The sequence below is a fragment of the Microtus pennsylvanicus genome, chromosome 20, assembly GCF_037038515.1.
Source record: "Microtus pennsylvanicus isolate mMicPen1 chromosome 20, mMicPen1.hap1, whole genome shotgun sequence".
Classification (NCBI taxonomy): domain Eukaryota; kingdom Metazoa; phylum Chordata; class Mammalia; order Rodentia; family Cricetidae; genus Microtus; species Microtus pennsylvanicus.
The window spans coordinates 35,645,645-35,789,823 of NC_134598.1; the positions used below are offsets into that span (position 1 = coordinate 35,645,645).

Sequence of the window (144,179 nt, forward strand, 5' to 3'; positions counted from 1 at the left end):
ATGCGGCAACAACCACATTTAGTAGAAATATGCAAACCGCCAACCAGAAAAATTATCAGTGTTACAGATTTATTGTTGCATTGCCTCAGACACGGACCAGAACTTTCCTGTTATCCGTAGGTACCAGGGAGGCTCCAGTTTCAGACACGGACCAGAACTTCCTTGTTATCCGTAGGTACCAGGGAGGCCTCAGCTCTAGCTCCTAAAGAGCAGCCCTCTAGGCTTTCATGTTAGAAACTCGCTGACGTTTATACCAATGCAGAAAACCTCTGTGAAGATCCCACTGATTTAAATCTAAATGAAGGCTTCATCTAGAGTCTCCGTGTAGAATCGTGGGTTGAACTACATCTCCTCTAAGCAACATCAGCATTCCTTAATTTCCACCAATCAGAAAGCACATTAGGTAAGATGCCTATTGATCTGGAGCAGCACAAAAGTTATCAAATGTATTTCAACCAGCGAATTCCGTAATTAGGAACTTACATCCTAAGTGTGAAGAATACAAAACAACGCTATATAAAATGTATTTACCACAGGATATTGTGATGGAGAAGAAATGAGTTTGTAGAACTATGAGTTCATTTTTATAAAAATAGCTGTGGGTGGATATGTCAAGGAAAATATTGGTATGGATATATTCTAATATGCAAATGATGGTGACTAAGCCATAAGCAAGTTTTGCCTTTTTTATACCTTCAGGTATTTTCTCTTTCTTTTACTTCATTGTTTAAAAGATAATGAGGAGACCATGAAAGAAATTATTTCCAATTTTTTTAAAAAGGAGATTGTCAGGGATGGGGGGGAGTGTGCCCTGCACTAATGCCAGCCCCGCCATCTGGGTTGGTGACATGCGTGCAAAGGGCCTAAAGAGAGAGGTGGAGAAAAGGCACAGAGGAAGAAGGCTTCAACCACACTAAGTGAAAAGCCAACAATACACATATCAGCATCCTAAGATGGACCATTCTGCTGGGAAAAGCCAAGACAAAAGGATCATCACACACAACAGTTCAAAGCATATTGTACCTGTCAAAACGTCTGTCATCCTCTATAGAAGCGCTCCCTTCCGAGAGAGAAAAGGGAAACTTTAGAAAAGTCACTCAAGAACAACAGCTTGCTTGTCTCCTTCCTCTTGCCAACCCCTCCCCCCAATCTGAAAGCCATTGAGATCCTTGTTAAAGATTGCCTGGAAGGAGCAGACAATAGGAAGGTCTCTTTCATTGTCAAGGACAGTTACACTTTGAAGATGAAGCTCAAAAGAGGTTAAAATGGGTCAACAAGCAATTGTTGAGTCTATGCAAGGACATGTGACAAAGACATTGTTAAAGTCTCACACAACACACACACACACACACACACACACACACACACACACACACACACACATCTCGGTCTCAAAGAATTCAACTTTAACCTGGAGGTGTGGAAAGGAGGGAACTAGCATGCAGTGTTGATTTCTGATTTCACCCTGAAGGAGAATTTAGGGGCAGAGCATCCGTTAATTGACGGTCTAGGGACAGCCTTGGCTATTCCTACACCCAGGCACACGTTGTGTTAAGAGAGAAGTACAAGGAAGGGGGAAATGAGAACACATGGACTTTTAAAAACACGTAAGAAATGGATGCTCCGTGTAAACGTTTATATTGTCAAGATTTGTGTTTCTGAGCCAGACACAGCGGTAATTTTGGCGTGTGGGAGGCTGAAGCGGTGGGACAGCCACACATTCAAGGTCACTAAGGGCTACACAACACAGTGAGTTTCAGGCCAGCCTGAACTTCAGTGAGACCTTGTCTCTAAAAACTATATTTTCTGGATGTGCCTGAGGAAATGTATATAATATTTTCATCAAATGGTTTATAAGTATCTGGAGGAGAATTCACTTGAATAAGTAGCAATTATTTTTGTGCAATTTCTAGAAAACATAGAGACCCGACAGCAGCTGACACAGGGAGAAACAGAGTTGTCTGAAGTGAGTCAGCCTGAAGGCACGTGATCTGGCTCTGCCTTGTACCTCACACGTGACTTTGGACCTGTAACCTGACTTTTTTATCTTCCATTTCTTCCAGCTTGCAGAGGGGAGGGGCGGGGCAAGGGCAGGGTGTGGAATCCCAACCTTCAAAATGAACTTCTCTCAAACGAAAACCAAAAATGACTGAATTTTCAAGTTGGTGAACTAATTTATCACACCTATGTGCTTCTCTTTACAGTCTCATGCGGACACCTGCCTCAGGAAGTTTCTTTTCAGCCGTGGAAACTTTAAGTGAGAAGACCTGGAGACATGGCTGCTCTTCCAGAGAACCTGGTTTCAATTCCTAGCTCCTGCATGGCAGCTCGCAACCATCTTTAACTCCAGCTCCAGGAGACCCAACACCCTCTTCTGACTCTTTGAGCACCAGGCACACCTCCAAGGCACAGACAGACATGCAGGCAAACACCATACACATAAAAACATTTTAAGGGTTATAAAGAAAAACAAAAGACCTCAGAGGCTGTGAAAAAGGGATGGCACACATCTTAAGAATTCTGAAGGATTCCTAATATCTTTCCCTGACAACAACCTCTTTTTCGGCCCTTCATTACTTCAAATCTTCAATATACATTTGTAGTTACAAATAACATTGCCTCAGGGCTGAAGAGATGGCTCCACAGTTAAGAGCGCTGGCTGTTCTTCCAGAGAACCCAGGTTCAATTCTCAGGACACCCACGGTTTTTAATGCCTGCGTGTAACTCCAGTTCCCAGTGATCCAGTGCTATTTTCTGGCCTCTGCATACACTGCATGCAATACACAGACATATGTGCCGTCCACACACCCATACACAGCAAAGTTTTAAGAGTGGCCTTGTTCTTTCTCCTCTGTATGAAACCGCAGTCTTATACAGTTAGCTAAGAGATCGCACGTGGAGATGGCCAACTGTCATTCCTCAAGCTGAACTTTCCTAACTTGAAGGTTCAGCCAGACGTGACTACCTGCATGGTCGGGCCACAGTTATGCACGCCTTCACTATAAGCTCAGGAGAGGATTTAGGCAAAATTCCTTTATTTACCCACGGGGAAATCACATGGTCTGTAAACTTAACTGTAGATGCTGGGAGGATGGACACCCACCCCACCTAAGCAAATATGCTAGTTTAGTAATATATATAGGATAGAATTTTATACTATCATTTTGAACTTAGTTTAATATATGTATATAGTTATTATCCATTAGACATTAATCTTCCTTATCTGTGAAATGGAGACAATAGAAATTGCTTCATAAAATCATTATAAGAAGTAAATGAATTGTTAGAGAATATCAAGTACTTAGAACAGCCCCAATAGGTAATAGACGTTAACTCTACAGTTTCTTTTTAAATTATTTCTTTCAAACATTACAAAAAGACTCCTGATTTCTAAACATCCTTCGTCAAAGTCTCTCTCAAATACCTCTTCCTCTAATGTACCAGTATTCAATGTTCATCAACATCATACTTCCAAATGTAGTTTTAAGGTAATTGTTTTTCCACAAAGTGGAAATTTTACATTGCTTATGGGACACTTATAGTGTATGGTAATAAATGCACTGTAAATGAAATCACAGGTCCCTGCAGAAAGAAGAACAAGCTGTAATTCTGAGCCTATAGCAGAATTTTCCATGGTGTATGAGGCCTCATTCCTATCCTATGTTCGCTGCCTGGGTTGTGCATGAATACATATCATGCATTTTTTGACACTGAATTCTGAATGTACAATCCAGCACTGTTTTCCAAAATAATGGGAAATAGCTCACTACATTGACCTTTGTGTCTAAGTTCTGGAACCCATCTCATCACAGAAGCTCCTGTCTGTGACAGTCAGGGTTAGAAGTCCTCTCTCATCCATCCCTATGTAGGTTCTGAGCTGGACTAAGTTTTCTCCTAAATGCATTTATTCAAAAAGAGAGGAAATGGCCAGAGACATATCCTTCACTAGGCAAGTAAAAATGGATTCTTGAAGGATTTCTTGGCAGTCTCTGATTCTTACCCTAGTGATTTAAAAGGAAATCCTTACCTTAAATCTTACCAGTATACATGGAGTTGGTATGCTTAGAGTGATATTTTCTAAAATGCCTTTTCACATGTATTCCACAGAACACTAGTGTTACCAGATATTAATATATACTATTTTAAAAAATGCACGTGCATGCTAGGCATGGTAGGGCACGCCTTTAATCCTAGTACTTGGGAGGCAGAGGCAGGAAGATCTCTGTGACTTTAAGGTCAGCCTGGTCTACATAGTGAGTTCCAGGACAGTCAAGGCTATGTAAAGAAACTCTGTCTCAAAACAAATATTCATGTACACATTTCCAAGGGTCTCTGATAAATGGATATGTGAGTCTTTACTGTGACATTTATCTAGGGCCTAACACATTAGTGTGGTCCCCTGAGAGGGATCACAGTGAGCCACCCTCGGAGACTTGGCTACAGTCTCTCCATGTCACACCACAACTTTCTAGTCCTAGCATCCCAGGGACTGGATTTGGGAAGCTGCTTCCAACTGCAGTTCGCACATATTAGCATCGTTTGCCTGTATCCCTTTTGTCCATCTGGACAGAACTGCCTTTTCTCCAATGAATTTTCAGATGAATTCACTTATTTGCACCTCAGTAGGTAGAGAGTCTCTCTACCGTGTCAAGTCCAGTTTCTGCTTCAGCATCAGTTATTATGAATTTTAGCTGATTGTTTTTTAATCTCCTTGGGCAATGTTCTGCTTTGATATCACTGTGTGCTAGCTCATAATTAAATCCCATGTTAAAATACCCCAGATTCCATATATAAACTCGTCAGTGTATCTACACACTGCTCTCCAGTCAAAGGGCATGAGGATGAACTTGTAGTTGTCACATGAACTTTAATGGCCTGATACCCGAGATGCGGTCTGCATGCTCTCTCATAATAAACCATGCTAATAACAGATAATAAGATAAACATTGCAGTGTAAAAAATCATAATCGGAAAAGCTTTAGAGTTTGGGTATACCACTATTTTCTGAAGCTTCTTACTCAGTGGAAATACACTTTTTATAGATTGAATACTTTTCAGGCATCTAAACCTATTCTTAAATGTCATGCAGTTTTCTTAGACCACCGCTGCACTCCGGTTGAAACTCTGAGAGCTGGAGAGACGGTCAGCAGTTAGGAGCACAGGCTGCCCTTGCAGAGGACCTGAGTTCAATTCCCACGGGGCGGTTTACAAACCCCAGAAATCCCAGTTCCAAGGTATCCCATGTTCTCTTCCAACCTCCATGGATAACAGGCACACATGTGATGTATATACATGCAGGCAAATACTCATACACATAAATTTAAAACAAATCTTAAAAAATAAACTCTGAGACTTGAACATGAGGTGTGATGACTCAAATGTAGGCGTACTCTTACCTGCATAGAGGCACACATATTATATTGAGCCAAAGGGAAAATATGAATGCAGCGAATCTTTTTAATCTTCATGCATCTAGTTTCCCAAGGCCAGCCCTGAGGGGACACTGCAAGTCTGAGGAAAGATACTGATCACACTGGTTCCTATTTCTCCATGAACATTGAAAGGAACAAATGTCATCCCATCAAATCACTGATAAAGCTATCAAACACTATATAGTGTTGAACATAGGCTTGTAAGTCTGGTAAGTTACCCCCGAAGCATTTTTAATGTGTTATTTAGAATGACCAGTTTGATAGTCCATTCCCTGAGTTGCCAGACTTTTCTATACCAAATGAGAAACTTTGGAATCGTCTCCTTTAAAAAAAAAAATTAAGCTTACTTCCAAGGGTTTCAAAGCCTCCAGCTAGGATCTGGCTTCAGGTTTCTGACACAAAACCCTTCACATAGCCTGAAGAATTTCCCTGGGCATTTCTGGTGTAATCAAATTTCATGTTTTAACTATTAAATTACAGGCATTCAATTATGTTTTCCAAATGTCTACATAGACATCCTGAAGGCCCTCAGAAACTACCCTTAGCCCTAAGCCGAAGCTGGCAAATGAAACCTTTTACCTGTAACAGCAAAACAAAGGCCCAACCTACGATCCCAGCAGGCCGCGCTGCCAAGTGGCACGCGGTGCACCCGATCCTCATTGTGCAGCGTGGATTCTTTGTAACAGTGGGAGACACTGCAGAACAAAAATACCATTACAAATGCTTCAAAAAGAACATTTTTTGGCCGCGACAGAGACTTTTGACATTATTTATTAGGTTCAAAAATGCTTCACAAAGCCTAACAATAGTTCTGTGGAAACCAATCCATCTGAGGCCCTTTCTGTTGTTCTGGGCAGGCATTGATTGGAAGATGGCAGCGTTCGCAGAACAATTCCTTCTCAGCAGTCAGTGTAAGTGAGCAGTCACCACCGGCCTGGAAAGAGTCTGTGAACAAGCCGTATGGAAGCCCTGGGGTGGGCGTGGGGCTGCCGAGGAGCAAACCTTCATTAACTTCTTGGGAAACAAATGGGTAGAAGATCCCACGAGCAGAGGCAGGGGCTCCTTAGCTGCATGGCCACGGAAGGCGCTAGCTGCCTTTGACCTACATTCTGTAGGGCGATGAGAATGCTTGGGGGTCATCCCTGGTGTTGTGGCAGCCAAGGGTCTTCCTAATGCACTTCCACATATGCTTAGGGAATCTGTGTTTGTCCAGGAGCCCGAGGATGACATTTTATCCTGCTGCTCAGATTCTGAGGCAGTCCTGCAGCTGATCTTCGGGGAAGAGCAGCTCTGGTTTACACTTTTGCAGAGGCCGATGGCGGTGAAAGGTCTCAACCCAGGACCTGGAAGGCAAAGCTGAGTGGTAGTCCAGCTCCAGCCTGGACAAGGACCACAGGCCAGCGGCTGGGATGGAGAGAGAAAAGAAAACCCCTGACCACCCCGTCACATAATCCAAATGCTGGCTATTCCTTTGCTGGCCCTGGGAAGAGGCTGCCGAGAACAAGAACAAGAACGGTTTCAAAGGAGCCTGTCCAAACCTTCGGAGGGAAAGGGAGAAGCTTTGTGACTAAAGCTGGGCACCAGCTTCTACTTCCAGGAAGTTTGTAAAGAGAAAGTTATTGAGTTGTGTTGGATATGCTAGAAAGGGTCAATGGCCGGCTCAGGCTGACCGCTGATGATCTGAAAGCAAATCCAAACATTAGCTACCATGGATTTTCTTAGAATTTATAAAACCAGCTGAAATGCAAAAAGTAGATAACCCCCGAAGATGAGCCTACCCAACATTCACTCTCCCGCTGATATTAATATCCAGTTTAATTTCTATTCTTCCCCACTGTTGCAATTCCATCCACATTTTATGCATACAGTCTTCCATTTTTATTTGAGAAATTCTGCACATTGACTCACACACATTAGAGGTCTGTTCCATCAGTAATAAATTAAGATAATTTACACACTTAAAATCATTTCCTGCAACTCTCTAATGGGCTTCTTAGTAACGGGCAAATCCCCAAAACCTTTCAAACAACCACAGAATTCTTTCCCAAGCACAGCATCGTCCTAACACTGGGCGTCAAACAGCCAATGTGTTTCTAAGGAGTTAAACTGAATTCCCACCACATTGCTCTGTGCCTGGTAGGTACTGAGTATCTTCCGCTATACACTCAATATACCTGTCAAGCAGACAAACCAAACAAGAACCGTTTTGGGAACCTGGCTAATCCAAAGAACGAGTTATTCCTGGACACAAAAACAGAACACTGCCAAATGTCTGGGTGAGTGAAAGCTTCCAAACTCGGTGCTTGACAACATTCTCATAACGCCTATCAACATGGACTTTCCAGCCCTTGCATATGCGTCACTTAATTATGGTCCATATTCAGGGCATAAAGAATCTGCCAAAATTCTGGAATTTAGCACAATCACACATGACCTAGGCAGAGCATGCTATCCTATCTCTTACGCTGAAAGACGGGCATTCTTTCCTTTGGAGTACCGCGGCAATCACTATGGCACATTTGACCAGCAACAAGGAGACAATCTGGGCCATCAGGGTCCAACCCTGAAACACCAGCTGTCCTAAGCATCTTTGCTCTCACTGGGAACATGGAGCTTTTGCTGTCTATGTCACGTGATTGCCGCTGAAAATCAATCTGTCCGTTCGTTTATGCATTGGCTCACCTGTGAGAAGCTGGTAGGTGCCCAATAGCATTCGAGACATTAGAGACACAGAAGAGAATAAGGTGAGCATCATCTCTGCCCCAACACAGCCTATGGTCTCTTTGTGGGGGCAGGAGGGGGAAAGCAGATGGGAGCCGACTTATGAATAAGAAATAAGTAAGCTTAGAAGTCTTAATGATAATCCTAAGAGACAAAGCAAGAAAGGAGATTAGGGAAGACCAAGTGTGTCATACTTAACTAAAAAATTGAATATGGAGAAACAAACTGGTTAAATGTCTGAGGGAAGATAACAACAAAGTGTTTAGAATCGAGAACTTAGAAAGTGCTTCAGGCCGAAGAACCATCATTGCCCTGTTAACTCATCAGCCAAGGATGTTCTGGCCTGGAGTCAGGGTTGGAGATTTGAATCCTGACTTCAACCCTACAGTAACAGAACCCCAACAGGCCTCCAATTCTGCTTCCAAATTATAAGAAAGCAACGCTTTCTATATCTGTGGAAAGATCAAACGGATGAGAGCTGAAGGCATATGCTCATGTTGGCACATTAGCTTACACAGAGAAAGACTCAAACTGGAGAGATGGCTCAGTGGATGGACCGCTTGCCTCACAAGAATGAAGACCCAGGGCACATGTGGAAATGCCTGCTGTGGGAACAGATGTTTGCAGCCCCAGAGTTGAGTAGGTAGAGATGGGAGGGTCCCTGGGATCCTCTGGCCAGCCAGTCGGACCTAATTAGGAAGATGCAGTCCAATGAACCCTGTCTCAAAAGGAGGCAGACTCCTAAGACTGTGACCGCCACACACATATACATGGACACACACACACAAACAAACATATGCACATAAAGTTTTTCAAAGTGTTAACTGACTTGTATAATCTGCATCCCATCATTAGGTCCAGCATCCTAGAAATAAAAGATTTTCTGACTTGGTGTCTATAGATCAACAGAACCTGTGTTGGCATTTGGAAGGAAAACTCTCCACACTGGGAAAAAAAACAACAACAACTCCATTCCAAGAAGGCTCCATAACACCAACCCAATCCTTCTTCGTAACATTTCCCAGATACCTACGTCCTCGAGTCTCTACCGTGTTTAGAGAATTTTTGAAATGAGCCTTCTAATTACAAATACACTTCAAAGCACTAATTATCCTTGATTTATGGAGGAAAAGACCAAGCTCAGAAAACACCCATGGAACTGTATCATGGCTACAAAATTGATGTGGGAGAGAGACGAGACCTGAGCCAGGGTCTTCTGTTCCAAAACCCCTTTTTTTATACTCCATTTAAAATTATTGTGTGTGCACATGAATATGCTTGGCATGTGTGCCCACCACACTACTGTACACACCTGCATGGGTGGACACAGACATGTGCGTCCAACATCATGTGTGTGAAGGTCAGCAGACAACTTCACTGGCTTGAGACAGTCTCTCTGTGTGTTTGTTGCCACTCACCCCTGCCTACACTGATGAACTTCCAAGGGTTCTCATGTTCCCCCTACCTCTCCTCCTCATTCTTGAAACACTGGGGTTATAGGCATGAGCTCATATGCCCAGTTTACATGGATTCTAGAGGTTCAAACTCAGGTCTTTCAAATACCTTAGCCACTGAACTATTTTCTCATCCTCTGTGCCCTTATTTTTAATCTTTCCTACTAGGACAGCTGAAGTTGAAACATTTAATTATCATACATATTACCCTATCCTATTCATTCACAGCTACTTTATTTGTAAAGTAGGGAGGCTAGCTGTCTAAATGTTACATGTTGGTTTTGTAAAAAGCCATAAAATGCTCAGTATGGAGTCTAGCTTAGGATAACAGCTTAACATATATGATGTCGCCACTACTGTTTGGTGCAACACCTAATGATCAATAACTTGTCATCAACACACACCTGTCCCCTCAAATGTAGTGTCAACCAAAAGCCTAACGTCTCACTTATAAAGCTCTTATCATGCTTCTAGAATATGGCTCACCATTGATTCAATAACCAGCAGTTTTGTTAAATTGAAGTTAAAACCTGAAAATGACAAATTAAGACAAGAGAAGTTAGAAACCACAACGTGATACCTACCAGAATCTCCCTTGGATTTGCCCAAGGGATGGTTCTGAAGTGGTATGTGTCTACCTGCAGCTTCCAGGAAAATGGTGTATGATCGTTTAAGAGGCTTATCTGCAGCTGGCTTTTCCAGAAATGGGCTGGTCCAGGCCTGCTTAGGTGATCCTCTAAGTTGCTTCTGCCTTCTGTCTTTGACAGTAGAGAACAAATCATCTTCGTCCGTTTCACTGGTTGGTGACAGGGAAGGACAGGCTTCTCCATAAACTTCTTCGAAAGAAACTGTGCTCCCAGGAGAGTTGGGGATTATGTACTGTGGAGTGTAAAGTAGTCCATTATCTGTCATTGGACTAGGAGTCCCTTCTATAAATCCTGTAAAAGGGAAAGACGTTAGTTGGAAAGAATCACTTCAAAACCATTGTCTAGATTAATGGAAGGAGGCAAGGATCGAGTTATAGATGCCTTTGTGTGTGTTTTCTGTTTCAAATCTGAGCAAACACGCATGACTGTGACAGGAACTGGGGTCTCTACCTCAGAGGGAAAACGGTGGGAAGAGTGTGGAGCGTGGAGACAGATGTGAAGGGCTGAGAATACTGATGTATGTAGCAGATACTGTGTGATGCCCTGAACACAGTTGCTGCTGAATCCTTGCAAGAGCCACAACTAGATGAAACCATTCGTACCTCCATTTTACAGTAAGAACACTAGATTGCAGTTTTATGAGTGCCTCCCACCAAAAATAAAATGCTGTGTTGAAGCTCTGTACACCTGTGCTTGCGATCTCCAATATCTGCACATGTGGCCTCATTTGGGGATAAAGGTCCTAAAAATATAATTAAAGAAGAAGTCATTCTGGGTTCATTTTGTTTATCCTTCTTATAAAACTGAGAGACACAAGAGTGTGCCTCATGGAGACACAGGCAAAGGTGAAGGCCAGTGAAGATGGAGAACAAGGATTAGGAGCCTAAGTACACAAGGAGCTACTAGAAGGAAGAAGCAGATAACCCTTCTCTAGGGCTTTCAGGGGAAGCATGCCCAGGCGGTCACCTTGATTTGGGACTTCTGGCCTCCAGAATGAAATGAATAAACCTATGTTTTTCTAAGCCACCCATTTTGTGACCAATTCTTACCATACTCCAAGAAGCCAACATACATTAGAACAGGTAGCTCGTCCAAGTTTACATAAATACTAATGAACACAGTTAGAACTTCAGCCCAGACTCTCAATCCCAAAGCACAAGTCCGGTGGGGGGGGAGAGACTTCTTTAGATGCATCAACAAGGTGAAAAACACATTGCTTAAAGGTGCCTTGGAGGGCTTGGAGGTGGCTCAGTCAGGAAATAGTTTGCCTTGCAAACATGAGATCTGAGCTGGATATCTCAGAACCCATTTTATAGACAGACAGACAGACAGACAGACAGACAGACAGACACAGACTAGCTTGGCTAGTCCCAGACCAGGGAGAAGGTAAATGTGAGTGAGCCTTCAATAGTCAAAGGCAGCCATGGACACAGCCAGGGCAGTGCCAAGTAATGGGGAGTTATAGAGATAAAAAACAGGAAGAGAAGAATAGTCTCTGTGGACAGACAATATAGGGGAGTGTGTATGCGTGTGTGTGCACACGCGCACAATTTTAGGATTATAGTTTGAAAGCAATTGAGATCCTTTTAGGGATAAGAACTCTTGGAAGGGGGCAAGAGAATGGACAAGGCTTATTTTATCTAATTACCAAATTCAATCTTTTTACAATTATGTGTGTTACATAAATAAAAACATAAATTTTGACCTAAGATATGTTATTCTCATCTCAGAATAGTAGGAGAAATCAGTGAAAGCAGTTCAAGTTTTTGGCAATTTACAGCTTGGAAGCCTGGGAAATTTCTCTTTAATTTACACATTCTCAGACTCTCATTGATAAAATATGGAGAATTACAACTGCCTCTTGAGAAATGACAAAGCACAGACTAGACAGTGTGTATAATGTAGAACATAGTTGGTGTGTAGAAAATAAATATTAAATATTGACATTATTACATAGTAAAGTCAAAGCTTATATGAAAGAACCATTCTTAAATACAAAGATGGAAAAGCATACAATGAAAACAACAAAGTTTGAAGAAAATAAACTAAAATCCATAGTTCATATACTGGAATTTCTATGAATCTTTAATTAGACAAAAATAAAATTTAAAGAGTTAAAAACAGTTTAGCATTCATAGTGCAGATGTATTTAATGACGTGTCTTTTCAGATAGCAGTGACATAAAAGGAGATCTTCAATGGGGGAAGGAGTGTAAAGAAAGAGAAATTTCCAGGGCTTTGGAATCTCCTCAGGTTGAGTGATATGCAGGCTAATTTTGAGAGCTGAAGAGGAACTTGCAAAAAGACATTGAGTCTGTAACAGTATGTCCAAATAAATTACATTCTCTAGAAATTATATTCAAGCCCTGAACTTCAGTAGCTGTGAATCTACCCTTAATTGGAAATAGACTCTTTACACATGAGAGTCAAGAAGAGGTCACTGAGGTCGTCCTTAATTCAATATGGCAAGTGTCCTTATAAGAAGAGAAACATAGATACAGATATAGAAGAATACCATGGGATGGGAGAGACACAATTAAAGAGGTGTTTCTAATAGCTAAGGAATGGCAAGAATTGCTACCAAAAGCTAAACACGCATTGGATAAATTATCTCTCAGAACCTTCAGCAAAGCTTTGACTCTTGCTCTCCAAACTAAGAAAACAAAGTCTCTTGGTTCTGCCCAGTTTGTGGTAATTTGCTACAATAGCCATAAAATTATTATATTCATTATAGCCTATTTTTGCATATATTATCCTAGAGAATTTACTAATAAAACTATTTCATCTAAAACATTGTGTTCATCTTTTGAAGACAGATAAGTGAAAGACCCCAAATACGGTAGTCATGGAATGGGAAGGGGGGAAACTGGATTGGATGATGGCTTGAGTTCTATTATGTAGAATTGAGCTAAAGCATCAGGAAATATACTGTGTATATCAAGTCACATGTAGCCAAGAGGATACTGTCCATGCTAACTACCACATTCTGCCAAAGCCACAACCTTGTACACTGAGGGTCAATCATAAAAAATACTCTCTGCTATCCCAGTAAAGTGGGTTATCCTGAGAGTATCTGTCCCATTTGAAGGGATCAGACACATTTCAACCCTGTTATTGCCAAGATTAAATGGAGAATCCAGAAAAAAAATAACAGCCATTTTAGAGAGAACAATATTTTTAAGAATGTAAAACTTTCTGATTTTTAAATGATGGTATCTTGGTCAGGCGGTGGTGGCTCATGCCTTTAATCCCAGCACTCAGGAGGCAGAGACAGATGAGTTGCTGTGAGTTTGAGACCAGCCTGGTCTTTAAGAGCTAGTTCCAGGACAACTAGAGTGGTTACACAGAGAAACTCTGTCTTGAAAAAACAAAAAAAAATGGTGGTATCTTTTTAGTCTTCTAATTATCTAATGTATAATACATATGACACAAACTGCTCTCTGAATAAGCACAAACCACCACTTTCCATCTTTGGCACATAACCAGACCTATGAGTGTCACAACCATTTACTTCCTTTTGTAACATCTTTACCATAGAACATAATTTTATAAAGATTCATTCTGAATCAATGGGGATGGGGAATGCATTTGTAATCTCTGTTCACATGCAAATCTTAGATCTAGATATCTGGTTCACCTCCCTCACATTAACTTGAATGTCTGATTTTCATTTTAGTTGACATATTATTGCATCTTAAACCCCACAATTTTATGTGGTAGACAAAAATTATCAAGCTTTCCAAAATGCAGAGAAGCATCTAGGATCTTTCAAACTTGTAGCTTTGGGTTTCTTGGTCCAAAGGGAAAATTAATAACACTATAACCAGGGTATTCAATGCATTCTTGTTTGGTTGTTCAGATAGTGTGAATAGAATGTAAGGTCTGAAAAACTTCAAATACATCAAATGTCCCTTCCCATCCAAGAAGTTAGGGATCAAGAGAATTTAAATGTTATCTGAGACTAACCACTTTCAACACCCAACTCTGTGAAAATACTTTGAAAGATTAAATTTTCACACCTTTGCATCAAATAGTCCACCCCTTCATAATAGGTATTCTAATGTGTACAAGAAACAATAAAACCAGCATGTATTATGTATTAAGCATTAAGATAGGTGGTCACTGTGCTTATTTATTTCATTATTTAACCAATATTTTTAAGCATTTGCCACAGGTTAGATACTACCCAATAAAAGCAATAACTTTAAGACAAAATTTATCAGTTGGTTTATGGTAAAATGAACTTGAGCCTATCAAACCAGATTCTGCTAATTTCACAGATTCTTGAATCTGTTTCTGGTATCTCCTACGATACCACTGACAGGTGACCTGGATTAATAGAATAACCAGTTGCCTTGGTCTTAAATAGAGAAAGTGTTCAAAGTTCTTTTGCAAGCTTCAGTGGCTTTTTTCCCTTAATTTTCCTTCCTAGATAATGACAAAATTTAAGTCATATTCCATGGCCCGTGGGTTGAAGTCTAACACTTCTTGGTAGGTTATACCTAAATCTAATTCAGTGCTTCCCAACCATAACTGTACATTAGATAATATATATTAGACAACAACTTATTAGACATGTTTTTTTAAATATGGATCATGTCCTACCACTGGCCAAGCTGGGGAGAGGGACCCAAGTATCTGTGCTGTGAGGCCCCTTTGTGGTTTAAAGCATGTCATCAGTGTGGAGAGTCCTTGATCTGTGGAAATTCTACGGGTTTCCAAGGCCATTGTGAGTTTTATTCCATGAAATAATCATGAACACGAGCTGAAAAGTCAGTACCTCTTTCTCTTCAGGCATCTTCTGCATCCAGACACCTCTCAGATCCAGCATATACACTCCGTATAACTTGACGGTTCCTTTACATCTTGCTTGGTTCATATCAACAATCCCACTTGAGTCTCACTAAGCCTCTCTGGCTTACTAATTTTACTAAGAAACTGAGGCTGAGAAAAAAAAATGATCATCTTGACTGTATCACTAGCTGAGCCCAAAGCAGGAACCCGGTCTTTGAATTTGGGGTAACTTTTGCTTTGCTACCTCACAATCCATGCTGGTGGTACCTGCTCAAGGATACACATGACCATAGCATCCTGGGCTTGATGAAATGTCTATGATGAGAGCAGCTAAACATACTGGGCACTGACCACAGGCTAGACCATACCAACCAAGTCTTAGCCATAAAAAATGCAGTCAGAAGTGTATCTAATACAGGGAAGTAGAAATTCTCAGTTTCAAAATGTAGGCTAAAACTAGCAATGAATAAAACTGGCAGAGCCTGGCTCTGAATCGATGCCCCCTTCACATGAGATCCCTCATTCAAAGCATGCTCTCAGGCTCCTGGTGTAGGGATGCATAGCTCATCAGTTATAGCTGTGTTGTGGTGGTGGTATTGGTGACTTACTGAGAGCATTTTACAAAACCAACTTCTTCTTTGCACTGCAATGTGTCATTTTGATAAATCATGATAGATATTTTGGGAGGTGGGGTGGGAACAGGCCTAGAGAGTCTGAAACTCGCTATCTAGACCACGGTTATAGATTTAGTTTCAATTCAATACAAAGACAAATGTGTTAACTCCTCTCAGCTTCCATGTGTCTTTGCATCCCAGGCTTTCTCTCTTCACTCTACCGCATTCCTAACTCTGTCATGTTTATGCTATAAAGGACTGGCAGAAACACCGACCTAAAATACAGAGGCACTGAACTCCCCTAAACTCATATCATTTAGGTGTGACTAAAGACTAAACCTAATTGCTCTCGTTCCCTCGCATCTAAAAATCAAACATTGATCATAAATACACTCTCCATTCTACTAGGCCATTAAACCACCCTCCTGTATTATACCTTTTGGAGGTATTCCTAGACTGCAATGAAGTCTGTTGCCTCCCAGCCACGGGCTAAGACTCGCATATGAGCTAATGACTTTGAGTACAGGGGAAGAGTCAGTGTATATCAGGCCCCCAACGGTGATGGAGAATAGATGTCAGGCACTCATGAGCTCTGAGTCTAGCTGTTTGAGTCAAATCTACATTTTAGCCCTTCCTAAGCCTGACTTAAGTTTTCCCAATCCATGCACTGGAAATTATGTTGCCTACCTTGGGTACAGATAAAAATAAGACCTAGAGCAATACGAGGCAGTAGGGAGCACCAATGCAAGGCAGTAGGGAGCACCAATGCGAGGCAGTGGGGAGCACCAATGCGAGGCAGTAGGGAGCACATCCTTTAGCTGTTCTTACTGTGCTTGGTTAAAACTTCTATCCTTTCTTAAAGGCTGTGGAGTGGACTCAGTCCATTAAGTGACTGCCACGTAAGTATGAGGGACTGAGCTCCAATCTCCCAAAAGTCAGGTATAGCGGTTGTCCCTTGTAATCACAGTACTGAGGAGGCAGAGATGGGAGGATCCCTGGGGCTTGCTGACACACCAGCATGCCCAATCGGGTGGTATCCAGGTTCAGTAAAGACCCTGCCTCAAAAAAAATGGTGTAAAGCATAGAGGAAGACCTCTGATGTCAAGCTATCACCTTCGCATGCATGCACATGCAGGCGTATATGCACACGTGCATACATGCAAATGAACAGCACACATATCACACACACACACACACACACACACACACACACACACACTTCTTTCTCTCTACTTCTCTACATCTCCTGGAAAAATACACAGTCAAACCATCCAGAGACTTGTCTTATGCCCTCTTTCATTCAAAAATGTTTGTGGAAAACCTTCTATGTGCCTTACCTTGTACATGATCTGGGTGCAAGAGAATAATATAAATGTCATCCTTACCCCCATGAATCATGATAACTACTGTGTATTACAGGAAAGAACAACACCGCCAAACAGTTATGAATAGTGAATAGCATCAAGAAAAAGCCAGAAGGTTGAGACATTGATCCCTGGGGAGTGACACAAGGGCAGTGACATTTCATCTCAGAAGACCTGAAGTCTGAAAAGGGTTTGTTCATTTAAGGAGTAAAGACAATGCCATCCTGACCATGGAAAGCAATCCCAATGGCTGACAGAAAGTAAGCCGGAAGGGGCTAGAGAGGCGTCTAGGGGGTGCATGGCATGTGATTCACAAGAGACTGGAACGTGAGTGGATGAGTCAGGAGTGGCAGACAGGTGAAAAGCTGCTGCCAGCCACGGAGGTCAAAGGACATGGGAACCCAGATGGGTGTGGTAGTCTGGGGTAGTTATGAAGAACTTAGCAAACTTCCATCTGAGAGATGGGAGTTATAATCACAAAAATGTTGGGGAAAGTGAAGGACACGGACTTGTAGTTTCAACTCCATCACATAAACAGCTTGGAAACTAGCTTGCTGATCCACGTCATGGCTATGGCTTTCTTTGAACCCAGCACAGAACTAAGTTTTCAAGAGAAACTTCCACCCCCACCCCCCCAAACTCTGGAGGGACAGCTAAATCCAACAGGTCAACCTAGGATTTGCTTGCTTGGTGAAGTTACCGCTGGAGCCGTGAACTGGTGGGAACGTTGCCATAGTGAACTTGACCAGTCACCGGCAGCTGGTGTGAATGAACCTGAGAGCGCAGGCCTCGAGACCTGTTTCAGGTGGGGAAAAACGACTACATTCTCAAGGTGAATTTGTGAGAAAGATCTTTCCAAGGTCGTAACAGGGAGGTGGATGAACGAGCTCAGCAAAGCATAAGTAGAGTATTCCCTTCACCAAAAGCATGACAAAGCTTTATTTCTGCTGAGGGAAGGGAACTTTCCCATTCTGGTTCCTTTGTGTGCTCCTGTCTTCCCTGAAAGGGAAAACAAACAAACCTAAGAAGCCCCTTCACATCTCAGGGACCAACCTGGGACCTAATCACAAGATTAGATTACGGATGCTTCCCACACCTCTCCTGTCTTGTCATGAGCGCGCCCTCCAGCACATGGCTTCTCAACCTGAGGGTAACAACCCTTTCTTTCACAGGGATCACCTAGGACCGTTGGAAAACACAGATATTTACACTATAATTCATAACAGTTGCAAAATGACAGTTTTGAAGTAGCGACAAAAGTAATCTTACGTTTGAGGGTCACCACAACATGAGGAGCCTGGAGCATTAAGGAGGCAGCCTTAGGATGGTCGGGAAACACTGCCCTAGTAGAACAAAGCTGGATTCGAACCCACATATTTCAAGATGCAGGTCCTCCCTGGGGAAGCAGAGTAAGGGGAGCTCAAAGTCTTTCACGTCCATGCGTGCAGCTGCTCATTGTCAACACTTGTGTGTTTGTTTGTTTGTTTGTTTGCTGCCCTCTTGGGGAACATGAGATAGTACTTGCACTGTGGTTTTACTTTGTGCTTTCCTAAGAAAGAAAAGGCTCAACCACTTTCTGTCCCACTAAATCTTTCCCTGGAGTGGTCTGCATTTGTCTGATTATGGACTGAGCTTCCAGCCCTCTCTCTCTCCTGTTCTGTCTCTTCTAAGCAGCTGGAGCATAGTGACAGAGCCCAGCAGAACACAGTGGGGAGCATGAAGGTCATCCAAAGCGTTGGTAGTCTGCCTCGAAATCAATAACCAGGAGCTGGCCTTCAGGGGTCGAACCCACACAACTCCAGGTTGGTCAAGCCCGATTTTGCGCACAAGGAAGTACTAGAATGATTCCTTCATCTTAATGACCGACTTAACTTCAGGCACAACCGGCTTGACGTATGAAAGGCTGGTGCTTCCTGCCTGTTACTGCTTTGAAGGCCGCTCAGCCCTCTGTGAAGTCATCTTCACAGCTCTCGTTTGGCCCACTCGAACATGTGCACTGTAGCAAACAGTCTTTTAAAACACGAAACTATACTAAAAGACAGGGAGGGAGATTTATAAACATTGAAAACCCCAGCATTTGATGGTCGCGGAAAGCCTTTCTTTATGCATTTACTCTGTAAGCAAAGCCTGAAGTCTTGTACCAAATCTGCAGAATTTGTCTCAGATGGTTCTTACTTGGTTTCATGAATAAATGATACTGATGAATAAAAGCAAAGGGGAGATGGGAGGGGAAACATCACACATGGGGCCAGAAACAAGTGCAGAAGGAATTCGGGCTGCCTCCGACCCCAGCCTTTGTGGACGGCCTCACCCGAGATCTGTGTCGATATTATTTTGAAATTTAGAGCCTCAACTTGTATGAACATGAATCTGCATGCTGAGTTCTTGCACGCCTCCGTGAAATGGCCAAAAGAACCCGACTGACCCTATTCTTGCATTAAAGCAACGCGCCGGGCAGGGCCTGAAAATAAACCCTCTATGCTTGATTAATTAGGTTTGTAAGTATTGTTTCAGAACCAAACAATATTTCTAAAGATTTCAATAGTTCAAAGATTGCCCTATGGCCGTCTGGCCAATACATCTTCTAACACACACAGTTTACAAGCATTTTTCTTCCCAATGCGTTGTCTTTGGTTGGTGCGACATTGTCTGAGCACAGGGCTATTTGGGTCAGGGTGGTTTTCTCCTCTGCACAGCAGTGGTGCTGAGCACAGCACTTTGACCATACATCTTCCATGTCATTTCCATCAAAGGCACATGACACTTCCTGGTGACCAATCAGGAGTGGTCCAGCATCCTAACAGAGGGCATATTGGCAAGCCAAGCTTTCTTAATGACAGCCATTGTTCGGGTTCAACAAAAGGGAGGTCCTGAATATTAACATGTGGCCTTGTGTAGAGGTCATCGGTATGGTGCATCCATCATATTTCACAGCTGAGAAAGGGAACTTTATATGTTCCGTCCAAACCTACTGTTGTCTAAACAAATGGAGAGGGCAGACAGCTGACGCCATCAGGAAAATGGGCTTGAGTGATGACCAGCTCTTTATCTGTCTTTTCGCTCCTTTTGAAGAAGCAGCAGACATTATGGTGAGGGGTAGTATTTGAGGAATATACCTTGGGGACACAGGGAATTTCAATAACCGGGCAATCCAATTAAAATACCAATTTAAGAACATGTAATCATTTGGCCAAATGGCATCTGCTTCTAACAGGGATAACTCTCTTCTCTGGAAAGAGAAACCCCATTCCAGCATCTTGAAGATTCTCATTGGCAAACACTAATGGGTCAATGTAAAACCTATCAGTAAGGTTTTGAGTATTAATATAATTGGAAGAAAAGACTCAGAGTCTAGCCTCATTGGCAAGACTTGTTTCATTTAGTTCAAGGTTAAATAAAGTGAACCGCAAAGGCTGAACCGTGTGGAGCTCCGTGGTGTCTCATGCACTTAGCGGCACATGAAGGACCACAAGATAAACTTCCCTGCTTGTCAAACTTGGTTAGAGAAAGTTCTCTGTTTAGTAGCAAGAATACGGTGATGGCTGCTGCATATTTAAAAATAAAAGTTTATTGCCTCTTGAAAGATGTGGGGTGAAACATACAATGACCAGAGAGATTAATGAATAAGAATGGATGTCTCCTTTCTCCCTCTGGCTGTGCTAACATGGGAGGGGGGAGGGGGGCAGAAGAAAGCAGGAGAGAGCAGGTCCCTTTCGGTTCCACAGGGAATGAATATCATGCCCTGACTGTCAGGCACCCCTTTCCATCTGGAATGTTCTCGCCAGTCCTTTCCTCCTCTAACTATTCTAGTCCTCTTGGCCTTCTTTTCCCATTTGGATCCATCTGCTGCACGTTCTCATGGCTCCCTGAATTTGTTTGATCCTGACTCTCAATTTGAAATTGTTTGTTGATGATCCTGCCATTCACAGCCACTCCAGGCTCCAAGGGGAGAGAGGCGGAATGTCTGCTTGATCACTGCGCATGCTCTATGATCACTGCGCATGCTCTGGAAACACTTGCGTATAAACGACAAGCTACAAAACTAAAATAAGATCCAAATCTGACTTGAGCACTTGTTGACTTAAAATGAGTCTCTTCTTTTCATCCTTTCCTATTTTATTTTTAGGCAGGGTCTCTCTATATAGCTTCAAGTTTTCCATCCTCCTGCCTCAACCTCCCGAGTGCTGGGGTTACAGGTGCATACCCTCGCACTTGGGACGACACACAATACATTTCTGTAAAATGACAGAAATTCTCAGACACACGAATCACAGCACTTTGCACTTATTATCCTGCAAAGAAGGAATTAAGGTCTCTTGGATGCACGTTGTTCTTCCAGAACAAGGCCTTTGATAGGGGACAAGGCAATTTTCTGGCCCGCAAATTAACACGGGAGGTAAAGGCACTCACCTACACACCCCAGAACCCACATGGTAGAAGGAAAGGACTGACCCTAGAAACTTGTGTCAAAATCTACAGAGAGGAGATAGGGAGGAAAGGAGAGGAAGGAAGGGGAGGAAGGAGGGATGGAGTGAAGGAGCAGAAACAATAAGGGACACTTCCTAAGAAAATTAGGCATATATTTTGAGAAATAATTTGAGAAAGTCTCTCCCTGATATAAATGTGTGCATATGTGTGTATGTATATGTGTATAGATGTGTGTTTGAATATATACATATATATGCCTGTCCAAACACCAATCCACTTGTCTTAGTCTATAACCTTTTCTGCACTCAGAAAACACTCCACCTAAAACAGTTTTGCTCTTCAAGGCCAGATGTCAGCACCAAGTCTTCTAAGCAACCCCAGCCTGTGCACAGGCTCACACCCATCTCCCTGTCTTCCAAACGTCTCTTTGGAAAAACTTCATGGCACACATTGTAACTTCAACAAGTATTTCTTTTGTTACAAAAAAAAAGGCAAGCTGCTAAAGGAAAGAATATTCATCTTTATCCTCTTCTGAGTCTAACAGGGAGCCCAGTGTGCTGCTGCAGTCTGTGAACTCTCAATAGATAGTGATTAAATCCATGAACATACAAAACAGCCATTCTAAATTTTCAAGCAATTATCTTAAAATATATACAAAATGCTACATTACACTCCACTGTGATCACGTTTCCTTCTTTCTGCTCCCCCACTCCATCCAAGATCTGTGACCCTACAATTCTGAAGGTTTGAAAGGAAAGCCCTCCTGTTCCTAGATCTTTCTCTTTTCTAACCACACGGGGGAAAAAGCTCCAAGATGGTACCCCATTCTTGGGCCGTAGCTAATTGGTACAGGTTCATGTAACGTGAGCCACACTTGGCCAATCAGATTCCTTCAGTGGGCTTCTGTTCTTAGGGCCTCAAAGGCCATATCTTTATAAAGTTTTATAAAGTTAGATGTTGACATAGACTCGGGGCCCAATTTTAGGTCTATATTGAGAAGACTACAATGAAGAAATACAATAAGCAATAAGAAACACAGAGAGCTCTGGGCATTCAAAAGACTCTGGGTCCGATCTTCCCTGGAGTTCCACCGTCTTCCAAATCCCATGTATGTTAGTTCTGTATGCCACCTTCTCCCTTTGACTAACACCATTCAGACCGACTCCATGATGTCCAATCAAACATAGCTTTTAATAAAACCACATCAGATTTGCCACTACTGTATGTGTGAGCTTGGTCTCCAGTCCACAGATGTCTTCTCATGCACATGCTGTTGGGCTATGCTGTGCCCTTGCTAAAATGGATGGCTAGGAGACGCATCCTAGATAAACAGTGAGGACATGCTCGTAAATCTGACTCCGTGTTTCACACCTCTGGCTGAATTCAGAAGGCAGCAGGATACTGACCAGGCCCCAGGTGAAGATAACATGCAATCACGTGTTTGCTATTGATTCCTAAGACCAGTGCTCGGTTCTGCTCTATCTGCCCCATTCTACAGACGGCAAAGAAATAGATTTCGAGGAATTAAGTTACTTGTTTAAGGTTGCCCAATGGTATGGTAGAAGGAATCTTGTAATATCAGCATAAGATAGACAAAATGCTGTTTTCCAGTCTACAGGCACATATTAATTCCCCAAGCCTCCCCCAAATTCTGACGCTCTCCTATTCCACCCTTCCCCTTGTAGCTGAACCCTATAGCCCTCCTTCTCATCCAGAGCAGGCCCCTATCCTCTCTGCCTCTGTTTCTCATCAAAAAGAAAGACAGAAATAGTTATTCTGTTCATCCAGCAAAAAGGAAATTAATGGTTGATTAGATGCCTGTTCAACACAATGAGAAGAAAAACCAGTCTTCATGGCGAATTATTGAATTAGGGGGCAACTTTCAGTGCCACTATGTCTACACAAAGCCGAGCTCCCCCTAGATGCAGTCCAAAAAAAAAAAATAGAGTACAGTGTAGCAACAGAAAAAAAAATGAAGTCAATTGGTCAAACAAAAGACGGAGAAACAGATGTCAAGCCCGTAGCGCAGTCCCAGAGCCCTGGCAGAGCTCACAAACCTCAAGATGGGAGTAACAAGAAGGCGGTCCCTGACGCTCATACATACGTGGGAAAACAGAAACCCAACCGAATATGACAAGCGAAAAGCAGATCCATCCAACTGTTTGTGCCGAGGTGTGTGTTCCTCTTTCCACTGCTACTTCTATTTCATTTTCAAAACCCAAGTTTAAGATCAAAACCAAGAATAAACAAAGACAGTGCAAAGCTATCAAGATCCCTTCCCAGGTCAGGTTATTAAAAAGACACCGTTCCGTCGATAAGTCAGGCACATGACATATTACGATGTAGTCTTTCAACATGCCTTCGATCCATATTTAGTGAGTTAAATATTACCCTCATTTTCAATGGCACGCAGAGGTGTGTTGGGATGCACTTTATCTACACAAGTTCTACATCACAAAACTCATTTGGTGTCTGCGCTGATAGCAGAAACCAGGCAGTTTTCTCTTGGACTCTTTCTACATGGCTATTGGGCACAATTCAAGGCACACACGCATGCACTGAGTTTTTAGATGATGGCATTTAATATCCTGTATCATTTCTTTGATTTGCGTTTCAGTTATGAGCGACACTGTTAGGCCTAAACACGAAATGAAACTATAGTTTTCATGTGGACCAAGTTAGGTGAAATGCTGACTTCTGCACACTTTCCAGCTCTATTAAGAATGAGAAACAATTTATGAAAATCACAAGTCTTAATAACTCATTAATTTAACTCATGCATCCCATCCCCATGAATCTAAAAAAAAAAAAAAAACCAGACCCAGAAGGTAGAAAAAGGAAATACTCAAGATAAAGTGGAAAGTCCCATTTTGTAAACTGAGTCTCAAGCCCAAGCCCCAGCTGCCACTGACTTCTGTCACCTTAAATACACCTGGGCCATAGGGAACAGTGATGAACACTGTCTGTTTTTAAATGCTCTGCTCATATTTCATTCTTTTCCCTATGTCTTATTTTCAGAGTTACTATTCATTTTCACAAAAATAAGCTAGTGGTTTTACAAGGTTCTCTTCCCAAGTCCCCTCTTTCCTATTACAGCCACAAACTGTCCCAGACAAAATAACTGTCATAAGAAAAATTAGAGAATTCTGTGTAAGAGAACACAGCCACGTAAGATGATCTGTGGGCTACAAAGCTCCCATTTCTGTGCTCCTTCCAAACGACCCAGTCCATGTAGGCATTAATGAACCTAACATTGGTGTCAAACTGTTTCAAAATAAACCAAATGTTTACAGAAATTATCCCGGAAAACCTGAAGAAAACGCTAGAGAAAACCATAATCTGGTTAACCAAAAATGAACCAAAATGTGCTTTCCAGAATAGGGGGCTCCCTGTTGTTAAGGGTTGACTTGGAGCAATTACCCAAACAAAACAGTTGGCGCCTGCATTGGTGACAAAATAGTGTTTGAATAAAGTAGAAGGAGACAAATATGCATGAAAATTAAATTTAGGCTCTGGGACTACCCTTTGGGGGCCATAGAAGAGCTGATTGCATGTTCACAGCTGGAATTGGTGTTGGCAGAGAAGGCTTTATTCATTGGCAGAGGGAGGGACTCCCTTCTTGAGTGACATCAGGGTGGCAAAGCAAGGGTGACAGCATGCCACGCATCTGATGCCGACAGAGCTGGAGGCCCTGGCCCCGCACAGCTTGGATCTGGCAGCAAACTGGAGTTTTCTCCATTGAGAAATCAAAGCTGTTTACAGGGCATGTGTGTGTGCTCTGGTACAGGGTCCTTCCCGCGTTATTACATGCTCATCACATGCAAGGCATTCAGCAACTTTTTTAGTTGGAAGGCTGCAGATCTGAGCCAAGCGGTCAGCCAGTAACAGGAAGGGTGATCCTTGCAAGACCAACGTGGAAGACTGAAGCTGGGGCTCGGTGGTAGAGCAATGGCCTCACATGCACAAAACCGTGGGTTCAATGCTTAGCATTGGAAGCAACACACCACACACACACACACAAAATCACACAATCACACACCACAGAGCTGAGGTCCATAATAAAAGACTGAAACTGTCTTGGGATAAGGTCTCTATAAAGTGTGTGCTCTAATGGGCACCTGACGATTGTCTTCTAGCTTTCTGATGGCAGAATGCAAAATTGGCCCCAATCCTTCACCTTACCTTTGCAAGGTAACACTACCCAGTTTTCAGCTAAAATGTTCCCGCTTCTTTAACCTGAGTTGGACCTATTATTTGTTTTGCCCAACAGAATATGGCAAAATGATAAGTACTTTCTACAATGATGCAGATGGACAAACATTGGCCCAGTGAACAGATAACAGTGCCCCAAGGCAAGAAACAATATATGCTGAGTGATGATAGCCAAATTCTCCCTTATCTCCCCACGACAACTCCTGATGGCATCATGGTTCTTCAGAGAGAAACCCATAGGATACCATGATGGCGATGTCAGGTTGAAATCATAAAATCTTTGCTGAGTACAAAGATAGTATGCCTTAGAGTCTCACAGAATTGCCTGTCACACAGCTGAGGCTCAGGGCCACTCATCATTGTGTTCCCAGAAGCAGGATTCCCAGGCATTAGTTCACATAATGGAGAGCTAATAAAACTCACGTTATAAAGAACATAGCTTCATTTTCAAAACATGGAAGTTACAGCACATGTCCCCAAAGTCCAAAACTCATCTGTGAAACAGGAACTAAGCAAAGAACACAAATAATCTTCCCTCTTTCAGGTAAAGAGCACAAGCTAGTTTCAAGATTATCTTACTGACTGAAAGCAACTTTTCAGAGTCAGTACTAGAAAAAATGTAAGGAGGAAGAAAAGCAAGCATAGAACTCTTGTATTGTAAGTCCCAACACCTCTGGGCTTTGGTGAGCTCACGAATTATAAACCAGGGTAGGCTGTCTCTGCAAGGTCAGGCCCGGAGACTAATTTAACTGTCAGTCCGTCCATCGCCCAGCAGTGTTGGCACCTCCTGGACTGGCATCTCAGTGCCCTAACTTCAAGCACTGCTTCTTAACCATAATCCAAGCTGCTGGGTGTGAACAGCTTCGTCTTGATGAGCAACTGGTATTCTTGATGCCCCAAAATGCCCAGTTCAACTCTGCCCCTCCTTTCATTCTTGTCTTTCCCAACAATGAAAAGTCCCCCCAAAGTCCTGCCTGTACCACCTATGCAGTGTTCCTGCTCCTTTGTGCTCCACTGCATCAAACCCACTGGTGAAGGAAAAATAAATAAATAAAAGAACTCCCAGGAGCTCTCTGTGGGAGCTTTGAGGATCCCGAATTGAACCCAGCGCTTATCTTAACTTGCCTATGAGAGATTTACAAGCCAGAATAGAACAAACAAGGAGTAATTTAAATTTTAATTTAAACCCTCGTCTATTTTCTTATCCCTTATCAAACTGGCAGCATTTTGCCTTCTGACAATGAACAAGTGTCACTGGCGCAGGCCAGACCCTACCCACAACCCAGGAATCCCTTTCATCTAAACCCCTGATCCCTTCAATAAACAAAATACGAAAAGGCAGTCAAAATTACGCTGTGCCTTTATAAAGGAAGGCAGGGAAATCCTCGGAATACAATTCCCTCCTTGTTATTCTCCAATGCCATGTGACTTGGAGTCATTCTGAAGGTCCCAGCCATGACTTCCCCAGCTTTCCCAGCCTGGCCCATCTGTTCTCCGAGGGCCACATGAATGGCAGATGTCAAGAGAGTCGGAACTGTGCAAACTGCCCAAAGGAATAACTCGGCCAACTCCCCTCTGCCTCCACGGCTTCAGAGGCTGCTGCCGAGCCAACCACCATATGGCGAACAATTAGTTTTCCGACCCCACTCAAGAAAAATGTCCACTTCGTTGCCAAGCCTTAGCAATATGTGAGTTAACAAGCAGCGGGTACCGAATGCCTATACATTCACAAGTTAGGAATCTTCTTTCCCTTTTTCCTCTTTTTTTTTTTTCCTTTCTTGGCCTCAAGTTCTGGCCACTTTTGCTTTGCTCCCCTTTAAAAAGGTAACAGCACCCAAAGCATTTAGGAGCAAACTGTTATTTTCTTTCTTTTTTATTTTCTTACTTATTTTTGAAATTCTGCAACTCAACAGGAAATGGATAGTCACAACTGTCTTCCTTTTACTTGTCTTTTTAAAAATGATAAATTCAACCAATATAAAAATCCTTGAGCTAGGGAATTGCCATTTATGTGCAAGGGATTCATATACAATAATGAATCATAATATACTCTGTGACCAAATAGGATGTATTTATTTGGCTTCCTTAAATAACCCTTAACCTCCTCTCTATACATAGAAACGTAGATGTCCAGTGTGAAAATCAAAGAACCCCATCAGTTCACTGCCCCCAAGAGTAGTCAGTGTCTCCCTGCCTTAGGGATAGTGTTCATAGTATGTCATTCACAGAATGTGATAGTTTCCAAACCGTGATCAACTATTGAAAGATCAACATGTAACTTTAGAAGCATATATGCTTCCCCCACTTCCATGCTGCAAGATGAAAACAGACATATATATATCCATTTTTGGCTTGTCTGTGCATGGAGCCCTGATGGCCCACGTCGCTCCCGTTTTGATGCTGACTGCTTTCTGACCATGACCTGCACATTCTCTGAATGCAGACACACGAATCCAGGGAATAAAACCAGACGGAATTAAAATGTTCCCCAATGCAGGTCTCAGAGAACCCAGCCACGGATCAGTAGTTCTCAAGCATCTTTGGTTTGCAGATCACCATACCACAGCAGACGCCGCCTCCAAAGGTCCTCCCCCAACTATTTGTGGCTGAAAAGAAAATGTTTTCTCTGAATAAACCAAAGGAGGGCTGCCAGCTTGATGAGAGAGATAAAAATCCTACAGAAAATGGGAATTGGAGCCAGACACAATAACTTTTCTTTCTTTTTTCTTTCCTTTCTTTCTTTTTCTTTCTTTCTTCTTCCTTCCCTCCTTCTTTTTGTATTTCTAACAATCAAAATAATATCCCTAGGACTTAATGCCCCTGGGAATAGACCACTTCTGCCTCCCACACTCTCTTCTCAGTACCTAGAGCTCGGTACCAGCTGTGTGAGTTCATTGAGCAAATATTTCAATGTTGAATATTGTAAGCAGCAGCCTAGGAATTGGGTTATTTTTTTCTATGTTTGTTTGATAACCTTAGCTGGAAGGAATTATTAGCTGATATTGAACTACAACCCCATGTTACCATCAAGTCCAACTAATTATTATCTCTGTACTCACAGTCTGTCTAAAATTACTAGGCAAGTATGCTTCATGTGTGGTCAAGAGAAACCTGACCAAGTGTTTCCCCATGTTTCTATCTGGAACACTTGGGAACAACTGCACAATTACAAAATTACACCTCCCACTGCAATCTAAAGTTTGCATCATTCAAAATCTCTCCTTTACCTCTTCTCCCCCATCTCGGTCTCTCCATTCCTGTCCCCTCCTATTCACAGAGAGCAGAAGAAGGAAGAAAGGCTCCCTCATTTCCAGCAGTGGGAGGGTTAAAAATCAAAGTTCTACCAACTACCCGATGACATGCACAGTGGTCATCTACAAAAGGTGGCCGCTTCTGGGTCAGAATCAATGAATATATTCTCAGAGCATCAAATTTATTTAGTCCCGGGGATCACAAGAACTTTAGAGTTTAAGGAATTATTAATAAACAATATTTGGAACCAGGCATGATAGTTCTACACCTGTAATCTCAGACCTATAGAGGCTAAGGTAGGAGGGTCACTAAGAGCCAGTCTGGGTACAAGGTAAGTTCCAGACCAACATGGGTAAAATATGAAAAGACACTACCTTGGGGTCTAAGAGTCCTTGAATAACATAATATTTGTATTTTATGAAGATGAGTGAATGCTCATGTCTGCTGCCCTCAGAGAAAAGGGCATCAGATCCCCTGGAACCAGAGTTACAGACGGTTGTGAAGCAGGTGTGGCTGTGTCTACTTGTAAATCCAGTGCTGAAGAGGAGAAAACAATCAGATTCCTGGAACTCACTGGCCAGTCAGCCTACCCCGTGGATCCAGATCAATTGAAAATCTTGCCTCAAAAAAAGAAAAGAACATGGCTCCAATGGAATAACTTTCAGAGGATTCCCCTGGCCTCTACATACATGTTCTTGCAGCTACACATATGTGCACACACACAAGGACATATACCTAGAAGATAAAAACCAAAATTCTATGAAATACGTAACAGCGAGCCAACTCTAGCCAGGATGGTCAGGGAGAGTGAAAATGAAGGGAAGACGGAAAAGAGGCGCCGATCCAGATGTCGCTCAGTGAATGACTAAGCACGAAAGTGGAAGGTGACTCAGCAAAGCAAAGGGATGAAGTCACAATTTGAGTAAGAGGTTGGATGGCTCCCAATACGCAGGATGAACTAGGTCACTCACAAAAGGAGTGGATCTACCTGCACGACATTCTTAAAGTGATCAAAAGCTCAAGGACAGGAACCAGACTGGAGAAGTGAGAAGGAAATGGAGGCTCCGTGGGAGCTTTTACGGGGAACCGCCCTGTACCCTGATTATAGGGATGGCTCCACGAACCTGCCTGGGTGTTAAACTCAGAACTGTCTGCCAACAGAGTCAATGTTACCAGTTGCTGGTTAAAAACAAAATAAAAATTGGTGTCAAAAAAAATATATATATATACACATATAAACAAGGTCGAGAGTAGGAGACAGTAATTGCAAATATTCAGCGCTTGATAAAGAATTCATTTCCACAATGAAGATCTGTCAAAACTCAACAATAAGAAAAAAATAAACAGGCACCAAAGAAGGTTGCATGGGTATCAGATTAGCATGTGAAAGGATTCTCTACGTTCCTGTCATCAACATGCAAATTAAAACCACCTGCTCTGACTGTCGCACTCCTCAATAGCTGGAAAATGAAAATATATATATATTCCTATAAAGACTTGGAGCACAAATAACCTCAGCTTCATTTGTCTTAGCCCGACTGGAGACAACTCAAGTGTCCCTAAACGAGGGAGTTAATGAACACGTGGTGGAGGGCCATTCAGTGGATTGGTGAGTAGTAGTCCAAGATGCAATGAACTTTGGATACAGGAAGAAAAAAAAAAGCAGCCAGTACCTCTCACCGCCTGACAAAAGAGAACATATTCTATATTCTACTGTTTTAAAATCTTGAAAAGGGGGAACTGTTCTGTGACAGGAACCGGCGGTGAACACTTAGAAAGCTTTTCTATTGCTGTGATAAAACACCGTGGCCAGAAGAGCATCTATTTGGTCATACAGTTCCAGAAAGATAAGTGTCCGTCACAGCTCAGAGGCATGACTGCAGGCAGGCATGGTGACAGGTACAGCAACCTGGGAGTTCATATGTTCAATAGCAAGCACAGCGCGGGGATAGCATACGGGGGATAGCACAGCCTTTAAAACCTTAATGACAACTACTGGTAGCATGCTTCCTCCAGCAAGGCCGTACAGCCTAAACCCACCAAAACAGCACTACTAATGGTGGACTAAGCATTCACACATCCAAGTCTGTGGGGGATATTCTAACTCAAACCACCACAGGGTCTGCTCCTTGGTTCTCATGGGCTCATGACCGTACCATGATATAAAATGCATTTACTCCAATTCCAAACTTCCCCCACACTCTTCCAGCAGTAACACTGTGGAAAAGTCCAAAGTCTCTTCTGCTATCCCAGGCAATCTCTTAATTGTATATTTTACTATTCCAAAGGAGAGGCATGGGAACATGGCAAGAAAACACTGAATCAAAGCAAGAGATAAATCCTGGAGGGTAAGTCTCAAATCTGTAGCTCCGTGGTATCAAAGAGCTCAGATAACTCTACTCTACCATCTTGGGTGACATCTCTTTCTTAGGCTGGTTCAGAGCTGCCAGGATCATGACTCTGGCATCGTCGATATCTCGAGGTCTTCAACACAACCAGGTTTTACTTTCGTAACTTCAGGTAACTTCCAGAGTCTCTTGCCCTTTCACGCCCTTCATGTAGGAATTACGTTGCCACACCGTGTGTGAGCACAGAGGCCTCCAAAATAATAGAGATTCTGTAGCCCCTTTATTCTTGTATCCTGCAGGAGTCTAGAACCAGCTTCATGTAGACAATGCTGCCAAGCTCAGCCACCAGCCTGGGATGAGCCTTGGCTCCCTTGAGTCACATCTACAGCAACTTTTGTCTATTGTTGCGTTAGAAGGACACTAAAGTCCTTAGGCCTCTTAGCTCGGAGGAGTTTTTCTCTGAGGGGACCCCTCCATTATTCCACTGCAGACTGGAACTCAGGTCTTGGTCACAGTGTTAAGTTCTTGGTGCTTTTTTTTCTCTTTAACCTCTATATTTTGTATTTCTTTCTACCCCACTCATTTTTCCCATTATAAACCTCCACACCAGTCATTAATAATAACCACACCGCAGATTCAATATCTTGAGTCTGTGCTATCTTGTAATTACCTCCATCAAAGAAATCAATTCATTACTTCTCAATTTAACTCAGGCAAGTTCTTAGGTCAAGGGCAGAAAGCAGCCAGAGTGTTGGCCAAAATACCATTGGAATGACCTCTAGATCAGATACTAATGTCGTTCCCCTGCAAGCTCTCTTAATCTGAGCCTCAACATTACACATGCCCTTCAGCACGGCCTTTCAGTCTGCTACTGAGATGGCCAATTAAACTTTACTCAGCCACGTTTCTAGTCCAGCGTTTCAAAGTCTCACATTCCTCTAAAAGACAACCAGCTTAGGCTTGCCACAGCAATGGCCCACTCTTTGACACCAACGTCTATACTACTTTTCTATTGCTATGATAAAATGATGTCATGACCTGAAGCAGCTTATTGAAAGAAGAGTTCATTTGGGATTATGATTCAAGAAGAATAAAGTATCAATCACAACTTGGAGACATGACAGCTGGATCAGCAAGCAGAGCATATATATCTTCAACAGAAAGCAAGAAGCAGAGTGTGTTAGGAGTGGCACAAGGCTTTCAACACCTCAAAGCCTCCCCCCAAAGGACCTACTTCCTCCACCAAAGCCACAACTCCTAAACCTACCCAAACATCACCAACTGGGTACCAAATATTCAAAAATCTGAGCCCACAGGAGTCATTCTCATTCAAACCACCACAGACATGCAATCAATATCGCATACACACACACACACACATATTATATATCACTATTACATATAGCATTGACTTTATTTGTCTACTTCTCTGTCTGTGGGATGCTCATACAGTTGACAAAATATTGTTCTTGACTATATTTTGAGGCCATTTAGAGAAAGGAGTAGTGTTAGCATCAGTTGACTAAGGAAAGAAACAGTAGAATGAAACCACCATCCTTCTCCCAATTTGTTGAGAACAAAATAAGAAAAAGATATAGAAAGGGGAGGGGGAAAGGCTCATTACCATCTTCTGGCTTAGGACACTGGAGTCCCTGGTTCTTTGTCTGTTGGAACTCTGTATATACCAGTGGCCTCTCCTGCTTTGTGGGCTCAGTCTTTTACAGACCAGGCAGTGATGACACACACCTTTAATCCCAGTAGCCACACTAACTTGCCACAGAAACCAGGCGGTAGTGGTGCACACCTTTAACCCCAGAACTAGAGAGGATTATAAAACACGAGGAGACAGCTCTCAGTCTCAGTCTTATTCTGAGATTCCTGGAGGCAGGACCGCCATGCCATTTTGGACTGAGGTCAAGCGAGTAGCTGGCTACTTTGCTTTTTGGACCTTTGGGTTGAGCCTCAATTTATGTCTCTAAGTTTTTATTAATCGTGCTTCAGTTACGAAGACATTTGATTCTGCCCTAGAATCCTCAGTGTGGCTTCCTGTGGCACTCCTACAGAACACACGTGCATCCAGTGACTTGATGGCCCTCAGCAGGATGAACCCCTCAGGAGGCTCCCTCCCTAGGCCCAGACCCTCATAGTGAATGGTCTTGTCAAGTCTCTTAGAATGTTAGATCTTTATCTTAACACGGGTAGAGGTTAAAGCAAAAACTAGTTCATGTGGCATTGATCAATAAAGACATGTTTCAAACAACAGAAAACAAATTGCATTCTGCTAACATGCACAGTGTTGATGATGCAGAAGCAGGAAGAAGGAAATCACTGTTACAGAACCAACTGAGAAACATGGAGCAATCCACGTTGGCCCTCACAGCTCAGTCTCTACAATAGTCTTCAGTGAAGCACTGACGTGGCAAACATTCCTGAAACCCAGCAGGACCCAGAGGAAGTTTACCACTGGGAAAGCAATATGAATGCCTAGCCATTGTTTCTGGGTTTAACCTCTTCCTTCTTCCTAAAATCAAAGTCTGAGAGACACCCTACACTGCACTAGAAGAGGCGTTTATTAAAAATGAGTTCTGTCTCAGGCTGTTTTCTATTGTCACAATACTAGCGCAAATTGGGTAATTCATTTAAAATGTTTGCTCCAGTACCTGACAGGTGAGAGAGAGGCCAAGAGTGGAGTAGAGTCAATGAGACTAACTTTTAACTAGTGCAGGTGGTACTGCTTCTGGGTGATCTTTGGCTTCGGCTTCCTTGGTATTGGACTATGACCTCTAAGATGAAAATAATAATAACAATAAAATCAACCCTTTGCCCCCCAAGTTGTTTTTGGTCAGTGTTTTGCTCCAGTAACAGAAAGCAGACAGGAGCAGGGACGTAGGAGCTGGAATGAGGAACAGTCTTAAGCCACCCAATGTGAGTGATGAGAATTGAACTCTGGCCTTCTGCAAAAAGTGGTGAGGGCTCTTAGCCCCTGGGTCATTTCTCCAGATCTCTGGAGGTTTCTTAAGTCTTACAACTTGCAATCTCATACGTAGGAGTAGACATGTAAGAGAAATTACATTAGATACAGAGAATTTCACAGCGGATAAGTAGATTGATGCTGTCCACTGTCCTTAAACAAAACATGCCAGCATACGGGCCGTATTTTAGACAGACAGATACATAAAAGAGCTTATAAATCCTACACTAGATATTCCTTTGCTGAAAAGCCATGCATTGTGCTTGCTGTCTTGCAACTGATGCTCAAGAGGAGTGTGCCTGCCTGTCTCCACGAGAAGGCGAAAGAATCTTATGCTCAGATGCCACTGTGGGCCCAAGTTTTATGGCCCAGGTGAGGCTGCACTCTCTCACACCACTGTTCCTGAAGCTTTATAAAGTGTGCAAGAACCTGGTGAGCCAAGCTTAAACAAACAGGCTGTAGACCAGAAGAATTGCCACTCAGCTCTGACCCAATGAGGCTCTGACAGCCCCTGAATCATTGTTTTATCAAAAAATGGGGACAATTGATAACATGACTTCTCCATAGGATTTCCATGAAGATTAAAATGATAGTTAGCATGCAGTTATGTTCGGTGAGTGTCGGTGACTGCTCTCATCTAATTAAACACAGTCTAGTGGATCCTACCCCAGAGAACACAGCACTATGAGTCTACGAAAGTGAAGCCCACTAAACATAGTCAAGGCAAACACCCCTAGCCAAGCCCTGTCTTCCTCTACCTCTCCTCCTGGCGGATGCCCTTCTTCTGGCCTCCGTTCTTATTTGTGATGGAAAGAACTTCAGTGAGCCACTTTACACTCAGCCCAAGACAGAACAAAAGCCCCCAGAGACATCCTAAACAATCTGCAAGTCATAGCGGCCGGTGGCCCTGCAGGCCCAACCAAGAGTTTTACACGCTAGGAAATTCGGAGTCCATCTTCCCGAGGGGTGGACCAACAGGCCAACTGCCATGCTCCTCCTCACAGAGTGCTGTGCCTTTTGTCCCCACAGGGTTTCACAAAATTCAAAACCAGAGTCGGGGGAGGAGGCGTGAACACAAAGGCCAGGAGGCAGCGCTGAGCGAAGGCCGCTGTGTGTTATTAATCCGTGTGATTAAGCCGGCATGCTAAGGAGGGCTGCGGAATCAAACCCCGCGTGGTTTTGATCCACACGGATTAGAAGACATTGCGGCTTTCGCTTGCCAGTGCCCGGTTCGCTTTGTGTGTGCATTTCATTCTTCAGACTCCGCCGGGCACAAAGGCGAGAGAGCATTCACAAGGGGACCCAGTGGCACAAGCAGTTTGACAAATGTCCCCGTCTCCCCTCCCTTTCTGGGACACACTTCCTGAATTTCCCAAGAGCTAAGCCCTGGGTTTGTATTTGCATCATTTCCTCCCAAAAGCTGAGCTACTGGAAGCTGCCCCGCCCCCAGATGCAGATGTCTGTCAACCCATGAAAGGTAGTTTTACACCAGGAGGTGCGAGAAAGTGGGGAGAAGGGGTTCAGACATATTCCCGGTCCCAGTGGGAACCAGCCCTCTGGAGTGAGCAACCCCAAAGATCCCCCACCAGAATCTGAGCATGTTCTCACAAGCTCAGAAGAGTAGAATGGATGTTATCAGCTGTACCAAAGAAAAAACAAGACATCTTCGGAGAAAGAGAAGAGGTCAGCAAGAGAGAAACTGCCGGGCTGTGCCTCCTCCTGCCAGCCACAGCGTGATTCTGACATAGATGTGCAGACCAGCTAAGATACAAAAGCAAAATGACAGGAGCAAAGCAGGGACTTCTCTGGGGAATCACTGTGGTCTGAGCCAGAGGGGTCACCAAGATTTGAGACTTTTGTAGAGAATGAATTTAGCTGAGACCTTTATCAGTGCTGTGTGGACCGATTGGTGACTCTGACGGGAAACACAAAAAGCTTCCCCAAACCTGTGAATACAAGGGCCATGCCTGGCTCTGAGTTCTAGGAAGAAATGAGGGCTCCAGGCTAACAAGGTCCCAGATGTCCATCTTCCTTTTCCTCTCCCCGTCTTTCCATTTTCTCTACACTCTGGCTCCTCACACTACTGCACAGACAGAGGTGAACAGCCGGAACGGTGCCTCTTGGGTGACATTCTGTGGCCATCAGTCAACATATGGATAGAGCTCGTCAGGAAGCTGGGTGCTTTGGTGATCTCCTTATGGAATAAACTGGGAGACTTTATTCATATTTTTTTTCCTTAGTGCTGCCCCCAGTGTCCAGTGCTTCTGCTTACTATTGAGCAGTTATTTACTTACTAAGCACTGTTGAACTGCATCTTAGGAATCCATCTCAGCCAGAAACCATAGCCTTTCAATGAAGTCCCATCACATGCACTGAAGAGATGTTTATCTGTATGAGCCCCACTGGAATTCCCAATGCTGTACCTGGTCTGTGACAGCCCTGTACCAGTGACCTCTAAGAGCGTGGTCACGTATCTACATCTGCGTATGTCTCTGTGTGTATGTGTGCACACACCTGAGCATGCCGTTCTCGGCATTTCTATCGATTGGGTCCCCTTCTCCACCTCCACCCCCTCACATCCTCACGGCCACTGCATCCCTCTGGCTCCCTTGTGCTTTCTCTGTTGTCTTCCTGTTTTCCATTTCTGCTCCAGTTAGGGGCACACGGCGGTGGTCTCTAAATGTAGGAGGGAAGAGGGACTGTGACCTCAGTGCTGCCATGGAATTTAGGACATTTTTTAATCTAAAACTCTTCCTCATGGCTGACAAAGCCCTGCCCAACCTCAGCACCATTTGCTTTCATTTCAGCTCACAAACACCTTCCCTTCTCCAAAAGGCATGTCAATCCTCTAAGCCTCCATATATTAACTAGCTCCAAGCCTGCTGTGGTCCCTTGGTTGTATAGAAGCTGCTTTAATAGAAGATTTACTGAAGTAAAATTTGCATAGTGTATAATTCACTGATTGGCATCGAGCTCTATGCCACATCGAATATGCAGATCTGTAACCATGATCACAATTAAGATCTAAACTAACGTTCCAGTCACCTCAACAAAGCCTCTTACTAAAAAAAAAAAAAAAAAAAAAAAGTCTACATATTATTCATCTGATAGCTAGATAAACCATGGCCAATGCATGCAATGGGCTAACACTCACCACTAATACCATAGGTCTGAAATGCATTATAGTTAATGAAGGGAGTTCGATATAGGAAATTGCGTGTCAAAAGATTCTATTGATATGAAAACCTAGGAATGAGAGAGCTATGAAGATATTAAATAACCTGTCTGTCATCAGAGTCTGAGGGGCAGCGGCTGATTCCAAAGCCTGTGGTCTTGCATTTCCATCTGTCTTTAGCTGCTCCTTGAGACAACTGAATCCATCGCTTCCCTAACACCAGTCTCACTAGGGGTCTTCCCAGCTCAGATCCCCATCCTGATACAGCACCCAGGACTAATGCGCCGTTCATCTGTCCTAAGGGCTACGTAAAGTCAAGTATGTATCTCAGCTCTAAAGAGTCCCTGATGACTAGTTATCCCCACCCACTGGTGCCCCCTGGTCGTAGCTTACATGAAGACTTCAGGTCACCAAATTTAAGACGGACAGTTAAGCACTTAGAGCCATCAGTGGAAGCCACATAACTCGAATGCAGGGCATTTATCAAACAGTTACAGCCACAACCTCAGCTCTCAAGATCCTCAGCCACTGAGTTTTGAAGTCCTGCATGCTTCAGATGGATATAGTGGTCTTTTTGCTCATCCTCTAAATTTTGAAAAGAATTAGGATGTAGGCATTTGCTTATTGATTGACACCAATTGCCTGAAACAGTGAGGAAATGCCTAGTGGAGTCTTTGTCTGATACTAGCTAGAGTGGGGTACATCAAAACCCACTTTAATACGCGCTAACAAACCCCTGAAATATGAAATCCTTACTACAGTCATCTTTTGGTGTCCAAAGGGGACTAGTTCCTGGACTCTTTTTTCACTGGCACCAAAACTTGAGGTTGCCTGTGACCCTTATAAGAAGGCATAAAAAAAAATACAGGGCTTCCCATGCAGTTTAAATCATCTCTGGATTAATGCGATACATGATGATAATATGTATATTATGTAAATACTTCTTAGGCTGTGTCATTTAATATAATGACAAGATTGAAAGGTCTGCGTATGTTTACAATAGACCTATTTATCATAGCCATAAACACATTGTGAGCTGTAGTTTGCTCAAACTATGGATATAAAGCCTTGGATAAAGATCTCATCAAAATTATACAACCTAGGGCATTGAAACCGTCATAAAACCAACAAAGCCTTTCAATCGCCCTTATATCCAAGCATACGTAAGAAATGGATGGAGCAGCAGCCTGCCTCCACCTTAGGCTTAAAAGCCATCTTCGAGCAAAGACAAGCTAGGTTCAGTCCTGTTTGTGACCAAGCCTCTGTCTTTCCAGGACTGTGCATGCCCCACCTGTAACCTTAACCACAAATGGTTCTGTATGGCCTGTCTCAGGAACGGCAGCCGTGTCTTTGTTTCCACGGGTTATAAGATCACCTGTGACTACCTTGTTCTGACGACTGCCGTGATTCCCTCATCTTGATCACCTGTTATGTTCTGCTCCTGTCACCCCGCTCATTGCCCCCCACTTGGAAACTCCCTACCCCTGAACTCCATGAAAGCCTCGTCTCCCCACGTCCAGTGTTGACCTTGTGGACCCCACCTTAGATGGAAACAGCCCATGTACACAAATTAAAATCCTCGCTTTAATTAAGTGCTTGTTTTAATTAATTTGGCCACGATGGCTTGGTTCTGTGGTCTCTCTCCTCATGTCTTTGGGATGAACACTGATGGCGCCATCATGTATGCAAATAAGCAAGCAAAAACTTTCAAACATTCAAAATTAATAAAGGAACAGCCCACGGATCAAAGCGCAATTATAATCTGCCTCATCAATTATTGTAAAATTATTGCTTTTTCTTAGATAATAAATGGGTCCTTCAACCCAGTTCCCTTTCAAACCAGGGAAATACTCCTCAAAATGGGGTTTACCAGTAGTCCCCAACTGCACCATAGTCCGCAGGGAGTGTGCACAGTAGATAAGAACACAGCTGCACATCACACTGGTCTCGTAAAAAAAAAAAAAAGTTACGTTCTTGTATAAAAAAAAAAGCTTACCTTCCATGAATTTAGTTTGGAAAACTATCCCCAAACCTACCTCTCTTTCTCTTTATCTCTCTGTCCCCTCTCCAAACACACACATTGGGACAATTTAGGCACAGTTTCCACAGAGGCCCTCCTAACATGCTTCATTTTACCAGGTCCTTGAGACCCAAATTAGGCCAAAGTCATCAGGCATAATGTAAAACTATAAATATGGGAAGAAATAAGGTTTTCCTTTGATTTGCTTGGTTTTGGACTTTGAAACAGGGTTTCACTGCTTAGCCCTGGTTGGGGCTCACTATGTGCAGGAGACTGGCCTCCAAATCAGAGTCCCACCTGCCTCTGCCTCTGCTTCTACTTTTGAGACCATCAGCTCCAAGAATAATCCATGCTTCTGGCTACATTTGCTACTCTTTCTGAAAACAAAAGCAACAATGAAATAAAGCCAGTAAAATAGGAGGGATAAAACCCTGCTAATGTTCATGAGCCATGGATCCAGCCAAGCTTTGAGCCACCCTCCCCCCGGATTTTCAGACTTCATAGACCAACGAAGTGTCTACTTCATTGCCGTGGCAGGAAGTACTAAAGGGGGAAAACGTACGGTTTTCGCCTATGTACGCTACAGTGTCTTTGGAAACCATGGGATTTCTTGGGGCTAATTTACCTGGAAACGGTAGAAAATGTAATTTATCCGTTTTGTGTGATGCAGAGAAATTCTTCATGTGAGTGAGAAACCTGGAGCAGGGCAAGACTGCTTTCTCGGCCCGAGGGCTAGGCTGTGAGGCAAGAGAGAAAAACAAACCAGACAGCGTCAGGGCAGTGACTCCACACAGGGCACCTACAACCCTGCCTTCACTAAATGAGTGACCTTGTAATAGCATTTTTGTCTCTTTATTCTTTAAACGTTATGATCCTGGAAATGCTAGAGTTGGCTCTTGTAGCCCACAGCGCGAGCGCACACACACACTCCCTTACACACACACACACACACACACACACACACACACACACACACACACATCCCCACTGTGAACATTTTCTGCTCATGCAGAAACTACCTTCTTGAGTTCCACCGTGTGCCAAAAATGATTCATGAAACTGATGTTTTTTAGTAAAGCGTGACAAAAAAAAAAAAAAAGAACAATAGGCCGGGCAGTGGTGGCGCATGCCTTTAATCCCAGCACTCGGAAGGCAGAGGCAGGCGGACCTCTGTGAGTTCAAGGCCAGCCAGCCTGGTTTACAGAGTGAGTTCCAGGATTTGCTCCAAAGCTACAGAGAAACCCTGTCTCGAAAAACAACAACAACAACAACAAAGAACAATAGATATCAAATGGGGATGCTTTTGTTTTCGTTGTTGTTGACAATAAGATGAAAACAATGTAAGGTTAAGAGTAAGGAGGAAATGTTAGGAGTAGTACTCTTCATTCTGAAATATTTGTTTTTAATTTTATGCATGTTTGGAGGGGTATGTGCACATCAGGGCTGTGCCTAAAGAGGGCATCAAATCCACTGCAGCTGGAGATCCTGGCAGTGTGAGCCTCTCGATGTGGGTGCTGGGAACCAGGTTCCAGTCCTCTGTAAACACAGTAAGTGCTTTAAACCATTGGTCCATCTCCCCAGCCCCCCAGCCCCGCCCCCACACTCTAATTTATATACGGAAGTAAGATACGGCTTCTCAGACAGAGGTGCTTTGGAATTAGACTCACGGGTAAAGGGGGTAGCTATGAGGTGACAAAGGAGGGGTCATTACAAGCACAGGGGGTGTCTAGCAGATCAGAAGGTAGATCTGTGGAAAGGCAGAAGCAGTCAGGAGATAAGAGAAGGGATGCTCAAGTCAGCTGTTGTGACCCTGAAGTAATCCAAACCAAAAAAAAAAAAAAAAAAAAAAAAGGAGAGGGGAAATAGCTACACATATTGAATAAATAACAGTGAATTAAGTAACCAATAGGATGATTTCACTTGATTTTAGGAAAAAGCAGTTCATTAAATATCTAGTCAGTACTAATTGTCCATCAGTGTCTATATGCCATTTTAATTGTTTGGATATGATTGAATAATATATATCATTGCTTAGATAGTGGATACCATTGTATGCATAATTCTTTCAATACTGAAGATAGTATCTATCTGGGGTAGAGCTAACTCGCTCGGTCAGTGAGTGATCGATCAAGCCATCCCTGAATGAAGAATGAGATCTTCAATCTGGAGTTGGGTTTTTCATGTTAGCATTCTGCAGACCTCTCCCAGGTCCATCCATCTCCCCAGAAACGAAAGGGTTATGTCAGGGTCCACAACGCTAACCTTAATGGAGGGTCCTGTGAATCTTTCACTTTGCTCCAAGCCAAGGAGGTAGAGAAGGAAGGTATTGCCTTTAGCCACAGGGCAATAATCAGGCGTTGAGAGACCCAGACTACATACACCAGTGACAGAGTTTGGGAGATCAACAGAAGACCGCGTTATAAGCCTTTCTGACCAATCACATTTTCTTTATATTAGCTTAGCTACCTGTAGCCCTGTCTGCAGTTCGCCTTCATAGAATTCTCCTTTTTCTAAACAAAAAAACTTAAATAAGGCTAAAAAAAACCCAACCAAACAAACAAAAAAAAAAAACCAAAACACTCTTAACTGTGTTTTGTCCATAACTGTCATTTTAAAAGAATCATCTGGGGAATATATATTTTATAATACAAATCCTGACACAAGATGCCTAGGGCAGAGCACAGGGGTATACACGGAATAAAAAAGAGATCTACCCAGGCAGTTGATACAGATAACAGATAACTTCCTATTCATTAGAACACCGTGCTGGCTCAGTTACACCACCCAGAAGCCTACTGCACCAGCAGGTTCTCCCGCTCCCCTCCTGCTAATCCGTGGGTCCATCCTTGCAGAATTTCCAGCAGATTAAAGACCTGGACGACATTTGCTGCGACGATTTAATGCTGTCTGTGGAGGAGGAAGCTGGCCGTGAACCAGACGCCTGCCTCTTCCTCTATCTGCGGAGCAGAGGACTCTCACTTCTGCGATCTAAATAAACAAACAACGGAAGGCCAAGCACCGACAGCTAATGCGGTCCATGGCCCCTTGTTTTAGTCACCCAACCTCGGCATAGCTCCGCTACAGGAGACACGAGGCTTTACTGGTCTCTTTTGGATAGAACTAAATAGAACTGATGTTTCAAAACACACATTGTTGCGTCCAAAGGGTGCGTTTCATGGAGTTAGGATTGAACTGGGATGATAGAGAACGCACGGGGAAGAGGCTGCCAGGGTCGAGACAAATGAACCAGACTCCTTAAGAGGGAACATTTCACCCTTGGGAAGGGATGCCTCTCTACGAAGATCTGTTGCAATCGTTTGATTCACTGTCGGAACTAGGCTCGTGCTCTATATTTTAAAGCGCAGCCCCCACCTTTCTTGGGGGGCGGGGGAGAGCAAACTTTCACCACAAAGACACAAGAACAGTCAATATTGATCTTCCTGACGAATGGCGCACCTCATGCCACAAGCCGCTCAAGCGTCTGCTCAGCACGGCAGCCGCCCCCTTTGTCGGGACATAATGCCAAGTGGTCTCGTGCGCTATCAGCTGCAGATCACAAATATTGAAAAGAAATAAATTTCGCTGAACGAAAAGCACCTTTCTTTGTTCTGCAGCCCTCTCTCCTCCCAAGTCATGTTGATTTTGGGGCTGTGCATACTCCCAGCACCTGTACTTTTCAATTGTTTGTTTGCCAAGCCCGTTGTGGTTTTTCTTTCTTGGCTTGAGGATCCATTCTAAGTACAGTAACCAATGAAATCGTATTTTCTTTCTCTGTTGGCATTATGTAAGGGAAGCAGCCGCTTTGGGCCACCTACAGCCAAGGTAATTAGACGACACAGGAGGACAGAATAAGAAATCGGAGCTCCTCTACCTAGCCTTCTCCCGTAGGATCATGGGAAATGCATCTCCCCCGCAGACCAAGAGCAAAAGCAAGGATTTCTGTAGCAGCCTTGTTATTTGGCTGGGGTTTTAACGCCATGAAAGGCGATGCTTTCTAACTTGTTTTGCAGAAATCTGCAATCATTCTTTAATTGAGAATTGAGCCCTAAACGATAAGAAATGCTCTTGTAAGTGTGTGTGTTACAATCTGAAGAGCCACGGAGGTTGAGAGGATCTCCAAGGCGAAGGACAGTGGGATCTACAGCGTTATGAAGAGATAAAGGGGAAACTAGAATAAGGGAAGAGGCATAAAGAAGAGAAGACGGGGAGGTACAACTAATACTGAATGCCATATGGAAGCCTACCACTGTAGAAGTTTTATATATATATATATATGTGTGTGTGTGTGTTCCTTTTCTATTGGAACCTATATATACCTATAGGAACCTATATATACCTATATATAGGTATACCTATATAAAAGGAACATACTATAAAATAGGGAAGAGAATGCTATGCCGCCAAGTAAAACCACCAGTTCCAGAAATGGGGTCCATCTTTGAGTTCTTGGCCAAGGGAATCCCACAGAACCACATAGCCAGCATCACAAGCTACCATCAGGGCGACTGGTTGTTCTCTACAGCCTGCTGGCCAAGCCTTATCGCTGAGGGAAACATTTACATCATTCACACAGAGAAGCTGGCTTCCCGCTCAACTAGAAGCCTCACCCCTGGCACTGGCTAGTGCCCATGGTGCTGGGAGGTACTCTGTATGCTGGCAGAGGAGAAAAGGGATCCTTAGCATCACCCTGCTACAAACCCAGGGATCCAAACAGTAACCCTGCAGGGCTAGTCCCAGCACACAGAAGGACTTCTGTTACTTTTCTTTCCAATTTTATTTTACTTTCATGAATCTGGGGGTCCGGATTACCATACTGGATCTACATGGTTTGTGGAAAACAAATACTTATATGTGCACCCAACCCTGCAGATTCCATCCTATTGACAGTGGCAACTTTAGTTCAGGGCCAATGGCAAACTGAGATTCTGTCAAAACTCGCTGAATGGAGGCTTCACAGTGAGATACTGCAGAAGCCAGGCTGCTGCAGCTATCTGAACCACAAGGGTTCCTTTCTCTCTTAGGATGGGTTGAGCTGGGTGGGCTGTATTCACACGTTGTTCTTCCTGGGGCCTGGATGCTGTATTTGCAAGATGGGGGTTCAAAAAGCTGTCTGTGTTTATGGAAGTTAATTTTACTCGAGATAAAACGGATTGCTTCTGATAAGGGGTTGGGACACATAAGGCTGCCACTCACTCTGCCTAGGGAAGAAATTCCAAGTAATCTACTTCTCCCCCAAATTAAAGGGACAGCGCTTGCTACCCAACCCTTATGCCTACAATCAAGAGGTATGTTCTATTGTTGCCTGTACACGCAGTAGGCTCTACGGTACACGCAGTAAGCTCTAGAGTAAAAAGCCGAAACTACACTCCTTAGGTGCCTGCCAATTGCAGCTGCTTTCAGCTTCTTACAGCATCCAAAAGCTTACAGGAAATCTCAGAGGAAACATGGAAATGCCATGGCCCTTGTGCAGCAGGAAACCCAGACCCATGTAAAATGGATTTGTAGAAAGAGTCGTTTCTTATACAAAGCCATCCTGTAGGCTAGAGAGATTGGTCAGTGGTTAAAAGCACTGGCTACTCTTCCAGAGGATTCTGATTCGATTCCCAGCACCGACCTGGCAGCCCACAATCATCTGTAGTTCTGGTTTGAAAGGATTCAATAGCCTTGTTATGATTGCCAAAGAAACCAGGCACACATGCCGTACACAAACAAACATGGAAGTAAAGCGATCACACAGAAGATAGAAAATAAGTGAACTTGAAAATTCTAAACTATTCTATAAGAACAACCAACTCTAGATATGCTAAGATTTATATAATCTCTCATAAATCTACACCAATAGTGTCAGAACCTATAAAATACACTAATCATGTCTCTACATGAGAAGAAAGGTTCTTTTGAAATTAAATATCAGAAATTGTTTACAGTATTGAAAATGAAATTTCTAAAAGCAAAGGATTTTAATAATGTTCTCTTAAGTAGGTTTATAGAAAATGAGCCAGAAAAATGTTTATGATCAATTAAGACAAAGCATTAATGAAGCATTATTCATCATATTGTACAAAATTGATGCCAAAATATCATTTTTTAATTTTTCAAGTCCTGATTAATATCATATGTTGCTAGTATTTATGGAACATTTATTAGCAATAAGCTATTTTAAAGCTAGAAGCTTTATTGTTTTATTACCAGTAACAGGTGGCATTCTTATTTTGCTCTGGCACCCACAAATTATTTCCAGGTCTTGACAGCATCTGTAGAATCTTTTTCAGAATAAATCTTAAATTCTCAGTCAGTTGGGCAAGGCCAAAAATTCTGGGCCAAGTGAATAAATTTTGCATCCCTTTCCTGTGTCACTGAGAGGTGGTCTGTCTGACTTGGGAGATCACTTCCTACCTCAGCTTATAATGTCTAAGCCCAGTATCTGGCCATCTGACAAGAAGATAACAACGCCTGCCATCTTCTGAAAGCGCCATTTCTCTAGAGTTGAAAGACTGCACAGCACTTGCACACTCTTGTGTCTCCCCCCCCCCCCCCGCTCTTTGGCATCTCAGGCCGACGCCATCCTGATTTATGTTCTCTTGTGATCTATCTGGGTGATATTTGTTTTGTTGATAGTCTTTGTCTCTGAAACCTTTAAGATCTCTTTGTCACTATTGAAAGAAGTCTCACAATAAAGAGCCATGGTGTGGGTTTTCCTCCATTGTGCCGGGCATTCCAGCCACTCCTTCCAACCTGGAAAGTCCTGTTCTACAGTTTTTATGAACCTTTTCCCTTTTCCTTTTTTTCTTTTATTTTGTGTGTGTGTGCGTATGAAAATAATTCATAGTCTCTCTTTGTGAGTGTCTGCTCTCTGTCTCTTCCTCCCCTCCCTCCTCTCCATTCCTCCCTCCATCCTCTCTTTCACTCTCATTTCCCATTTTCTTTCATGGTTTCCTCTCTACTTTCTAGGGGCTTCCTTCCCTCACATGGCTCCTCTCTTCCTCTCCAGTGACTTTCTTGAACATATGACCTCACTTTTTAAACGTTGGCATCGCAGCCTTGTATTTGGGATATTTCGTCTTCTTCTCTCATTTGGGGGGCGTATGCAGAATCAGATTCGGAGGGGTTTTGTCTGATTCTCTCCACACTGCTCCTCTGAACTCCATTCCTCTGTGTATTTCAGTCTGTCCCATGTTAAAGACTTTCCTCGGGGACCTGGAGAGGCCGACTGCCCATTCACTTTCTCTTTTATTTTCTCCCTTTTAAATTTATTTACTTTGACAATGTCCTAGATGAACACAATGTGTTTTCATCATATCTGTCTCTCTGTTTCCACTCTCACTTCTTCTGTGCAACCTACACACACACACACACACACACACACACACACACACACACTCCTCTCACAAATACATGGCCACTTCCTTCATAATTATAGTTGAGAGATATATAAAAAGATAGCTAAATACAAACTGCTAAACCCAATTCATATACCTATGTGTCCTTGGGTTAAGGGACGGTCAACTGCTTGGGCCACAGAGAGCCTAATAAGGGGCTCATCCTTGAAGAAAACTGACTGCTCCTCCCTCAACAGCCATTGACTTCCTGTAGCTCAACTAGAGGTAGAGTCTTGAACTGGAATGTTGACTGGCAAGGTCTTGTATGTATAACCTCACGGTTGGGTGTCCGTGGGCACAGCATCCCTGTGGTGGCCAGGAGGCACTACAACAGCCCACTCATTTTGTATAGCAAAGCCCTCAACGTCCAGCTCCAAGCTTTAGACTCAGGTGTGCAGGCCACAGAGAAAGTGTCACAACACCACCAAGGGACAGCAAACCTGTCTTCCCTGTCACAGATTCCTGGGGGTTTGAAGCAAAGGACATTTCTTAAGCTTGCTTGTTTATTTTCTCAAATCCAAGGCTGGGACATACTTTCCTAGCTGAAGGCATTTGGGGGAACAGGGCAGGAGGAAATGGCCTGAGGGTCCTTATTGAAGGCAACTAAATAAAATGTCAGGAAATAGCTGTACCATCTCCAGGTCATTCTTCAGCTGGGACCTTTTTATCCTTGTTTCCAGGAAGTAAATTCTTGTCTTGACTCTGCAGGGTGAGCCAAAGGAGGTGGAACTCAGAAGCCAGTCTCTCACCAGCCTCACGTAAAGCCTTACACCCCACTAGCTGGATAGTAAGTAAAGGAACCTTTGGGATCTGGGTCTCCTGTGGGCATAGCAAGAAACAATGCCTCTCCTTGCCAGGACCCTGGATCGACTTCTGTTGGGAGCCACTGCTTCCTGTTGAAATCGTGTTTAAGCATCTTTATAGCTCTCAAAGAATCACTGAAGCGAATCACTTGATAAACAGTCCCCTCTGTAACTTTATCCTCAAATATAACTTTATCCACCAAAGCGGCCCTTCTCAATCATTTCCAAAATCAAACGAAACAAAAATAAAATTATACACTCTTTATAAGAAACATTGAGTTAACCCAGCGAAATTCTGCAAAGTCAAGAGCAACTGGCCTGACATGACCAGGCTAACCCACACTCCATGGGCTCTGAGAGAGCTACACATATCAATCTCCTAGATACCTGCAAGCCATGTGCAGTCTGCAAATTAAAAGTCTCTGTTCCATATTAATCCCCTTGCAGTTGGGGAGAGGGGATGTGTGTAAGCATGGGAAGTTCACACTGCCTGACAATAGAGCCCTCACCTGTCTTGAGAAGATGGTGAGGTAGGCTTTTATATCCAGCAGACTATCCGTACCCTGGCTTCCAACCAACTACTGCAAAACCATCTTCTGATTCTAAGCAATTGCTCCCTGTGAAGAAGTACAGGCTATGCTCCTTACCCTACCTGCACCATCCAAGGCAAATACCTGGACCCATGAAAAATCCCTTAAATCACAGGAGCCTAGACCCCAGACACATTCACCCTGGGCCTGGTGACTGGAAAGAGAAGGGCTTCTGCCCCCAGCCAATGATACAGAGTGGTGAAGACAGAGACTGATTTGAAAGAAGCTTGGCAGAGAAATGTAACAGCGTTCAGATTCCGGGACTTGGGTAAATCACTGCTTCTCCACTGGGTGTACGGTCCTCCCTAAGCTTTGGTTCCCTCAGCCAGGTCCTGGACATTCTGCAGGGCAACCCCCATTGTTGGAAACAGTTTCTATTGGAAAAGAGACCCAAACACAGAGATGGAAAGGGAGTGGATGAGTTGAACAGAAATTATCAATGAACATTGAAAAGGAGAAGCAAAGATTACAAAGTCTTTTTTAAAAACATTAAAATGGAATAAGAAACATAGTCTCAGTTCAGATATACAGACACACCTGGGTCCTCCTAACCACGGAGAAACTAGAGAAACGCCGGCAATACATATGATCACAGTTCTCAACAGTGTCTGAAGTCCTTTTATGTCCTGTTGGTCCTAGGAGTTTGTCCTGGTATCTTCCAGATGAACTCAAGTTACTATGTGTACTTCATTATTAATTGGCCTGCCAAATGGGGTCAGTTTTCCTTATCTATTCCTTTTATTAGACCATAATATAAAATGCAGCTGATCTCCTATCTGTGTCTTCCCATCCTTTATCATATACTGCACACACACACACACACACACACACACTGTGAATATTTGAGACCCAAACACTGCATGCAGAGACAGACCATCACAAATGTATAATCATGCACCTCAGGAACAAAAATAAACAAAGTGGGAAAAAACATAAGGTAGGTCAAGATCTCCTTGATAGCTGTCGAAATGTCTATAATTCGGCTTAAAGATGTTGCTTTCCAACAACCTATAAATTCCAGTTCCTTTCAGGTCCTCTTTAGCGGTGAAGTTTGTAGTGTACTTGAACAAAGGAACCACAAGTCAATTATCCGATGATTTATTATAAAACACTTTGCCTACATTGGATGGGTGGATGTGTAAACATCGGAGCCCTACACCCCCACATCACAGGACCCCCACCATCACAGGCTTCGTATTTCAGATTTCATTAGCCAATAAAACCAGGTTTATTTATAATAAAGTTAAGCCTTTCAAACCACTGACCATGGAAACCAGATTTTGAAATAATTCAGATTTGTGTATCTGTTCTTTCTAATTAAGGGTAATATCGGGAAGCGCAGACAGTGGGTAGCATTGTTCCAGCACCGTGGATTTAAGCAAGAAAATCTGATTATCGGCTCATGTCAGAAGCCAAGCGATAATGCAGCTTAGCATTCGTTTGGGCTTTTTCTTTGGCCAAAAGATAATTACCGTTCATGAGGCCTTACGTAAGTGTATCTAATATCTAAGGCCCTAAAACTTATGAATAGCTAAAGCATACAATGGGCAAAGAAGAATTATCATACTTACTATTTCTATGCCTTGTTCCACCACGATAATTTCATTACCTAGCAGAGCCAAAGCTCGAAAAATCAAAGAATCATTTCTTAAAGGGCAAGAAGTTGAACACGCTGGCAAGGTTTTCTGCCCGATTTCCTCTGGTGAAAGTTATTTCTATCAAATAAGAAGCAGATGAGGCAGAATTTTAATAGGAAATGTACCAAAGGGGACCTGGAATTGCCTAACCAGGTCATTGCACAAACAGAGCTCAAGCTGGAGGAAGATGCTGTTTTCTTCCACAGGCTGATACTTCTCGGGCCACAGCTGAGTGGGAAGCTTCCTGCTGACAAACAGAAGCGCAGCCAGAGCGGAAAAGCTCTGAGAAAAGCGAGAGTGGCTGAGGGAGCTCCGTGGAACACAATCAGAGTCAGGACGGATCACAGAAGGCAGGCCAGAGACTCGGGGCAGAAAATGATTTGAACGAGTCGCTTGAAACTTGGCCCACAAAACCATTTCCAGCGGCGAAGATGATGAAATGAAGCTGTGTTCAAGGTAATAGGCAAAGAAGCCTTTATAGCAACTACTCTGGTGGATATCTATAATGTCTTCAGCTAGACACTTTTTTTTAGCAATATGTTTTGCATTCTTGTCGGTATGTAGCAGGAGCCCTAACACTTTGTTGAGTCCTTAGAAACACTCTAAGATCAGTGGTTCTCAGCCTGCGAGTCACGGCCCCCACCAGGCTGAACGACCCTTTCACAGGGGTCACATAGCAGATAGCCCTCACAGCAGATATTTATATTGTGATTCATAACAGTATCAAATTTTTTAACACGCAAAACCCAATTGTGTTTCTATATACCAACAATGAACAAGTGCAAACCAAAATCAGAAAAACAATAACATTTAGGGTAACTCCACAAAAATAAATATTTAACAAAAAATGTACAGGATGTATGTCTGCTGAGACCACAAAATTCTGATGAGAGAAACCAAGAGTGTACAGATAAGCTGTTCACAGACTGAACAAATACTCTAAGTGTGCCAAGCTCCCCTCCAGCTATCTATATATTCAATGAAATTCTATTTGAAACCGATAAGTTTTATACATATAAACTGATTCTAAAGTTTACATGAAAAGACAAAAGTAACATACGTCAAAATCACTTCAGAAAAGGAAATGCAAAACTGGAAGAATTAAAGTACTGGATTAAGACTTATTACAAGGTCTGGTCCTTGAGCCTGCACAGTCTGCACATGGGCCCATGCCCCTGTGCTCCCCCGATGAAGATGCAAAGGAAATTCAGCGGAAAATGAGTCTCCTCAATGATTGTTGCTACAATTGGACATCCATCGGCGTGTGCTCAGATACAAAAGCAGACATCCCATAGTTTAAAAAGTTAACTGGAGATGATCATAAATCCTAATGCACTAACTGGATATCAACATGTAGAAGAATGAAAATAGATCCATATTTATCACCATGCACAAAACTCAAGTCCAAATGGATCAAAGACCTCAACATAAAGCCAACTACACCAAACCTCATAGAAGAAAAAGTGGGAAGTACAGTTGAATGCATTGGCACAGGAGACCACTTCCAAAATATAACCCCAGCAGCACAGACACTGAGAGGAAGAGTTAATAAGTGGGACCTCCTGAAACTGAAAAGCTCCTATAAAGCAAAGGACATGGTCAACAAGACAAAACAGCAGCCTACAGAATGGGAAAAGATCTTAACCAACCCCACATCAAACAGAGCTCTGATCTCCAAAATATGCAAAGAACTCAAGAAATTGGTCATCAAAAGAACAAATAATCCAATATTTAAAAATGGAGTACAGACCTAAACAGAGAACTCTCAACAGAGGAATCTAAAATGGCTAAAAGACACTTAAGGAAATGCTCAACATCCTTAGTCATCAGAGAAATGCAAATCAAAACAACTCTGAGATTCCGTCTTACACCTCTGAGAATGGCCAAGATCAAAAACACTGATGACAACTTATGCCGGAGAGGTTATGGGACAAAGAGAACACTCCTGCATTGCTGGTGGGAGTGCAAACTGGTATAGCCCCTTTGGATATCTGTATGGTGATTTCTCAGAAAATTAGGACACAACCTTCCTCAAGACCCAGCAATATCACTTTTGGGTATATACCCAAAGGATGTACATACCACAAGGACATGTTCATAGCAGCATTTTTTTTCATAGCTAGAACCTGGAAACAACCTAAATGCCCCTTGACTGGAGAATGGATAAGGAAAATGTGGTACATTTACACAATGGAATACTACACAGCAGAAAAAAATAATGACATCTTGAAATTTGGGGGCAAATGGATGGAGTTAGAAAACATCATATTGAATGAAGTAATCCAGACCCAGAAAGATAAATATCATATGAACTCACTCATAAGTGGCTTTTATACATAAAGCAAAGAAAACTAGCCTACAATTCATAATCCCAAAGAACCTAGATAACAATGAGGACCCTAAGAGAGACATACATGGATCTAATCTACATGAAAAGTAGAAAAAAGACAAGATCTCCTGAGTAAATGTGGGGCATGGGGACCACGGGAGAGGGTAGAGAAGCAATGTTTGCTGTAATCACAGCACAGGATTGAATCCGGGATCCACCACGAGCAAACTGTTTGAGCTGTCTTTCCTTCGACTCTGTTCTCTCCTCTTAGAAGTGGGGAAAATACTCCCTACGGGGCTGAATCGGAGCGACACCTGGATGATGGCATTCACAGATAGTTTAGAAAAGCCTGATCAGCTAACTGCTGTAGATGCAACAAGTGATATAATTAATTGCTTGATGGCAAGTGCCGGCAGTCCCTGGCTATTGGATTTGCTAGCTATTTAATTCGGGTGAACAGATGGAATCTGGGATGCTCTTTCTTGTCTATCCTGAGCAATAATTACTGACTCTGCTTCGGTCTCTCTGAGCCCATAGAGCCTTGCTTAGTTGGCCCTCCATGCCCTCTGGCTGAAGCAGCATCCACAGGGCCTGCATGGGTCTGCACCAGGTCCTCTGTGTCTATGTTACAGCTGTTGGTGCTTTTGTGGGATCCCTAACAATGGGAGTCGGTGTGTCTCTGATTCTTTCGCCTGCTCTTGGGACTCTTTTTCTCCCATTGGGTTGCCTTCTCCAGCCTCAATATGAGGGCCTTTGCCTTGTCTTATTATATCTTGTTTTGTCCTGTTTGGCTGTTATGTCTTGGAGACCTGCTCTCTTCCAAAGAGAAAAAGGGGGCAGTGGATCTAAGGAAGAGGGAAAGTGGGGGGACCTGGGGAAAGGAGAGGGAGCAGAAATTGTGGCTGGAATGTATTGTATGAGAGAAGAATCTATTTTCAATTTAAAAAACAATGATTCCTATACACTTATACTGAACAACTGACCAGGAAATGGTGTTTGAGCCGTATGTGACTATTTCATCCACTTCTGGTTATGTTCACCTCTAGTGATAAACTATCTCCATGGGAAGCCACTCCCCTAAGTCAGTATTCCCAGCCAATCTGGTATTTGATATCTATTTAATTGAAATCTTGCAAAGGAAATAAAAAACTCTTATACCTTGGCAGCTTAGACCTAAGACCGTTTTCCAGTGTTTTTATTTGGTTTGACTTTTGTTTTATTTCTTTGCCTCTCTGGTTCAACTTGCATCCTACCAACTCCTTTCTATGGGAGGAGGGCGTTTTTCACTAAGAAGCATCCTCCAGTGGAGGGTGATGGTGACCATATCCCAGACCCAAGGCATTGTGTGGGTATCTGCTTCTTAACCAATGGCACTGTCTGAGATTGGGCTTTCCAGGCAGGCAAGGGACCATGATGCCTAGTCTGCAAGCCAAAAATGACAAGGCCCTCTCTGGTACTCTCCCAAGAGCTTTGAAAATGAAATTAGTTACTCCAGCACATAGCCAGAGCCCCCTTTAGACCATGTCTATTTCCCTGCCAAGACTTTTCTGTGCTGCTATGGTGACTTAAATTAGGCATTAGACGCAGGTGTCCCCCAAGGTACTGTTTAAGCCTTTCCCAGCAAGACTGGGTAACTGTTATTTCAACACAGCTATTCCATCTTAGGAAGAATGTTAGTAAGTCCATTTCTTAATTATAAAAGTGGTAACTGTCCACTCTAAAATCCTAAACCATTCTAAAGAGGATGTCGATTTTTACCAACCTTGGAAAATTAAAAGTGAAATGTTCTCGGGTGTTTCCAAAGGTCTTGATGTGTTTGTTTTAGAACGGTACATGCACTCTTTTCTATGCATATTGGGCCATCGTAGAACCAGATGAAGCCACTTCCACATGATCCCAATGAGTACGGATGCCGCACTCAAAACTCAGCTTACTCTCAGAGGCCAATTAGGACGCATTTCCAAGTTCTACTGAAGTCCCGTAAGAGAAGCATCACCCATGCATATGGGGTGGGGTTCCTCTACTGTTCACCTTCATCCCCCTTCCTAGTCTGTCCTTGTGGGCCCTTCTCCCTATCTATCCCTACTGCCTCCAAAAGATCTAGATCCTCAAAATGAAGTCTGGTCTAGCTCTAGTGTACACACACACACACATACACACACACACACACTTCTTCCCACCCTGCCTGTACATTCGTAGACCCAACCCATTCCAAAATCACTCAGCTTTCTAGAGTTCTTTCAGTTAGGTCTCCTCTGTATCCATCACTGGATTAGCAAGGCAAGAGGGCTAACTCCAGTTGCTAGGCATGGAAAGAGGTCCTGAGGACCAGGCCAGCGGCCCGGGCGTCACAACCTCAATTATCAGAGCCTCAGTCCGCATGCGCCACATCTACTCCCTCCAAGAAGTCGTGCCAAATGGGCCTGTTAGGCCATTGCCCCACCCTGCAGTCACAGCCCAGATGCGTTCCCACATCTCAGGAGATGCAGAAAGCGTGAGAATGAGTATGGGTGATCCTCGGTGTCTTCCCACCAAACTGAGCAGGGTCTGGGGCCTCTTCTACTGCTTGGATAACTCATAAGCACCTTTGAGTCTAAAAGGGGATTCCCATCAGCCATGATTCTGGAACAATAGGTGCAAGCCTGGACTATCCTCAGCCTAAGAGAGGGAGCATTAACTGCCTCCTTTGCTCCTCCCACAAATCTGGCCCCACCCCCACGTGATCGGCATGCTGTATGGAAACCGGGGTGCCTGACAGGTGTTCTCACACGCTTCTGCTTGTACACACACTCCCTCCTTGAATGTAAGCAAGCTCAGGAATCAGTCCTACCTACTGAGTCTGGTTATCCCTCCCCAGGGGTAGGTCTAACCCCTGGTCCAGAGAGAGGTTGGCGGTTCTACTGGGTAGCTCAGTCTGGAAACTCAACACACGCCAGAGGGGCTATTTCAGCTACTCCGTATCTCTCTGCTGGGAAGGAAGCGGAGCCCAGGGAGGACCAGGCTGTTCTTCCCATCAATAAAGCCTTGCAGCAGAGGACAGAGGTGAACAGGACTGGGAAGGGGTGGTGTAGAAGAGTCTACACCAAGGAGCAGAGTCAGACTTACGGTCAGGACTACCATGTCTCTGTCCTCCCAGCCCTGGGACTGCCGACGTGCACCACTGCACACAGCTTCTATGTAGGTACTAGAGATCTGGACTCAGATTTTCAAGCTTGTACGTCACGAGTGCTTTGCCAACTGTGTCGCTTCCACCGCCCCTTGTTCAAATTGGGTGCCCTGTTTAATAAACTGTCGACTGGAAATGGCCTCATCCTTTCACCCAGCTTTGCACCTCTCCTGCTTATGACAATTTTAATTATCTGTTTGTTGTCCAGTTTCAATACTAGAATGACAGCTCCATGAAATCAGAATCCTTTGCTTTGTTCATTGCCGTGCAACGTAAGGCAATGTTTTGTGTAGTCTACTTAGGAGAAACTCGCTGTATGAATGAAACGCTCGTGAACCTGTTTAAGCTTTAATAGTAGGCATCTGATAGAAACCAAAAGCAATGCTGTTTATCCAGGACCCCATGTCTGTGACTCCTCTTCAGACCAGCAACAGACTCCAGGCCTCTACCACTCTAGCCGGAGATCAGGGGTCACCTGCAGGACCGCCCTCCCCTCCCCCCACCCCCCCTCCCCCCGCACTGTTTCTGCATGACACTGACCTGCCAGCTTCCTCCTGGGCTCATTATTAACAGCTTTACCAAAGTGAATGTCTATGTCTCCCTTTTTCTCTAAGGTGTTTGTATCAGATGTTGGAAAAGCCCAACATTTCTAAACATCTTCAGAGGCCACTCTTTAGAGTCTAAATATAAAGGTGTCCTCGGGCCACCTCAGCCACAGGAGGAATTAACCCAGTCAGAGGGACATTAGAAGGAGCTGGTGAAGCCTCCCCACTTCTCAAAATCACTTTCTTACAAAAGATGCTCAAATGCCTTGCTGTCCACATCTGACTCGCTTCCACCTGCTGGGACAATGGCTCCTCTTGAGACCATGGTCTGCCCTACATTTACCAGACTCTCTACCACCCTCAGAATACCCACAGCATGGTTCATCTTCAAAATGTCTGTTCAAACACCAGCTGGGGACAAGCACATGCTCCAACAGCACTGACCTGCTGAGAGCCGCCTCTCCTGAACCTACCCCGTGCTAACGCATGGCTTTGTCTACCAGTCTTGAATGTCACACAATTGTAAATATGCATTTCATGTTGATCGTAGACTGGGCTCTCATTTGATATGCGGAATCACTTGTAAACACACTTTGCAAAAAAAAAAAAAAAGCAACATACTTTTCCATAAATACTAATGTTTCCCCAGCTATGCGGTTGGGAAAGTCTCCAGCATTGAACGGGGAAAGCAAGCACCGGAGAGAATGGTGAAGCTTCCTAGAAGGTACAGATAGAGCCCCCTCCACCTTTTCCTGGAGCCAGGCCACTCCAGTTGGGACTGACAACTGAGACCAATTCCAAATTGTGACAGAGCAAGTTCCATCCAGTGTGGGAGCCAAGGCTGGGGAGCAAGCGAAAGTGCCCAATTCACCCACGCACTTTCTAAGTAAATGCCACGCAAGCCAGGCTTTCTGATGGAGCCTAGGATACATCGGTAAGTGAGGTGTGCTTGGCCCTGCCCTCGTGGAGTCTATAGTCTGGCACATAGCTGAACAAATACTTGTTGAGTTGATTGGTTGAGGAAAACCACTAAGTCAACCCTTTTTTTCTTCTGTGTTTTTGTATAGCATGCTTCTCTTGGTCACACCGTTTATATGCAATGCCTGTGGAAGCCAGAAGAGGGCATTGAGTCCTATGAAACCCGACGTAGAGACATTGTGAGCTGAAATGTGGGTGCTGGGAACTAGACCCATGTCCTTTGCAAGAGCAGTAACTGCTCTCAACCACTGGGCCATCTCTCTAACTACACGCTTCTTTGTTCTTAAGATTACAGAACATTTTTCAAATTTATTTATTTTCTTTTAGCACATAAGATGATGTCTGAGCCAGGTGGTAGTGGCACGTGCCTTTAATCCCAGGATTTGGGCAGGCTAATCCCTGTGAATTCAAGGCCAGACTGGTCTACAAGAGCTAGTTCCAGGACAGGCTCCAAAGCTACCGAGAATCCATGTCTTGAAAAACCAAAAAAATAAAATAACATCTATAGATGAAAGTTTCTGTCCCAACTTCCATCTATAGATGTTATTTTATTTTCAGTCACAAAGAAACACACAGAGGCTTATATTAATTATAAACTCTTTGGTCTGTTACCTCAGGCTTATTTTTAACTAGCTCTTACAACTTAAATTAACTCATAATTCTTATCTATATTTAGTCCCATGGCTTGGTACATTTTCTCAGTAAGGCATTCTCATCTTGCTTCTTCAGCATCTGGATGATGACTGCGCATTGTCTTTCCTCTTCCCAGAATTCTCCTCGTCTGATTGCCCCACCTATACTTTCTGCCTTGCTACTGGCCAGTCAGCATTTTATTAAATTAATATGAGTGGCAAATCTTTACAGGGTACAAGAGCATTCTCCCACAGCAACATCCTTACAGCATTTTCATGTATGTTTGGTTTAAGTTATCTGCACACACGCTCACTCCTTTCAGTTCAAAATTCTATAAAATCACTGGCAGAATGTCTGGCCAGCAAGCATGAGGTCCTGGATTTGACCCACAGCACCATCAAAGAAATTATGAAAACAATATGGATAGATATGAAGCAATATGTCCTCTTCAGCTCTCACTTATTTATATATTTAAAATTCAGTGAGATATGTAGACTGTGATATAATTACAATTTATAAACACATTAATGTAACTAGTGATGTCATATTAAGTGTCATGAGACAGACGTAAACATAAGCAGATTGAATATAGACACTCAATATTTTTATCACTGCAAGGTATTTGTAATTAAGATTTCAATAGCGTTGTTCTAATCCTTTGACGCCTACTGACTGATGAGCCATTCTCAGTGGATTTGCACAGGAACGTTTCACCCCTGGATGTCCCACGGACCAGCTCGACTGGCCCTAACAAGTGGAACTGACCCCTGAGAAAAACATCAACCAAACATTCCAGTTACGCTCATTTCAGGTAGACGGGACAAGTAGGGTCCAAGAGGGAAGTGTGCATGGAAGGCTGAATGGAGCCACGGAGGCCAAGAGAAGAGTGTAGCTATGGTGAAAATGTCAGTGAAACTGGACCCTGTTGGAAACTGTAGGCAGAATACGATGCTTTTATGTTTTTGGAAACATCACTAAGTCCTTCGATCCAGCTTTGACCCAGAATGTATTTTTACCACCATCTGTTTGCTTTGCCTACATCTCAGATAGCTTTCAACCAGAAAGAAAACACCAGAGTGTATAAACGTATCCCCTCCACGGACACAGCTATCCTATTAAACAACACACACCTGATTCCCTGACCTGATTCGTTCCGTATTATGTCATTCAGGTCATCCTTGATGTTGTGTGTAGTGTCCAGTATAAACCAGCTGCAACATTGTTTAAATACGCCACAATGAACTGGGCCATTCTCCTGCTGATGGACCTGTCTTTTTAGAGTCCCACTCATTGCAAAACTCATGCCTCCGAAAGTCAGTCCTGCGTCTTCACCAACTATTAATTCCATGCTGGTGAAGACGGCTGGGTTACAGCTCTTTGAGTCTGCAACTGTGTTAAACTGTTAAATGTTCTCCCACGTGATTCTGCAGCATGTGAAGTTTCTGTTTCTCTACATCTCTGTAAGAGTCAGAGATGGGGTGGGGGTGGGGGGTGACTCCAAGGAAACAGCTTCTTTCCAGACACCACAGGGCTGATACGCATATGAACTCACAGAGACTGGGACAGCATGAAAAAGGTCTTGTGCTGGTTCAGCCAGACTAAATTCTAGGAGTCAGAAGAGGAAGCGACACAAAGTCCTACCCATAACCAAGAAGTTATGTATCATGGATGCCTGCTGGGAAAGGGACATGTTCTCCACCGGATGTCACTGGTCATATCAACCACGACCCAGATCAGGCTTGATGCCCAGGAGTAATTGGCCAACACAAAATGAACTCCATGGCTTGTTTAGATTATAATTGTCGTAGTAGCTGTTGATAGTGGCAGCGGCGGGCGTGGTATGTGTGGTCTTTCTTCTTCATCTGATGGGGGTTGTATTGGGCTTTTTTGTCTTATTAGCTTTTGCTTTTTCGATTTGGTTTGGTTGAGAGAAAGAGAGAGAGAGAGAGAGAGAGAGAGAGAGAGAGAGAACATGAAGTTGGGTAGGGAGTAGGGAGTAGGGATGATCTGGGAGGAGTTGGGAGAGGAGGAGGTTATGTTCAAGATATATTGTACAAAAAAAAATTTAAATAAGAAGTTCTCATCTAACCCTAGTTTTCTAAACAGTTTTAGTTTTCCTCCAATGAATTAGTGTAAATGTCCATGGGAATGGGAATGTTTTTGTTCATTTGGTTTATTGGTATGTATTTTACACATTTGTTTTTATATTAACCTATTCTGTATCATTATAATTAATCCTAACTAGTTAAGATGTGTTTTCATTTTATAGACTGAATTTGAATTTGCTAGCACCCCATTTAATATCTTCTATAAATTATTATGATCTACAATCTGTTTCCTTTGTAAAGTATCACTAGCTCCAAAGGATGAGCTACATAGCTTTCTCTTTCTCTCCGTAATAGTTGCTGGCATTTGACATTTTAGCAAAACTCGGTCACGGTTACTGAGTGTGGCAGACTCTTTGGGAGCAACAGAAAATGTTGAATTTTAATTGAAAAGTGTATTTTTTTAATTTTTTGCTTATCATGTTATAATATCTGTATTGAATTCAGGAACAGATTTCCTAAGAGGCAAAATTTTCTTTTTCTTTACTGTTGCTTTTATAATAGCCATTTGATTATCTTCTGGTGCTCAATGAACACAATATAAGAAGTGTGATATACTGAAACACCCTCATTCTGATGCTGGTCAGACAGAGAGCACCTGATGTGTCTGTCACCTATGATAGTGTCCCATATATGACATATGTTATTGTGTGACCTATGATAGTGTCCCATATATGACATATGTTATTGTGTGACCTATGATAGTGTCCCATATATGACATATGTTATTGTGTGACCTATGATAGTGTCCCATATGTGACATATGTTATTGTGTGACCTATGATAGTGTCCCATATGTGACATATGTTATTGTGTGACCTATGATAGTGTCCCATATGTGACATATGTTATTGTGTGACCTATGATAGTGTCCCATATATGGCATGTGTTATTTTATAAGTGCTATATGCTATACAGCATTTGATATACAATACAGAATACCACAGATGTGAAGAACAGGGAAGAGAGTTGGCATAGAGTGTAACTATAAAGTATGGCAACATAGAAGTGTTTTAAAGAAAAACATCGTAAATGTTTTTCCTACTGTCTCTGTAATTCCTCCAGTGCACAAAACCACACAAATACAGAGAGGGAAGAAGGAATGGGCCCATCCAACTGAGAACCCAGAACACACAAGACCCAGGGCTCGGACAGGACTTCACTACCCACCACTCCTTGCTGAAATCAGAGGAAAAGAGGGGTGCCCAGGAGTCCCCTGTCAGCAGGCCTCATGTCACAGACAATGCAGGACTGCCACCTGGAACACACCTCTCGCAGCAGAGGGACGTGTGACCCCCCCCCCTTTAAGAAGTTTTGCTTTCTGAGGTCTTAGCACACTAATGGAATGGCCTCCGTAAGGGGATTCTGTTAATGTCCCTTCCCTTCCCTACAAACCCTCCTGTGAGTCACAGACTCCATTGGCTGAGTGGAGTCTTAGGAGGCCAATGACTTGACACAGAAAACTGTTGGTGTTTGCTGTAGACTCAGCCCTCTGCCCCAGAGCAGAAAGAACTGGAATAAAATCAGGTCATGGTTTTGTTTGAGGGTTTTAAGTAGGCCATGTTTCCATCTTCTCAACCCTGACCCCGTTCTTTATAATCTTCCCACGTGAGTTTTTACCTCTGGTTACTCCTAGAATTCTATTTCCAGTCACGGCACCCTGCTTTGGAGAAAGCACCAACTCAGGGCAAACTGTGATGGAGGTTTTGTTGCTTGATTTTGTTCTTCTTTATTATTTCCAAATTTTTCTTTGTCCCATTGGTTGGTGGTGGTAGTCGTGTTGCTTGCTTGTTCGTTTGTCTGAGAAAGGGTCTCACCATGTAGCCCTGACAAGCCCGAAACTACTAAATTTTGGAAAGGCGAGACTAGAAGGTAAACCGATCTTAGAATCACCCCAAAGCCTCATTCACCTGCCTGGGACCTACTGAGTACATTAGTGTGTCTGGACTCTGGACTCCTTTTTAGGAGACGTTGTAATTCCCCTCGTGGCAAACAGGAAGGATGCGGAGACATGGAGAGATATTACACTGTATATTTCAGTACAAAATCTCCTCCTTCTCAGTCCTGCTTTTGTAGACAAAGCTTAGGTATGGCTAACTCTGGGATGCCACCAGGGCTCCATGACAATGGGACCAGCCTGCTAGCCACGGTGACCCTCTCTGTATACACCCTTAGCGAGGCAGAGATTCACATCTGTAGGATGTGAATATCTCACATAGAGACAGACGTTCACTTTGCCCTTCCATGAATGGGCCATTAGCAACCACGGAGTAAAAGCAGCCTGCTGAGAGAGATATGTTCCAGTGTTGGTATATCCTCTAGACCCCCTAAACTGTGACACACGCAGGCCCTAAAAAGGCATTGAGAACGTGCTTCTAGTCTTGCTAACCAAATGAGTCTTTCCTTAGTGTACATATCTGTGTGCTCAAAGAGCAAAGAGCTCACACGATTCTCAGACACACTCAAGGTTCTGTAGGAAATACCTTTCAACGTTCTTATTTAGGAATTTAAAACACAAATAATTAACAGTTATAATTGCCAAAGTAAGTACGAAGGAATAAATGCTGTGTGTCTAGCTAGGGAACACAAAGACAGGACACTAGAGATGCGGTTCCCGACAGCTGGATTCTGTTTACTCACGCTTGTATGGGATGAGCCTTTCTTCCACAGGGTCACACTGCTCACGATGGGAATATAGCAAAAGGACTTCTGGAAGAGAGGGAACAAGGCATTAAGCGTCACTTCAGACATGAGTTTGGGGCGGCTCAGAAGCTAATTGATTCGAATGGCTGTTCATGCCGTGAGTTCCGGATAACCCACAGAACACTGGCCCGGTTTCCATGGGAACCATGTCAAACTCCAAATGCGGTTACCACCCTTAGGAGTCCAGATGAAGTCACATCACATACAGGAAGCTTAAAAGAACCTCACGAACGAATTTAATATTTTGATGCTGGTGTATTATAGAGGAGAAAATGGCTCCTGAGATTTAATCAGATGAAATAAAGTCCACCTGGTACACCCTGTACCACATACTTTTGGCATTTGCCATAGAATCCTGAGCCACTCCCAACTAATACATATATATATATATATATATACAAAGTGAACCACCCAAGTCATTAATTTCGAGCTGTATTTTATGCAGACTTGACATGGGAAACAAATGAGCAATGCATATAATCTGATTGCGCAGGGCAGTCAAGAGAAGGCAACCTGAGGATCTCAGGGTGGGAGCAAACCTTGACATTTTCCAGAAAATGTCAAACCTTCCTAGGATTACTCTCAGGGTTGGTTTCCTAACTTCTTGTTTTCAATTTGATGTTTTTCATTTAGTCACACTATTCAGAGCCCTTGACCCAGCATTTACTAAACTCAGTCTGGGTACCCGTGAAGAGTACCCCCCCCACATAGGCCTAAGTTAAGCATACAGGGATGAAACTGAAAAATGGTGGCCCTTCCGCTTTCCACCAAGGTGACAAGGATTTAAAGATCTCATTTGTTGATTTAGTTTTATGGGTAGGTGTATATGCATGAGTGTGTGTACTTGTACCATATGTATAAAAGTGCCCGGCATGGCTGGAAGAGGGTTCTCATTTCCCTCAACTGGAGACACCGGTGGTTGCAAGCTGCCTGACGTGGGTGTTGGGAACTAAACCTGGGTCTTCGACAAGATTGGCAAGTTCTCTTAGCCAGGGAGCATCTCTCCAGCCCTGGGTGAGCAGGACTTAAAACAGGGATGGTCACAGAGACTCGTGTAGGGAAAAGCAGTAAAGCTGAGTGTCGTGGAGGAGAAAGGTGGTGTATGCAGAGTCAACGGCGGTAGATGGTGTGGACTTGGGAAACAGACTTCTTCCCGCTCAACAAAAATCGAGAAGAAATGATGGTCTTCCTGAAATCCAAAACCAGGACTGAAGGACATGAGAAGCCAAAGGTTTGAGGCAGCCAAAAATATAATAAAACTCCTGAGTCTAGAGGGAGTATATGGATGAGGAAGAAGATTTCCAAGAGCCTTGAAAGTGAGGATTATAAATACAGAGTAAGTACAGGCACTGGTGTGACCCGGTGAAGTCGAGCAAACACGTCTTTTACATGGTAGCCCTGGTGTCAGTTCTGTACATGAGCAACATACAACAAACAGGACTAAAGAACACAGCTGAGAGCCAGGAGGGAATCCCAAGCTAGCAACATTTGCCCGCTAGGTGAAGAAGTTACTTCAGATCGCCCGACATAGTGAAGGGCCAGTGCAGCACCGCCAAGCCCGGACTATGAACGCCCTGTTGAGTTACAGGGTACACATGCACCCTTCAGATCCCAGAAGTCTGCCTTGGAGAACCTGGAAACCACCTCATCTATGCAGGAAGGATGGACTCCTGTTTAAAGAGTGGACCCAGGAGACGTCAGGCCCAGGCCCAACATGGATCTTCACCTCCAGTCTCTGCCCTCACTCCACCCATGCACCTGGGGTTTCCCAGCTAGGAAAAGCCTTTGCCTGAGGCAGACAGGGCCCTTAGCACACAGCTCCGACATTGACTTTGGTGGCCATCTCTTGGTACCAAAGGAGATTGCTTGTTCAAGCTGTGTTCATGTCAGGGCACAATGGAGTAGTGTTGCTCAGAATGAGTGTGATGAGAAAACAGTATCTCCATGAGTGCACAGCATCCCTGTAATCTGTGCTTCCCAAACAGAAAGGCTCCCTGGCAACCAACAGGACACACTCTTCCTTTAAAAACAAGAAAAAGTAGAACGTTTTGTTGGCGTCTAACTGATACACAAATGACTGTCCGTGTCTGCTACCTCCAGAGCGGTGTCTTGGGAGGTATCTACCAGAGAAAAGAAGCCACCGAGATTAGGACTATCTATCAACTCTCTAGGACAGCCTCTCCTTGAACCTTCACAATAAATTCTACACAGGTAGAATTTATTCTCAAATAAAAGGCTGGTGTCATCAACAAGCCAGTGGGGGAGGGTCTTGAAGAGAAAATAAAGGAGCTGGGCTAGTCATTGCAAGTCATTAACCTGATTCTCTAATGAATATGGCATTAGGCAGTCATTAACGATCGTTTGTGTTTACGTTGAGCCGCTGATGTGGGATGAAGGTTGGTAAATGAAAGCAAATTTAGCCAGACAGTTCTGGACACTTAGAAAGCAATTAACTTGTTTGGCAGTAATTACACGCTGAAAGCTAAATCAAGTGCATTTAGGAAGGCACAAGAGTCGCCGCAGAAAGCCAGGGTGCTCTGCTCCAAAATACTATAATAATAATAATAACAAAATAATAATGATGATGATGATGACAATGATGACAGCAACAACAGCCGCCCATGTTTCTCTGAAGATGAAAGAGAAAAGGCAGATAACTCGGGTTTGATGAGGTCATAGCCCATGTTAGAGGAGAGGCAGGCTACCAGAAATAAGGAGAGATTGGCCCATATAATTTTAATTTTTAAAATCTATGCTGTGACACGGTGTTGTGGAACCAGGTGTCACAGATGGCAGGATACAGGTTTTCTCCCCCATTCACATCCATGCGCACATACATGAGACAGTCCCTGCATGATCCGTGAAAACCAAACCTGCTGGCAGGAGCCCCATGGCCACTCCATTGAAGTGACAGGTTTCTACCACTGACGGATTTTTATCTTCAGACGACACCCGAGAGTGACCTTTATTCAGCGTAGTGTGTGGCTAAACATTCCAGTCATAAACACAGCCAACAACTCGTAAGAAGTGAATTGAGTACTCTGGTGGCCTTAAGAAAAGCATTCGGGGGAAGATGGCCGAACCGGCTTAAAGCGAAGGAAGAAGCACGAAATTCTGAGCAAAATTTCTCATCAAAGTGTCCCTGCAGGGCTGCATACAGTGATGCTTTCAGACGGGAAGTCACTGATTTCAGAATTTCCGTCCTCTAAAATTTAGTGGAGAAATAGGAAGAGATGAGATGTGTGTGTGAGTGTGTTACTGTGCGTGAGAGACTGCATGAGTGTGTGTGAGTGTATGAGTGTGTACATGTATGTGAAAGAGTGTGTGTGAGTATCTGTGTGTGGTGTGTGTGTGTATGTGGTGTGTATATGATGTGTGCCTTTACGTGATGTGTGTGTATGTGAGACTGTGCATGAGTGTGTTATTGTGTATGAGAGAGACACTGTGTGTGTGAGAGTATATGAGTGTGTACATGCATGCGAAAGAGTACGTGTGAATGTGTGTGAATATATATGGTGTGTGTGGATGGTGTGGGGGGGTGTGTGGTGTGTGTATGTGGTGTGTGTGTGTGTGTATGTATGTAAGTGTGAATGTGTGTGGTGTGTGTATGTGGTGTGTGTGGATGGTGTGGGGGGGTGTGGTGTGTGTATGTGGTGTGTGTATGTAATGTGTATGTGTGGTATGTGTATGTGGTTTTTATGAAGTGTGTATGTGGTGTATGTGGTGTGTGTGTATGTTGTGTGTGTGTGTGTGTGTGTGTGAGTGTACATGTGTTCTCTCCTAGGACATCAATAGGTCGATTAGGCCACAAGAGCAGATCTTGAGACGAGCCTGAGAGCTGGCGATGGGTTTTCAAGCTCGAGCCATGGTCCGGGTCGCCCTCCTTTAAGGATGGGAGGTGACAAATACCTCCTCGGACTCCACAGATAAAAGTTTGCACGCACTTGAGGGTCGGTAACCAAAAGAAAGTTCCCGGGAGGCTCCACAAAGGGCCGCTGGCCTGTGGAAACATTTGCGAAGTGCTTGGGTGTCAACGGGGCTAAAAGCAAATACTTGCTTTGTCCCTGGGATGGGAACAGAAAGCAGAAACCAGGAGAAAGCTTTCTGAAATTCCTGCTTTGGCTATCGAACTGCGCCAAGTAAAAAGATGCATTTGCCACGGCCAGTGCTGTTTCTTTTAAGGGGAGTCGTTTGGTTACCAGAGAAAATCCGTTTCTAGGCATAGAATCAAGATATTAAGTTCAAAACTCATTAATTAACTCACTTAATTGAAGCCACTCCTGTAGATCTAGATTATCTACTTAGGGTTGCTTCTTGACTTAACGCCCCAGCAGTGCACCAACGCATCACCCCATTCCCTTCGCAGTCATCCCAGGAGCGTCTCCTGAGGCTTCATAGACGTCAGGAGACTTGGGGACCCTGCTATTGAAGCAGCTGTTACTGATGGACGTTCCTGACATTGTAATGTACGGTCAAGTCACCTGGGGCTCACTGGCCAAAATATGCAGGTGAGATCAGGGGGTCTACTGAGACCCCAAGATCCTGCTTTTGTACCAATCTTCCTGATGATATGGCTCGCATACAACATACTGCTGAGACTCTGATCCTTACGGTATTTATTGCCTTACAGAGGTGATAAGAGGCCAGGATTGGTGGAACATGCCTTATAATCCCAACCCTTTGGAGGCTGAGGCAGGAGGCTTACCAAGAATAATCGGTTCTGTATAGGTAGCCTCTAAGAGATCAGCTGGGTTAGAAAAACCCACTTCAAAACTAATAAATAAAATAAAGAGATTAAGACTGAAGCCTTGGAAATAGATTCTTCTCCAAAGAGAGTCCCAGAAAGTATAACGACCAGCCACATCCGCTAACAATGAAATACAAAGACACGGTCTAGCCACTGTGTAGTGGGCTTTCCAGTTGTCATAGCTATGCCCAGTGTGTTTCTGTCCACCAGTCAGGATAAAATTATTGGTTCACACCGCAGTGTGTTCAGCACCAAAGGAGTAAAACAAAATGGGACACGACCTCTATGGTACTCCCCAGGATGCTCCAAGCCCAGCAGAACAAATGCCCTGACAGGATGAACGAAGTACCCGAGGTACTCCTCCGCCAGACAAGTAGAAACACGAAGAAGTATTAGGAGCCACTTCTTGAAGGCTATGTCCCTCGAGAGCAAAATGTCCTTGAGCCAAATTTGGAAGCAGAAGCAAAAATAAGTTTAGTGGCAGAAAAGGAAGTAAAATGGTGATGTCAGACAGCAGGGACAGAGAAGTCTTGATGGGAGAACATCCTGACCACGTGCTAGTTGCTGAGAGTAACAAGGACAGCCCTGTCCCCGCAGCAGCTACCTTAGCCAAGGTACTACTGGGTGTCTGCTAATTTTACCAAGATTTGTTTTGGAAATGGGAAATCTGAAGCCTAAAGAAGCCCACTACATCCCAAGGCAATCTCATGATTGAGCAGCTGGGATTCCAGCAAGAGGCTGCCTCGTTGCAAGACCTCGTTACGCAAGGTGATGCCCTGGCATCTTGCGTAGGTATTTCAGAAGATCGAGACTGTGAGGTGTGAGTCAGCCTGTGAGAAGAGACCAATACCGCATTTCTGCACAAACATCCCGCTCTATTTTTTTTCCTTTCTTCATCTGGTACTTTGAATATTTGAATACACAGAGAAACAATTGACTCCAGTCACTTAGCGATCTACTATCTTATCAGCAAACTTCCTGTCAACAACAAAGTTTTGGGCCTTTTAAATACTCATAATTTTATTCCCAGTTCTTCTTTAAAGTATCTTTACCTTCGAAAGAGCTCAACTTTGAAAAGTACAATCAGACAAAACAGGCAGAAACTGGGCCGAAGAAAGCTCTGACAAAGCCACAGCTGGCCCTGCAGAGTTCTAAATGAGCTCCAAACACTATAAAGCACGGCACCCTCTCTTGGCAGGCAGGACCCTCTGACAAGGTTTGGCTTGGGCAGTAAATGCCACTGTGGAGAGCAAAACCTTCCAACCTCGCACAGCAGCTGATGGTCACTGACTTCATCTGTTGAGCGTGGTACAAGGGCGAGCATCAAAACTGCACTCCAGAGCGAGAGGGAAGCAGAAGCCGAGCTGTGTGCTGTCCACACTGCTTTGAGGAGTCCCACTAGGAACGGAGAACAAGAGATAAGATGGAAGCCAGGCAGGGCAATGGGGTCAAGTGTTGACTTTATCTCTCTAAACAATTAGAGAGATCTAGGAAAGCTTAGAAACAGAGAAAGGGAGGGTAGAGGTAAGGAGGGAGGCTTAACACGTACAATAGTCAACTTTAAATCCAAAAGCGCCAGTTCCTGGGGCTAATCCTCTCTTCAAGGAAGACAAAATCATCTAGGTTAAAAGATTCCAAGTTTAAGAAGAAGTAAATCTGATTCCCTCTAGATAAACACACAGGCTCCAAGTTGAACAAAATCACTCACTCTTTGTGTGTGTCATAATTATAAATTCATTCCTCGATGGCTAATTGTCAGCCACTGATTCCAGAAGCTCAAGAAAAGCAATAGAAACTCTATTTAAATGACATTTTTATAACTGTTAGATTGATTGATTGATTGATTGATTGATTGATTGTAGGCTACGCATGGTCAACTATGAAGAAGCAACAACTGGATATTCTTTATTAACATCTAAATAGTTCTGTTAAACATCCCTAATACACCTCGACATATAGCCCTTCCTCTGGGTACTGGAAAAATCCAAATATTGGACTGATATGTTACGTGCAGTCAAACATCAGCAACTCCAGTATACATCAGTGATGATCCTTTTTTCCGTGTGGCTAGATAAAGCACGCTTACAAAAAAAAGGGGCTTACTTAGCCGGACACTGGGGGGCTGGGAGTTTTGTGGGTTGCACATTCCGTCTCCTCATGAGGTTACCATTTCAGAAGAATCATTGAATTTCCAGGAACCAGCCAGTCTCGTCAAAGGGAATCACAAATCCTTAACTAACATATGCTAACTTTTCTTTGAGGAACAAAAGAAGCATCTTTGTTTGCTCGTCACCAGCCAACACACCAGCCATCTCAAAGGCATCCTTTCACTAGCCATGTTAGCAGGGAAATTCAATTGTATTTAATTAAGTTCGCCCCCCCACCTAAAAAAAACTGCACACAGAAGCATCAAAGAGGTTATCAGGGGTCAGATGCCTGTCATGACTTTCTGACCCTCCCAAAATGCAAAATAAAAGATTGTGATTTCCCCGCTGGCAAGATGGGTTTCTGTGTTTGTGTCTCTCCCTTTCTGCTTTAATTTAATAGCAATCAGCACAATATGGCCACTTTTTCCCTGAACAATAGCAGAGGCAGAAGTTAGGCTTAGGGCACTGCAAGGGGGAAGATGGCACACAAGAGAAGCTCACTGTGGCTTTCAAGGCTCAATGAGAACATCACTTCCATACCCATCACGCGCTCACACAACACACACACACACCACACACACATCTATTTAACATTCATTGTGTTCAAAATGGACAGATGTGGGCCTCTGAAATCTCAAATTCAGGAATGAATTTCAACGTTCAACTTCCCATAGACGCTTTTAAAGAAGGAAGTATGCACACGTAAGATTTCCTTTACCAGAAAGTAATCTTGGGATCTGGCCATGCGCTTATCAGTTCTTTAACTTAAAAAAAAAAAAGCTTAACTATTTATGGTTCCTCTTCTCTAAATTTCATAATTTCCACCTTGTACTGAGCACTTGTGACTATAACCAGAGCTCTAAACGGGTTTCATGGAAAACAAGCGTAAGTTAATTAAACCAAATGCTATTTAAGGTCTTCAGTGACTGATGGCAAGTGAGCCCTAGGCACAGCGCTTACTTCCTAAGATATTTCACGTGGAGAAAATTATATTGTGAAGTGACATAATAAAAATGACCCTATGGGTCTAGGGCCCAAAAGACATCTCCCAGATGCTGTAATTCAGCTGTTGTTTGACCCCCATCCATTTCCACCTCACTGGGCCCAATCTGTAGCTAGGACTTGCACAAAAACTCTAAACTTGCTGCTTCATGAGGCCATCCGTTCCCGAAGAATCGGTCTGCACAAGCAAACATCGCTAAGAGAAGTAAAACGATTCAGTGTTGAGGTCAAGGGTCTCAAATTTTGACTCTTGCTCGGAAGCCAGTTTGGGAACTCAAGGAATTCACTCAAGTGTCCTGTTCCCGTGAAGAGGAAGGTAAGCATGTGCTCTCATCTCTGACTGAAGATCTCTGTGGCTTTGCCAAACTGACTTCCCAGTGCAGGTTAGGCAGGTGAGTCATCTTTGACTTGAATATCTGCTCTAGTCAACAAGCAACCCCTGCCCGGAAATCCTCAGGCTGCCTGACATGGTTTCCATTGCCCCGAGCAAGCTCCAGAGTGGATGGGGAGTGACTGAACACGTACCCTTTTTTGTAGCAGATGCTTTGAAAAGAGTTACGAGAGGGAACCTGGTTCCAGCGTGAAGAACAGGGATTGCGGAGTGGATAGGAAAAGGAGGCGCCTTAGAGAACAGGTTTGAATTCAGCTGGCCTCTGCCCTTCCTTTTTTGGGGGGGGGGGCTTTCAAGACAAGGTTTCTCTGTAGCTTTGGTGCCTGTCCTGAACTAGCCCTTGTAGACCAGGCTGGCCTCAAACTCACAGAGATCCACCTGCCTCTGCCTCCTGAGTGCTGGGATTAAAGGCATGCACCACCACTGCCCAGCTTGCCTCTGCCCTTCCTGATGAGAAAAGAAGATGCAAAGTAAATGATTGTCCGTTTATGCACCTTCATCCCCTTGGAAGCCAAATAAGAAGGGGCTATTAGTGGGGTCAATAGTGACTGAGCTCACCTCAACCACCCGGTAGAACTGTGGTCTCAAGGCATAAAAGAAAACTTATGACTAGTTGAACTGACAGACCCAAGAACACTCAGCTATTAAAGGGGGATTTGGACCAAGATCTGCACCCAAACTACTTCCAAGTCCAGTCCAATAACTTTGACTATGGAATGTAATCACCTTTGAGAAAAACCATGAAGACCATGTTTGAGTTGTTTCCCTTCCCCCGGCCATATGGAGGCACACAGCACATCTACAGATCTTCGCCATCTTTATCTAGTTTATACAGTCAGCTCACTTGCCACATATCTAAAATAACCATCTATGTCTTTTGCTGATAATATTATACTAATAGGAATAATTTAATGCTTTTTAAAACACCTTCGTTATTTGTGTGTGCATGTGTATAGGTGAGTATGTTCCATGTGAGAATATGCCCACATGCCCAGAGGGCAGAGGCATCAATCACCCTGGAGCTAGAGTTGTAGGCGGTTGCAAACTGCTTGACATGCATGCTGAGAAGCAAACTTGCATCCTGTGCAAAAGTGGCATATACCTTTAACCACCAGGACTTTGTTCAGGTCCCTGTTTAATCCTCTTAATATGCAAAACCTTAAAGATAAGCAATAAACAAAGGGATTTATTAACCTTTTATTATGCTAAACTGTAGCAATTTATTCTTCCCACAACGGTCCCCTTTGCTCCATCTGATTTCATTAAATACTGAAAAAGGCAAAATTATAATAACCAAAAGTAAAAATTGACATGGACAATCATTGTCAAAGTCTTGTCCTTAACTTCGTGCACTGAAATTCATAATACCAAAGTGTTGGTATCAAAAGTTGGGGCCTTTAGAAGATGATTTGACCTCACCAGTGTGGATAAAGACCTCATGGAAAGTCCTAAGGGGAAATGTTTGCTCCTTCCATCGCTGAAGGACACAGCAACGAAGTGTCGTGTTCAGGGAACACTGAGTCATCTAGTGCTGTGACCTTGAACTTCAAAATATCCAGGACTGTGAGCAATGAATTTCTATTGTTTATACATTACCCAGTCCAATAATTTTATTATAGCAGCCTAAACAGACTATGACAAGTAGAGAGAGTGACAGAGAGAGAAACAGAACACAACAAGGCCATTCCGTATCCCACGTCTACCCTAAATACAATTCATAAAAATAACTTGATATAGTCCCTGCTGTTCACTGCCTGGGAGGCCAGAGCAACGAGCGCTAATTACTGTACTGAGTTTGTTGAGCATAATTAAGCGGACTACTCCTACACTCAGGTGTATGTCACAGCTGGACTTGTTACCAAGGCAACAGAATACCATCTGACACCCCCAGATAAAGCACGTGTTCTAGGCTTCTTTCTGCAGACTAACATTTTAACAGAATCCAAAATTTTAACCTTTGAGTGAGCATAAGTAAAGTCCTATCATTCAGAATCCAAGTGAGAAACACGCTGAACACCAAGGCTACTCCATTTCACTCACTTGAATGCTAAGTGTATTCTAGAACACCCAAACGATAATAACCAAAGAATGGTTCTGTGATGCAAATATAGGCACGTGTTTGCCTGATAAACTGTCATAACTTTTCAGAGAGACAGATCCCCCTACCAAAGAGGACTTTGGATAAGGACATAGCTCAGTTGGTAGAGGTTTTTCTAAGATATAGGATAAGCGTGCAGGAAGCCTGGGTTAGACCCAGCAATGTAGATACAACAGGAGGAAGGGGGCAGCCTATTGTCCCAGCACTTGAAAGTGGAGACAAGAGAGTCAGAAATTCACGAGCATCATCCTTGGCTAGTCTGTGAGTTCAAAACCAGCCCAGACTACGTGAGACCACATCTCAAAGTGTATGTTTGGGGCTAGGGAAGACTTGGCTTTCCTTGACACAGGGTGGAGATGCTGTTGGTGGTAAAAACAGACTAAACTCATGAGTCTAATACACTACGTTCTTCTCTTCCTCCTCTGTCAGCCCCATGACCTTTAGGAGAGAATAACGAAAACAGTCATTTATAAAAAAAAAAAAAAAAAACCCAAGCTGCGCCAAGCATTTTATACTTGTTAACACGTTTGATCACAGTTTTTGGAGTAGGTGTCAGATAACAAAACTCTCATCGTGGCATGAGTATGTGTAAATATGATCATTAACAGTGTATTTCAGCAATAAACTATTTGAACAGTAGGAGGGAACGGCAATCTTGCCCAAAGATTAAACCCAAATAGATAAATACTAGTGAGACATAACAAGGGTCAATCAATGGTGGCTATAAAATATAACAGAATTAAATAATTCTTGCATAATCCTGACTCTACAGCAGCATGAAAAATCTGCATGTGTTCAGTCTCCCCAAGAGAGAACATGGCAAAGAACTAGAAGAGCCTGGGGCACCATGATGCTGTTGTCATGGCAATAGGCATTCTATGTGGGTTAAAGAATTAGACAGCTCAGTAAGACTCCTAGATAGAACACAGACGTCATGAAGATCAAAAGTGGGAGGGGCAAAAAGTACTATGTAAGGGGAAATAATTCGTTCACACTTTAAGATGAAGTATTCATGTTTGGGAAAATATATGCCTTCATTTTTTTTAATGGATTCTTGCCCAATCTTTGAAATTAGTACCCTATGGCATAACTAAACCTTCAGACAGCCTCACCTATTCCATAAATATGGCCTAAATGAGAAAGAGCCACCAGAGAGCCAATTTCACCAATAACTCCAATTCTAGATCATCCAGGAGTGTACGGTGTGGGGATAACCAAAGGTCTCATCTGCTTTCCTAGGAAAGCAAGAAGTCCTCCATCTAGCCAAAGCTGGTAGGAGGCGAGGCTATGGGTAATGTCACCACTGTAGTCCTTAAAGGTGACACTCACTACTCACACTGCACTTGCATAAGTCACCCCAGCCCCTGGCTCATTGTAGGCATATAGTAGATTTAGCTCTTGGCTTTGTGTTTTCATTTTCCAGATGACCTTCTGCAAAATATCACGGAAGGCTTGTGACTCAAGCTTTACGGTAACATATGCTTTCGGAGTTTAATTTGGTTTTGAACAGGATTAAATGTGCCAAAAAAAAAATCAGACCACGAGATATTCGTAATGAGGGACAGAACACAATAGTCACCTTAAGTGAAGAGCAATTATATAACAAGAATTCGCAAATTGCTTGATGGCTTTTTCTTGTGGAGACAGGCACAGCTGCCACGCTGATCAAGTGCCAAATTGTATTCTTTTCTCCCCGTTTCCAAGAAGAGAAATCCCCTGTGCCTGGTGTGCAGGCTTCCTGGTTTTTCTTGATTCTCCTCTGATGCACTCACACATCTTAACAGGTGATTTCTGGCTCAACTTGGCTTGACCTTTGTACAGCTGAGTGTGCAAGGTTTACAAGTGTTCAAGGTGTACGAGTGTGTGCTGGACACCAATTGAATGCCTATTTTGTTGTATTCAGTAAGGAGCATCTATGTATCTAAAGCGTAATTCAGAATTTTAGAGAAAAGCAATGTGGATGTTAAAAAGTATTTCTGATTTCAATATATTTTCAGTTGGCCTGTTGAGCCAATAAAACATTCAGAATATATCAGACTCTTCCATCAACCAAAAGGTTTAGTGCAGCAGGAAATTGGGGAGGAAAGAGCAGCCTGTAACATAGGCGGAGCTGAACACATAAGGAAACAGACATCTTTTTTCCTGGAAGGTGGAGATCTAGAAACAGACCAGCTTGTACTGCTACAGAGAAGTTCAGATGGGTAATTTTCAATGGTACTATGCAGGAATGATAGTTTGATGGATCTAAGACACTTTTGAAACTGAAGAAGGCATGCCACGTCTCCACTGCACCCTACCCACAAAACAGGAGTGAATTCACTCATTCACTGGCTGTGTCTGCTACTATGTAACGGTTAACTTGGAGTTTGCTTTGTACCAGCCAAGACCAGTAGGTAGCCCTGACCTAACCACTCTACCTTCTACCCACTCTGTGAAAAGGATCTCCTGTTCCCTAGACTGCATTATTGTAATGAATTTGAAGTTGATGGCCTTAAGGATGGAACTAAAACTCTTGACCTCTGCTTTAATCTGTACACTGAGCACTGTGCCTTACAGCAAGCTGTCTCTCTGAGTTAAATACATATTTGCATATGTTACATTAACGATATCATGTATGAGGACAACAGATTTGTTTTAGGTTTCCGTTATTTTTGCTAAGAAAGGCAGCCTCTCCTCCCCCACTCTTAAACTTAGACACACCTGTATCTCCCCCTCCTCACCCTACCTCCCAAGTCTTTCCATGTCTCTACACAAAAGTAGCAGTTTAAGAACAACCTGAATATATAAATTAATCTCTCCAACATTTAGAAGAAAGTCAACATTGGATATGAACTAAAAACAAAAGCATTATAAATGTAGCCTTCTTTCTTCTGTTCCTGAAACATGAACACACCTGAGTGGTTGTGATTGGAAAGTCCCCTAGCTTCACTATGGCAACAGTCTGAGTGTTGGACGTGACCCAGATCTGAAGAACAGGCTTGTAACAACCTCTGTGTCTCTTGTCTTCTCAGTCCTCCTCATTCCATCTTCAAAACAGACCTGCATTGGCTTTCTAAAGGACGATTGAGTCTCACATTGCTTGCCCTGCTCAGAACTCACAAAGGCTCTCTGAACTCCTCTCGTGGCATGAGGGTGTACAAACCACCCTCTCGACCCCGGGTCAAAATTCTCCCCTTGATGTACTCTTACCAACCTCACAAGTCCCTCTGTCCCTCCGACTCTCCACGCTTCCCCAGTGGGCAAAGTTTCCTTCAGCTCTCACCTCTCTTCACCTGCATCTGTCTCCTAACCATAATGATCCATATTTGCATTGACAGAGAAGCCAATGTGTCCGTCCATACCTTTAACGTTAGCACTCAGGAGGCTGAGACAAGAGAATCATAATATCAAAACCAGCCTAAGCAAGGCGGTGAGACCCTGTTTCCAAAGCGAACACTGAGAGCAACAGCAACAACGAAAAGAAGTCGGGAGAGATGGCTCAACAATTAAGAGCACTGATTTGCCAGAGAACTCAGGTTCAGTTCCCAACGCGCATATGGCAGCTCACAACTGTAGACACAAGTTTCTGTCCCACCCAGTTCCTCAGCCATTCAGTCCCAAATAAACACACAGAAGCTTATATTACCTGCTTGGACTATGGCTCAGGCTTATTACTAACTAGCTCTTATGACTTAAATCACTCATTTTTCTTTTCTATGTTTAGCCACTTGGCTTGGTACCTTTTCTCAGTAAGGCATTCTCATCTTGCTTCCTCTGTGTCTTGCTGGTGACTGACTCGTCCTTTCTTCTTTCCAGGATTCTCTTAGTCTGGTTGCCCCATCTATACTTACTGCATTGCTATGGACACTCAGCATTTTACTAAAACAATATGAGTGACAATCTTTCCAGTGTACAATGACTGCGCATGGCCACAGCACATGACCTTCCCATAGTTCCAGTTCCAGGAGAGCTGATACCCTCTCTTCTGGCCTCTGCAGGCAGCAGGCATGCATGCAAGGCATAGATATATAAAGAGACAAAATAGTAATACGTATAAAATAAATCTATTGTTTAAAAAAAGAACAAAATAAATCAGGCTTTGAGAACTTTGAGAAGACAGAAACCCTCGTCTGTTTTTAGAATCCTCTCCACAAGGAAAAGAGCTTTATACTGGATAGAACTTACATAAGACATACTGCATAAAGAGATTGGGGAATTGATGAGTTATTGGGTAAAAGGATAACAAGCAAATCAATAAATGGTTGGATAATTGAGTAATTAGATAGTTGGATCAAAGAATGAGTGGTGTCATTGCCTAAGATTCAAGTGACAGATGCTACATTGCATACAGGACATTGAAAAAATTTCTGAAGAGCATCAATTAGCCCTAAAATTCTGAAGAGCATCAATTAGCCCTATAATTCCGTACTAATCCAGCCTTGCTCGCAAAGATATTTTGAAGCTGACTTTGCTCATCTGTCTGTCTTACAACCACAGCTACTTATGTGCTCACCCAGAAACTGCATTTTAATTAATGCCAACCCAGATCTAATTCCTAGGAACTGTATTAACTATATCCTCCTCTGAATGACTAAAGAAACAGTCTTTCTTAGTAGCTATTTTTAAATACGGTAATCTTTCTATATTAATCTTTATTACAGTAATCTTTATAACTATGGAAAATACAGGTTTATGACCATCCGTTCCTAAGCATCCGTCTCCCTCTGTCCAAAGCCAGGCCATGAAATCCAGACCCCAGCAAGCTCAAGCTGTTTATTCCTAGGTGCACATAGCCCGCTGCCGTCTGCCACTAAACACCGTGATGATTTGTTCTCCGGCAATCAGCGGATCCCAAGAAGCCACTTTGGAACAGAGGCGGGATGACTCACACCCATGCATTTTCTACAGTAAGCACTAGTGTATATAACATCAGCTAAGAATGGGCTGGAAACAATGTTTTCAAAGTGGCTAGAGCAACGTGGCCATATGGATGCAGGAAGTCACTCTAGACCACCCCTAGATGAAGCAATGCAGGCCATAACTACTGAGAGAGAAGAACCAATAAAAAAAAAACCAAACCCAACACATATAAATACTATTTAACACAATTTTATATGATTTGTTGTAAGCGGAGACTGTGCATTCATTTCCTGGCCACTCAGACCCAAATAACCACACAAAAAAACTATATTAATCACAGCACTGTTTGGCCAACGGCTCAGGCATATTGGGTTTGAGTTGGAGAGAGTGTCACTCCATCACAGTTGAGAAAGAGTGGGTCACAAGCCTGTACTCCTGGGCACAGTAGTGGCCGAGACTGGTTAAGATACGTGGCTATGTGTGCGGTCAGGAAGCACAGGGGACATAAGAGGCTGGAAGCAGGACCAGCTAGAAACCCTAAGACTTACAAACCAACAGCCTGCTCCTCCACCCCACTACCTACCTTCCGCAAACTGTGGAAACAATACCACCAGCTCAGCACAAGCGATCACTTCACAGGCAAACCGCAAATACATATATATATACATGTATGTGTGTGCTGTGTAAAATGGATTGTGTTTTTACACACCAAAGAAGCGTGAGACAGCTGGGCTGGCCTTCTTCACGCACACGCACGGTCCTTCCAGCCATGACCGTTCACTTTTCCACACGCATTTGAAACTATTCTCCTGCTTTTACAGATTTCTAATTAACATCTTAAGCAACTTGGTTCTATACTTGCTTGTACTATTCCCCTAGCTAAACCTTTAGTACAGACAAAAAGCAGCCACCGTGTCGGAGGACTCCTTTCCTCCTGAGGCTTGAAGATCATGTGCACAGCCCCTTCAGGTCACTGAAGCCAGCATCTTTGCTACGTTACACACAAATGATAACTTCCAGCTTGGGCATCTTGCACTGTGTTCTTTGTTGCTCATCAATGTCTGCTTCAATCTCTGTCTCACCTGCTGTAGCATCACAGGGGAGTGGAACCTACAGGGGCTGATGCAAAGTCAGAAGAAACAGAGAGAGAGAACTAGCAATCCTAACAGTGAATTAAGGGGGCTTTCAAAAGACAAACAAGACCAAGTAAGCGTAAGTTAAAAATACTTTAGAAAACAAAGTTGACTCTATCGATACGATAGAAGCAATCAGAAGCAGCAAAGAGCCAAGCAAAATTCGAAAAACTTGGGGAAATACTGTACCTTGTTTCAACATGCTCCCAAAGCCTACTGCGCAACTCAGGGGCAAGCAAGAGCTACACACGCGCTTCTGCAGGACACAGATTAATGGCTAAAACTGTCAGACAGCCGCTTTCCAGGAGGAATGACTAATCAAGATATATTTCGGTCCCGATGTCCTGTCCTGTGTGTCTGGTACAGATTCGTTTCAAAAAGAAAAAAAAAAAGGAGGAGGAGGTGGTGGTGGTAGTTAGAGACGATGTTTTATCTAAAGTATATTCATTGAAACCAGAAGGGCACATCTATGTATAATGAAGTTTTCGAACTTGATTAGATTTGGTACTGAATTATTAAATAACTTTTTAAATAAAGGGAGGAAAAGAGAGGTGTCACGCTGAAGGCCAGCAACGGAATAAACCTGGTAGAAGCTCAACTTTTGAACAATCCCTTGTTCTATTCAAATTCACTGAAATAAATTTGGGTCCTGCAAAGGTCATGACTCGAAGACAGGAAAACCCCAAACTGATTTAAAGAGACTAACCCAGAAGGCTTGCAGTCCCTTTTAGAAGTTGACTTCTGAGTTGGAAGAACTGGCCACCCATTCTCCGACTGAGCCACGTGCTAACGTAACGGCCAATTATGGTTGCGATATCCCAGCTCATTCTTGTTCACAAGGTAGCAACTCAGGGCTATGAGTTTAGAAAATAAAATGATGGACTGGACACATGCCGCCGAGGGAGAGCGCGTGTAGGATTTGGGGCTTTTTGCTGGATGGGGTCTGTTTCATTAGTGGGTCTGCGTCCCCCGCTGGGCTCTTATTTCTAAGTCTTTTGTTTGGGATTTTCCTTTTAAAATGATACCTCCATGCAGACATCCACATGCGTGTAAGAGAACACTTGCACATGTCTGAGAAACCTGTAGCACGGTCCTGGAAAGCACAGAAATCTTTTACAAAAGAAAGAAAAAAAATGAAAGGGAAGAAAATGGAATATTTTCGACTTCCCTGGCAGGTGGGTTTCTGGTGGTTGAAAACCCTGCTCCCTAAAGAAATAATCCCGTAACGGTAGCAAGAGAAAAGACACTCAGGTTCTGATAATCCTGGCAAAACTAAATTGCAGACCTGGGAACATTAAAAAAAAAAATGACACAACACCCTTCAAAAGAAAAATAAAACAATGGGCCCAAAATAGGCCCCATTATGTGGGTCACTGCATACTGTGTGTTTCCCTGTAGCATTTTATCCTGGTTACTGTTGCCAGGGGACACCTGATGCTCTCATTATAAATGTTTTGTTTGTCTTTCACATCTACATTCGAGCCAGTTTTTTTTTTCTTTCCCCCTCTTTCGATGTTCCCAGAACTGTAACAGAAATAAAAAATAAGGAATGGACCCCATTATTACACAAATACCTACAAAGCAGAGGGAGTGACCCCTGGGGCTCACCGTGTTGTCCCTGGAAGCATTGATGCCCTCGCCCCCAGGGCCTCTCGCCTTTTGTCCCAGGGTCAAAGCCAGGACCTCGGCTGAGTACCCTCTGTGGAGAATTAACAAGTTGACAATTTGGGCCCCCCCCTCCCAGCCCCTGGCCCAGCCTGCTTGAATGTTATAAATAGAGACATCTGGATAGAGCCCTTTCACCGCAGTAATTGAAAACGAACACGGATCAAGTTCTGGCCTGTTGTATTCATAAATCTTGAGGCTTAATTACATTAAAGGGAAATCTAGGGCCCAGCACTGTGGAAACTGCAGATTCTATCAGCCGCTTGAATCATGAATCTTTAAGATAAGTGTTTTTTTTTTTTCTTTCCCCATCCCAACCTCCTCCCGCCCAACCAACGCTTTAGTAAGAGTTGAATGGGAAATTTTCAAACCAGCCATCTAGTATTACTGTGCCAGGAAACTTCTGAGAAGATTCTGGCCTCCTCTGTTTGATTGTAAGCTTCCACTGCGTGCTGCCGGGTGACGTGGGCGGCCTCCGTGTAGATCTGTGTTCCGGGACCTCAAACTAGACATATTTTTGTGAGTAACAACAACACACTTGACAGATATTCCAAACATGTCCTTCCCCGCCGTGGAACACAGAAAGTGTGCATCTAGTTAAAATTTAATGAGTTTCATAGAAAAAAAAAACCCGATCTGTGATAACTAAAAATTCCAAGTGAACTCAAAACCCTCAGTGCCTTCTTTAATAACAAGTGAGAATTACACCCCGGAGAGACAGAGAGGCAGCAGACATTATAAATAACCCAGGGCGAAATTTCTTTGTCTTTCAATGTAAAAAAAAAAATAGTATTCTATTTTCTTTCCTGAAGCTGGATTTCAAAGTAAGTGTATATAGCACTAGGAGTTTGTTATGTGTCTATCATCACCTTAATTCTGTGTGTGCAGTGACACCAGGAACACTCTGACAGGTGAGAGGAGGAAGACTAGACACACAGAAACGCATTTACGCCAGTCGCCATTGGAGCCCCACCTTCCACAAAGGACCTCCCCGTGTTTCTCCTACATCATGAACATATAAAGGGCTGTGCAGGGGACCTGATGAAAATCCTACATGCCAGGTCATATCCGTGGGCTTGGGAGTAATAGCTCTAAGTTCCTCCTAAAGGCCTTCTGCCTTTATGTCTGCACACACACACACACTCTGAGAATTTACCCCAAATGAGAACATGCTTAAGGTTGGGAAGAGGCAGCAACCTAGTGAATATTTATCACGAATTTCATCACTCAGATGTGTTGCTAGGGTATCCACCTAACGCCAACAGTGTGCTCACAAGAAGGGAAATGTTTCTGCCTTCTGAATTGGGAAAGGATGGCCCAGGGGAATCAAAAGACCAATATCACAGGACAAGGAGCGATGGAGAAGAATTTAAAAAAAAAAAATCTGTAAGCCCTTGTTGTTTTCACCAAGTTGCATTGGCGGGAAACCATTTGCAAAGACCATTTATAAAACACAAATGTCTTGGGCAGAAAAAATATTATGGTGAGACCATGAACTCTGGATTCAAACCCTGCACCCTGCTCTCGTTTGTTAAGACAGCTCAGATCATTTGCCTCCCAAGTTCCTCGTACTTCAAACAGGAAATGGGAATAATAGCAACAACAAGGTCAATGCTCAGACTCCTTCACGAGGCGCGGTAACAAACACACACATTGCTCAACCTGACCAACCAAAAGTGCCCGAGGATTAATAGTTGCACTCTCTCAGACAGGCTTTTGATCATTTTCTATGATTTGACTTTCTGCCATTTGAGTTATCTAATCTGTGATGCTTTCATAGCCTCTCGAGCAGATGAATACTTTCCGGAAAGTATTCATCAATAACCATCACCTCAAGCTAGGACTCAGAGAGAGCTCCAACAGACTTTCCACCTCACGTCATCTAGTGGCTTCTTATTTATCAACCATATCCCCGTGCTACAGCTCGACAGTGGAACCTAGATATGCTTGCTTACTGGGTGTCCTGATATACAGCATAACTCTCGTGACCCAACAGTTACTCATTAAAAACCGAGGAACTCTCTATCCTTCTTTTCCTATGGCCGGCGGGAAGCAGCTAATTAATGGCAAAGCTCTTTCTAGAAATACTATCCAGATTGCAGGACTCCCGATAGAATGTGGTGATTGTTATCTTGTGACCATTATTAATGCAGAAATTGATGTCAAAAGGTCCTAAAGTCACTAATGAATGACAGGGAGGGGTTTACAATATGAAAATGGTGTTGATGCCATCCAAACATGTTGACCAATCTTAAGATACAGAAAGGCGTCTGGGTAGGTGTTGAGTGTCTGACATAGTACAACAAGATATTATTCTCTAAGAAATTATACCAGCTTCTTATGAACCACTACAGGTTTGGGGTTTTAAAATATTTATTACGGGTGGGGAATGGCAGGTGTCTCTGCATGCATATGAAGGTCACAGGACAACCCAGGGCTTCTCCTCTTCCACCACCTAAGTCCTGAGAACAGAACTCAGGTTGTCGGGCTTGGCGGCATGTGCCTTCACCTGCTGACCCATCTGTCAGTCAAGGCGCCACAGTTTAATGTTACTGTTGAAGTCTGATATGGGACTCCCCTCTGTGTGCTATGACTATGTTTTATTACCATTGGTTAATAAGAAGTTGTTCCGGCCAATGGCATAGAAGACAGAGTAAAGCCAGGCAGGAAATCAGAACAGAGATAGAGTAGGTGGAGTCAGAAAGATGCCCTGTAGCTGCTGAAGGAGACAGACACCAGATCCTTACCAGTAGGCCACAGCCTCGTGCCAACATACAGATTAATAGGAATGGGTTAGTTTGAGATGTAAGAGCTAGCTAGACGTACGCATGAAGCATTGGTCAAACAGTGCTGGAATTAATATAGTTTTTGTGTGATTATTCAGATCTGGGCAGCCAAGAAATGAACAAGCAGACTCTGGTTACTGAATTCAATCAAAAACACAAGCTTTTTAGCCAAATCTTACAAAGATTTGTGATTTTTTTTTCTCCATGCATCAAAAATTCCAACTAAAACTTGATCATTAGAAGTGGAGGGGGAAGGCAGGGGAGGAGGGGGAGGGGATGGAAGGAGACGGGGGGGGGAAGCTTCAGTTGGGATGTAGAATAAATAAATAAATAATTTTAAAGAAGGAAAAGCAGAACAGTGTCAATGTAAGTTATTTTAAGAAATGTTTCCATGCACAATCCAAACCTTGTTGCCTCCTCCGGCCCCTCATACACCCCTCCTTTTCATTCATTTCTACCCCATGCACCCCTGCCCTGTAGAAGCCATGGCCTGGGGAGGCTGTGAGCAGAGACCAAGGGAGCTTCCGTGAGATTTAAAGGACTGGACTGCATCATGGGAGTATCCTCAGAAATGACGGGCAGAGGTTCAGAAACCATGCAAAGCAAACCCCCCCTCCAAAGGGTCTGGCAACACTCCTTCTTTTGTCTCCTGTACCGTTCAAACGGGCTCTTCGGAAACCAGGAGATGTGCTATCTAAGAACAGAAATTTCTGAAGGAAAAAGCAGCAACATGATTCTGCCTTAAGTGAAATTCTCTCTTAAAAATAAAAATGCAATCTTTGACCATTAAAAAAAAATACCTTCATTAAAATTCCCACGAAATGCTTGGGTCCCTCCTGTTTCAACATTAATATTTTACACCGTTTTTTATTATAACCCTCTGTAATATGGATCTGATATGTGCGAATCTCTCTGGGTTTCTCTGGTGAGATGATGCTAGCCACTCACCATAGCAATTCTGTTCACATGGCTGCCATTTCCATCCAAAGCAGAGCTGTGACGGATGACGTCTGCCCAACAGTGTAGTAATAGGGGCGACGGCTGGGCTGCGTCCCCAGCACCCCGCCCGCACGGCTAGCTTTACCCGAAATAATTACATGGAAACTGTATTCTTTTAAACACTGCTTTGGCCCATTCCTATCTAGCCTCTTCTAGGCTAATTCTCACATATTAATTTAGCCCATTTCTAATCATCTGTGTAGCGCCCCTAGGTGCGCTTACCGGGAAGATTCTAGCCTAAGTCCATCCTGGGTCGGAGCTTCATAGTGTGCGTCTTCCCTGGAGCAGGTAGCATGGCGTCTCTCTTGCGTCTGCTCTGGAGAGGAGAGCTACGGAGTCTGACCTCACTTCCTCTTCCTCCCAGCGTTCTGTTCTGTTTACTCCTCCCACCTAAGGGTGGGCCTATCAAATGGGCCTAGCAGTTTCTTTATTGCTTAGCCAATGAAATCAACAGATTGATATATGACACTCCCACATCACAACAGGATGGCAGTCTGCGGACAATGGAACTCTCAAGCGTAAGGAAGCACAGCCGTGCAGGTGGACAGAGGTGGACAGGCTGCGGCTTTGGGCACCCATGACCTTCAGTGGGCTGAGGACAGGGTGGTTTTTCTGGAAAGTGCTCTCACTAGTTTTTTGACGCCCCCAAATGGGTTCCAGAGTACTCTCTGCTCCTTGTGCTGCGATCCAAGCCGGTCCCCCTATTCTGCCAGTAGTTCCTGGATGCCCTAGCACAAACACGTTATTCCCGTTCCAATATATACTAATTTACTAACAAATCAAATCACGTGCACTAGGATTAGAGAAAGTAAGTTAAACAATAATAGGCATTTTAAAAGGGGGAAGAAATGTGATATTTTTTTCAAAAAAAAAAGGGAAGTTGTCTTAGAAATTTCTCCTTCTCAATCACTCATTCATCCATCCATCCATGAAGCGAATATTATTTTCTAAGTGTTTATGAGGTTACCAGCCTTTGCCCAGGGTGCTAAGAACAAAACAGTAGACAGAACAGGGGCTAACAGGAGCATAAAGCCTAATGGTCAAAGAGAGCAGCCAAGTGAAGACAGGAAGAAGAAAGTGAGGCCCTGAGGGCACAGGCTGAGTGTGTGGCCAGCAGCTCCCGTGTCTTGGGATAAGCTGATATCGAACACCATGCTCTTCCTTTTCCGAACACCTAAACAAGAGAGATTAGCTTCACTAAACACTTGGTCACCGTAATTCTTCTATTGGTCTTGCTGCTAGAACCTAACGAGCAGCCGGAGGCAGTTTCACACTGCGGAAGAGAAGGGCAATACAGGAGGCAGAGGACACTAATGCAGACAGACTTTCTAAGCCAGGGTCCCGGTAGACGTCTTTAGCATGATGATCTTAGCCAATATCCATCAGCCTTCGCCACCACTTCCCAAGACATTTTCATCCACCTTTCCAAACAGAAAAGCCGGTGCATGCCATTTCTTTTATCCAGGGTTACATCCTAAGCCTTCACTCTGTGCTCCCCACGAGAGGACTTGCTCGTTTTTGCTGTTTTCTGAACAATGCTTCTGTGTTCTTGAGGATTAACTCCTTGAGTATATATGCAAGGATTTCCAAGGTTGGCATTTGGGGATGGAATGGACAGAACATAAAAGTTTGCACACATTTATATACAGCACACAACACCTACTTGTTCAAAAGAGATATGCAAATTTATTCTGATGTTAGTTGCTTCACACCTGAATAACATACTACTTAATTTGGGGGAAGAGATTCCTACTTCTAGCTCCTTTTCAATTTCACCTGCATTTCTTGACTACATGACGTCTGTAGTGGCATTTCAATTGTGGTTTTTTGTTTGTTTGTTTGTTTTCGCGACAGGGTTTCTCTGTAGCTTTGGAGCCTGTCCTGGAATTAGCTCTTGTAGACCAGGCTGACCTCGAGCTCACAAAGATTCACCTGCCTCTGCCTACCGAGCACTGGGATTAAAGGTGTGTGCCACCACCTCCCGGCTCATAATAAATAAAGATTTCCTGAAGATCTGAGAGTAAAACAGCCCCACTGGTCAACCATACAGACCAGGTAATGATGACATACACCTTTAATCCCAGTAACCACACTAGTTGCCATAGAAAACGGACAGTGCATGATTTTATTCCCAGTGGTGCATGCCTTTAATCCCCGCCCTAGAGAGGATTATAAAACAGGAGGAGACAGCTCTCAGACACAGTCTCATTCTGAGATTCCTGGAGGCAAGATCGCCATTTCGGACTGAGGTTGAGGTAAGAGCCAGTAGCTGGCTGCTTTGCTTTTGGAACCTTCAGGTTGAAGCCCAGTTTCGGTCTCTGAGGTTTTATTAATTGTGCTACAACTGTCCTATATCCTCATTGGCGACCACTAGGGCAGGCTGTTCGGTAATGAGTTTCTCTGAGTCTTTTATCTGCCTTCTTAATTGAGATGCTTGCTGGGTGCCAACTCCTCCCAGATTCTTTCTCTCTGTGTCTTCTCCCGTGTGGAGCATTATTGATTTTTATTTGATTGGCTTCTGTTTCGGTGCTTAGATAAACAGAACTTATTTCTCAATACAACCTCTTCTTATGCCTGGAGATCAGACTCAGGTCACCAGGGTTGGTATCTCGGGACCTTCGTTGGCCAAGCCATTCACAGTTTCCTGTTTTATGTTTAAGTCTTTTGGTGTATGGTAATTTATTATGTAAGTCTACAGTATGAGGTAAGGGTCAACTTTCTTTGTCCTGGGAGGCTATTAGTCACACTCTCATTATTCAAAGATTAGCCCATAGTTTTATCACCAATCTGCACTAATAATAATGATAACACTATGCAAAGCAGCCAACTCGAGCCCAGGGCTTATTTACCTCATGTGGGCTCCTGCTCTCCATAGCTTCCACGTGATGCCCACTTTCTACTGTGTTCTGCTGTATGAGGTAAACTCTATCAGACAGCAGGCCTCCATATGTGTGGCTTTCTCTTCAATTCCATTGGGCTACTTCCACGATAATGGCCTTTTAATTGCTACACATTTGTAACAAATCTTGACATCTGACAAAGCCATTCTCCTGAAATTATTTTCAAGCGGGAGTAGCTTGGACATCCCTCACACCCAAACTTTGGAATGCTTTCTTCCTGTTTTATTTTTTTAAAAAAACACATCCACATTGGAGCGGAAATGCATCAGAGTCTAAAAGCCACGCAAAGAATGCATCAACGCAACAGCAATAATTAATCAAAGTCTAAAGCAAAGAATGCTCATCAACGCAACAGCGATAATTAATAAATCTTCCCTACGAACGTGTTTTTTTTTATGTTTCAGACTGTGATATACTTCAATGAATTATAATTTTCTCATGAAACCAATTTCTTGATTTTTCAACTGTGATTAACAATAACTGTGGGTTTGGTATTGGCATACTGGATTAAGTCTCTGTCTTCATTACCTCCCCTTTCTTCCTCTCTGGTTATGGTGACGCTGTGCACTGTGCAGGAATGTTTTGATTGACTGATTCACTGAACTTTTCATTTGCAACATTGCTATTTATTTTTGTTTTTTTTTCAAAACTCTATTTTCTTGCTGAGTTTTTCTTGTATCTTGCTTATTTTTTTTAAAAAAAACTACATTGGAGAAAAGAAACCTGTCCTAACAGCAAGAACTTTACCACACAAAAGACAGAACTCTCTCATAGATCATCAATGACCACAAAAAGTGAAGTGTTCAAAGAACCGTAGAAAGTACTATAAAATGTAAAGTTATTTAAAGTGAAAAAAAACAGAAGGGGAAAGACTCCCTGATGGTGAAGAGGTTTTTAAAATTAAATAAACATAAGAATAAAAAAGAAAAACAAAGAAATTCTTAAATCAATAAGGTAAAGTCAGAAAACTACTAAATGTACTAAATGTAGTTTTCTCCAAAGGAGGAAAGTCGGGGGCAGAAAGAAAAATCAAAGAAAAGGGAAAAAAGCATTGCCCAATAATTTTAAAATGGCAAACAAAATTAGATGCACTATGATGGGGAGTGATAAGTCCAATACAGTTTTTAAAAACAATAAGGGAAAATGCTGACACTCCAGCAAGAACGGCCATGGAGAACAAGGGTGGCCAAAATAGGGCAGAGGACAGCTAAGCCAGAGACTGCGAAGTTACACGCTTAGAGACTGGGGCGTTCAGTTGGTCTTGAGGGCTCCTTGTCTTCCTATGGTTTACAATATTCTGAGTTGGGCAAGGCTCTCAGGTCCCCCAGAGCTGTCCCCATCTTGCCTCCACCTTGGTAGCTTTTCTTCTTTACCTACCAGAGACCTCTGCTGGTCACACTTAGCTTTGCAGCCTGTGGGCGGGGGCGGTCTCCCACCCTCCCTAGATGGTTCTCCTGGGGCATTTTAACTGGGTGGGAAGGGGCATCTCCAACCACAGCAGCGCGGTCAGGACGGGCAGAACACACATGTGTGTGCACACGCATGGACACGGATGCATACACCAAATAACAAGGGGAGAACTCTAGAAGTTTACAATCCCAACTGAACCTGCAGAGAAGAGCAGATTTCTATAGCATTACCCAAAGGAGGGGGAAAGGGTCATTTTTAATATAGTTGATAAAATAAACCCCCGGTACATGCTTGCTGTGCTTCTATTAGGAACTGTGCTTTTCCATGCTGGTGTTCTGCGACCGTAGCGTGCCCCTTTCTAGTGGTTTGAAGATGGGGAGAAGGTGAGCGTGGTATCATTCAGCACTGGGTGCTGTGGGCCCTGTGTTAGAACTGTCTTTCCCACAGCAGGGAGGAGCTGCAGCCGCGGCCCCTGCCCTCCTGGCGGAGACTGTTGATTCTAAGCTATGTGCTTTTGTGAAAAACCCCTGGTTGTCACAACAATGCCTCGCTGCTATGTCACCCAGGTCACTGAATGGGATCGGCATGTGTCTGTTTTGAAAATATACTTAGTTCGCACACTGCCAAAAACATCTAGTTAAGTTGCCTAAATACTTGGATCTTTCCAGCGTATGAGTCGATTGTCATGGTAACAGATGCTCACAGATAGGGACCTACAATTTGATATCATATCGTGTTCTCCTCCTCTTCTCCCAGGCGGCATATTTGTAACTCTGCCCTTCGGGAAAGGGGATAAAGACACAAGTAAAAGTCACTCCTTGTACCTCTTCATGTCATATGTTTGTAAATCAGAAGTTCGTGGCTCTCAAAAACCCCTCTCGTAGCATAATTTCCTGTCGTTCCAACTGTTTAACGAGACCTGAAAATATTGAAAAATACCAGTCCCAGTAACCGAGCGAGAGACAGAAAAGCTGTAGGCTGTGTCTGTTGCCTCTTCTCCAACTGCACTTCAGATGAAATTAAAACCACACAACTCCGCTGGGCAGTCAGCTTGAGACAAAGAACAAAAGCTTAATCACATATCTAGACAGGGCCATTAAAGTCAAGACGCAGAAATCTAATTCGCGCAGCACATCCACGCATAATAACCGCTTTTGGAGTCGGGGTCTCTGCTCAAAAGACTCAGTGTCCGTACAGAGTCTGCGCTTTTTAATTAGGAGACGTTTCACATGAAGACAGGGAGGTGCGTACTCCAGAGCACTGTGGGGAAGCCTTGCCCTCCCTGCACCCTGAAGCTGCTTTATCTCAAGCATTCTTTCTTGGGGGAAAAAAAAAGAGAACTTTTTGAAAAATTCACTGCAAAACTCTTCTCCAAAAAGGCATGCAGCAAAAGAGGGTCCCTGTGGTGTGGGAAGGCAAGGCGGTTAACACAGGCTCCGCCTACTGTCAGATGTGTAGGGTTGGGCGTGGCTCACACTCTGAGCCCCGCCCCTTCGGACTCAGGTCATATCTGCCTGAGAGGACTTGTCCATCTAATAACACACTAAAAGCACCAGGTTTTATGAGCCTTCCTGATGGTCCCTACGTCTTGCTCTCTCACCTCTGCCAGGGACCTCTGTGTTTCAAAACAAGTTCTGAGGCCAGAAAGATGTCTCATTTAGTAAAGGGCTTGCCCTGCCTGAGAAGCTGAGCTTGGAGCCTAGCACTCCCATAAAAGGCTAGGCGTGATTGGCATGCCCATATAATCCTAGCGAAGAACACGGGGGGAAACTCGGCGCTTACTAGAGCCAGCTAGTCTTGGTGAATCGGTAAGTTCCAGGCTCGATGAAAAACCCTGTCTGAAAGAATAAGAGAGTGAATGAGGAAAACAACCAACATTGATCTCTACCCCGTGTGTGTGCTCACACGTGTGCACCACACACACACACACACACACGCACACGCACACACGTTCTCTCATGGCTCTCACAAGCTGACTTCAGGTTCTTGGATGGGTCAAAGGGCAGCGCTGCCTTACCAAGGAGGCTATGCAGAACAGCCACTCATGTCACAGAACCCATCTACTCAGAGAACCTGAGCGGGTCGCCTTCACACCTGAGAACAAGAATCCTGTTTTACACTCACACGCTGAAAGATTAGAAGATGACAGTGGCCTCTGGGAAAGGTCAGATCCTCTGAGAAACAGAAGGCAAACATGGATAAAATGAACGGGTTTCCCATAGGAGCCACCCACAGGAGAAAATGAGGAGTATTGTCTTCCGAGCTTTCGCGTGCACTACTATCATATGTGAAACTCCTCTCTCCTCTCCTCTCTCTCTCTCTCTCTCTCTCTCTCTCTCTCTCTCTCTCTCTCTCACACACACACACACACACACACACACACACACACACCACAAGGTTTCCGAAGTTACCTTTAGAGCCTCCATACACAACTGAGCCGCTTCAAAGTTCAGCTGTGGCCATTTGGTAAATATTTGGGGGCAGACATTTTCTGTGAGAAAATGTGTTTTGAGTTACTAACAACCTACATTATAAGCAGACGAAGAAGACCCATCTGTACATGAATAGCTAAATATCTGTGTCTGTGGGCATAAACGTGGATGTCACATCCTGTAAAACCTTGAGACGGTGTGACATTGAATGCAAGGTCACTGGTGCTGGGCTCGAGACCTCTAACAAGACTGCATGCTTAGCATCCGGGAGAGGCAGGGCAGGGGCATGTTAGGCGTCACTTTCTGAGACCATTTAGAGCTTTCTCTGTATACTCTATAGTCTGTTGAAGATTTATCACAGCCTCCCTTAATACCATGAGGTTGCTTCTTTGCTCCCATGGCTTTTGTGACACCGCAGCCTGTTTTTGAAACTCTGCCCTACTTCTAGCCTCCAGTGACGTAACACGATGTTTTATGAGAACAAAGTTGTGTGCCTTGTCAGCTGTAAATGATGGTGAGGTTTTATTTTGGACTCTTACACGCATATGTCATTTCAAACAGACAGCTGAAGAGAATGCAAAAGAGCAAACAATCTAAGCACTGTGCCTGGGAACGGAAACGGGTCTCTTCTCAGGCAGCACCTCCCCTGCTAGCCCGCCCCTGCACCACATTGTCCACCTCAGAGGATGAGCACTCTCATGGGCTTACAGATGAGAGCCCAGGAATTTTAGTGCCGCTGAGAAGCTGAACAATAGGTTCCTGATTGGAGAAATCTGCAGGGCCAGCCTTCCAGACACACTTTGCATCGCAAGCATTTCCGTACCGCTCACAGATGTGTGGACACCAGTGTTGGCACATCCCTGATGTCTGCACTTATGCTCCTGGAACTGGAGCTACTGGGGCGTGGCCGGAAGAGTTCTGATGCGGGAGTGGAAGAACTCGAAGGCTTGCCCCAACTCTGCGTTTATTCTCTGTGTCTTCTCAGGCAACGGATTGGCTTGCCTGAGCTCTGCTTCTCACTACATAAAACTGAGATCGGAGGTGAATGCCTTCACCCACGTCCAGTCCTCCGTATTACACGTTTGAACCTTTCAGCCTTTTCATTTCCACAAATGGACAGCTATTTATAGCACTCTCTGGCTTCTTTCCTCCCAGAGCTGTCTTCAGATTCAAAAGTAAATGTGTGTAGGAGGCAATGGGTTTAGCTCAGTGATCGACCTCTTGCCTAGCATATATGCTAAGCCCAGGCATCAATTCCTACACAGTGTGTATGTCTGTGTGTATTTATGTGTGTCTGTATACATCTGTGTGTATGTGTCTATGTGTGTATATTTGTGTCTGTGTTTCTGTGTATCTGTATGTGTATCTAAGTGTGTGTGTGTGTCTGTGTGTGTGTGTCTGTGCGTGTAAGATATGAAGACTGCGGTGCTATGCCAATATAGGATCTTTGAAAGAAAAAAAACCTCATTCCTAATCTTTTTTGCCTTTCTGCTTAATCTAGACCCAAAGTAGTTTCAGTGGATTTAAGATTCAGATCTGCTAAACTCTCTAAAGATTGTCTCGAAAGCCGAGTTACTTCTGCCCTTGACAAACTACAGAACATTGCCTAAGGCCAGATGAAGAAGTGGCATCTACAACTGGAAAAGAAGACTCTCATAACTTGACAATACGTAATAAATCATTACTCTTTCTTCCCTTTCTCACGTACCCTGAAATCCCACACACGAGGTTCTGTAGAGGTTGGGGAGCCCTTGCAAAGGTTACGAGAACTTCACTCTGCTTGCAGAGGACCAGAGTTTGGTCCCCAGAACCCACGTCCGAGGGTTCACAATTGCCTGTAAGTCCAGCTCCAGGGCGTTTAGACACCCGCTTCTGACTTCTGCAGGCACCTGCACTTGTGTACATGTGATCCCACACAGCTATAGCACTGACATATATAAATAAAAATAAATCAATTTTAAGTATTTTTTTTATTTAAAGACTACTGTATAGTAATGCAACCTCTCTGTGCTGCTGCCTTTAAGAAACACACAGACTGCTTGACATAGGTAAGGACACCGTTGGTTTGCTTGTCACATGACAGAGAAATCTTAGACTCAGTGCTCCACTCACGGGTGGAAAGTCCACCTGTCGAAGCTGTCCTAAATCTGGTACTTCGACATCTTTGCTTCTTATGGTCTAGGGTCTAGGCAGAGTTGCGGGCAAGAACTGGGCCTGCCGAGCCACTCCGGTGAGTGTGAGCTCTGATGGTGTCACTTGCCATCTTGGTGAGACCAGGCAAAGTGGGTAAGTTCTCTGAGTCTGAGTTTTTCTCCGTCTTTAGGGAATCATTTGATATCCGGCTGTAAGTAAATGACATGCAGTTGGGTCATTGTGAAAATTAGGAAAACAGAATCCGGGACCGTGCTCTACAACAGGGCCACTGAGCTTCCTAGTGCCACTTGGCTTTAATTTACTCTGAAACAAGTTTGCACCTCTTGTTTCTTCCCTTCCACATGGTAAGATCAAAAAAACTGCTGGGTGCTGGGCGCACCCTCCAGGGGACGCGTGGAGACCCTCCAGGGGATGCGTGGAGACCCTCCAGGGGACACTCAGTGGCTGTGAAGCTGTACTTCAAGGGTTACCTAGGATCAAGGAGAGGTTACTTCTGGAGCTCAGGGTCAAGCTGATGGCAGGTGTCCAAAGGAAGTCATTCTCAAGGACATACTCAAGTTGGGATGTCACCCAACCCATTCCAGACTCTTCTTTCTCAGCCCTGTTGTAGAGCATAGCCCTGAGTTCTTCTCTGCAATGAGCAGAAAGATCTTTGCACCCTTCTCTTGAACCTAGGTGGTTCTGACTGCCGCAGCCAGCTGCGTTTTAAGGTGATGCGTTCTCTCGCTCTGTGCTAATTGATTAAAGGCCATGGAGCTTCCTCCTCGTCTGCGGGGAAGAACTACTCTTGCGGTCATCAGCCACCACCTGAGAGAGCCCTCTGCCTTGATACCACCAAACCCTGAAGACGTCCGCACCAAATAAAAAGTGGGTAGATGGCGCACGCCTTTAATCCCAGCACTCGGGAGGCAGAGGCAGGCAGATCTCTGTGAGTTCGAGACCAGCCTGGTCTACAAGAGCTAGTTCCAGGACAGGCTCCAAAACCACAGAGAAACCCTGTCTCGAAAAACCACAAAAAAAAAGTGGGTAGATACACTGAAAGACAATTTCAAATAAACAAAAGCTTTAAGTCAGCCCAGCTCAGGCGGCTGGCATGTGAGGGACTCCCCATCAACCTCAGTCCAGACGCTGCGAGGCAGCAGAAAACCACGGTCTACGCCTCAACTGAATTACCCACACCGTGTGTTTCGGCACAAACTCTGCAATGCTGTTTGAGGAGGAAACAGACAACTCGCAACGGCTTTTCAGTTTGACAAGCCTGTGGGAGCCGAGATGGTTCCCACCGCCACTACACACAATGCTGCCGCGCAGCTCCTTATCCTTGAGCGCTGAGAAGAGAAAGGAGAAAACGGCGAGCCAAACTGAGATGAGAGAGAAGGGATGCAAAACAAATAACGGATGTCAGAAAAGAGTATCTGTCCAGACACAACAAGGAAGAAAGACAGCCAGAAGGAGAGGCCGTGAATGTCACCCCGTTCCCTTCCCTCCGGCCGTCTCAAGAAGAGTGTCTGGGAAATTCAAAGAAAGATTTATGTATCTGTGCACATAAATGCATGTGCACACATACGCAATGGGGCCGGGACAGACAGACCACGAATGGCTAATCAAACTGTGTGGAAGCTTTGGGTCTTTTACTGGAAATAAGCCAGGCTATGAAGAACTAGGTTAGTGCTGAAATGTAAAAGTGCCCATCTTCAAAGAATTGCCACCCGGAAATACAGCTTTGCCTTTCGTTGAAGCCTACACGGCTGGTTCAGTTTTGCCCAAAGGAGATCTTTCCCCTTATTTCAAGATACCTCATCCACATAAATTCAGAGAACAAATTTGAGTCAAAAATAGGTTTCCCCTAAACCAGGGCTTGTGAATGCAATAGAGCTAAATGTCCAGGGCTCTGCCTTCATGGATCAGGAGGAGGGCAGAGAGCCGGCTCATCCTGAAACTTCATAAAATTCTGAATATCAAATATTAGGCGTAGGCAGTGAATAGGTGATGAACTTTCTCTCCTTCGATTGAAGTCAAAGGATCTCTGAGGAATTTAGCACCTTTGAATTTTTGTGTGGCCTTTCCATTGGTGTGTGATTTAGCCAGCACCCTGGAATGGCAAATGCCCCCTCCCTGTCAGTAGAACCATGTAGACTCAGAAAAAGCCACCTTCCATTGAGAAGACAATTGTTTTCTATAGAGATGAGAAACAAACGCCCATGACCCGAGTCACCTCCTCCCAGCAGGCTTTTGCTTCGGCCTCCTCTGAGCAAACACGACCCAGTCCAGCGCAGTCAATCCTGCTGCCCCACACTGGGCCCCTGCCGTTGTTGCTATTTACCCTTCCTATTAATCTGTCAATGTTCTAGTCAAACATGCAAAAGCAATATGGCGGCCGCATAGTTCAGTCGGTCATTGCTAAGTAACTTAGGCCAAAGATGAAGGAACGGAACCCTCCCCACCCACAAAATGGGAGGCCCAGTGCCATTGCTCGGCAAGGTTCGACAATACCAGTGCCTGATAATTGTTTTCAGAGTGACTCTGATTTGACACCCCTCACACCGAAAAGAGGGATCCCCATGAATGACTAAGTTCAGAATCTAAATTCCAGTCATGTCACTGTCCCTATCCGTGTAGGGTAAAACTGTCTGGGCCACGATGTGGGGTCGGGGGAGGTGGTAGAAGATGTCATTGCCCTGTGGTGAACAGGCTTGTTAGAGTTTAGTCTGACGTGGCGATGGGCGCACAACAGAAATAATCTTTGAGCCAAACAAATTAGAAGCCCTTGGTACACAGCATACTCTGAAAAGAAGAACGCGTAATTTCCTGTGTCCAAAATGTAACCCAAATGCAGTCAAATATTTTAATACATTTAATAACTCATTTAATAATACATTTAATAAACCGTTTCCTGACGCCCACCTGGCGGGGCCTGTTTCGGAAGGTTGTGCAACCCTTAGGAGTTGAAGCCTCACCAGAGTGGACAGCTAAGCCCAGATCCCCCTCCTGTCGTCCAGTCTTGGCTGTCTAACCGCAAACACAGTGCCACCAGCTTGCCGCATGGCCCTGCTCTCATGCCTGCTCTGTCATGTCGGAGGACATCTTCTCAAACCGTAAGCCAAAACAAAGCCCCTGCTCCTGGAAGCTGCTGGTTTTCAAGCATTCGGTCGACAGCGATATGAAGAGTAGCTGATACGGTCTCGACACAAAGTCACAAACCGGCACCTCCATCCCACTAGAATTAGCACTGAAGATGGAGCCCATCTGACGTTCTAGCCCTGCTGACACAAGGCAGAATGTAATCCACCAGAACACAGGGAAAGCCACGGCTGTCAAAGCCGCACCCTGACGAAAAAGCAACCGCAGAGGCTAGGTTGTGGCGAGACAGCCAGCACAGAGCAAGCAGAGGAGATGGGAAGTGATGTCAACTGTTCCCTTCCTTCTCAGCACCCCTCCAGGTGCTTGCTCCCTAACCCCCCACCCCCGCTGTCTGAACATGGCACGTTCTTGACTCAAGGGAGCTTTGCAACTGTAATTAGTTAAGGGTGAGGTGGGATTAGCCCCGGAGGAGCTCAAGGGTCCTAAACTGTCTAAGGAGGAGTCAGTAGAGGCTTGGTCAAGGCTACTCAGGGTCTCATCCCGTGGCTGCTGGCTTTGATGAGGAGAGGCAGCAGGGGCCATGATTGGATAGGGTCGAGAAGCTGACCGTGATGGAGAAGTGCAAAGTCTTCGGGAAGTACCAGAGGACACTCAGCACTCAATTTTTAACCCAAATGGCATGTTGGACGTGTGACCTTCAGGGCTAAAAAATCTTTTAAGGCGGGAGGTTTGCTGAGATTTGTTCCAGGAAGGGTGTGGGTTGGTGTCCTCCTCACCAGCTCAGCTTTCTCGCTGTCTTTACACAACAGTAGTTTTTTTTTTTGTTTTTTGGGGTTTTTTTGTTGTTTTTTTGTTTTGTTTTGTTTTGTTTTACTTTTCTGTTCAAAACATGAACTTGTACCACTCAGGGACACCATCAGGTGCTTTAACTCCGTATACGACTCACATATGGCGTGGGCTTACATTAGCAATTACATGAAAGAATGTCCAAGAAGGTGAGGGCCGTGTCTCCAGTTGCTTAACAGACATGTAATGTTTAGTTGGAGTGGGAAAAAATGTTATGTTCTAAAGGCACGCTCAGTTATGCTCTCTCCTGCATATTTCACACATCTCTGCAGGCGAGTGGGTAGATATTTCAGACCGTGATACCCATAGCATTCAAGAATCAAAATAAATGGTTGACCTGGAGCAAACCCACTGATCAAAAAATAAATAAATGAATCAAAAACACGTTTACACACTACCTGCATCCTGTTGAAGGGTCTGATATTTAGTTAAACGCTTCTCCCATCTCTCCAGACCAGTCACTTTAGGTGTCCGGCTGTGAGTTCGATCTCCTGTAACAACAGACGGAGGAAAGACCAGCTACAATGGTGTACCTGGTTACAATGAAGTAACAATAATCTATTAAGATACTATGTCATCCTACCTAAAGCATGTTACTTCTTGACAATGAATTCTGATAAACCTTCATACTTTTCCAAATGTAAGATTATCTGTTTATAAGATGGAGATTCCCTATTCTAGGGAATGCTAGGGTTTGTTTTGGTTTATTGATTTTGTTTTATTTTTTGCATTGGAATGTTTTTTTTCCCTTTGGCAAAGAGTATAACTATGTAGCCCAGACTGGCCTCCAATACTGGAGTTAGTTACAAGTGTGTGCATTTTTTCAAATCATTTTCAGGGTATAAAAATGCAGTTGTATGGCCTAACATCCTCAGGACCATTAGGTAAACCTTTGGAAATGTGGTTATAGACCAAGAGAGTCCACCAACCCAAGGGCTGAAAATATCTTGAGACAGCATCTGAGGCTTACAGCAGAAATTCCCTGCTCTGATGTTTCCACCAATGTGTTTGTAAAGTACCTTACCTTGTTTTATAACTTTCTTTATTCTGTACTCTTAAAAGCTGCATGAAACTAGTGCCTCACTGAGACATGAAATTTGAAGTAACCTACTACGGTCACTCATATTTGGTTCCAGATTAAAGTATCTCTTACCCCCTCTGGGGGAGAACCTTAAACTGCGAGCTAGCTAATACTTTCATAGTAATGCTGAAATGTGTGTCTGTAGATTACTGAGAATGGTTGTTTGTATGTCTTGCTAATATTGACAGCTGTTCTTCCTTTCAAAGATCTAAGCCTTCAATTTTTTTCCTTTCTGCACTAGCTTGCGTTTGCGCTAGCTGAAGCTGTGATGGTGCCCACGGCGGTTTCTCCCCAAAACAGACTTATTATGAAGTCAATATCATAGGTCTACATTAGTGTATCCCTCACAGTGGGTTCTGGAAGATTCTAGGATTCTCAGAGTGTTCTAGGTAGACAAGAGAGGCCAACGGAAATTGGGGAACACTCTGATCGACTGAAACATCTCAGAAGGACAAGCCCTGTCTGCGTCTCCAGTAGCTTCTTGTGCTTCCTCCTTGGGCTCATCCTTAGCAAACAATTTTGCATTTGTAGTTCCGAGACTTGAGTCCAAAGATATTTCTATTGCAGAAAGCAAGATACAAAAGTGTCTGTGGAGGGTTGAATAACAAAGAAGGAAAAGAATGGGGTACAGAAATCACACGGGATAACACGGACAGATAGATAGATCAGCAGGTGCTCACATTCAAGCAGGGGAGGCCCCAAACATGCAGTCTGCCCACAAGTTGGATAGTCCTTGTTGTTTTCTGATGTTTAAAAGAATGGTTGCCGTTTCCGTGCTCAGGGATAAAGTGTGTCGTATTTTTTAACTGTTTTGTAGATGTATTTATAAGGTTAAGCAAGCCCGCTTCCATTCACAGTTCGTAAGGGTTCTTGTGTTTTTTTTTTATTTTAAACTTGGAACAGATGGTGAATTCAGCTCAGTGTTCTCTGCATGTTTTAGGATCATGTTTTCGTTGCTAACCTGTTCATGTGATGTCGTGCTATCAAAGTTCATGACCTTAAGGCAGCCAAGCATTCTTGGTCATACCATGTTTCTTTTCAGTGCTGGGATGCATTACTATAGCAATATTAATTTTATTTTGTATCTTAGTGATCATGAGTGAAGTTCATTCTACCCCCACCTTTATAGTTTTACATTTCCATCAAGGATTTGCTCGTCCCATACGAGGACTTAGGATAGTCACTTTTCCAAGCCAGTGATAGGAGTTTGTGTATGGTTGGAATTTCTTGTCTCTTAACATACTTGAGTAACTATTGATTTAAAAAAAAAACAACTTATTCTCACTTTGTTTGGCTTTGCTTTGGGTGTTTTATTTGGGAAGCATAGTCTTGCTATGTAGTCTTGGCTAGACTACAACTCACTGTGTAGACCAGGCTGGCCTTGAACTCACAGAGATCCACTTGCCTCTGCCTCCTGAGTGCTGGGTTAAAGGCGTGCCCCACCGCTGCCTGGCTGGAGAGCCCCTGAACCATGAAACCCACTACTTTGTACACTAACTTAAAGTTTTCATGCTAACAAGAAGAGGCAGCCTACAGCTATCCATTTCTCTTCAGAGAGAAGGTCCAGCCTCTCTGGTTTTGAGTTGAGGGACGCAGAGACTCCAGATTCCAAAGACATATTTGTGAATTCTACCTCTCTTGGGCTGCACTTCTGTAGGGTGCATTTTACTGGAAATCTGCTCCTTTATTCTTGATCTTGAACATTTCTGTGTCTCATCTTGTTTTTCCCAGATTTTATTAGTGAGAAGTGTTGATTGTAGTTAGTGACCTTGTTCATTTCCACAGGCTCTGCCACTTACGTCTGCTCATGTCTGCCTGAGTTGCTTACGATGTTGGAACACTCCCAACCAATAGTGACATCATCTGATTTTGTCACTCTGGCTTATGAGTCCCCTGGTGTTTTTATTGCTAACTATGACAATGAATACTTTATTATCTCAATGGGGGGCAGGGTAAAAGGACATAATAGGGGTAAGAACGACTAAAATGTGTTGTATTCGTGTATAAAACTGCCAAAAAAATACATTTTAAACATATTTCAAACTTGTATAAAGAATAATTACAATTAATTAATTAATTTTAAAGAGTTTGGAGTGGGGGAGTGGTAGTACAGGCCTGGAGGATCTCTGAGTTCGAGGCCAGCCTGGTCTGCAGAGTGAGTTCTGAAACAGCCAGAGCTACACAGAGAAACCCTGTCTCAAAAAACCAAAAGTACGTTTTAAAAAGAATAACTATTGGGAGGTGGAGAGAAGGCTCAGTGCTTAAGATATAGCTCACTTGTTGCTCTTGCAGAAGACCCAGGTTCAGTTCCCAGTTCCCACCCACATGGTGCCTACAGCCGGCTGTAATTCTAGTTCCAGAGGCTCTGACACCCTCTTCTGGCCACTATGGGCACTGCATGCCTGTAGTGCCTGAACGTGCATGCTGGCAAAATGCACAAGCTTGAAATAGAATTTTTAAAAAGAATTATTGCATGTGTGTGTCTTAGTTGGGGTTTCTGTCGCTGTGTCAAACACTGACCAAAAGCAACCCGGAACCTTCAGATCACACCGTTTCTGAGGGAAGCCAGGGCAGGAACTCAAGGCAGGAACATGGAGGCAGAAACTGAAGCCAAGGCCACGGAGGATCGCTGCTTTCTCCCCACGCCTTGCTCAGTCTGCTTCCTTATACTCCCCGAGATCTCCTGCCCAGGGGTGGCATGGCCACAGTGGGCTGGGCCCTCCCATATCAACTGTTAGGTTAAGAAAATGACCCACAGGGTTGACTACAGACCAATCTTATGGAAGTGTTTTCTCCCCTTCTTTCTAGATGGTGGTCCCCTTCAGATAACTCGAATTTGTGTTGAGGTAACAAAAATTAACTAGGACATACATATGTTATGTTTAGTATTTATTAGGATTCCTGGATGATCTACTTGCTTACCCTACGACTGTGATACTTTTCCAGAATCTTTAATGCTAGACATCATTAAACAAAATCCTCTTAACATATCCCATGTACCCTCATTAATTTAATGTACTCATGAAGCTTTCAAAACAGTAACATATATTTTTGATCCAAGTAGGTTGTTGGCTTTGTTTTACTATTATTTTCCCAGTTAAAATATCATGAACTGGGAAAATTTCGTCAGCTTTTACATTCCATAACTTCTATGACTAACTTGTGTTTACTTAGATCTTTTTAAAATGCACTTCTTGCTGTTTGTGTGTGCAGCACCGTGGATCAAGTTCTTACGCACGCTAGGCAAGTGCTCTACCACTGAGCTACATCCTCGGCCCCAAAGAGCACATGGATGTGTAAGATTACCAAAACTCAAAGCCCTTTTTGGAGTCAGTTATTCCGAGGTATTTTTCATCTTTGCCATTACCGTAGCCCTAACCAGGTCTTCCATCTTTTCTTAAGTTAATTCTAATTATCTTTCCCATTAATGTGATGTTTTGTTGGGGCTTTTGATTGCATTGCCGTGAAATTTTAGATGGCGATTTCTTACATTTGAAAGTTCTTTTACACACTAGACCAAGAGAAAATTAGTTCCTGCATTCCGTTTCCTTGCAATGATAGGGACCATGCCTTCAGTTGTGCTCCCCAGAGGAAATGTTAAAATACCAGGGGTATAGAGATGGTTCCGTAGTCACTAACATGGCTGCTTTCCCAGAGGACCCAAGTTCAAATCCCTGTATCCACATGACCACTGACAACCACCTATAACTCCTGCTATCGGTGGGTCTGATGCCCTCTTCTGTCTCTAAGGACACTGAACATATGTTTTACAAAAGTATACGTTCAGGAAAAAAATACGCACAAAACATATTATAAAAATAAATCGTAGCCTGGTATGGTGGTACACGCCTTTAATCCCAGCACTCAGGAGGCAGAGACAGGTGATCTCTGAGATTTCAAGGCCCAGTCTGGTCTACGGAATTAGTTCCAGGACAGCCAGGGCTGTTACACAGAGAAACCCTGCCTCTAAAAAAATAATCAAATAAATAAATAACTCTTTAAAGAACAGACCTATTCTTTCTTTCAGCAGATAACTAGAATAAAGACAGAAGAAAGCCTGCATCTATTGAGCTAAATTTACCAGGACCTTTAGAGAAAAGTGGTGAGGGGATTAGAGATGACTCAGTAGTTAAGAGCACTGGCTGCTCTTTCAGGGGATCTGGGTTGGATTCCCAGTACCCACATGGCAGCTCACAACAGTCTGTAACTCCAGCTCCAGGGGATCTAACACCCTGTTCTGGTCTCTGCGGGTACTTCACCCCACGTGGAGATGCCTTTCCATTCTCAATGTTAGGTGTGTGTGTGTGTGTGTGTGTGTGTGTGTGTGTGTGTGTACTCTTAAATAGACTTGCCAGTCATTTGCATGGTGTTTCTCAAATTCAAACACTGAGCATTGTGGAAGGCAGCTATGACCACCTCAGCTGCATGCCATTACAGCTGTTTGCCCCCAAACACCTCCAAGCCCGTGGCACACCTTCTTCTTGTTTCTGTCCGTCAGCCTCTTTCCTCTCACCAAGGGTTTCCTCTCTGCTCTAGTTTGTAGGTTCCTACGTGTTCACTCCATATCACCCTCATGGTTCCTTTCCCAGCCCCTGACTCCTCAAGACTTCCTCTGGATTGCCTGTCAGATTGAATCAGCCTTTCCGGTTCCCAATGCAGAAGGGGCCTAGCTTGTCTCTTTATGTCACATCACATCACAGGTCTGCAGGAAGCCAGAAAATGACCGTCCCTTCCCTCAGAAGTCAGCTGCATGACCCTACGCCCGCCATAGCTCAAACTTAACCACGCTGAAACTGAAGACTTGACTTGCCCACCACACGCTGGTTCACACCTTCTCCATAAATGACACCACCCACTGAGCGTCCAGCCACAAGAGGTTGTCCTTGCTGCTGCTCCGTCTCTTCAGCCCAGCCATGCATTTTCATTCCTCAGATCTCATCGGTTTTCCCTAACACAGATCCAAAGCATCCGTTCTCTTCATTTCTGTTAACACAGTTTTCTCCAAGAAACCATAGATGCTTTGTCTAAATGACTAGCCTTCTGACAGTGGCCATAGCATGTCTAGTCCTGCCGTTCAGTCCACAAGGGCTCCACTATCATCTCATAAATTGGTCAGTGTTCATTATAAAAGGGTTTGAGGCTCCGGGTTCGTTCTCTCTCTCTCTCTCTCTCTCTCTCTCTCTCTCTCTCTCTCTCTCTCTCTCTCTCTCCTATCTATCTCTTCCTTGCCCTTGTTTAGCTGACTCTTGCCTATCTGCCTTCCTCCGTGGTATAAGACAGCCCAATGCCAAGCGCCACCCAGGCTCTTGAAATCAACCATCAGAACTGCAAGCCAAATCATTTATCCATCCATCTCTGCGGCACGCCGTTGAAACATCACACAGCAAACTAATGCTCCACAGAGCAGTAGTGATCATCTTGAAACGCCAAGTCCAGTCATGAACATCCCTCAAAATCCTCTCCAGCTCTCTCTTTTAGAATAAAAGCCTTTCCCTCCCCCCAGGTCCCACAAACGGCATTCCTAACTGACCCAAGCCAACCTCTCCAGCTCTGGCTCAAAATTCTTCTCGCTCCCACAATGCCCCGGCCTAACAACCTTCTGACAGTGACTTGAGACCCTTGCAACGCCTCTGCTGGTCAGGTGGCTCTTTGCCCCCCAGCTTCTTAACCAGTTTCAGGTCACAGTTGACTCTGGCCTCTTTTAGTTATCCTGAGTAAAGAGAATCTCATCCAATTCAAAATTATGGCCTCAGTTTGATCTGCTTTCCCATCTCTCTAACTCCCTGGGAAGGAGACGACAGAGAACAGAGGAAAGCCAGAATGGGAAACAGGGAAAGAAAACCTTCAAACAATGAGACTAAATGCCAACACTAGGAAGATAAGCATCAGGTGTGGTGGTGCACACGCTTAATGCCATCACTCAGGAGAATTCTCTGTGAGTTCAAGACCAGTCTGTCCTACATGGCAAGTTCCAGGACAGCTGGGGCTACATAGAGAGACCTTGTCTTAAAAAAAAAAGAAAGAAAGAAAGAAAAGAAAAGAAAAAAGAAAGGAAAGTAAAAGACAAAGAAGATAAACATAAAATTTTTACCTTCCAAAAGAAAGAACTACACTCTCATACGTTTTCAAATAAATGCAAACAGTATACATCTTCTAAATAAATATCCTAGCTACTTATTTCTATGTGTTCCGTGATGGCTACTAACTCTCCTACCTAGGAGGCTTGTATAAATCGACTCTCTTTGAATTCTAGTGAATTCCACTAGTTTTCAGAATTTAGCAGAAACACTGGCTCATATTAGTAAGAGCCGTTTGAGAAAGTCCTTCAGGGCCCTCAGAAGAGCTGCTTTATTTTCCTGGTTGTACGTTTGCGTAGCAAGGACCTAGGACACGTTTTAAAATAAAACAACTCTCTCCTACAGCCTTGAGTACAAGAGGCGTCCCTTTGCCAACAATAGCCCGGCCCTCCGGCCCTTCTTTGTCCTCCAAAATGCTGCTTTGTAAATCACAGGTGTTTGTGGGCAGAAAGGCCATCGGAGGGGAGTTCATTGTGAGTTCTTTCTGTCCCGCTTGTTCTGAACCTGTTCAGGGAGTGCTTGTGCCACACACCAAATCTCCATAAAAATCAAGAAACAAGAAGTTTTCTGTACCCCCGCCCAGCAGCCGCACTATGACATTAGTTTCGACAGCTCTGTGACCCGTATTGTCCCAACTTCATTCACTAGTCTCTTTTTCGCTTTCTTTTCCCATTGCTTTTTTTTTCTTTTTAAAGCCTTCACTGGCATTTGGCATTTTTTTATCTACTGTAAAATAAAAAGGAGAAGGATGGCTTTTTTAAAAGCGCTCCGTGTGACAGTTATAAAAGAAAAAGAAAGCTATCTGCAGTTACTGTAGCAATGGTTTAAAGGAGGGGGGGCGGAGCACCTGCAAATCAAAGAAAGATGCAGTGGCACCGTCGTCGGACGCCCCCCCTCTTCTCTTAAAGTTATTTCGTGGCCATTATAGAGTAAGCCGGGCAATGAATTTATGTGACAGCTATGAGGTACGGTATTAAAATTGTGAAGAGTGCCTAGCAGTTTTCATGCCCTTCCTATAAGATAGCCGCAATTTGCCACACAGCGGTGAATAGAGTACAGAAGGGGGTGTGTGTGTCAAATGAATGGGAGCAGGGTGTGTGAATGGGAGGGCTTCCCAGGAGGGGTACTACCGTCGTCACCAGAGAGTGATTTATTTTTGAACTTCCAGAAAGGAAAGTCCCGAGAAGTAGCAGCCTGAAAGGCCCTGAAGCATTGGGGATAGGGGGGTGGGGGCGGGACGGGGGCGGGTGTCTTTACACATTTGGCCACGCCAGTGCCCGTTCTAGAAGCAGGGATCAAGGCTGGGCTGTGGTAAACCCATTCCTCTAGTCTGCCCAGATCAACCACGAAATGCCAGCAGGGAGTAAAAGTGGTCCCTGCAACTGCAGGGTGGGAGAAAGGCAGAGGGTGTGTGTACGGGGGAGGGGAGATGGTGGGCAACCTGGATCTGCTTGGAGACAGTTCGGAGAGGGAAGAAGCGCGCTGGGTGTGCGATAGGAAAACTTCAGATGTGGGGATTTGGAGAGGGCATTCAGGATAAAAAAAAAAAAATGAGGTGAAGTGATTGCAAAGGACAGGGGGCGTGCCCAGGGCTCCTGGCCCCGCCCCAGATCCCTCCCCCGACCCCTATTAGCATGCGGGCAGCGCGGGCCACGGGGCGGGGGCGGCGCTGTGGGATCGCGGCGCTGGGCGCATTGTGGGCCGCGCTCGCCTCCACGGGGGACCATCTGCTCGCTGTCAATGCATCACCTGCTCGTCTGGGCCGTCGCCCGGACAACCGGGGGCGGGGGAGATTAAGGAGCGTGTGCGTCTTGGTGTGGGTACGGGCGGCGGGGGCGGGGCGCAATTCTGTCGCCTCTACCCCGGGGACTGGTCAAGTAGGGTGGAGGGGGATGACGACCACCGGGGACGATCGGACTCCTCTGCTTGCGGCCCCACGGCCCCTCCCGAGAGCCACCCCCACCAGAAGTAGCTGGAGTCTACAGAAGCCAAACAGCACAGGGTCCCTCACTGAGCAACCCACCTCCTTGGTGACCAGACCAGACCCACGATTTCCTCTTCTACCTGTCTACCTGCAGCTGCAGAGGCCCTATCCTGTTCTCACCGCAGACACCTCCAAGCGAGCTGGTGCCACACTACCCAACTCTCCTGGGCACCTCCGGGCTTGGTTCTGAGAGCCCCTCAGTCTCCGGGCAACCACAATGGGGCCAGCATTTCGAGTAGACCCTGCCCCGCCCCTGCCACAAAAGTCACAGAGGGCGTCCCCGTCTCTCCTCCGATAGTCTGCTCTACCGCTCAGCACCAAAGCCTGGGCAGGCCTTCAGCTTAAGAATATGAGCGTCACCTGCTGATCTTTTGACAGAGTTGGTTTTCCACGTATTCCAGGAATTAAGAAAGGAAGAAAAAAAAACCTGCTGAAGTCCCCTGCCAATCCAGGCAGTAGCCAACAGCAGGGGGCAGAGCGGTGCTGTATTTGGAAACAGGGCCCATTTCCCTTTGCCTTAGAGCCACAGACTGGCTCTCTGGTTTAGAAACTCTCAAGAAATTCTGTTCCAACCATTCCAGGGTTTAGCTGCTCCCACAAAGGTGGTTTACATATGCAACTGAGCAGAGAAAATCTATGAACCCTGCAAAAGGTTCCAAGCACTGCGATCCAAAGCCAGGGCTGGCATAGATTTGCTTTTTATCTGGGTTTTGAATTTGGGCTGGGGTGGCAGTGGTTGGGTTTCTGAGACAGGGTTTCACTGTTTGGCAACGCATACTGGCCTCAAGCTCACTAGCCCGGTGTAGCACTGAGCACTGTGTAGCTTAGGCTGGTCTGGAACAAGTGCCCCAGCTTAGGAATTAATTACCCACACATGAGCCTGCCCCAGCTAGTTAAGCTTTTGTTTGTAGGTAGTGCCTAATTTAATGTGCGTGTGCGTGTGTGTGTGTGTGTCCTCACGACTATAATCCCAGCATTTAACAGAAAGAGGCAGAAGAGTCTCTGGGTTCCAGGTCAGCCTAGGCTAGGGTTCAATATACTATCTCAAAAACAAAACGAGACGAAAAAGAAAGTTGAAACATGGGTGACACCGGGCTGTTTCTCCCAGAAGCACTGAAGTAGGCTAATAAGTCATTTCAAAGCTCTGGCATGAGTCTCAAGATGGCTCCAGATGACAAAGGGACCATAGGGCTGCTTGCCACAGACCCAACCCAGAGTCTGGTTCACTGAAATGGGTGACAATGAAAACCAGGTGCCAACCAACCAGAGGACATAGATTTCAAGGTTGGAATAGCAATACAGCTCACCATCAAAGCAGACGTGGCCTCCCAGCTAAGCCAGGTCCCTGAAGTTGCAACATTTGGGGTTAAAACAATCACAACACAAACACTGTTCTGTTTTTTTGCTATTTTTAGTTTTCTTGAGACACGGTCTCACTGGCCTCAAAATTCAAATTTGGGCTGGTCTCAAATTCTCAGGCATCCTCCTACTTCTGCCTTCCAAGTGCTGGGATTGCAGGAGGTGGCTACCAGCCTCAGGGCAGACATAGTGATCCTCAGGGCACGACTTAACCACAGTGACCAGACACCTCGGGCCAAGGCGCCGTCACTTGGCCTAACTACCTCTGGACTGCGGGCCACTGCCTGCAGACTAGACTCAGACAGACAGAGGGAAGATATTGGCGTGGACGGGGGGGGGGTAAGTTTTGCTCACAGCTCCTACTATGTAGACTGTTTTCTAGTTGTCCAGTTATGGGACATTTGTCTATAGAATAACAGCAGAAAGTCGATACTCGGCATCTACACCAGAGCTCTAGGCTGAACTCTGCGCCACCCCTACCTTCAAACCCACCTTCTGTGTGAAGACCTTTGAGCTGAAAAGAACTCTATCATTTAGTAGACCTTATTCCAGGGCCTGGCAGATATAGAAATATATAATATAGATATATATACATGCAAAGGTTTGCCCTCCATGCTGTTTGTTCGCTTGGTGGCTTTGCTGTGCGCAGACTGGAAAATCGCTGAGCTATACACTCCTGGCCACAAAGTTCTTTAATTTAGCAACTCAAACCCACTTCCTAGAGTTCAGCTTTCCAAAAAGGAAGAAATCGATCTTTCCAAATCAACTATTTGCATTGAAATTATTAAACTATTTACTTCAAATTTTCTCTCGTGTTCTCTTCCGTTTTCCGTTTCTCACAGAGCCTCTATTCCTTGTCAGAGTTTGTTATTGGCCATTTTCGCCTCCTCTAACTAAAGTCTGTCAGCAAGTACGATTTCTGTACAACGCCGTGGGTCAGATTAATTTTGGTTTTTCTTGATTCGCTGTCACGGTGCAGCAAACGACAGGCCTAAGGATGCGTTCCTGCCACTGAACCTCCGAGCAAATGACCCACTAACGGATCACTAACGTGTAACACAAGGGTGAGCTATCAAAGTAGCTGTGGCCTTGGCAAAATAGATAAATGTGAAAAGGTGTACAGACCTGCTCAAAAGATAAAGACAATTCTACTTAACCAAAACTACCTCAAATTGTGACTCATAAAAGGAGAATTCTGAGGAGCAAGCATTCTCTTTGTTATGCACAACACTTCAAATATATAGAACCAGGGTTTGTTGTGGAATATTTGTTTAACTATGCAAAGGTGTGCTGCTTTTATGTAGAGACGCGTGTTTATTTAGTTGTATAAAGATGTGTTGCTGTTTTACCTTGCCTGCCTAAGGCACCTGATGAAAAGTTGAAGGGATAACAGCGAGGGAGGAGTTGTGGGTGGAACTTCTGGGCAGGGAGAGTAAGTAGAAGGAGGAATTTAGGCTCAAAGAAGAAAGGAAAAAGACAGACACGGAGGAAGCAGGAGAGGGACATACAGAATGAAAGAATGGTAAAAAAAAATCTGGAGGCAAAACATTAATAAATGGAAACAAGTTAAATTAAAAGAGCTAATGGGACAAGCCTAAGCTAATTAATCATGATTAATAATGTCTCTGTTTTTTCATTTGGAAGCTGGTTGGAAGCCGAAAGAAAAATCCAACTGCAAGTGTTCTCTAGAGGAATATAACTGATGAGAGAGAGAGAGAGAGAGATGATAGATAGATAGATAGATAGATAGATAGATAGATAGATAGATAGGGTTGGATAGATAGATAGATAGATAGATAGATAGATAGATAGATAGATAGATAGATAGATAGATAGGGTTGGATAGATAGATAGATAGATAGATAGATAGATAGATAGATAGATAGAGATTCTATCACGTACGTATGAGAGGTTTCTTCAATAGACTTATTCCATAGGGGATACATAGCCCAACAATAGTTTCTTGCACAGTAAAGAGGCTGAGTGCCCAGTACTCCGATCAGCCCACAAAGTTGAATACCTCTTCAGCTCCAATCTGGCCCTGAGGATCCTAAGAGAGTCACCGATGTTCAGTCCCTGTTGAAGGCCAAGGAAGCTGGATTCTGATGTTAGAAGCAACAGCAACCGCCGCAGGGTAGACACACACACCATCAAGAAGACAAGCAAAACAAACCACTGCTATTTCCCCAGACTTCTTTGTAACTGGGCTGCTGCTAGGAGAGCCCATCGCCGTGGTGGGGGATGGCTGGTCCCCTCAATCGATCCTTCCTGGAAATGCTCCCTCACACACACATCTGGTCCACACGCAGCAGTTTCGTAGCTGATTCCAGATCCAGCCAAATCCACGGTTAAGATCAATGCCTACGTAAGGCATCATCGTCACTAGGAAAAGAGTTTGAGCCTCATTTTTCTACCTGAATACAAGGTAAGACGTGGCTGAGGTGGACAGGACTCCTTCAGCCCTCTCAGAGGTGTCCCTTAGCTTTTCCTGCACAAATATCACTCAGCTGCAGCTCCTAGAGTGTAGCAATAAAAAGAGCTTTTTACCAGTAACAGACCTCAAACCCCAACCTTGTGTCCAGCAGGTAAAGATCCCTCTCCTTGCTGAACCCCTCACTGTTTACTATAGTATAGTTAGTATAGTACACAATTCTCTCTCTCTCTCTCCTCGCTCCTCTCTCCTCTCTCTCTCTCCTGTAATCCCAGCACTGGGGAAGCAGAAGCAAGAAGATTGCTGCAACTTTAAGGACAGCTTGGTCTACATACCCAGTTCCAGATCAGCCAAGGCTGTACAGCAAAACTCTGCTAAGAGAGGGGACAGGGGAGAGACTGCAGTGTGATTGATATACTTGGAATATATGGAAGCAATAGAGTTTAACTACGGACTACAAACATGCACGCAGGGAGCTGTGAGGTCATGGGGTGTAGATGAGCTTGACCATAGTCATGATTTTACAAAAATAAAAAATGCATGAGCAGAACCACACGTTACACTTTTTGCTAGCTAAAGTATTACTGCTGAGCTACGCCTCCAGATCTTGGGGATTTTTTTAATTATTTTTTTGAGAACTTCATATATGAGTATCTACATCATTTCCTGCTCCAAATCCCCCCATGCACCCCCTTCAAGTTAATGACTTCCTTTTCTGTGATTATTGTTACTCCTATATAATGTATATACATGTATCTATGTATGTATTATGTATACACACACACACAACCTACTGAGTTCATCTTGTGTTGCTCTTATCTCCATGGCTGACTACTTGGACAACTGATCAGGACTTATCCCTGGAGAAAATCAACTATCTCTTAACAGCCACCGATGGCCTTTAGTGCTTCATCTAGGGGTGGGGTTTTGTGAAACTGCCCCATCCCCCTGTTGTGCCATCCCTTACCCTGATGCCGCCTTATTTAGGCAACATATGGTTGAGATCATGGGTGCAATGTACCTGTCATGTCTAGAAGACCCGGGTCTTAGCTGGTGTCCTGATTCTCGGGCTCTTTGACTCTTTCCACCTCAATTCCACAATGTTCCCTGAGCCTGAGGTGTAGACGATGTGTCTGAAATGGACCCACTGGAGATGGGCATGCCAGGGTCATTTACTCTCTGTACTTTGAGCAGCTGTGCGTTTCCCCAGCGACCTCCAGTGGCTGTGAGGAGAAGCTCTTTGGCGAGGGTAGGAGCTACGCCTACCGCTGTAGTCCTTGACTTTCTGCCATAGTGCCTTCCCGTTGTACCTCAGGCTGACTTTGATTTCTCTAGGCAGCCCGTGTTGGCCTTGAGCTCAGCCATCCCTGCCTCTGCCTGCTGGGTGCTCAGATTACACACGTGTGCCACCAGGCCTTGCTTTACACATTATGCTTATAATATCTGAACTTGTCAAATATTCCCTAACACCTCTGGAGGAGGATTGTTTTAAGAAAAAAGACCACAATATAAATAAAAGTTCCAGGATGTATGCACTTAAGAATCTATGCAAGAAATTCATTGTGACCAAAACGTGATCATGGAAAAAAGAAAGTTGGCTTGGAAATGTGTTGAGAAAGACTGTAACTAAGAGACAAGAATGGTAGTCTGTCTGGAAGATCAGACAGACTTTTCAAAAGTGGAATGTCATGTGTTTAAGCAGAATCTTAAAAGAAAAGAATAGAAAAGTGACCAGCACGGAGCCCAGTTTGCTTTCATGTTGCAGGGACAGATACTGGCCAAAGCCAGAGAAGAAGGGATTTATCTGATTGATAGGTCACAGCCTATGAGAATTTAAGGCAAGGAACTAAAGCAGCGGCCATGGAGGATGCTGCTTGCTCACTTGCTCTTCATGATCTGTTCAGTTTGCTTTCTTGAACCATCCCAGGCCACTGGCCCTGGGGTGACATAGCCCGCAGTGGAATGGTTCTTCCCACATCAATCATTAATCAAGAAAGACAGACACGCCCATAGGCCAATCCGGGGGCGGGACTTCCTCAGATAACGAATTCCTCTTCCCAGCTGGCTCTCTCATATGTCAAGTTGATAAAAGTGACCAGCACAGACTTACTAGTTGAAGAAGAAATCGTGCCGAACACCTTGTCTCCTGCCTACAGCCTCCAACAGGAGCTGCTGGGCCCCCAGTGTGTCCCTTAGACAGTGTGTCCCTTAGAGTACCAGGATCAGGACAGTTAGTCCTCATGCAGTGTTACACGAGCCGCAAGGGTGAGGAAAGAAACCAGGGCACGCAGAGTGCTGCCGAAACTGTCCAAGAACAAAAGAAGGAAGACTAAGGAGATCAGCAGCCCTGCTGTGAGAGCTAGAACTCTCTGAAAGGAAGGAACCTTAACTGAGAAAACGCCTCCATAAGATCTGGCTATCAGGCATTTTCTTGGTGATTGACGGAGAGGGGCCAGCCCATTGGGGGTGGCTCCATCCCTGAGCTGGTGGTCCTAGGCTCTATAAAAAAGCAGACTGAGCAAGACACAAGGAGTGAGCCAGTAAGCAGCGCCCGTCCATGGCCTCTGCATCGGCTCCTGCCTCCAGGTTCCTTCCTTGTTTGAGTTCCTGCCTGACTTCCTTCCGTGGTCAACGGTGATGTGGAAGTGTAAACCAAACAAGCCCTTTCCTCCCCAACTTGCTTTGGTCATGGTGTTTGTCACAGCAGCAGAAACTGTAAGATAAAACGCCATGTCTGCCTGCTTTAAGTCCCTCGTGGGCAGGTTTGTGGTTTAAGGAACCTGTGACCCTTCTGGGGTAGTTATGTTCACACAGCTATGCTGACGGAAGAGAGGCAGCAGAGGGAACTATGAAGCCAGAGAAATTCTCGTAATGAAGATTACTGGCATGTAGCCAAAAGCAAAACCTATAAATATTAATCAGATAGGAATCTGCTAGCTTACTACAAGAACATTCTCTAATTAAAAGGGTGGCTATTATGCTATATATATTAGTACAATTGCCACCCATAACAGTGGATGCTAGCAGCTCCTCCAGTGCCGGAGAAAACACAGATCCCTAAAGATCTCATTTAACAAAATGTTGCACTTAAATTCAAATGATCCTTCAGATAACAGGGAAAGAAATAAGAGTTTTCAATGCATGTTCCCGTCTTTCAACAGAAAGATCCCTATCTATCAACAGCAAGAAAGGTCCGGGAAAGAAACACTTACTGGGTATCCATTCAAGCCAGGCATTCGCTGGGCAATTGGTCACTTAATATGACATTTAATCCTTACTTCAAACCTGTAGGGGAAAAATCATGTCTATGACATTTCAAAGATAAAGCTTTTCCAACTTTGCTGACCAAGGTGTGGCTACAATTATACCCGAAGTCGAATAGAGGTCAAATATCTTGAAACTGACAAAACTGTAAGAGCATGCATCTGGAACACGTAGAGAATCATCCATGCATGGGTGAAGAAGAAGAGCATGCATCTGGAATGCATAGAGAATCATCCATGCATGGGTGAAGAAGAAGAGCATGCATCTGGAATGCATAGAGAATCATCCATGCATGGGTGAAGAAGAAGAGCATGCATCTGGAATGCATAGAGAATCACCCATGCATGGGTGAAGTAGAAGAGCATGCATCTGGAACGCGTAGAGAATCACCCATGCATGGGTGAAGTAGAAGAGCATGCATCTGGAACGCGTAGAGAATCATCCATGCATGGGTGAAGTAGAAGAGCATGCATCTGGAACGCGTAGAGAATCATCCATGCATGGGTGAAGGCTCGCAGGAGAAGGAAGGGTTTGGAGTGGATGTAATGGGTAAGGAGGTACCACAGCTTCTATCTGGGAACGTTGATAGTCACTATAGCAGCCATTGATTGGCACACACACATCTGCACTCACATAAACGTGCACACATGAGCACGCACAAACAAGCACACACATTGAACACATGTAGACACAATGCTTTAAAGTAAAAAATAAATAATAATTAGGAAGAAAATGGTTCCACGTAGAGCTATTAAAACAAGCAAATGAAAGCGTATCAATAAAATAGTATTAGTTTCAGAGTCATGGAGACACTAGCAGGTGAGCTATTAATTAACATTAAAGTTGGGAGAAAATTAAACCAGCTGGCTACTGTGTTAGCTTTTCTTTCCATAATAATATGCTTGAGGTAATGTATTGAGACATGACGGTTATTTTTGACACACAGTTCTGAAGCGTCCAGTGAGATATCAGATGTGTCCGTCTGGTCAGGAAACTCGTGAGAAGGGGAACAGCAGAGAAATAACAGATACCCTTGAGGGGCATAGCCCCAAAGGCCCAAGGATCCCCCTATAAGATCCTCCAAGACCCCACCTCCTAAAGACTCACAGAGCCTCTGACTTGTACAACACTAGAAGTGAAGTCACTGATGCACAGACCTCTGGAGGAAGCCTTTGTCCAAAACAGCACTTCATGCCAAATCAACCGACGTGCTTGTATTTAATTCCTCCATAATTTAGACAGGAGTTATCAGCTCGTACTTGAGACAGGTTCAAAGTCACACAGCCAGTAAGGGGCAGAGACAAGATTTCAAATTTCTACTTGTTAGATGACATCTTTTGTTCTACCATTTGGTGTTTCCAAAGGAGGGCAAGAGTTGTGTCTTCTGATAAAAAATTTTAAAAAACACAAATTATATTTAATAGTTTATGCTCTGGTCTTACGGAAACCAATGTGTGTCTGGGTACCCAAATCAACGGGACAGATGTGATTTAAAGACAGGTGATTCTCAACCTGCCCCAAGCATCTCGTCTTGCTGGGTACCCCAGTGAAAGACTCACAAGCTCTCCACCAGCTCATGTATTCCACTCTTCTCATTACTGACATTAGAAGCCACAGACATTGAGCTCTGGCAGAGGTAGAAGGATTTCCTTTAACAAATGAGGCTTCAACTTGACGGGACCCTTCCTCAGTACATAGTCCTGAGATATTAGTTTTCTTTATCTCCTCTACAAATGTCCTGGTTCCTCAGTGTCAGAGCCCCTCCCAGCTAACAGCTTTTGTGGCTAATGATCATGCCCACCGTGTCCCAGCGGATCCTGGCTTCTCAGGATAACGGTTGCCAGGTAAACACACAGCTTAAACAATGGCATGTTATCAACAGACAGGCGTTGAATTAGCCCAGTGAACCACAGGTCTGGGCTGGCAGCAGGGGACAGTGAGGGGTGAGAGATTGGAGATTGGAGCTCTGCAGACAGCTGGGGTCCTGCTGGAGTAGATTAGTGGGTCTGCATTCTGCTGACAGGAGCCATCGAGGCTGTGAGATAGTCCAGCCTGCGAGTTGCGGATCCAAGTGCGTCTTAATGATACCCAGGTCTTTGAACAATGAGAAAATCTGCTCCACTTGAGGGTGTTGAATTCACACCGTCGCTAAATGTGTGTGCATTCCCTGCATCCCGCCCCATGGAAAGTGATCCCTGAAAGTTCCCTCTGAGATCAACCTTTTCCTTACTTTCTTAGATCATATCACCCTCAAGAACTTCCAGAGTCTCCCCACAGAGAACCACAGAAGGGATCTTGGTGGCGGCGGGGTCGGGGTGGGAGGGTCTTTCTCTTGAGATAACTCTGGTTGGCTTGATTTCTGTCAATGCACGAGCTTGGAGTACAAGTTTTTAAAATGTTTGATTTGATTTGTACTTTAAAAGTACCAAGTCACATATGGTCACCATTCATGAGAAGGCTGCAAATGATGAATCCTGATGGGAATTCCCCGCCTCATTCCCCTTCGGGAGATCCTCTACAGCAAGAAGGTGACCCATGCCAGGACCTCCAATCGCCCGGAAGACGTGCAGAGTTAGTCTCCCGGGGACAGCTCGTCGGAATCCGGCCTGTCAGCAGCACATGGCCCGGCTAACTTATGAAGAGCGTCATGTGAGATTGTTTGGTATTCTGTAGCGGCAGTGGCCTATGTTGGGGGCCAAGGAGTGCAGGACACTTCGGGGTCTGCCAGACTTTCATTCCCTCCAGATTGCCCCTGCCTCCCAGCAGGAGATGACCTGGGCTTGGACGAGGTTAACTAGCACAAACAGCCGTCGTTTGTGGCGAGTGGGAAAGCCCCATGTGCTGCCCCAGCGTCCCTTTATGAGGCCCGTGGGGTGGGTCTGCTCTGTTGTTCCGTGGTTGGCACTGGGTAAATGCCCAACGTGCTTCTGCTTGAGGGACTGGAAGGGCCCGTCTCCAGGACAGAGCCTAGGAAGAAGAAGAAAAAGCCCACCCCGTGCCGTCAGTACCCTCCCATGTCTACACCCGGGGGAAGTGAGGGGTGAAGGAAGGAGGGACAAAAGTTGGGGACAGAATGACTCCGGAGGACTGAATACAGGCGTTCACCTAGACCTAATTGGTTCAAACGCTCCGTTTCAGACCCCATCTGCTTATCTCAGGCGAAGTTTGAAGACCGGCTCCTGTCCCATTGTGAGTCCGTCATTTTGCAAATCTATTCCTGTCTGAGCTCTCATTATAGCAGATGTCAGCAGAGGAATCCGAGCTGTCAGGGAGCCGCCAGCCATGAGAAAGAGCGGCAGAGGCAACAGGCCAGGCAAACAAAACAGTCGCCCCCACTGCAAGCGTAAACAGCAACGTTTGTCACAATATTTTCCCACATTGCCCAATGATTCCAGGGAATGGGATTTCGAGAAGGAGAAAAGAGTCACAGTAGCAATACAGAAGCAGGGGACAGCCGTCGGGTTCATTTTCTGTGGTGCACCCTCTGGATGTCCTCAGCCCTAAAAAATCATCTTTCTCTGTAACAGAAATTAATTTCTGTCTAGCCTCAGGGGAGAGCTTATTGATGGGGGTAAGAATTTTGCTCCATTTATCTTTTAGGCAGGGCAGCAACGAAAAGAGTTCAAGGCTTCTGTGGTTTGTTTTGTTGGGGTCCCCTCTCCCCAAATCCTCTCCCTTTTGTTTTACAAATTCTGTGACATCGTGGGTGTCAGTGAACAGGAATCAACACCTTGCCTCATGCAAGGAGATTTGCTGGTCCAGTTTCTTGCCAGCTTCGCCCTCTGTTGCATGTTAGGGTAACCTGAAAGGCTGCCAGCCGTGGGATGCAGCTAAGGGCTGCTGCCTCAAGGGAGAGCTCAACCAGGTTTTCTTGTCAACAGAAAGCAAAGAGCTGTGTTTGGGAACGAGACATGTTGGGTGCCTGGGTTGTCTCCCAGCTCCTGAGTTCACAGGTTGATGGTCTTTTTCATTGCATTAGGCTCAGAGTGTAAACAGAGAACTATAAATAGTTAGCATTCATCAAAACATGGAACCTGCTGCCATCTGGGGCAGTGGACTATGTCTCTGTCTCCTAACTTCTGCGGTATAGAAGCCATCTTTTCATTCCCAGCCTGCGGTAAAGCCCATTCTTAGCTCTGCTTCAGGAATGAAACCCTCGCTACATCTGCAAATGAAGCTTCCAGTCACATGGGTTCTTGTTGAAAGGCAGAAGAAAAATCACGGATAGGGTCTGCTGGCTCTTTCCTTTTAATGGACCCTCAGCTCTAAAAGCGGTTGTAACTTGGTGGTGGAGTGCCTGAGAAGCGTATGCGAGGCCCTGGCTTCAACAGTAAGTACCACAAAATGATTTCAGAAATAAATAAACTTCAGACAATGAAACAATTGTGGATTAAAATCTCTGTATAACTTAGACTGATGTTTGCTGGGGGACATTGTTTGTGAGACTTAGAGATTAAGGTAAGACTGTAGTATAATGGTCTACCTAAACCACGCATCATCAAACACACCTTTAAATAATCCGTTGTTGGCTGTATGGAGCCCGGGGTCTGGGCCATAACCTGTGGTCTTGTTGGTGTCCAGAGGCCATGCTGCTACCAGAGCCATCCTGATCTGAGTTCTAGGGGCTTCCACCTGGAGCCAGAATGTCCATCAGCCGAGCTGCTGCATAGGGCCGTATCTCGGTCCGTAGCCCAGCTGTTGCTGGGGTCTGTGTTGAAGTCTGTGGCCCAGACTGCCACTAGCAACTACAAGGAGGTAAGGATCTGGGCTGCAGCCCATGGCCTTGTTGGAGGCCAATCTGGGTACCATGCTGCAGCAGGGACCATACAGATGGGGTGGCCTGTGCTGCCACCTAGGGCCATGGTGCCATCCAGGCCCAGGCTGCTGCTGAGGGCCATGTCTGGGTCCATGACCCCCATAGCCGCCAGGGTCTGGATTGACACATGTGGTTACCGTTGCCACTGAGGGTCATGAGGATGCCCCGAATCAGTTCAGCCACCTGAGTCCAAGTCGGTGTCCGAGGGCCGTGATGTAGCCGGGGTCATGCTGATCGGAGAGGCCTGTACTGCTAATCAATGCTATGGTGATGTCCGGGCCAGAGCTGCAGCTGAGGACTGTGTCGATCAAAAGATACAAACACGAGCAGCTTACTTTTGTTTGGCCACACACCGTTTGTCAGGTTACAGACTTCCAAGTCCTAGGATTAGAGAAGAGATACTAAAAGTGTGTCATGTGCCCAGATATTCTACTCCGAGAGCCTTCGCCAAGACAGCCACACTGGCGTGTTTTCGAGCAAGGCCTGCACTGTGTTGAGTCACTGCTGTGGATTGAACACCAGCCCAGCTCCTTTCTAACAGGTCTTCACGTCTCTTGGGCCTCAGTCCTTCCTTCACCTGAGAAATGGGATGATATGGTATCTGCTTCATAAGGTTTCTTTTTTTTTAATTATTTATTTATTATGTATACAATATTCTGTCTGTATGTCTGCAGGCCAGAAGAGGGCACCAGCTCTCATTATAGGTGGTTGTGAGCCACCATGTGGTTACTGGGAATTGAACTCAGGACCCCTGGAAGAGCAGTCAGTGCTCTTTAACCGCTGAGCCATCTCTCCAGCCCCATAAGGTTTCTACGTAAATTAAATAAAGCATATTAGTGTTTATCTTCATTCCTGGGCATATAATGAATGTCAATAGATGTTTAAATTTTTAATTTGGTCAATAAAAATGTATTAAGGACCTATTGTCTCCAAAAGTGTTTATCTTTATGGAACATGGATTCTAGTGCGTGTCACTATTACATGGGAACTCTGTCACGGACATTTACATGTTTCTCCTCTGTCTGTCTTCATCTCAGAGACAGAACTAAGAGTCACAGTAAGAACACTGGCGTCTTCCTGAGGCTTTGGACTTCTGGCTTCCATGCTCTTTCTCTTGCTTTTTCCTGCTGTGATTGTCTCTTCCTAATAGGATGAAAATTCCACGTTCTAGCAGAGAGAGGAGAGGAGTCCCGGGAGAGTGGTAATTGATACTTTATATTCAAGCAATTATGTCCCCAGTCCTTACCAAGCCCTTTAAACCCCATCCCAGGGGGAGGAGAGACTGTGGCAGTCAGAGGGGATGGAGGCCAGCAGGGACTGAAGGGCCATGCCCGGGACCTACAGGGGTCTGTGCCAGGTCCTCTGTGTCTACGTGGTGGTTAGCCTTGGGTTTCTGTGGGGCTCCTAACAGTGGGAGGGGGTGGATTTCTGACCCTTTCGCCTGTCCTTAGGGCTCTTCCTCCCAGTGGGTTGCCATGTCCAGTTTTGGTGTGAGCATTTCTGCCTTGTCTTATTGTATTTTTTCTTTTTCATCTTTGGTTGTTGTTCCTTGGAAGTCTGCCCTTTTCTGAAGGGACACGGGAAGGAGGGTGGATCTGGAGGAGAGGGGAGGTGGGGGGGACTGGAGGAGTGGAGTGAGGGGGAACACTGGGGTGTAGTGTGAGAGAAGAATCTATTTTCAGTAAAAAATATATAAATAATAGAATCCATGGTTGCGGGCTGGAGGGGTGGCTCGGTGGCGAAGCCTGCTTGCTGCTCCTGCAAACGTCTGGTCACATGCTTCCTTTCAGTGTTTCTTATCTGTCTCTGCCTGCGAAGATGACAAGTCCGCAAGCAGAGCATCTATTCTATTTCAGTCATTATTTATCTATTGTTCATTCGCTCTTTGTCTCCCTCAGAGACTAGCACAGTGCCTGCAACCCAGACTATGGAAATACTACTTACTGAGGGGATAAATAAGCAAATCAGCCTAAAGAAAACATGCTTCGTTTGAAGCAAAGCTTGGCGCTTTGGGTTTATGTCCTCTTTAGCAAGGACAGTCTTGACTCGGGCATTGAACAGGAAGAGCTAGAATCTTCCAGAAAAATCCCCCAGGGTAGCTTTTATTTCGGAGAGCTTGATGAATGTCCGTTATCTAAGAAAATGTTTGCCAGTAAGAGGAAAATCCGATGATCCTTAGCGAGTCCTTTGGGAAGAAACAAGGACTGTTTGGCTTCAAAGGCACCCAAGATACAGAGATAACCTGAACCAACATTTCTAGAGCTGGTGAGCATCACACGGTGGCCTATGGGAGTTACTCACTCTCCAAACAAGAGGGCATGCTTCTCCAACACAGAGAACCCCAAGCCTCTCCCAGATCTCATAGCGGAGGGGCAGGCAAGCAGGAGCCTGCAGGGGGAGAACAAGGTATGAGGTGCCCTCCCTTCTACGTTCTGCCCATCCCGTAGCCGCTCCTTCTCAGCCTGGAGGAACCAGCTTAGATTCTCTTCCGGTTGGTGGGATAAAATCAGCTTAGGGAAGAAAGTGTTTTTTCAGCTACCAGTTCCAGGCTACAGTCTGTCACAACAGGGATGTCACAGCGGCAGGAGCTAGAGGGGGTGGGCACATCTCAGCCACGCCCAGAAGAGAGACCAATAAACACATGCATTCCTACACGACAGCCCCTCACCTTCTCCACTCTCACACAGCCCAGGGCCCGAATCCAGAGGACAGTGCCACCCACAGCGGCTGGACCATCCCATTTCAATGAACATGATCAAGGCAGTCTCCTATAGACACACCCACAACCAGTGTGGCCTAGACAACCCCTTCACTGAGACTCTGTATCCAGGTGACTCTAGATCAGCAGTCCCCAATATGTATGTCTCGCCCCCTTTGCTATCCTGCATATCAGATATTTACATCGCAATTTATAACAGTAGCAGAATCAGAGTTATGAAGTAGCAATGAAATAGTTTTATGGTTGGGGGTCACCAGAACATGAGGAACTGTATTATAGGGCCGCAACTTTAGGAAGATTGAGAACTGTTCTAGATTGTGCCAAGTTGACAAACTGACCACTGAGGAACTAAAGCAGAGTCTTTGCAGCAATGCTCTCTGGCCATTGGAGTTCAGGATGGTTGGAAACAGGAGTAATCGGAACTGGCCAAACACTAGCAATTCTCCAGTCTGGATTTTTTTCTCATCCTTGATAACAGTTAGATGATGTAAAGCTAACAGGCTCAAGAAAAACATGTAGTCAATTTCCTGTTAGTTAGGTGTGAAGGGTTTTACTTAGAAAAAGAGACCTTATGACTAATTCTATTGTAAGTCTGTAGCACTATGATTATTAGTTTTGTGAAGAAGCTAAAAGAAAAGTCTCATAAAGAACAACATGTTCAGCATTGCCAAATGCTACAGAAAAATGCAGATTGTACGGTAAAGATCACACAGCACCTTGGTCCTAGCTTTCGAGATGATTTGGAGGCAGAAGCCAAGATGAGTTAAAGCGAAGACGTGATGTAGGAAAGCACCTGGGGGCTGTGCAGACACTCTTTCCAAGAGAATTCTAATATAGAAGAAAGGAAGCACAAGGACTAATCCAGCCAGCTCGGGGGGAAGGAGGCCAAGGATTTTGCTGAGAAAGTGAGAAGCCTGAGCGGGCTGCAGTCCGAGCAGGGAATCACTGCTGGAATAGAAGGGATGCTTAACACATGGTGCTTGTTTTCCCGTTAATTCTCTAGCAGCGTGCATCCCCAACTTCTTCTGTTATCCTCTACTTCAGAGGCTAGAAGCCTGGATACGATATCTCCCAGAATCCCTTAGATTCCGCCAATAAGAGGACAGATCTGACAAGGAAGGGGCAGAAGCCAAGCAGATGCCACTACTGTTTGACAAAGGGGAGTGAAGGAGTGACAGAAAATTTGCCCACTCCACTCGTTCCCCTGAGAATCGTCCCTATGGTGATGCAGCAGCTGAGGTCTTTGGTGACAGTTTCCCAAGCTTGCTGAAGATCCCGTTTTCCTGAGAACTGGTTGTAGCTCTTTGACCCTTGTCCACCCTTGCCTCCAGCCCTCCCAGGAGGTTTTCATAAACCTGTAGCTCCCTACATTAGCCCTCCACCGGCTCAGGATGCTTAGAGCATTTTCTGCTTTCCTAATCAAATCTCAGTGGAAACAAGGAGAATGGAGAAACGTGAGGAAGAAGGATGGTTGACGGAATGAGGCGTCTTGGGTAAAGGTGTGAACAGAAACGTACGGCATCCAAAAGTGTTCTTCTCACCCACAGAATAATCATGTGTACATTTATTGATCTCCTAAGAGATGTCAACTAACGACCTAAGGACTTTAAATTAATTTTCCCAATAAATGCTCTTTGTGATGTAGTTAATTCACGTATGATCACCACCATATTGTCTTGGAAGGGGCAGCTTCAGTTTAGACAGTCTGCCTATCCATCCCTAGATATATATATAGATGATACACACACACACACACATATATATATATAAACTGTATTCAGATACTCAGTTGTACAGCGTTATATTGATATTGCCCTTGGTTCTCATGTTTATTTGATAAGGAAATAGCACCCATCTCCCCATCCTTGAGCACTGAGCTGGAATATCGACAGGTCCCCGTGTGCTGTCACACTCTGTCCCATTTAAAATTGTCACCACACGGACTCTCACCTTCGCCGTATCGTTTTAAAATACAGTCACATGACACATGCGTCTATTTGTAAACCTGCAAGGTTGGTTTTAGTTTTTCTTACCTTTAATAGAAACGTAACATGATGAAGAGAATCTTTCTTGATCTTATTTTGTGTTTTATAAACATAAGATGATGTTATTACTAGGGCTTCCGAATCCTTTCATGCTATCGTCAATTTTTCTCTCCGTTTTGATCGTCCAGTGACCGAGGAAAGCCTATTAAAAATCTCCCTAGCACACTGGCAACCCTGCTAACTCCTCTTGAGTTGATTTTCGCTTTATGCACTTTGGAGGTATATTACTAAGCAAATACCCAGCTTTTGTTCCTTTCTCTTGCACTGAGCCTTTTCTTATTATATAACCATTTCCATTACTTTTCACAATTCTTTGTCTTATGTGCCTTATACTCTTACGATTAGTATTGACCTAATAAGACGCTATGTCCTATCCTTGCGTCCTCCTCACCTTGATGTTTTAAATTTGCCCCTTTTACTTTATTTTACTTCTATTTTATGGGTGTGGGAGTTTTGCCTGCGTGAAAGTGAGATTCCATATAGGGCCATACCTGGAATGGCGCCGTCTCCCCGAGAGAGGATGCAGGGAACAGGCATCGTTAAACACCCTCCTGGCTACGGCACTCGGCCAACACCTCTGTCCTACTGCTTCTCCCATGATTCTACACTCTCTCCTTCGGGCCTCGTGCAAAAGCAGGGCTCTTACCCTCCTTGGGTGTATTTCTTCACAATGCCTCCAACTTCATGAAAAACCTATATTCAGTGCACACCTTTCGGTCAGCTGGTTTTCATCACAGGGGTCCCAGCCAGGAACTCTGAAAGATTTTCCTCCCCAAGGTGTCCGGCGTGTCCACCTCTAGCTATCTACGGTGGTTTTAATTTAAACTGAATAAAATGGAAGAAGAAACCAAATGCTTCCGTCTTTCTCACTATCAACATCTCAAGTGCTCAAGAACATTGTAGCTAACAGCCAACATAGTAGACAGCTCAGACGCGGAACAGTCTCACTAGTCTAGAAAGTTCTATTGTGCTAAACTTGGAGCTAGCAGAAAGCCCTCTATAGTATCTTACACACGTTCAAATGTAATGTTCTGTGAGGTTGCCTTTGTTTCAAATTCCATCTCAGTGAGCACTGGCATTGAATCAAGCCCCGAGGGATTTTTTTTTTTTAAATCAGATATAGTTGCAAAAAGTTCCTACCTTGTGTGGGGAAACGGCTCTGAAGCAGATCTCCTGATGCGTACAAGACCTTGTTATGATGCCTTGTACTGCCAAAATATAGTAAATAAATCTGAGAAGTTTGTACAGTGTTTCCCCTAACCTACGCTCTGCCTGTCTGAGTGTGGAATGGATGGAGAGCTCTGTCGTGGAGCTCCCGGCTGCGTTGTGACGGCTCGGTGAAACTCCGTCCTCACCTTCGGAGGGAAGGAAGGGCTATAGAGTTTTCTCGGCCTGGCCGCCTGCAGAATGAACAGATTGTCATGAGATCGCTCACTGCAGTGCAAAGAAAACTCACCTAAAAGACCTGTACATTCTTTCCTGGAGATATAAGTGAGGATAAAATCAAAGTGTCACTAACCTTGGTTGGCACCAGGCTTCATCCAGAGCCTGCGACCTGATGGAAACCTCAGGTAAAGGGCTCTCCTGCAAGAGGGAAAACCCAATGGGGGGAGGGGCGTGGCCCTTTTCCTGTTCTGTGACACACTACAGTTGGGATTCTGGTAGGAAGATAGATGTAGGTTATCTTAATTCCATAACTAGTTTTCTAAGTAATGCATTCAGAGCACCTACAGATTATAACACCTGACACTGTCGATATCTGTCGCGTTCACATTAAAAAGGAGCAATTGAGACTATTTCAGACGAATACTTGCAAGCAAGAAAATGGTATTGGTCCAGGTTCGGCCCAACCGCATCTGAAGACAAAAAGCATGGTCCTATAGTAAAGAGTAGACGCGAAGAAAACTCAGAGGGTGTAGAATTATCAAAAAGACCGCTGCAGCACCTGTTTCTCCCACTAGTTTTGAAAGTCGCTGCAAATACCTAGGTGATGACCTCTGACAGAACGAAGGCATCACCAACGACGGGTTATCTTGCTCTTTATACCGACTTCTGGTGCTGGGGCGATCTCTGGGATGGGGTGCCCAGGGGACCCGCCCCAAGGTCTGTGGTGGAGATGGCCTGTACTCTGCTGCCACCTCGTGGCGGAGCGCTGTATACACACCTCTGGGAACAGCCTAAAGAAAGGCTTTTACTCCGGGCAAATGTGGAATGTTTTAGGATCAAAGAAATAAATTCTAGGTTCTCATGACCATATCCCCTACTGACCCGTACGTGGAAAACTTCACAACGCAACCCGGATTCCCTTCAGGCCACGGAAACGCGAAGGTGTCTTTATCCCCTCAGATCCGTCGTCTCCTACTGATGATCTCCCAGCATTTGCTGAGCCGCTCAACCCCTCCAGCCTCAAATGCTCACCTATTGGTTACCAATTGGTAACCACGAGTCACTGTGCGTGCTTTACGAGTTCCCAAACCCTACTTTCCTTCCGTCATTTATTCCATTTGTTTTCCATCACATTGCCTGTCTATCTTTCCTGGTAATTGTTAGGCTGGGTGTTTTTCGTTTGGTTGTTTTCTTGTGTGGTTTTTTTTGTTTGTTTGTTTGGTTGTTTGTTTGTTTGTTTGGTTGGTTGGTTGGTTGGTTGGTTGGTTGGTATATCTACACAAATGCAGCTCCTTGGCGCCTGTGAAATCTGTGCGAGCTTCTCAGCGCCCCCTGGTGGTGGCATCTTAAGTAGCCGTACATGCGCGACCCCACCCAAGGTACTGACAGGCTGGAGACCTACGGCATCAATTGAGGTTCTATTCAAACATCACTTTCTCGTGAACGTATTTGTGAGTGTGCATATTGTTTATACGTGTTCAGTCGTCTTAGGTTCTTCGGATTTAGCGTCATGCCTAGCAGACGGATTCCTTATGCTTTGGTGAGGGAAGGCTGGGGGAGAAGATGGGATGGAGGAAGGAGAGGGAAAGACTTCCGTGAATAAAATAATCCAAACAGTTGGTAGTTAAGAGTGGTGCTAAATCAGATTTTCTCTGTGTGGTCTATCGATATGGAAACCCAGATTTTCACTTAGAACTGAAGTAATAATTTTTCTTAAATTATCACCCAATACCTCGTTTGATATTCTAATCTCTAATCATAAATGACTTCCATATAAATTACAGAAGCTCTTAAATCTTTTTTATTTAACTTTTTAAAAATGTTACATACTAGCCTCAATTCTTCCTCCCTCCCCTTCTCCAGCTCCCCAGCTCCCCCCATTCCCCCCACATCCACTCCTCAGAGGGAGTAAGTCCTCCTTGGGGAGTCAACAAAGTCTGGTATACCAAGCCCCTCCCACCTATAGCAAGGCTGAGTAATGTATCCCACCATAGGGAATGGGATCCAAAAAGCCAGTTCATACACCCCAGGATAAGTCTTGGTCCCACTGCCAGGCTCCCCGCCACCCAATAAATCAAACCACATAACTGTCATCCACGTTCACAGTGGGAACCAGCCTGTGTGTAATTTGAATGAAGTTCCTCCAGAGGGCACCAGCGTACAGTCCCACGTTGGCTTATTGTAGCCAAAGCACTGACGCGAAACAGATGAATGCATACAAATAGGGAGCTGAATAAATGAGGTGATGGACAAATCTGGAACGTTTAGTGATCATTTTCACCCATAAGCACAGCTCGGCAGTCAAATGCTAGGGGAAGAAAAACCAGCCCGAGCTTTCGGGTATTTTCCAGAATCTTATGACAAAAATGTGGTGATTATAAAATGTATCTGTGGGAAAGTCCACAAAAAGTTGTTCAAATCACAACAGTACCCTCACCACTAATTGTGTGCCTTTCCTAGATAAGAAACTATCTAGAAAAGAAAGTCTGACTGCTTTGTCAAAAGTCATCAGCAAGTCAGTGGGAGATTGAAGATTAGCAGTTTTGTTTTTTTTATTAAGTATACAGTATTCTGTCTGCGTGTATGCCTGCAGGCCAGAAGAGGGCACCAGATCTCATTACAGATGGTTGGGAGCCACCATGTGGTTGCTGGGAATTGAACTCAGGACCTTTGGAAGAGCAGGCAGTGCTCTTAACCTCTGAGCCATCTCTCCAGCCCCGAAGATTAGCAGTTTTGAGCTGCTAAATGTTCCTTGTACCAGATCTTCCTTGTTGGGCTTTCTTTGGACCGCCGGCCCCCAATAATGACAAGGAGATTTATAACTAATTATGAAAGCTTCACCTTAGCTTAAGTTTGTTTCTAATTAACTCTTAGAACTTAGATTAGCCCGTTTCTGTTAACCTCCATCTTGCCACATGGCTTTTGCCTCCTCTCCATCTCGTACACCTGACTTGCTTCCCATCTTCTGGTGTCTGTCACCGCCTCTCTTCTTCCCAGAGTTCCCTTCTCTGCTGGGAACTCCCGCCTAACCTCTCTTGTCTAATTGTTGACCATTCTGCTCTTCATTAAACCAGTCGGGTACCGTAGGCAGGCATGGTAAACGGTGACCCATCTTCACAGTTTGCTCAGATATCCAGCAACCGCTCCTCCTACATCTGATGAAGGAGATTCCGCAATTGAGAACCCCTCTTCCCAGGTGTATCAAGTTGATGGCCAAGATTTGCCGTCAGAAGATTCAACATAATTCTGATAAAGGTACATACGAAACCATCTTCACGAGTGTGAGCTACCGTAGCTCCCACAAGCCAGACTGAAACCCGTCTTGACTCGCTCATCTTTTTTTCTCCTCAGCCTTCATGGGTCAGGCTTTGTGCGATGTTTTAGAGGGTACCCCGGCTTTATTACCCCAGAACCAGCCCCCTCCAAGGTAAATAAACACCAATGCTAGAATACTTAAGACCTCAGACATTGACCTTAGACCGGTATAAGACGGGATAATGAATAAAAGTCTCATCACACAGCTTGAGGCCCTGAGTTCAGATCCTTGGAACTCGCATAAAAAGCCAGCCATGGTCCTGTGCAGCTAAAATCCCAGGACAGGCTGAGCACATGATAAGCCAGCCCATCTAGCTAAGCAGCGAGCTCCAGATTTACTGAGGGGCCCTATCTTGAAAAATCAGACCTAGAGTAATAAAGGAAGACGCATATGTGTCACCAGAAAGGTAGCGTGTTCACTGTGCGGTGTGTTTACATGGATGCAGAGACTTCTTCAAACTGTGCGCATGCCCTAGTAGAGCCCACTTACAAAGTCTGGCAGAACACACACTCACACACACACACTCACACTCACACACACACTCACACTCACACATACACACACTCTCACACACACACTCACACACACACTCACACATACACACACTCTCACACACACACATTCACACATACACACACACTCTCACACACACACTCACACACACACTCACACACACACACTCACACACACACTCACACACACACTCACACACACTCTCACACACACACTCACACATACACACACACATTCACACTCACACATACACACACTCTCACACACACACTCACACACACACATTCACACATACACACACTCTCACACACACACATTCACACTCACACACACACTCACACACACTCACACTCACACACACACTCACACACACACTCTCACACACACTCACACACACACACACTCACACATACACACACTCTCACACACACACTCACACACACTCACACATACACACTCACACTCACACACACACTCACACATACACACACACTCACACACACACTCACACACACACTCACACACACACACACTCACTCTCTCACACACACACTCACACATACACACACACACTCACACATACACACACACTCTCACACACACACTCACACATACACACACACTCTCTCACACACACACTCACACACACACACTCACACACACACCTACACACACTCTCTCACACATACACTCACACTCACACACACACACACTCACACACACACTCACACTCACACACACTCTCACACACACACTCACACACACTCTCACACACACACTCACACACACACACATACACTCACACACACACTCACACACACACTCACACACACACTCACACACACACACACTCACACACACACTCACACACACTCTCACACACACACACTCACACACACACTCTCACACACACTCACACACACACACACTCACACATACACACACTCTCACACACACACTCACACACACTCACACATACACACTCACACTCACACACACACTCACACATACACACACACTCACACACACACTCACACACACACTCACACACACACACACTCACTCTCTCACACACACACTCACACATACACACACACACTCACACATACACACACACTCTCACACACACACTCACACATACACTCACACTCACACACACACTCACACACACATACACTCACACACACACTCACACACACACTCACACTCACACACACACTCACACACACATACACTCACACACACACTCACACTCACACACACACACTCACACACACACTCACACACACACAAACACACCTCCCCTCCCAGGGAACCCCAACCCTGCCCCGTTCAGAGACAGCTTCCTTTTGTTGACAGCAATTGTGCCAGTTGAGCGACTCTTTTGAGCCACACAACACAAAGGCACGCACAGAGACAGCTTCCAAGACCTAATTTATGGTTAAGGCCACCCCTTCCGAGACAAGTGGTGTGGCTGTCAGCTGCCGGCCACATTCCAGGGCTGGGAGGCAGCGTGTGCCCTCTGCCCAGAGCCACCTCAGCGCCGCCCAGTAAAGGCCGGGGCCTGCATCCCGGGGGGGGGGGGGGCGACATTCCTGCGCAGTACAGCTGCACTTAATGTTTCAGCCCATCCCATTGTTCTACTGCCTTAATGAGGCCTCTAGGACACTGTGTTTGTGACTGACAGCCACCGCGATGCCACAGCTCAGACACTCGAGCTTCTTAAGTTATGTCCTCCGAGAGTTCTGGACCATGAGTGGAAAACTATTTATTTTAAAATAAGGACAGTCATAGGAAAGCCCACTTTACCGACAGTGGAATTTTGTTCATTCTCTTCTCGTCCTAACGAAAGGATATGGCAAATAGAACACCCACTTTGCACACAGAAGCAAGTCTCACCTCCATGCCTGCTGGCTGGGGAAGGCTTCCATTTCTCACCTGTGAAATGCCTATAAAAACCACATCTTCCTCCAAGGGCTGCCAGAAAGTTGAGTTAAACAAGGCATGGTGGAGAGTTGGTACCGTATTCAGTTCCTCATATGAGCTCAGCGAACATTGGGTGTGATTACTTTTATCAGAATGTATGCGATACTGGAAAAGCATCCAAGACAACTGTTTTATCCCTGCTGTCTGAACCTCCTCTCTGTCATGTATTCCTCCTTTTCTCCAACACTTCATGGAAAAGGAATTAGAACCAGAAGATGTTTGAACATTGACTAGCTGATGATAACATCTCGCTTCCAGCTACTGTTACAGTTTTTGTTGATAGCACTGCTAAGATTACTGAGTAAGACATTAACTGCAGCACTCACGGAGATTAAAAACCAACCTACAGCACCTATTTGATGGCCCCACCTGTTTCTGCCTTTCTAGTTGAGGCAGGGTCTCATTAGGTAGTGCAGACTAGCCTAGGACTCTTTGTAGAACAGGCTGGCCTCAAACTCAGAGATCTGCCTGTCTCTGCCTTGTGAGTTCTGGAGTTAAAGCTATGTAGCTTCGTGCCTTCCTCTGCTATGAAACCTTAAGAAGAAAAAGAAAATAAAGCTTACATGGTGGAGGAGGGGGGGAGTGATAGAAATAAATGATCTAACTTAGCTCTGAAACAGGAGTTCATGAATTAACGCCCACAGGGAGAAACTACCCCCCATCCGCTTTGTAAACAGTGTTTTATTGAAACACAACCCATTCATTTGTCTTCACATTAGCTCTAGTTGTTGATCACGTTACAAGAAAATGATGTAATTTCCAGATACATTATGACCTATTAAGTCTACAGTTTTACCCTCTGGTCCTTTATGGAGAGTTTGCTGACCTGAAGTCTGAAGAGAATGCAGTGGGTTAAGAGACAGCATCTGACCCTACTGTACTGAGGTGACAGGAAACAGTCTTTTTCTTTTGGGTTTTTATTTTAGTGCTGTTTTCTTTTTCAAAAATGAAATAACTGAATAAATGAAGAAACAGGAAACAGTTGAATGATTGTCATGAAGCCGTGACCACCTCATACTGGTGTGTGAGCTTTGTTACTGTCCTGGAGAACTGCTTAAACCATTGCTGGGAAAGAATGGGACATAAATATTGCTCGGAAATCAGACAATAATAGTGGGTTCCGGCCAGTAGGCTCCAAGTGTTGTATGTTCTGTTCAAGTAGGGGGAGGGACAGGGAAAGCTGGTAACTGCAGAGCATATGTCAGATTTTACATTGAGGTCATGTGGGGAACAGAGAGCAAAGGGGAAAGATGATCGTCAAAGACTAAAGGATGCTCTTATCTTTAGCAGAGCAAAGGAAGCAGGTCCACGTGGTCCCCAATCCTGCTGAGCTCATAGATAGAATGAGAAAGTGGACCTCTGCATTCAGAGATCACTCATGAGCACCTAGAGAGCAAAACCTAGACAAAAGCCGCTTTAGATTTGCGTAGGATTTAGGATGGGCTGCACTGTTGAGTTTTAACGCAACTGTGAGCTAAAATTTCTATCAGTGTTCCTAGTCTGACAGCGCGTGCTCAGCCACATCCTCCATGGCGTGGGGTAAGCCTAGCTTTATCTTTGAGCGCTACACCTATCCCCAAGAGTCTAGCATATTGACAGGTGCACAGGGTCCCCTAGGAAGACCAGATAAATGAATCGAGTCTGACGGCACAGGCTGTATTCCCAGCACTTGAGAGGCTGATGCGAGAGGATTACCATAAATCTGAGGCCAGGCTGGACTCCATGGTGAATCCCAGGGTTACAGAACAAGACCCTACTAAGAACTAAAACGACAGTTGAATGAGCAGTGGAGTGGTCAACCAATTGTCGGAAGATTAACTTGGCAAGGAGGTCAACGTTTGACGATGGTGTTGATTGAGAGATTTGGAGGGGGCATCTTTGTAGCATACAGAGGGAAATCCCACATCAGCTCTTGATTTGGAGGGGGGTCTTCACTCCCAGATCTGCCCCCATCATTTACTTTGGACACAGCATCTTCCTTCACTCCTTGCACGAACCTGAATTCCCTCTGAGAAGCCATCCCTTCCCCATTCTTAGCTATGCTGATGACCCTATTCCCAGTCCCAGATTGCCTGATATATTCCATCCCTGTAGATACTGCATCAGGCCACTTTAGGAAAAGGATACTCAAATAAAGACCTGTGGTTTTGATGTAATAGCGGTTTAATTTCTTGTTCTAATGGGTAGACTCCTAGCCAACGAATGAGCCCGGCCCTGGATCATTCCAATATCAGATTTCCTTCTGTTTGACTGAGCCACCAACTGTGTAATTGGCCTAGATGGAGATCTCCACTGGCCTTGGATTTCTGCTTTGAAACGTAAAGATATCATAGTGCGCTCCCTGTGGGGACTTTGACGGGGTAAATAATCCAGTGCAAAGGGAAGAACATATATCAGACATGTGTGAACTCATTCCCAAGAATGCATCAGCTAGCCGGGCACTGAAGAAGACGTGCAGAAAGATGTCATCCTAGACCTGGTGCTTCAGTGGGGAAAGACAGGTGGCAGCAAACAAGACACTAGCCACGTGGTTTTACTTCTATCTGTAAAAGAGAGCTCGGAGTGAGCACTGTTTACAGGAGGATCGTAAAGGGTGGGAGGGCAACCAAGGCAGATGCTACTACCATAACACAGGCAAGCAATCATGACGGTCTCATTCAAGGGGAGAAAGTGGAGACTGGAAGAAGTTACTGGATTCGTGATAGGATTCCACTTATGGTAGACTCAGTAGCAACTGCTGATATATCTGACAAGAAAAAAAAAAAGACGAAAACTACCTGACCTGGGTAGGGTGGTGCACAGCTGTAATGCCATACCTAGGAGCTGGACGCAAGAGGACGAATGCAAGATCTGCCTGAGTTATATGAGACTTGTTTAAAGCAAACGCTGGAGCAACTGGGTGGTAAATATTCACTATTCCCGGGTGTTAATAATCCCTGTCTGCCATGAACTGACTTGCATACCGTTGGCTATTCCTGTGTGTTCAATAAGCCCTGACTGCCATGGGCTGACATGCATACCGTTGGCTATTCCTGTGTGTTCAATAAGCCCTGACTGCCGTGGGCTGACATGCATACCGTTGGCTATTCCTGTGTGTTCAATAAGCCCTGACTGCCGTGGGCTGACATGCATACCGTTGGCTATTCCTGTGTGTTCAATAAGCCCTGACTGCCGTGGGCTGACATGCATGCCAGAAAAGTGGTGTAGGAATGGTTACGTGCCCACTGTCCACTGATTGATTAAATGACAGAATGAGCGGGAAGAAGAAAAATACAGAATGGGACATGGAGTGCTGGAGCTGAAAGAAACTTTGCCTACTTTACAATTTTGCCTGCTGCCAGATCAGCTGACTGGCTTCCACAAAAAGGAAAAAATAAAAATCACACAGAGAGAGAGAGAAAGAGAGAGAGAGAGCAAGGTTTGCTGTGTGCAAGGATCTAAACTAACAGAGGAAAAGGAAGGGGCCTTGAGAGCAAGGATACACGTGCTGGACGCATCCCCTGCCTAGGGAAGCTGACTCCTCGAAAAGCCAGGATCCCATGAGAGTTCAGGAAATCCCCCAGCTATGTCAGCATCTCACAACCAATGCATTGATTTACTAGGGTAGAGCATCATACTGAGGAACCGGGCGAGCACAGGGCCAGACACAGGCAAGGACCTTTGTCCAAGGCGCCTTTATCCTGCTATGCATTATAAGAGGCTTCACCCACAGGCAGTGCCTTGGCCCCTGCGTGCATCCTACCCAAGACATAAGCATTCCGGCTGAAACCAGCAGCCTCTAGAATCTCAGTATGTGATACCTCATAATAATAATTCTCCTTAAAAAACAACAGTTCCCCCAAGAAATGGCAATGAACTAAAAAACTTGTCTCTCTGTGAAGATGTACATGCTGGGGTAGCTCCTAATAACACTTGAAGCTAAACGAGTCTATGTTCAGATGTCTTTAGCTGACCTTTGACTTTGGAGAGGGCCTGCTCGGTTCGGTTGAGCCTCTGGAGCTGGTGAAATACTAAGAGTAAAACCCCAGCATGGCAAGAACTCTTCCGCCTCAGTGCATGCCCGTTATTTTGTCTGCTCAACATCCTAGGATACTTTCCCTTTGGTACTGTAATTGTGAGGCATTGAAGCAATCCCACCTGACTTGAAGGTGGATCATCAGGGTAATAGTCAGGCCAGGTGGCACACACCTTCAATCCAACCTACTCCAGACCAGGAATGCCAGGTCACCCTCGACTATGTAGCATGCTTGCGTTGGGCTGAATTCCTAGCTGTCTTCAGCCACGCTCAGGCCATAAGTCACAAGATGGGCATGCCTGCATAGGCATGTCCCTTTACATAAAACTTGAAGCTTCAGGTGATCTAATTTGCCTATGTTATGCCATGCTGGGACAGCAAAGCTAGGAGAGGGGCTAATGGACTAGCAGTCTGGGTAAGCCATCACTCTCGGTTCTGATACGCACTGATGAGAACGCCGGCCATAGTTGTTGCTCGGTTGTAGGGTCTCACTATAGAGCCTTAGCTAGCCAACAGCTCTCTATGCAGACTGGCCTAAGATAATAAGTGTGCCTCGGACGTGTCCAACATCAACCACAGGTTCTCTGTGGCCATGCCTCCGTGTGACAATGAAGAGACAGCAGCCAGTTTGATTAAGCTTTTCAATAACTGGATCATACGGGACACAGATCATTCTTAACTTAAACCTCAGATGCTAGAAGGGCGGCTGCCTGTATTGGCAGAGTACCTGGCCAGGGTGAGAACACCAGGACATGCGTTGCTACTACAACCCCACGCCACCTTACTGACCATGAATAAAACACTCCATTTCCACAGACCTTAATTGTCATACCTACCAAGCCACAATCACACTCCTTGTCCATTCTGTTTTGCAAAATTGTAATAATATTTAAGTGAGACGGTGTATACACATGTGTACTGGAATCTATAATGAATGCATGAGTATGATTTATCCAGTTCCTTGTGCTCAGAAGCCAGCAGAGTGGGTGGTGTTCTATAAATGTTTGCTGAGTGACTAAATGGATATTAAAAATCTATCTAATCAGAGCAAATGAAGATACCCAATCAAGTACCTACATATGTCAGCCAAACAAAATGTCATTTGGAATTTCACCTGAATAAATCCTTAAACAGAGATGACTTCTGTTTAAACAAGATGGAAACTATGTACCAATCTCAGTTTAGCTGGATGTGTCTTTTGATTTATAAAAACACAAGATATTCTCACCCAAAGCTGGGAAAGAGGCGGGCAGAGAGTGCACAAAAGTCAGGAGGCACAGGAGAGAATGTCTTCCTGAAAGACCCAGCCTTGAAGGGCTAGATTGGAGGAACAGGCTCAGTCGGTCACTCTCTGCTTGAATAACCTTGAAGAGCAGAAGAGGAGAGATGAGAACCCAACCATCGGTACCAACATGAATTTTGACAGCCACAGGAGAATGAGGACACCATCATCTTCCAAGGCAGGGGCCAGGCTTCTGGAACATTCTCTCCATACCTGGCCATGCCCACACATTCTCCCTACAGAAAGTCTGAACCTATGTGTTGGAACAGACAGGCCCAGGATGACTCATGGTGTGGCGTAGAAAGGAAAACAGGGCAGCAGGCAGGTCCAGTAGGCATAGCAATAGGAGAGGGAACACTCCATCCCTGGGAATTTCGCAAGGCACAGAAATCCCAGTTGGGTCTCTGCCTCAGCCCCTTCAGGAAATCCTGTCACTCAGCCAGGACTTATATACAGCTCAGAGTGGCCGCTTCCACCAAGCTCCTGTGGACCGTCAGCCAGGCCTCAGCTACCTTTGCTTTCTGACCAGGGAAAGGAAAGGAGTTAAAAGTAGACACAGACATGAGAAAGAGTTCCCCAGGCACTCAGAAAAGCAAAGTAAAATAGCTAAATTGCCTTGACCTGGCCCAGCAAGGGAAGGAACCAGCATTTGCACAGCATGCTGCTGCCTTTAATCCCCCTCTTCCTGGGGTTGGCTGTGCAAAATACCTGCACCCCAGCCGAAGCCACAGGACTGGTAAGAGAAACTTTCCTGCATTTTTTCCTTGTTAGTTTTCATACTGTGCTTTAGATGGTTTTGTTTTCTCGAACAATCCTGGGCAAAACGCCCTGCCTGGACTTCATAAAAATCAAAAGAAAACTTCCAAGACTAAGATTCTCAAGGTGAGATGCTGTCCTCCTGGGGTGGACTGAGTTGGCTCTTTCTCATCTGCTGTGCTGACTCTGCAGTTGGAATCTCTGAGTTTAGTCCTGATGCTTCTCTTTCCTGCAGAGCTGTGTGCTCTGGGTTTTGTGTGAACCACCTGATCACTGTAGGTACCTCACACCCCTTCTTCCTAAATGTACCAGCCAAGCGTGGCTATGGGCAGATGCCCAGGGGAATTCCAGGGTAGATTGATAGTGTCTTGTTGATGAAAGTGAGCATGAGAAACATTTCCAAAACCCATCAGGTACTGGCAACATGCCTTCTGCCTTCCTCAGACTGTAGTGGGGGACCACGGTGCCTTCTGCCTTCCTCAGACTGTAGTGGGGGACCACGGTGCCTTCTGCCTTCCTCAGACTGTAGTGGGGGACCACGGTGACCTCTGCCTTCCTCAGACTGTAGTGGGGGACCACGGTGCCTTCTGCCTTCCTCAGACTGTAGTGGGGGACCACAGTGACCTCTGCCTTCCTCAGACTGTAGTGGGGGACCACAGTGACCTCTGCCTTCCTCAGACTGTAGTAGGGGACCACGGTGCCTTCTGCCTTCCTCAGACTGTAGTGGGGGACCACAGTGACCTCTGCCTTCCTCAGACTGTAGTGGAGGACCACAGTGACCTCTGCCTTCCTCAGACTGTAGTGGGGGACCACGGTGATCTCTGCCTTCCTCAGACTGTAGTGGGGGACCACGGTGCCTTCTGCCTTCCTCAGACTGTAGTGGGGGACCACGGTGACCTCTCTGGGGGCCTCACTCACTGCTCAGTACTAGGGGACCCCAGGATCACACAGGTAAAATCGCAGGATGAGATTGAATCTCGGTGAGTAGAAACCTCAGGTGATTTACTTTAAGATGGATTTGGAGTGTCTGATCTCAGCAGCAGACGGATAGGCTTTGAGGGCTCTTTCCAGAGAACATGGCAGCTAACACAATGTGTTTCTCTCCAGCTCAAGAGTTAGAGAAGGATCCATCTGATCTGCCACCTCACAGGATGGCAGAGGAGGGGCCCAGGGCTGTCCGCTATGCCAGCCTTAAGCAAGCAAGTTAACCCCTCCAAGTTTCCATCACTCCCAAGACACAGCTCTGCCAATGGTAGAAAATGCTGCCACTGTTAGCTTCAGTGAGGAGAGGGCTTGCTTCTGTGCAGGCACCCAGCCTTACCTACTGTTCAAAGCTGAGTTTCTTCTTCAGTTGGCTTAAGTTTATAAAATGAGTCATTCCATTTGAAAACAGTAATTTGAAAGCCGGACAAATATATCTTGCAAAAAAATATCTTGCAAATTTGCTATGTAGCTGAGGATGACCTTGAATGTCTGATCCTCCTGCCTCCACCTCTTGGGTGACAGAATTCTAGGCCTGTGTCACAAACTCACGGTTTTATGCTGTCCTGGGGATTGAACCCGGGGCTTTGGGCATGCTGGGCCAGTATTCTATGAACTGGCCCACATTCCCAGCCCAAAGAATGTCTTTAAAAGAGAATCAAATTGGACATATTAAGAAGGAAAAATCAATATGACCTCAACTTATCCATCTATCCAAAGAGAAACTCAAGTGTAAATGAAACCCTGCTTTTTGAAAAATTGAATCATGCCACAACAGTTAAAGGGAGTGTTGTGTATTCTACAAGTAACAGCCAGGGGCACAGTGGGTCACAATAATCACCAAATGGAAGATTTTTCGTCAAAGCAGAGGTTGTTTACGTGTCTGTGTCACGTGGGTGCTTGCGGAGAGAGCTAGTTAGGAATCGAGAGGCTGATAACTCATATGTGACCTTGAGCAAGTCCCTGAGTATTCCAAACCATCTTCAGTCTGCACCCTACCACCCCTGCAGGCATGGGGCATGTGTTTAGCCCAAGCCGTACCGCGTCCACACACTCAGCCATGGCAGACATTGCTCCCTGATCACTGATCCCAGCACTCATGCCAGATAAGTCATGTCAGCGTTCTGTTTAGCCTGGGTCCGTGGAAGAAAAGGGTTCCACCGGGGTGAATTTTAGGTTTAGCCAAATAGCAGGGAACTCAGTTTCTGATGAACTAAGAGCCCGTTGCTGCAAGATACAAAATTATTGTTTACAATTTACACCTCTTAGCAAGTCAATTTCTGGAGCGTTTTAAAGAAAACCATCTGCCCAAGCAATTCTCAGCTTCAAGACGTCTTGGTTTTCCAAGCTCTGTCTTGTAACTAAGTTTTTGCAAAGGTTCCAGATCCTTCAGATAAGAAGTAAGTCCCTAACGGCGGATCAAAGCCTAGGTGCTGACACTCCAGAATTCAAGTCAGATGCATGCCCTGTGGAATCTCGCACTACAAAGCCAGTTGATGCCAGTGACCTCATTGCCACTCCTGACCGTAGTGAGATGACGCAGGTAGACAAGTAGTCATACCAGGTACTTCTCAAGGCTCTGATAACAGGAACGGGTGTTCTTTGCTGCTTTTGCACAGGCGAAAAGGTGTGATAAGAAGTCCTTTCTAACGATCAGGACGGAGTGCCAAGCCTGCTCAGCTAATTTTGCAGTCAAGTGTCCAGTTGGTTACGTCAAGATTACCAATGACTCTCTCGGGGTTCGAGATTGCAGGTACGCATTATGAGAAGATAACCGTGTCTGTGTTTTGGTACCCTAAGAATTGTGACTCCCAATTGGAACATCCTGTCTCACACACTGCAGAGTAGCTCCGGGATTTCTCTCTTGATCTAAAACTATACTGAGCCCAATTTAGGTAACGCATAATCTATGGACTTGAGTCTGAATCTTTATGATTATTGACTCACGTTTAAATACAAAATTGTACTGTACATACACACTCTTCTTGCCCTTCTTCTATTTTTTGTTGGAGTCTAGATTCATTTGGAAATGGTTCTAGAACTGGGAGATGGCTCAGTGGACACGCAAGCATGAGAAGCTGGGGTCAAACCCCCGGCACCCACTTAAAAAACCAAGTCTAGCTACAGGTGCCTGTGAGCTAGCATTGAAAGTCGGAGAAAGATGGGTCCCTGGACTGGTCTGGCAGCCTAGCCGAAATGGCAAGTTTCCAGGCCAGTGAGAAACCCTCTATCAAGGGGACAAGGTGGAAAGTGACAGAGGAAAGCACCTGACATCCTGTCCAGACCTCAGTACATGAGCATACGCATGCATACCTACACACTCGTGCGCACACAACATATATATACACACACACACACACCATAGATAAATAGACAGACAGACAGAGAGACAGAGAGATAGACGATAGATAGATAGATAGATAGATAGATAGATAGATAGATAGATAGATAGAAACAGGATTCTAATTTGAACAACTGTAGGTTGCCTTAGCTACCTACATATCAAGATCCTGTCTCAAAAGCAAAATAAATTTCTTAAGCCCTGGGTCTGGTATTTATTTTGCTAATAAGCTGTGAAGCCTGATGCTAACTAGAACCCAAAGGTGTAAGACAGAAAAAATTAGCATTGTTGGATTGTCTGTATTACATTCCTGAAAGTCACTTCTGATCCAGAACTCTCATAATTCAAGGCCGGTCCTCTCAGAAGGGGACAAGCGGGTCTGTGCTAACAGGTGTAGCCAGGAGGCTCAAAGGCAACCATAATTCTTAATTTACTCAGCTAACCAACTTAGAAATTAGGCATTGTTCAATGAGTTAAATTTTTAATTTATGTGTACGTTTGTGAGTATTTGTGTGGTTTGAGTGTGTGTGTGTGTGTGTGTGAGTGTGTGTGTGTGTATGAGTGTATGAGTGTGTGTGTGTGTGTTTAGTCATGTGTGAGGACAGACGTTGACATTCACGTGTTGGTCAATCGCTGTCCATCTCGCATGTTGAGATAAGGTCCCTCACAGAAGCTGGAGTTCACTGATTCAGCTGGGATAGCTGCCCAGCGAGCTCTAGGAAGCCTCTGGTCTCCAATTCCCCCAGCAGTATGATATAGAGCACCACGGTGCCCCGCTTGTTATGTGGGTACAGGGCATCCAGACCCAGTTCCTCATGTTTGCGTGGCAGACACTTTACCCACTGAGCCATTTTCCAGTCTAAGGAGTTCATTTTTAATTCAAGAATGATAAATTACTGCTTTTTAGCACAAGTGAAACGAAACCTTGGCATTGTTATACAACAGTGTTTTACATTCATGTCTGCCTAGTGTGATCACATCGTGCTATAAAACCAGAGTTAATCGATAGAGACAACAATGTTGACTTGGAGCTGTGTGGGTACTGTTTGCAAAGACGGGGGATTGTGGGTTAGTGTTCTTGTCAAAGAGAAAGAGAGGATGCACTGAGATGGATGGAAGTAATAGGTGTGCCTTCGGGGAGCTTGACGTCATGGGGCTGCGGGTGTGCTGACCTCTAAGTGCTGACGTCATGGTGTGGCAGGTGTCCTGACCTCTAAGTGCTGACGTCATGGTGTGGCAGGTGTCCTGACCTCTAAGGGCTGACGTCATGGTGTGGCAGGTGTCCTGACCTCTAAGTGCTGACATCATGGTGTGGCAGGTGTCCTGACCTCTAAGTGCTGACGTCATGGTGTGGCAGGTGTCCTGACCTCTAAGGACTGACGTCATGGTGTGGCAGGTGTCCTGACCTCTAAGGGCTGATGTCATGGGACTGCGGGTGTCCTGACCTCTAAGAGCTGATGTCATGGTGTGGCAGGTGTCCTGACCTCTAAGTGCTGACATCATGGGGCTGCAGGTGTCCTGACCTCTAAGTGCTGACGTCATGGTGTGGCAGGTGTGCTGACCTCTAAGTGCTGACGTCATGTGCTGCGGGTGTCCTGACCTCTAAGTGCTGACATCATGGTGTGGCAGGTGTGCTGACCTCTAAGTGCTGACGTCATGGTGTGGCAGGTGTGCTGACCTCTAAGGGCTGACGTCATGTGCTGCGGATGTCCTGACCTCTAAGGGCTGACGTTATGGTGTGGCAGGTATCCTGACCTCTAAGGGCTGACGTCATGGGGCTGCGGGTGTCCTGACCTCTAAGTGCTGACATCATGGTGTGGCAGGTGTGCTGACCTCTAAGTGCTGACATCATGGGGCTGCGGGTGTGCTGACCTCTAAGGGCTGACGTCATGGTGTGGCAGTTGTGCTGACCTCTAAGTGCTGACGTCATGGGGCTGCAGGTGTCCTGACCTCTAAGGGCTGACGTCATGGTGTGGCAGGTGTCCTGACCTCTAAGGGCTGACGTCACGTGCTGCAGGTATCCTGACCTCTAAGGGCTGACGTCATGGTGTGGCAGGTGTGCTGACCTCTAAGGGCTGACGTCATGGTGTGGCAGGTGTGCTGACCTCTAAGTGCTAACGTCATGGTGTGGCCGGTGTCCTGACCTCTAAGTGCTGACGTCACGTGCTGCAGGTGTCCTGACCTCTAAGTGCTGACGTCATGTGCTGTGGGTGTGCTGACCTCTAAGGGCTGATGTCATGGTGTGGCAGGTGTGCTGACCTCTAAGGGCTGATGTCATGGTGTGGCAGGTGTCCTGACCTCTAAGGGCTGATGTCATGGTGTGGCAGGTGTCCTGACCTCTAAGGGCTGACGTCATGGTGTGGCCGGTGTCCTGACCTCTAAGTGCTGACGTCACGTGCTGCAGGTGTCCTGACCTCTAAGTGCTGACGTCATGTGCTGTGGGTGTGCTGACCTCTAAGGGCTGATGTCATGGTGTGGCAGGTGTGCTGACCTCTAAGGGCTGATGTCATGGTGTGGCAGGTGTCCTGACCTCTAAGTGCTGACGTCATGGTGTGGCAGGTGTCCTGACCTCTAAGGGCTGACGTCATGGTGTGGCAGGTGTCCTGACCTCTAAGGGCTGACGTCATGGTGTGGCAGTTGTGCTGACCTCTAAGTGCTGACGTCACGTGCTGCAGGTATCCTGACCTCTAAGGGCTGATGTCATGGTGTGGCAGGTGTGCTGACCTCTAAGTGCTGACGTCATGGTGTGGCAGGTGTCCTGACCTCTAAGGGCTGACGTCATGGTGTGGCAGGTGTCCTGACCTCTAAGGGCTGACGTCACGTGCTGCAGGTATCCTGACCTCTAAGGGCTGACGTCATGGTGTGGCAGGTGTGCTGACCTCTAAGGGCTGACGTCATGGTGTGGCAGGTGTGCTGACCTCTAAGTGCTAACGTCATGGTGTGGCCGGTGTCCTGACCTCTAAGTGCTGACGTCACGTGCTGCAGGTGTCCTGACCTCTAAGTGCTGACGTCACGTGCTGCAGGTATCCTGACCTCTAAGGTCTGACGTCATGGTGTGGCAGGTGTCCTGACCTCTAAGTGCTGACATCATGGGGCTGCGGGTGTCCTGACCTCTAAGTGCTGACGTCATGGTGTGGCAGGTGTCCTGACCTCTAAGTGCTGACATCATGGGGCTGCGGGTGTGCTGATCTCTAAGGGCTGACGTCATGGTGTGGCAGTTGTGCTGACCTCTAAGGGCTGACGTCATGGTGTGGCAGGTGTGCTGACCTCTAAGGGCTGACGTCATGGTGTGGCAGGTGTGCTGACCTCTAAGGGCTGACGTCATGGGACTGCGGGTGTCCTGACCTCTAAGAGCTGACGTCATGGTGTGGCAGGTGTGCTGCCCTCTAAGTGCTGACGTCATGGTGTGGCAGGTGTGCTGACCTCTAAGAGCTGACGTCATGGTGTGGCAGGTGTGCTGACCTCTAAGAGCTGACGTCATGGTGTGGCAGGTGTGCTGACCTCTAAGTGCTGACATCATGGGGCTGCGGGTGTGCTGATCTCTAAGGGCTGACGTCATGGTGTGGCAGTTGTGCTGACCTCTAAGTGCTGACGTCATGGTGTGGCAGGTGTGCTGACCTCTAAGAGCTGACGTCATGGTGTGGCAGGTGTCCTGACCTCTAAGTGCTGACGTCATGGTGTGGCAGGTGTGCTGACCTCTAAGAGCTGACATCATGGTGTGGCAGGTGTCCTGACCTCTAAGGGCTGACATCATGGTGTGGCAGGTGTGCTGACCTCTAAGGGCTGACGTCATGTGCTGCAGGTGTCCTGACCTCTAAGTGCTGACGTCATGGGACTGCAGGTGTGCTGACCTCTAAGTGCTGACGTCACATGCTGCAGGTGTGCTGACCTCTAAGCTCCTTGAGTTGTATGGATTAAAAAGGTTCAGAATTTGTATGTTATTTATACCTCTATACAGTGATTCCTTAAAACATCAAAAATACAAAGTAAAATAAAACAAAAGAGCCAATCGAGTTTTTTGTTTGTTTGTTTGTTTTTCTGGCATAAATGAACGACAGGCCAGTCTTCCACTCTAAAATGAGCAGCATCCATGAAAAATCTTGGTGTGCACACATGTGTGCAAGCGTGCACGTGTGATGTGTGTGTGTATGTGTGTGTGTGTGTGTGTGTGGTAGTAATAATTGTAGCTGGGTGCATACAACCAAGTGCTCTCCTTGGCCCTTATCAGAAGAGTACAAAACATTCTTTGTAAGAAGCCACGTAATTTTAACCTTGAACTTTGGTAGGCTCTTAATAGGAGAGGAGAGTCATGGCAAACATGCTCTCCCTCAGGGAATTCATGGGTTAACTGATGCATGTGCTTGTAATTCTCCAAGGTATTCGATTGAGATCAATGCATACTCTCTGTCTGTCCCGGGATGCCAACATATATGTAGGAAGGACTACCTACAACCTCAATGCTGCCCAGGCCACTGGGGCCCAGACTGCATGGGTAAGTGACACCATCTTCAGATTTTGAAACTTGCTTCTCCAGTTCATGGAGATATGACAGGAAGGAAGGCCAGTGATAGAAGAATGTGTATATGATTTCGAGACATGTAGAAAAATCTCTCTTTCCCCATCAGCTTTTAGGCAGGAATCTGCTTGCTACAGTTAGTGAGCTCTCTTCAGAATAATCCCTTGGAACCAAGCCTACTGGCCTATTCCTACAATTCCAGTACTCCAGAGACTGAGGCAAGAGAATCATGATTTCAAGGCTGACCTGGGCTGCAAAACAAATTTTACACCAACCTAAGATATAAGCAAGACCCTGTCTCCAAAGAGAAAAGGAGACAATGAAAGAACAAAAGAAAATAAAGAACTTTTATAAATCACAAAAAGATACAATTGGAAAAACA

General features: G+C 44.7%; 2 protein-coding genes across 2 annotated transcripts in view; one reads left to right on the top strand and one right to left on the bottom strand.

Annotated features, from left to right (window-relative positions):
• Positions 1 to 6,338: 6,338 nt before the first annotated feature.
• On the bottom strand, positions 6,339 to 96,248 carry C20H12orf42 (chromosome 20 C12orf42 homolog). The gene is made up of 9 exons (XM_075954358.1): positions 96,063 to 96,248; positions 95,907 to 96,011; positions 95,605 to 95,680; positions 94,176 to 94,330; positions 66,244 to 66,363; positions 62,237 to 62,305; positions 40,057 to 40,168; positions 10,192 to 10,545; positions 6,339 to 6,775 (listed from the first exon to the last, which is right to left on the bottom strand). The coding sequence occupies exons 1-9, from the start codon at positions 96,246 to 96,248 to the stop codon at positions 6,339 to 6,341; spliced, it is 1,614 nt and encodes a 537-aa protein (XP_075810473.1).
• A 39,420-nt stretch (positions 96,249 to 135,668) lies between these two features.
• Positions 135,669 to 144,179, top strand: part of Stab2 (stabilin 2) — a 140,399-nt gene continuing 131,888 nt past the window's right edge. Inside the window, exons 1-3 of the mRNA XM_075954612.1 lie at positions 135,669 to 135,939; positions 138,560 to 138,693; positions 143,658 to 143,773. Coding sequence (XP_075810727.1) covers positions 135,862 to 135,939; positions 138,560 to 138,693; positions 143,658 to 143,773 — 328 coding nt within the window. The 5' untranslated portion in view covers positions 135,669 to 135,861. The remainder of the gene's footprint in view (positions 135,940 to 138,559; positions 138,694 to 143,657; positions 143,774 to 144,179) is intronic.

Coding starts and splice junctions, on each gene's coding strand:
- C20H12orf42 (XM_075954358.1), bottom strand. CDS start 96,248: ATGGGCTCCATCTTCAGTGCTAATTCTAGTGGGATGGAGGTGCCGGTT. Junction 96,012..96,062: donor CCTCCGACATGACAGAGCAG/GCATGAGAGCAG, acceptor GTTTGCGGTTAG/ACAGCCAAGACTGGACGACA. Junction 95,681..95,906: donor TCCGAAACAGGCCCCGCCAG/GTGGGCGTCAGG, acceptor TGTTCACCACAG/GGCAATGACATCTTCTACCA.